Source organism: Lissotriton vulgaris, chromosome 12, assembly GCF_964263255.1.
Source record: "Lissotriton vulgaris chromosome 12, aLisVul1.2, whole genome shotgun sequence".
NCBI classification, from domain to species: Eukaryota; Metazoa; Chordata; class Amphibia; order Caudata; family Salamandridae; genus Lissotriton; species Lissotriton vulgaris.
Window position 1 is genome coordinate 75,770,256 of NC_141700.1, and position 144,179 is coordinate 75,914,434.

Here is a 144,179-nt window from a genome sequence, read left to right on the forward strand (position 1 = left end):
GTGCATAGCCGACATTAAGTAAAATGAGGGGAGGGCTGGTCAGCTGGGAGACAGTAATCAAAGAGAGGGAAAAATGGCACGCTGGAGTGGCCGCAGGGGTCAGCAGCAGCGGAGAAGCACTGGAGGACAAGAAAAAGATGCAACAAGAGTAAAGAGGCAAAAGGAAAACGAAACAGAAAAAAGCAAGAAGAGAAAAAGGGACAGAGAGTAGAAGGAAAGAAAATGAGAGCAAAGAAATGACAGAAGCAGCAGAGGGACAGAGAGCAGAACAGCAGATGGCTCTCCCACTGGACCCCCAGGGAAAAGGCGCAGGCAGGAGCCTGTGGGTGGAGGAGGACCTCAAACTCCCGACCCAGAAGGTTCAGAGCGCACACAGGAGGCAGCTACTTAGTGGTAGAGCTGCACGGTTAGAGCAATGACATTGACCAGAATCCATATACCAATTCTCACAGCAGAGGCAGTGTAGTAAAGCACCCATGAGCACCATATGCCTGAATGGTGCTGACAGACAAACTACACCACACATTGTGGGTAGAGAGTTTGTTCAGACCCCTAGTCTTTCTGTTTTTCTGGCACAGTCCAGCTGAAAACTGCTTTCATTGGGGTAGGGCTCCAAGGTAGGCCACAAGTGTACACCAGATGTCAATGTGCATTGTAGAGCAGCATTACATGTCCCCTTTTTGACTGCATCACACAGCAGGGAATGGTGCGCATTAAACAAAAAAGCACCCTTTATATGTCCAGGCCCGGAATATGAAACACCAGTCCACTGCACCACATGCATCAGGCTCTATCATGCCACTAGTCCTTCTGCTTCTCTGGTGCTGGCCAGCCATAGAGAAACTGCTTGTTGCAGGACTGTGCCCAGATGTAGGCTGGCCATAGAAGATGGTTGTCAAAAGTGCCTAATTGGCAAAAACATAAGTGCCAGGGCAGTGTTTCAGGAGACCTTTGCAGGTTGCATCAACCATTGCCTCTGGCAGTGCTGCCAATGACGTTACCAACTCCTACAAGTGTGAGGATTCAGTCTATTCCCAGCCTCCAAAGCTTTGAGAATAGCCTGAACAACAGGTATTAGTCATTTTTAATGATGCATAATGAATTAATAAATAACTATTGTTCTACTCATTCCTAAATTGGACAAACACTGCCACCATGTGGCAGACTGTGGTAAGTGCTGGTGTTGCTAATCAAGTGCCAGTGCCAAGCACCGGAAACCGCTGGCTCAAATTAAGCACTGGTTATTAATGATTCCACTGTAGTTGCAGAGGTCGTGAAAGAGCTAAAAATTTATAATCAATTTAGAGTTGTTCCGAGCAGGAAGCCCCAAGTTATGTTTGACTGAGGCCCCTAAAATCTTTAAGATGTCCCTGGGGAAATACACCTGTGGTTGCAAGAAGAGAGAGGCTACATATCAAATCTACATTCAGGCTACAAAATCAGGGATAGACCAAGCTCTGATTTTAACAGGTTTTCAAACCCAGGATTTGTATGACGATGTACCCGCCCCGCTCCCGCCTCCCAGCTGCTCCTCCCTCCCACTTCACCATTTATGGCGGAGACCGCGCGAATGCGCAGCAGTCACGTGCAGCGGGCGGGCCGATGTCGCGCCAAAGGTGTGCCAAAGGCAAGCCCGTCTACGCCTGTCCACGCCTGGACCGCGCCCAGCACCAGAACCCCTGGACCTCGCCGGACCCAAACCCACCAACTGACATACAACAGCGCCACCCTCAACGCCCTCAACACTGGACGAGCGCTCACCTGCTATCAAGCCACCCCCGGACGCACCAACGGACCCTTCACCTGTCAAGCTTGCAAATTCACCAGCCTCAAGCCCCGCCCCCCACCCGCAGAAGCAAACAGCAACAACAACCACCTCAAGTGCATCCTCCTCAACACCCGCTCAGTTCACAAGCACGCCATCGAACTCTGGGACCTCCTAGACACAACCACACCTGACATCGCCTTCCTCACGGAAACCTGGATGACCGCCTCCTCAGCCCCCGACATCGCCGTAGCCATCCCGGACGGCTACAAAATCACCCGGAAGGACCGCGTCAACCAAATAGGAGGCGGGATCGCCATCATCTACAAAAACACCATCAGCATCACGACCAACGCCGAAGACACCATCCCCTCCACTGAACATCTTCACTTCCAGATCCACACCGACCCCCAGACCACCCTCAGAGGAACACTCATCTATAGACCCCCGGGCCCACGTACACAATACAGCAAAACCATCGCCGACGCCATCAGCCTGCACGCCCTAGCCTCGCCAGAATACATCCTCCTAGGAGACCTGAACTTCCACCTGGACAACAACAACAACAACACCACCACCACCCTGATCGACAATCACCACAACCTCGGACTCAAGCAACTAGTGGACACCCCCACCCACGTCGCTTTCCACACCCTCGACGCCATCTTCTCCGCCAGTAACCACGTCGCCTTCAACCACTCCACAGGACTACACTGGACCGACCACAGCTGCTTACACTTCACATTCAAGAAGACTACATCTCACCACCACACACATCGGATCCCCCAAACATGCTGGAGCAAAGTCACCACTGACCAGCTCACCACATCTCTGAGCCAAAACCCACCAGCCGACACCAACTCACCCGACACCAACGACGCAGCTCGCAACTTCGCACAGTGGATCAACAACTGCGCCGACAACCTCGCTCCACTGAAAACCCCCCACAACAAGAACACCACCACAAAACCCTCATGGTTCACTGACGCCCTCAAAACCGCAAAGAGAACATGCCGAACACTCGAAAAGACCTGGCGCCAAGAAGGAACGACAGAAAACATGACTGCCCTCAAAAACGCCACCCGCAAATACCATCAGCAGATCCGGACCACCAAGAGAACATCGTTCAAAGAGCGACTGCACAACAACACCCATAACAGCAAGGAACTCTTCAGCATCGTCAAAGAGCTCTCCAACCCTAACGCCAGCAACAACGACATCACCCCTTCACAAGACCTCTGCAACTCCCGCGCCACGTTCTTCCACCGCAAAATTGCAGACATACACGACAGCTTCGAACACTAAACTCCACTTCAGGACACCAAACCAACGACCTCCAGCAACACCATCAACTTCTGGACCCCATCAGCAATGAGGACACCACCCACGTCATGAGCACCATCCACTCCGGCTCCCCCTCTGACCCTTGCCCCCATCACATCTTCAACAAAGCCGGTACCACCATCTCACCCCACCAACGGAACGTCATAAACAGCTCCTTCACGTCAGCCACCTTCCCTGAAAGCTGGAAACATACAGAGATCAACGCCCTCCTGAAGAAACCCACAGCAGACCCAAAGGACCTCAAGAACTTCCGTCCCATCTCTCTTCTCCCCTTCCCGGCTAAAGTCATCGAGAAGACCGTCAACAAACAGCTGACTGCTAACCTCGAGGACAACAATTCGCTCGACCCTTCCCAGTTCGGATTCCGAGCCAACCACAGCACCGAGACCGCCCTCATCGCAGCCACAGACGACATCAGAACCCTGACAGACAACGGGGAAACAGCTGCCCTCATCCTCCTGGACGTCTCAGCAGCCTTCGACACCGTATGACACCGAACACTAATACAGCGCCTCAGCAACACTGGAATCCAAGGGAAGGCCCTGGAATGGATCATCTTGTTCCTCTCCGGAAGAACCCAGAGAGTTCGCCTCCCCCCCTTCCGATCCGCGGCCACCGAAATCATCTGCAGCGTTCCCCAAGGATCCTCACTCATCCCAACACTCTTCAACATCTACATGAGCCCCCTCGCCACCATCGCACGAAAACACGACATCAACATATTCTCCTACGCCGACGTCACCCAGCTGATACTTTCCCTCACCAAGGACCCAGCCACCGCCAAAACCATCTTCCAGGAAGCGATGAAAGAAGTAGCAGACTGGATGAAGCACAGCCGTCTCAAGCTCAACTCAGACAAGACAAAAGTTCTCATCTTAGGACAATCCCCATCTGCCTGGGTTAACTCTTGGTGGCCCCCGGCGCTGGAAACTGCACCGACACCCACGGACCAAGCACGCAACCTGGGTTTTATCCTGGATTCCTCCCTCACGATGATCAAACAAGTCAACGCTGTCTCATCCTCAAGCTTCAACACCCTGAGAATGCTTCGGAAGATCTTCCGGTGGATCTCCACAGAAACTAGAAGAACAGTCACCCAGGCCCTCGTCATCAGTCGACTGGACTATGGGAACGCCCTATATGCAGCAACCACCGCCAAACTCCAGACTAGGCTCCAGCGCATACAAAACACTGCCGCACGACTCATCCTCGACATCCCTCGCCACAGCCACATAACCATCCACCTGAGAAACCTCCACTGGCTCCCCGTCAACAAAAGGATCACGTTCAGACTGCTCACCCACGCACACAAGGCGCTCCACAACATGGGCCCAGACTACCACAACAGCCGACTCTCGTTCTACACCCCAACCCGCCGGCTACGCTTCACCAGCCTCGCCCTCGGCTGCGTCCCACGAATTGGAAGAACCACCTCCAGAGGAAGATCATTCTCCTACCTGGCTGCGAAGACCTGGAACTCCCTCCCCACTCACCTACGACTGACCCAGGACCATCTCAGCTTCAGGAAGCACCTCAAGACCTGTCTCTTCGAGCAGTAGCAGCAACCCCTCCCCCCCTAGCGCCTTGAGACCCTCACGGGTGAGTAGTCCGCTCTGTAAATGCCTTGATTGATTGATTGATTGAGAGATGCATTGAGGGAGGGAAGTAATTTCCTGCTTCTGCCTGCCACACAGGGATCTGGTTTACTTATTACAATTGTATTCTGACATCAAGACATTATGGGGAAATTACAAGATCACACAAATTGTAGGGATATTATTTTTAGTGCATTATTTCTGTATCAATGAGCAGTTAGCAGTATAAAAAGATGAATGAGGACCACTCTAGTCATGAACACAATGTAGATTGCAGCCTTGACTGTATAAAAGGAACAGGCTAATCAACTAGGTAGGGTGTTTAAATATCGATTACAAAAATATAGTTAAAAACAATATAGTTGTATAAATATCGTTTACAAAAATATCGACTCCCTATACCTAAACAGGTACGTACATAAATATCTACTCAAAAATATTGATGTTATAAATATAGATGTTAAAAATATCGACTTTTTTAATTAATTAAAATTACATTAAATAATTAAAAATTATAAGTACTATTAACAAAATACATTACATTACTTTTATATTTTAACTATTTATAACACATTATAAACTTAATAAATGTGTACATATACATATATTTAACACATAAAATTATATAACAACAATAATACATACATTTAATAAAAATATAAAAAATATTATTAGTTAAAACATTTGATAGCGAAGGGGTGAAAATTACTATTCCCACTCCACTGAGTGCAACAGTAGTGAAAGCGCTGGATAGCGTAGGGGTAAAAATTACTATTCCCACTCCAGAGGGTGCAACAGTAGGGAAAGCGCTGGATAGCGTAGGGGTAAAAATTACTATTCCCACTCCAAAGGGTGCAACAGTAGGGAAAACGTTAGATAGCGTAGGGGTAAAAATTGCTATTCCCACTACAAAGGGTGCAACAGTAGGGAAATCGCTGGATAGCGTAGGGGTAAAAATTACTATTCCCACCCCAGAGGGTGCAACAGTAGGGAAAGTGTTGGATAGCGTAGGGCTACAAATTACTATTCCCACTCCAAAGGGTGCAACATTAGGGAAAGCGTTGGATAGCATAGGGGTAAAAATTACTATTCCCACTCCAAAGGGTGCAACAGTAGGGAAAGCGCTGGATAGCGTAGGGGTAAAAATTACTATTACCACTCCAAAGGGTGCAACAGTTGGGAAAGCGCTGGATAGAGTAGGCATACAAATTACTATTCCCACTCCACAGGGTACAACAGTAGGGAAAGCGCAGGAACTCAAAAAAAATTATAAACCATCTGTCAAATTTTGTATAAAATTTAATGTAGATTATAAGCATATTTAATATATACATTTAAATATATTATTATTATTAACAAACACCTACACACCTAAAATTAATTACATTGAATATTTACTAATTAATTTTTGATTAGTATTGTATTTTCAAAATATTTACATAATTAATTAATTGACAGCTTTCACACCATATACACTTATAAACACCATAACACAAACTAAAATGTATTTACTCGTTTAAAAATAATAATGATTTAATTATCATTAATTAATCATTAATTAATTAATTATTCAATAAAATGTAATTACTTGACTACATTTTCACTTAAAAATTCCAGTACACACACCTAAAATTAATTAAACAATGAACATAATTATTTAACATAATTATCAATTAACTAATTGAAATTAATTAACTAATAATTTTTAAACTATTTATATTAAATTAACACATTAATTAATCAATTATTTTAATATATTTAAATGACTTCCCACCCTATTCCCCTATAAACCCACAACCCGCTACGGAACTATTAACACTAAATTCAACATACAATACTTTATTAACTAATAAAATGCTATAAAATATACAAAATTGACAAACAATACTCATTAAAAACACTAAATTACTTATAATTATAAAAAAATCGATATTTTTGTAAACTATGTTTTTGTAAACGATATTTATTACAACTATATTATTGTTATCGATATTACTTACCTGTCTGTCGATATTCTGGTCAAACTATATTTTTGCTATCGATATTTCTTCTTGTCGATACTTCTGCGGCGATATTAATGTAACTCGATATTTTCCCGTCGATATTCCCGCTCTACACCAATCAACATATAGTATTTCCAAAATATGAATCCTGAACTTAACGTGGCAACTTTAAATGTATGGTCTGTCCGAGTCAACAAAAATATAATCGGCCATGATTATTTCTTTAGAAATTAAAAGACATGGCTATAGTGGAGCAGTGCTGAGTGGAAACCCTCTTGGCATAACACAAAATGATGGGGCCCCCTGCAGAATATCAGGAGGGACCCCTGAATCTTCCTTAGCTAACTTATATTCAGGTCGGAATGCGGTCACGCTGAAGGGCTGGTGGCCCCGGAGGAGTTGTGTTGGGTACCCTTGTGTCACAGAGGTTGGAGGGGCCTGCTTTATACCACATCATGTTCACTTAGTTACATAAGCTTAAGGGGCGGTTAGTGTAACACCCAGCCTTTAAGAAGACTTGTCAATAGTTGGGGTGTGTGGGACCTGCCCTTACTGAGTAAGCCACACAAAACACAACACAGCTCAATGGCCGCACTCTCAGTTTCACTGCTTCTTGAAAAGAATGTGCACTCTTGCCAAACATGGTGCCCGTCATCATCGCCCTTTTCTCTCATCAAACCATCGACGAAGATGCTGAGGAAAATTTTCAAAGAGCTCCCAACCAGCACCCGGAAAACTGTCACACACGCCCTAGTCACAAGCAAGATGGACTATGGGAACACCCTCTATGCCGGGATCAACAAAAAACCCACCACAAGGCTGCAGAATATTCAGAACTCGGCAGCCAGAAACACCCTCAACTTCCCACGCCGCACTCATATCACACCATACCTGAAAGATCTCCACTGGCTTCCCATTCACAAACGAGCACAGTTCAAAGTCCTCACCCACATTTTCAAGGCACTACATAATGCTGACTCAGCATACCTCAACAATCCAATCTGCTTTCACAAACCTTCCAGACACCTCCGCTTGAAGGGCTCCTACTTGCACAAATCCCACGCATACGAAAAATCACTTCTGGTGGTCGAGCCTTCTCTTATATTGCTCTTAAGGCATGGAATGATCTGCCACTACACATATCAACCTCCTCCTCACTTCTGGAATTCCACAAGAAGCCGAAGACCTGGCTTTTCGAGTATTCCCCAGGTGTTTCCAGATGCACACCTGCTCAACGCCAGAATACACTCCCGGATGATAGTGTGCTCTACAAATCTGCATAACACAAGATAACATAACATAACCAGACAAAAAATTCCAACCATATAGTATAAACAAACCTTGCTATAACAATTTGCACCTCATCTATGTCTTTCCATTCCTAAAGAAATAATCATGGCCGATTATGTTTCTGTTGACTCGGACAGATCATACATTTAAAGTTGCCACGTTAAGCTCACGATTCACAATTTAGAAATACTATACGTTCATTAGCCTGTTCCTTTTATAAATTCAAGGCTGCAATCTACATTGGTGTTCATGACTAGAATTGTCCCCATTCATCTTTTTATAAAGCTAATTGCTCATTGTTACTGAAATAATGCACTGAAAATAATACCCCTATAATTTGTGTGATCTTGTAATTTCCCCATAATGTCCTGACGTCAGAATACAATTGTAATAAGTAAACCAAATCCCTGTGTGGCAGGCAGAAGCAGGAAATAACTTCTCTACCTCAATGCATCCCTCATATACATCTTCGTACAAATCTCACAATAAACCACTTTGGGCAGAAACAGCGCTTAAATTTGATTTACGAAATGAGCATACTATATTTCTCACGTATGGGTTTCTCTCACGCCACCAGGTACATTTCCTCTGTTAAAGCAGGCCGAATGTGTCCGGCTGTTCAGGGAAATTTCCACAGCGTGAGAGCAAAACCTGTCAAAATCAGGGCCTCGGTTTTTCCTCATTCTGAGTGGGAAAACGTGTAATGGTGCGACAAAAGTGCACACCGTAACTCCCCTTTCCCATGCTTTTGGTTTCTGGTGTAGTGTTTCTTCATTTGTTTTATTGCCTATCCTTAAGTGGGGCATTAGAGGGATGCAGGAACATGTGGGAGTGTGGCATTACGGATTGCTACGGTTAGCGCTGAATTATTCGTAGTTGGAAAATACTTAGTGGCTACTCAGGGGAGTAGGAGAGGTGGAGCATTCTGGTGGTGCTTGGCGGCTGTTCACTAGGGGGTGTAGGGAATGCTTCATTCCACCCTTGGAATTGGTGGGATTTTGGTCACACTGTGTTAATCTTTAACGTGGAGTTCTGGCTAAATTCCGCCAAACGCCGTGTGGTTGAATATTCTCCTGTGATGCTCCAAAAATGTAAGCTTGGCAAGCACACGCAAGATTTATCGTGCCCTAGCATCATTTTGAAACGCAGGCGGACACGAGTGGTCGTGGTCAGTAGGTTACCGCTCGAATAGATTTGCTACTCCAGTGGCAGCAACATCAACTCGAATGGCCACGCGCTCTTGCGCAATGCATGGTGCTGTTCGCGCTGATTTTTCATCGATGCTCGCGCTACCGGCACTAAATTGCAGGGCGAGTTGCATATTTTCAGCCCGCTGGCAGAACTCCACAGACCCTCAATGAGACTTATGTAACTCAGAACATTTCCTCTGAGTAAAACTCTGCAAGTTTCTCCTGTTCCTGCTGTTCACCCCCTCATCTGGCGGAGCAATGGGTCAGCCAGAATTGTTGGTCCCGGAGGTTTCCCACCCAAAGTGACTCAATCTCCCCAAAACCTGGTCAAGGAGTCCAGAGTTCTTTCCCATTATGCCCTGGCCAGAGGCCTAATGCTTCGTCTCACAGAGCTCGTTGGTGGAATAGAATAAGGGTAGAAAGAGGGGCAAAGCTATCAATGGTGCAGCACGTTTAGTGGCACCATGGGCCAAGGTGCGAGGGCCCCTTGGCACCCCCATTCTGGATCATACGACCAGGCAAGGGGAGCCCTCGCTCCGCCACTACACTGGTGCACATGGCACTCTTGCTTCACCTGGGCCAGATGTTATGAAAAGATTGCTTCTTTACTACAAGTTACTTCCGGTCTCAACCAGGTAGGAAAACTATACTCCTCCCTGAGAAGCGATGTTAGGTTTTCACAGTAGAATCATCAAACAAATGTAAAAGGCACAACGAGCGGTATAATGAACTCATTTTCTCGCCTGGCAGGCGTAGAAACGGTATATACGTGTCTCTGGTGTCTTTAACTCATGTTAAATCGAAATATCTCGGAGTTAGTGTATGTTTTGCTGACACCAAACCTTGGAAACACAGGGCAGTAACTGCCTCTTTGTTCCAGGGCTCCGCTTTTTTTTTTCTTCTTTGCAGTGTTATATATAGCAGAAAGCCGGCCCAAGGGCATGTGAGTGCTTTACATAAGCATCAGTTACATTACACAAGGTTAGATTAATTCTCTAGACACAAGGAGATTAAGTACATGCCCAGAATCACATCATGCAGAGCCGACGCCATCCATTTTCCATAAATGCCAATAGACCGATTTACGCTGAAGACTCACAATTTTTTAAACCAAAAATGGCTTTATTTTAGCCATCTCCCACTTAAAATTGTCTCTGCTTCAATTGAGGTCAGTGGGGGAAACACCTTCTCCTGATTATTTGTTTTTATCTCCCACTTTCCTCTTCTATAATGTTGGCATGTATGCTGTTCCTCATTTCCAAAGGCGGCAGCTCTGGCCCTAATGCCACATCCTCAGCAGAACAAACACTGACTGGCGATTTAATGCCAAAGAGAAACCCACTGATCCCTTCTGTGCACGTGCAGTGCAGAAAATGGGACCGTGAGTCATGGCACGGCTCAAGGATTCTAATATTGAGTCAGTAACGAGGAAAGCATAGGTGTTGTATACGCTCGTGTACAAGGCACTTGAAAGTTACCTTGGTTCCTTCACAGCAAGTGAAAAAAAGGTGGCACACAGGGCTAGACTGGTCCCTAGTACACTTTGGTATTTTCTAGTTAAGCTGCTGGCTAAGGGCTGATTACAAAGGATGGGCTGCAGCAGAGCTTATCCCCTTCCATGCTGGTGACGGCTCCCGTCCGTCATGGCACACAGTGCTCGTGTGCTGATGACGGCCGGGAGCCGTCACGACCACGCCCACGATCGGAATGTGCTGCACAGGAGCGGAATTCCGACCGCAGGCAAGGGGTTAATTTGTAAAATACAGAAGTGCCAGGGCTCTCGTCAGGAGGCCACTGCAGATTGTACCACCCATTGCCCCTGCCATCGCTGCCAATAATAGAAACAATACAACTACTAATATGGCCGGGATGCCCGCCACCCCCTCCCAACACCAATCCCCAAGGATGGGAGAAGTCGGACACTGGTTTGAACTTTTGGAAGGCGGGAGGGAGTCACCCTCCCGGCCGTATTTATTAAAATATGAAACAAAATTTAAAACATTAAATAAAAAGTTTCATCATTATGTACAATTTACATTTATTACATTTCGATGAAGACATGTACTTTGGCCAACCTTAACTGATCTCTAATACAAAGGTTTCCTAGCCGAGTCTAACATACTGAAAATGCATCCATTCTAAATTAAAATAGTACATCCTAGCATTAAGGGCCAACGGCAAGGTCTTAACCGGTGTCAGATCCCTACTACCAAAATCTCGCCCTCACAGTGCGAGTGGCGCATGCGCAGAGGACTCTACCCTCATTGCCAACTGTAACTTCCCTTGTCGTGGTGGGGGCCCCCTTTCCACTCGACGCCATCTTAAAGGTCGTCCGAGTTCCCGTGTGAGGTATCTGTAGGAAGGACAGCGTGGACTCCCCCCCATTCCCACACTCTCTATCCGCCGTCGCGGATATCCGGCCCCCGGGAAATTAGTAGGAGGGGCATCTAGCCGCCTCCCCCCCTGGGAGGGGCCTTTGGCCGTCTCCCCCTAGGCGACCCATCCTTAGCGGGTGCCGCCTCCCCGTGGAAGGGGCCAATGGCCGCCTCCCCCCGGGCGCTCCCATCCATTCTGGGTGGCGCCCCCCTTTAGGGACCTTGAAATTACTGCTCACCGATCATGACCTTACCGCCACAGGCCGGATAGTTGACCGACTATCCGGCCCCCCCTACTCCTCCTAAAGGTCATGCTTCCTCAAACCCCTTAGCCATGCTATGAAGTCTCCTATGAGTAAGACATTCCCCTCCCTGGACAGGTGAACCCCATCATTCAGATGCATGAGATCACCCCGAATACACCCGTGAGGAATGCTATGTAACTGCGAAGAGCGGAACAATTTACCAATTTTATTATTAACCCTTTTCACTGAATGGTTCAGTGCTGACACCGAAAGGCCCCCCCGCCATACCTTCCTTGGAATCATGTGGGACCAGGCAATCGTACACCCCGGGACTCTTTTAGCCAACCAGCTAACAGCCGACAAAATGTGTTCCAATAACACTCGTCTACCCAGTGTCACCAAGTCGTTGCCCCCCAGGTGTACTATGACTACGGATGGCGGTGACCTTTGCCGCCCTAAAAGACCCTCAAAAAATGATCCGAATTGGTCAAAACAGAGCCCGCCCTTCCCATGGAAGGCCACTCTGTACCCGTATTCCCCAGCTGCGTGAGTCGCGTCACCTGCCTTGAATACGTCCCCGGCGCGCCTCACATATGAGTGGCCCACGACCCATACCACTCTCCCTCCAGACGGTGATCCTTGACCGCTGGTCTCCTGGTGCTGGGTCGACTGCAAATTCCGCCCCGCGTGACAGGCTCGCGAAACTGTAATTCAAACAAAAGACAAGAAGCGTGAGTGCATGTCAATTGATCTCTACAACATGTGCAATCGCACATACCTCTTGAAGCAATTCGAGGACCAACGTCCCAACTGTTTCACTTCCTCCGCACTCTGACCCCTGGCTGCAGCCTCAGTGGCAGCCCCTATCCTAAAGGAGTGGGTCCCAAAATCGCACGGGTCCATGCCCGCAGCAGCGATTGTCAGTGCTAGCACCCTCTGCAACTGAAATCTCGTCAGTGGGGTGCCATCCTTGTGCCTCAGCAAACTCCCCCCCCCATGTAGCCGCCCTCAGTGCTAAGTATTCCTCTATACACTTTATTGGGCACGTGGGGGACCCTCGCGCGCGCTGCACGATAACACTATTTCCCATAGCTCCCTGGTCAGTCTTGGACCTGGATATTGAAACCACCATTGAATCACCCCTAATTTGGATGTGATCCCTGCTCAAGCCTCCCTCAACATCTTTCTTGTTCCTTGCGACAAGTTCGCTCACCCGCATAGCCCCATGGAATGCCAGTGCGAAAGCTGCCCGGAACAGAACTGCTTCGAAATGGGAGGAGCACGTCTCATCCAACTTTGCTAAAAGCAGAGACAATCTGTCCAAGCCAATCGGGCGCCTCGTGTCTTGCTTGCGACCCTCGAGGCGCTGCCAGCCGCGAAGGGCTTTCTTAACCAAAAAGGAACCCGTTGGGTCTTTTATGCCATGCACCTGTGCCATGAATGAAATGGCCGCCCTATGCCTACTGGCCGTTGTCACTGATCGGCCTTCTCTGTGCAGCGCTACCAGGAACCCCAGGAAGGATTCCTCCTGACCCCAGCTCTGTCTCCCTGCTGGACCCAAAAATGTGCAGTAGGAACGAAACGCTCCTTCGTATGCCTTCCTCGTCCTGGGGGCTAAGCTTGCTACCACGAGGTCTTGTAATCCGGGGCACCGATTAGCCATAGCGCCTCGGGGAACGGTGCGGCCACTAGGTCCGCTGTCGGTAGATAGCCCCTGAACGCCTGCATATGTGAACGAGAGAGTGCATCAGCTGCATGATTCAGTACGCCTGGCACATGTTTCGCCCTGAACTGTACATTCAATCTCATGCAAAGTAGTACAATTTCTTTCAACAATCTCAAGATCCACTTGCAGCGGGCTGCCTGTTGGTTAATGCACTCGACCACAGTCATATTATCAGACCAAAACACCACTGAGCGGTCCCTGAAACCGTCTGGCCATGCCATCAGAGCAACCCAAATGGGGAATAACTCCAAGAACCCAATGTTACCTGTGAGACCGCTGGAGTGCCACCACGCCGCCCATGTTTGCGCTGACCATCTGTTACCAACGATGGCGCCAAAACCCACGCTCCCAGCTGAGTCAGTCCATAGACCTAGTTCGTCTGAAGACGCTGGTGGTTTGTTCCACACAACTCGACCGTTGAAGTCCGCCAGAAATGCCAGCCAAATGCGCATATCCTGCCGAACCTCTGCCGACAGTCTTGTACGGTGGTGTCCCTCCTTGAGACCAACCATAGCTTGTGCAATAGAGCATGAGAAGGGGCGGGCCATTGGTATCACCCTCAAGGCAAAGTTAAGCTGACCCACTGTTTGCTGTAACTGGTGCAGGGTCACCTTCTCCTTGCCCAGGCATTGCGTCAAGGAAGCCCTAAACTTGGCCACCTTTTCCATCGGTAAACGGAAACATCCCTCCACAGAATCGAGCTCAATTCCCAGAAACTCCAGTGAAGTAGATGGTCCAACCGTCTTACCTGGTGCCAATGGGACTCCGAACTCCCCCATGAGGATGCAGAAGTCCCGCAGCGCCTGCGCACATTTCGTATCGCCGGGCGCTCCCAAGAACAGGAAGTCGTCCAGATAGTGCATAACATGCTCATGCCCTGTGGCCTCGGTGAATGCCCACTCTAAAAAACAGCTGAACATTTCAAAATAAGCACAAGAAATGGAGCAACCCATAGGCATGCATTTATCCATGTAATAACTCCCTTGAAATGCAAAACCTAGCAAGCGCTGATCCTGAGGGTGTACCGGGAGTAACCGGAACGCTGATTCGATATCTGATTTCGCCATCAGCGCCCCGGGGCCCAGGCGATTCAACATGGCCACGGCATCATCGAACGATGCGTACCGCACGGAACAAACTTCTGGGTCAATGGCTTCGTTCACCGAGGAACCCCTTGGAGCAGACAGGTTATGAATAAGTCTAAATTCCCCAGGGTCTTTCTTCGGGACAACCCCTAACGGGGAACATATGAACTCCGCCACCGGTGGGCGATGAAAAGGCCCCGCGACCCGCCCTAAGCTGACTTCTTTCGCAATTTTCTTCTCTGCCACACTTGGGTTGCGCTGTACCGATAACTGGTTTTTACAAAAGGGGTCCCCCCGAAAATCCCCCGCCGGGATGTGGAAGCCATGTAAAAATCCCTTCCTCAACACCCCAGCGGATACATGATCAGGGTATTTGTTCAACCAAGGAGTCAGAGCCATGATATCAACGGGTGTAGGCAGTCGGTCATAACGTGCTACCTCACTCCTGCTTAGACCCTCCTTTACCTCCCGTCCCGCTGTTTTTAGATCTACAGGTACTCTCCGGGTGTGAGGAATTCCCACAGCCCGCACACGCATGCTTGAACCTACATGTTCCCTGTGGTCTATTACAGGTGCCTCGATTGAAGCCCCAACAAACCCCACGCTTGCCGCCATTCCCGCCGGTCTTGGGCTGGGGATCCCCACCGGCGGCCCCCCGAAAGGGCACAGCGGGCTTTTGGCGGACAAACCCTGACCCGCTCCCGCCTGGCGAGGACGTACCTGCCGCCCCTGGCAAGAGCTGTTTGTGCCATGACACCGAGTCCAGGCAATCCCAAGTCAAAGTAGCATCGAATTCTTTCGCTTTCCGGAATTTCATATCATAACCTTTCCATTCCTCCCCCTCATACATTGAATAAAAATCCATAATACGATTCTGATAGCAAGTTAACTCAGTCATTAGCTCGGGTTTTCGTTCCCCCATGATTGCAGTAAATATAGAAAAGGCCTTAACCCAGTTCGTTACTGTCTCATCCACCCTGAACTCCGCCATCTTTGCGCGCCAGACGCTCGGGTGCCATAAATCCTTCTGCGTTTTAGCATATTCCATCTCGCGATGGTCAGTCAATAACGAAAACATGTTAACATATTTGTCTCCCCATATTAATTCTTTCGTGGCCATAGGGATGTGCTGTGCAACCCTCTCCCGCCTCGAGGGTAATGAACCCTCTCCCGCCATTGGCAATGCGAGCTTACCAGGTTCGGCCGTTGTTCCCGCCGTCTTCTCGCTACCAACTGCAGGTCCTACCGGTGCCACCTGTGGGGAAACAAGAGGAACAATCGCCGTTGCGGCCTCTCTCGACTGCCGCAATTGCTCGATTATTAGTCTGGCCTTCTCGGCCGGGTCTCCCGGGGCCACTGCCCCCCCTGCCTTTTTCTTGAGCCATGGTAATACCGCTGCCAACTGGGTGGCCAATTCGGGAGGCATCTCCTCATCATTAACCGGAGTAATCACAACCGGTATTGGCAGACCTATATCTGGGTTTGGTACCGGGTTGTCTGCCGGCGTGACGGGGGCGACTGGGGGTACCACTGGAACCGGGACCTCCCCCGAAACTGCCCTCTTCTTGACCCGTTTCCCTCTACCCTCGGGGACGACTCCCGGCAAGGCCGGGCCTATTACCTTCTTAGGATGACCCGAGTTGCTCAGTGCTGCCAGCTGTTTTTTGACCTCCGCCAAACCTCGATCGATCGATTGGACCTTTCCGAGTTTTCGGTCCATGCATGCCATCCGGTTCGACAATAGGCGCAATACCTTATCCGTCTCGGAACCCTTTCCTGCTTTCTTGCCAGCCATGGTTTCGAGTATTCCGCTCCTAGTCGATCAACGAGGTCCTGGATCCTTCGTACTCCAGATAACTGAAAGAGAAACAACAAGATTACAAGTTCTCAAAATTGCTGCTTGTTCCGTCGAGGGCTCACGAGCAACGAGTGGGTGCAGCCTTCCGAGCACAGGAACAAGAGGACGCTTCTTCGGATTCTCTCTCTATTTATTCTTCTGCGGGAGGGCGTGTACCCTCCTCCGGTACGCCTACTGGGCGTGGTCTTCTGTTTAGGTGTCTAGGACAACCCCTCTGGGGCGGGAGAAGGCGCGCCCCGGCTACGCCACTTCGGGCATACCAGCCGAGCCACGCCCCCGCCCAAAATGGTTTCCCGGGGGGATCGAGGCACCCAACCATACGTTCGGGGGGACCGAGTGGTCGCCCCTTTCCACCATCACACTCCAGCAAGGGTGACAATTCAGACTATTCCAAGCCACCAAAGCTACAAGAATGGCTTGTGCGGCAAGTAATGTATATTGAATTATTAATTTACTGTTGTTGAGGTCATCTCTAAATTACTCAGACAGTGCCACCTTGTGGAAGTCTGTCACAAGCGCTGGTGTGACAATTAAGTGCCGAGCACCGGAAGCCACCGGCTAAAATTAAAGAATGAGCTGCTGAGACCCAACCAAGCTTCGATGGCTCCATTCTAGTCATAGCTACCAACTTTTTTGCCAGAGCTGGTTTTGGTTTTCAGTCTAGTCCGGGTTGATGATATCTTGTTTGATAGTTCTCACAAGAAATGTGTGCTCCATCCAAGTTTCACAAGAGAAAACAAATGATTCGAGTTAAAACCGTGAAAACATGTGAGCTAGTGGTAGCTCAATACAGAGATCTAATTGAAGCTAAATGCGTAAAAATTGTGCACGCACTGCAATTTTAGTATATTTCAGTCCAAACATATATTACCCAATCATTTGGCATCACTCATACACGTTGTTTAAAAATCTCACTGAGTTAGAGCTCGCTGCTGACATCTGCTGTGATTCACAAGTCATGAGTTTGATCCTCGCCCGGGCCTACCAGGCCCTACATGCCTTTAAAATGGGTTAAGTAACACCTGTTCCCGTTCAAAGAAACTCCAGATGTGTAGTAAGAAGCTCTATATAAAAAAACAAGCCATTAATATTATTAACCCCGGGCGTTGCGAACAAACTCCGTGGAACACTGCTCTGCCGCCTGCCTCCACGCTAACTATTAAAAAAGCATTTACAATGCAACGGTCTTGCCTTCGGAAAAGTTAGAGCTATTGGTATTTTAAATGGCAAACTTTTTATTTATGTGTTGGTTTTGAAAACAGATAAATAAACAGCTTTGTCATTTACAATCCAAATAGCTTCATCTCTCGCAAATACGAGACCTATTGCATTGTACCACACCCACACACAGAGAGCCACACACACAGCCACACACACACACACACAGCCACGCAAAGCCACCGAGACACACACACACAGCCACATACACACACACACAGAGCCACACAGAGAGCCACACACACACAGCCCCCCACACACACAGAGCCCCCCCACACACACAGAGCCCCACACACACACAGAGCCCCCAAACACACAGAGTCCCACACACAGAGCCCCCCCACACACACAGCCACACTCACAGAGCCACACACACAGCAAGACACACACACAGCCAGACACACACAGAGTCAGACATACACAGAGCCAGACACACAAACAGAGCCAGACACACACAGAGCCAGACACACACACAGCCAGTCACACACAGCCAGACACAAACACAGAGCAAGACACACACAGAGCCAGGCACACACAGAGCCAGACACACACAGAGCCAGACACACACAGAGCCACACACACACACAGAGCCAGACACACAAAGAGCCAGACACACACACACACACACAGAGCCAGACACACACAGCCAGACACACACACAGAGCCAGACACATACAGAGCCAGACACACACAGATCCAGACACACACAGAGCCAGACACACACAGAGCCAGACACACTCACAGAGCCAGACACACACACAGAGCCAGACACACACACAGTGCCAGACACACACACAGTGCCAGACACATACACAGAGCCAGACACACACACAGAGCCAGACACACACACAGAGCCACACACAGAGCCAGACACACACACAGAGCCAGACACATACACAGAGCCACACACACCAAGCCACCACCTTTCTTTGACGGTAACTGTTGCACTCTAATTTTCTGGTGGAAGGGCTCTCTCAAACAGTGATCTAGCCACGTTTAACTTCTCCAGAAACGAAGTTCTGGTTAGATTCTGTGGCAGGGCTTGTGTGGAGTGTCACTGTGCGAATTACTCATGGGGTTATGTACTGTTGCCTTACTGTGTACAGCATTTATTGTACAAATGCTAGTGCTCATTAATAAACAAATGAATATTGCTTCCTTCGATGCTCGTTCAACCCTAGGATATTTTGATGTTAGTAAAGCAACAGTCAGCGTCATGGTTTCTAGCAGCACAGAGCCACCGAGGGAGCGGGCTGCCAGCCTCCGACGCTAGAGAGAGAGGGGGGAGACAACTGGGTGCCGAAACACGGGTACGACTACCCCCTGCCGCCCGCGCATAAAGTTACAGCAGTGAGGCACTAGCCCGCCCCCTCGGCATAAGTACCTGATTTTTCAATGAAACTAACAGCTCGGACTACATACACAGGACAATAAAGGAAGAAGTAACCCTAAAATTACATGTGCAAAACTTTGCTTGCATGCAGCTGCGGGGGCTGTGTGCGCTAAGGCAGCGAGGGGTGGACCCAGGCGGTACAGAGCGTGTCCCGACTTTGCTGAAGCTCTGGAGAGAGGGAGGAGCGGCGGCTACAGCCCGAGCCAGCATCATGGCTTCTAGCAGCACAGCGTCACCGGGGGAGCGGGCTGCCAGCCCCCGATGCTAGAGAGAGGGGGGGGAGACAACTGGGCGCCGAAACACGGGTACCACCACCCCCCTGCCGCCTGTGCATAAAGTTACAGCAGTGAGGCACTAGCCTGCCCCCTGGGCGCTGTGATTGCCCCCACCCAGCTCCATTGGAGGCTCACTCGGTTCTCGAGCTGTGCGATGACAACCTCTCTATAGTAGGGAACACTGCGAGGGGTCATGCAGGACCAGGCGCCAGAGAGACTTGTTTGTAGTGCTGGGTGATGGGGGCGTGGCATATAAAAAACGAAGCTGCTGCCCGCCGATGTCTGCACCGGTCACTAGTGGGTTGTGCCTTTGATGGAAATACTACAGGTAAGAGGCCGCCTGGGAATATCCACGGGGTTCTATAGCTGAGACTTGGTTATTGTGGCTGGGGTTCGTTATGAGCAACTGAAAAATTCACAATGATGCTTATTACCAAATCTGTATGCATTCTCTACATTCTGCCACTCTCTAAAAAGGAAAAAAATGAGTGTGTTTGTATTGGTACTTTTTAATACTAGTGCGACATGGCTCTTATGGTCTGTTTAGCAAATGAAAGCAGCCAGTCTCCAGAAAGCCACAAGATGCTTGTGCTCCTTCACTCAGGCACAGGCCCTCACCATGTCTGTAAGCGATTGAGGGGCGTGTTTTTCTTTCTCTCCTCTTCTCCATTGGCTGGAATGTAAACAACGGGCGTGTTTTTGACTTGTTTACATTCCAGCCAATGGAAAGAGGAGAGAAAGAAACGAAAAAAACACGGCCCCCAATCCGAAAAGGACGGAGCTTACAGAGAGAGAATGACAAAACTGAGACCTCTTCTCCAATGGCTGGCCACCGTTTAGGAGGCCAGCCAATGGAGAAGAGGGTCGGGGTTAACCCTCGCTTCTCAGAGTCATTAATTTTCGCCAGCGAGACTGCGCATGTGCGCAGCCTACGCTAGCTGAGACCTAAAAATGAATAATACTTTATTAAAAACCCCAAAAATAAACACTTATCTCTACTGTCAGCGTCCCCGGGCTGCCCTCCTCCTCTTTCTCGACGTCTCCTACTTGGGTCAATCATCTCAGTAGTAAAGTGTTTATTTTTGTTTTTTTGAATAAAGTATTATTCATTTTTTAATAGGCGGGTGGAGGCGGGGACTGGCAGTTGTGTGCCTGGGCTTAATTATGATACTACACCAGGACAGGGGCAACCACATCCTGCCAGTATCCCACATAGTCAGGAAGTGAGGCAACATAGGATACAACACCCCTCTTCCATTTCCCACAACCATCCAAGGATATAAGATATGATCTCAAGCAGGAAGCACATAGGACACAACAGTTATCCAATACATAAATTCCACAATACCTGTTTGAAACCTATGCCATATTCCCTTATTACAGTGAAGCTCTGACTTCGCCACCATAGTGTAATAAGAAAGCACCTCAATTTTTTTTACCAAGATAAACTAAACAAATTGCTAGCTTTTCAAATTGTTTTCTTTTTAAAGGGTTTTTTCAAGAGTCATTAGCAAAAAAGGAGACATGTGTAGGAGAGTAGGGTCTGCTTCCCTATGGTCACCCCACTTTTGCTTTTTGCTTCACTGGTTTTCGACTTAATGTGGCTGTGGGCCTGCTAATCAGACCCACAGCCCATTCTCTCTCTAAATTCACTACAATGTACTTTAGGTACATTACCAATTGGATACTGGGTCACCTTATGAGCCCCTGTACAGTGTACCATAGGTACCCAGGGCATAGGTGCATCCAAGGCCTACCAGGGGCTGCAGCATATCTTTTGCCGCCCCTGGCTGGCCATTCAAATCGACACAACTGGCTGATCACTCAGCTGGGGCAAGGTGGAGTAATCACCCCTTGCTTAGATATATTATACCTATATCTAACCTTATGTCTGGACACATATACACCTATAAGTCACTCCTATGGTAGGCCTTATAATCCCGAAGGCAGAGTGCTTGGTTTTATGTGAGATAGTGCTCTAGCATGAGCTGAGCCTGTCTGCAGCTTTCGGAACAATGTCCTTTAGCTGTTCTTGGATATTGCCATACCATATACTCTTAAGTGCATTATAATCCTCGCGGTTAGATGCTAACTATGGTTTGGCTTTATCGAAACATGTCGAGTAAGGTGTCATACGATTTGGAATAGTACCCCCTCGCAAGTCCTGGCGACGGGGGTAGCATTCCACCCTTCTAGAGGGAGAAGACATGTTGTTCTAACTATTCCTGGTTAAAGTTAACCAGAGCCTCAGCATCACAAACTGGATGCTGCTCCCACAGACACAAGTCTGACCTCCTGCTGCTGGGAGTCCTTCCAGCGAGGGAGGCTTGGACAATAGGTTTCCTGCCTTGGGAGGTGCTAGCACCACCCCAGACCGGATTTTGTGTATTGGGACAGGGAGGGTTCAAAGGATTGAGAGATGCCTGGGGCACACAAGGTGTCCCATGCATAGTCCAGTTCAAACTGGTGCTGGGGCTTTCCTGCCCCAGCTCTGGCGCGAAACTGGACAAAGGGAAAGGGGTGTAACCGCACCTTCCCTGGTCCCACCCATAGGATGGGCCTAACAGGTAATCCAGCCCCTAAAATCAGTATATAGGTAGGAGCTGAGTCACTAGGACTTTAGATTATTCTGACTGAAACTTTGAAACAAAACTCTGGACCTTCATCACTCTACTTTGGAAGAAGACGACGACTAAAGAATCTCCCTTGTGGTCAAGGAGTGACCACCCTGCACAAGCAGGCACCATCCAGCGATCGACGACTTGCTTTGCCGCCGGAGCCCGAGCCCAGAGCCTGACAAGAACCGGATTCCCAGACATGCAACAGCCCGATCCACAGTCCCTGCAAAGCTGAGACCCGTGGAGGAGACATGAGACGTGGGACCGGCCATCTTGAAAAGTCTGCGACCTGCTAACTGTGCAGCCCCCGAGGCCTCCTCGAAGCTGTGCATTGGGGATTGAGAAGCCCCAGCCCCGAGCAGCATCTGCACCAAAGATCAGCCCTGCACACTCCACGAGTTCTGCTTGGGGCCCTTTTGCATTTTCCTAATCGACGCGTCTGCCCGGTCACTTGCCTGTTGGCTAGTGGTCATCTTGGCAACGAATCCGAGAAACTACACCGCTGGTCTGGTTGCTCCAGACTAGCCCTTGCTTCCCTCAAAAGAAGCAGCCCCTCAGACCTTGCTTGTCTGAGTAAGAAGCCTACATCGATTCCTGCGTGGGTTGCCTTTGCCAAGGCTTGTTGCCTCCAATCTTGAAGCCGACACCGCCGACAGCGAGAGCCTTTGTGGGACAGCTCCTGACTCCATCCTGGTTGTCGTCGATGACTCACGGACCACGTGGCTGCAGAGACAATCTTCCCATCAGCGCCTGATCGCATCCCGACATCGCCTTGTTCCATCCTGGTCACTGGCTAGTGACCCAGACTCTGTCCTCTCTGCTTTCAGGTCCTCTACATCTTTGATCCACCCGGACTCTTCTCTTCTGTCCGCCTGCAGCATCTTTACTCCAAGGCTCCATAGATCTCCGTGACAAAACCCGACACACTTTTGGACCTATGCACTCGCTTCCTGTGGGTTAGGTAACACGAGTCCTACGGTGCTCCTGTAGAAGTTTACACCCCTAGTATCCTAGTTTCCAGTGGTTAAGTTCTATTCCAGTCGGAAGGCTCCTAATTCTGTAACTGTATAACTTTTACGCACCCATTGACTTCAATGTGTACACTCGTGTGCTTTTAGACTCTGCACACGCATCCCGTGAGCCCCCTGCTCCCTAACTATTGTTAGCTCAGTGTAGCCCCAGCGATTCCCAAGGCCCTAGGCCTTACCATTGTTCGTGTTGTGGTACTTATACCACTTTTTTGATATATGGTTTGACGGGCCACCCCGCCCTATCCATAAATGTGCAACTTTTGTCTATTCCATTAAGTTACTTGTTTTGCGCTTGTGCTTCTGTGCTCATAAAGAGTTCAGAGGTTTGTTTAGAAATAAATACATATATATTTTCAATATATATCTTGTGTGGTGTTCTTTCATTTGGTATTAAAGGGATTTCATATGGTAAAACAGCTGGCTTCACATGCCCTCTTGAGTTTAGCCTAAGACTGCTTTGTCCATGCTACCCATAGGATAGCTGGCCTATAAGGTTGACTTTACAACCATCACCATAAGGATTGTTTGGACTGGTGCAAGGTGCTCACTAGAATAGTGGACATCACATATCAGGCCAACTTCTCACAACATGTATCTTTTTGTTTTTTTAGTGCATTGATGGAGTTGAGTGTAAGACAGCTGTAATGTATCCACAGTTTTAAATCACAAAGCCAGCTTTTACAGTGGCTTCAATTAAGCTGGTAACTGTTTGTTGTATTGCCTTGTAAGCTAGGTATGTGTGTATTTGTTTCAACAGTATAGATTTTGGTTTAATCTACATGTTCTCCAGCCTGAAGATCCATTGTATAAGAGTGCTTAAAAGACAGAATGCTCATGGAGGAAGGTTGTCGAAGGAGTTATTTGCAGGATCCCTAAAAGCTTTATGACCGTAGAAAGAAACTTTGGGATTCATTTAAATTAAACTTTGGTGGCTGGAGTGTACTCCAGCAGGATGGCACAGGCCATTATCCACACCATCCTGAGGAACCTAAGCCCGCCAAATCTAGAGTTGTCCACCAGCCCCGCAAGCACCTCTTTACATTGACAGGAAACGCAGGGACTGTGGTTCCTGTTCATGTAATAACGTTTGACTGACGTCTCCGTCAAACAGGACGGCAACCTGTAGAACCTTTCAATAGTCTTTCATTTTATAAAAAACAAACTCCCAAAGTAGTTGTTTGTTTTTGAAAAATGAAAAACTAGTGGCCCTCTTACCACAGGAGTTTTGTCCACTAGTGAGGGTTGGTCATTATTTTTTTTCTATCCCTCACTGCCAGTCACTGGTGGTGACAGACAGCAAAAAGAGCTCTCTCTAAATTGGGTGTGAGGGTCGGACAGCCCATTCTCCATCAGGCTGTCTGAGCAGTAGCTCAGCATCAGAAGCAGGTAAAGGCTCCGTCGGCAACATACTAAAGGTCCGCTCACCTCTAAAATGCAGGGACAGACCGTGAGATTGTGGAGAGGGTACTCATCGCTGTTGGAGCGAGTACGTCTGGTTTAGAGTTTGGCAGATGTGAGTGACTTCGCTTATGCCTTATTCCAGGTGCATTATGATATAGTGCACTTGTAATAAAGCGAACAGGATATCGGTCACGTTTGCCACGGAGTAACCATGAGTCAACCTATAGATCGGGCACATACCCTCTAAGGGCCATTCAATATCGTCATAAAGCACAATAGACAAGTCTCTTAGTTATACAGTCATAGTTAGGTAAGACTTTCCATGAGAAAAGCATTGTTTTGCTGATAACTTTGGTGTCATTTGAAGGATCTTCACGAAATTTCACACAAAAAAACAAACAAGACAAATCATCCTCCTTAACTCCTTCCTGGAAAGGTTAGGTCAAGTAGGAGCTGAAAAGAATTACACCAAATTTGTCAGAAAGCTAGATCTTTACCCTAAAGTGTACTCTTTTGTGATGTGGTGTAAATCTATTCAGTACTTTTTGAAAAATGTAGGTTTAAAAAACATTGATATCTAGTGCAGAGAGACTCCTGCAGTACCGGCAGATCAATCAGTAAGATCTGATTGGCTGCCAACATCATCAACAAAGATGTTGGGCAGCCATTTTAGGACTCGGGTACTCCCTGTGTCCTGGATGAAAACAATTAACATATAGGGGGCAGGGTAAGGATACCTCGAATCCTTAGGTCTTGTATGATGTTGCAGTAATGCAGTACAACTAGAGCACTCTTGGAAGCATTTTTTTTATAAGTGCAGGGTGGCCATTTCCATTATATTTCATCGGGGTGGGTCAGGGACCAGGAGTTCAGCACCCTTTTTCTAAAAAAAATATGGAGGGTGCGTGCTTGAGCCTCCCTCTATGAGTCAGATGTTTGCCCCCAAGAACCCCATGCCCAAGGGCTGACAAGCATGAGTGCTCCTACCTCAGGCAAGAGGGCACATTGTATTGCTTCTGCCGCATGAGCAAAATTAATGTTTTCTTTCCTGGCGGGTGCACATTCACTATTGCCAACTTACACCAGCATCTGAATGTGGGTGCTGGTTGGGGAGTTGGTGCAGCCGTGCAGGGGGGCTTTGGTTCTTTCCCTGCGGTGCCTTTTAAGAAGAACATTTGTGCGTACTCCAGGTGGGACCCTGGCACCCACCCAAAAACGGTATGCCCAACTCTTGCCCGCACCATTGATAGGTGTGGGTTTGGGAGACGGCGGGGCTGCAGGGCCCTTAGGCCTCCAATGTGATATGTTGTGGGTGTCCCGGTTGGGAATAACCAAAAATAGTGGTGAGAGGTTGGTCCGGACTGGGAACCCAATGCAGCCCTGGCACTTTCCTCAGGCCTGCCCCCGGGTAAGCACTACTTTGCTCCGGAAGGATGGAAACGCTCGCTGCTTTTGTTACTGGGGGCCGATATTGCACTGCCCCTGTAAAACTGGCCGCCAATAACACAACCATCCCCTACCACTTCAAAACAGGCCTCCACCCTTCCAGCCTCCCGGGGAAAGACCTGATGCCTAGTATGGTCAGTCCGCCCCTGATGAGAGGCAGCGCTTTCCCGGTTCTCTCACCTCTGTGAGACAAGCGATGCGGTAGGGTGCGAGTAGGCCGCGCAGTGACGTCAATAGCCGACAGCGCCAAGGATGACAGCCCCACGGTGAACAATACGGTGGGAGAATGTCATCCTGTTGGACAGGGAAAGTCTGGAGGAGGGCATCCCACCTCATCAACAGCGGGTATTTACGGAGCCTACAAGCAATTGGGCGTTACCACTTGATGGCGGCCTTAGGTTGCTGCCTTATAGCGCCTTACAGAAGCTCCGCCCTGCTTGTGGGCTAATCACTACTAGCATTTCGCTCATGTGATATCTCTTCACCAATGTCATAACACTTAAGTATAACCATGTGTAACTGAATGCTTAGATCACATCTACATTTCTTGTATATTCCATTAAATTGTTTATTTCCCTCAGATGCAATAACATTGTTTTTTTACTATCTTTTCGACCTACCAGTTTTTAAAAGGAGGAAATCTAAATGCACTTTAAAATAAAAGGATTTTGATTCTGAAAATTGTGTAAAATACCACGGAAAGGTTTAAGGAAATCGCTGAATTTCAAAAACAACTGTCCACAAAAGCAGGCTTTGAAGTTTTTTTTCAGCACCTTGCCTAGCCCACATTTTAATTTTTGTCGGGCACATTTTCTGAGCTAAAAACAAAATTTCGGAAGGTGAAATTGATAACAAATCTAGAATTTTCATTAGTTTTCAAAACGGACAATTTCTCCCAACTACGCAGTTACAATTATGCATTTACACACTTTTGCTTCTGCGTTGATAGGCCCATCTTTCTATTTCTATCTGGTTGTTTTACTCCCTCTAGGCAGCATTGAAACACCAAATATGTATGATCTATATTTAACTTTACTAAGCTTCTCTTTTGCACTGCTATTCGATCACATTTCTCTGCTCATCTCCCCTGCATTTGTGGTCACATTAGATTCTCAAATTGTCTCTTTTTTGCAGGCTTCCCTTTCTTCACCACAGGGCAGGATGCCAGCTCACCATACCCTACACCACTTTCTCCTGTTACGTCATCTCCACAGCAGTAGTATTCAAATTACCGTCACCCTAGGCTAGGCACGACATATAGATTTATATTCCTACATCTTTTATGCTCTAAACTGTGACACCCAAATAGGATTAGAAACTGGAGTCTTCACCTAGGCAGGTGTTACGCATATCGCGTTACAAATATTTTAAAGTGCGTCACATGGTATTTGCATGGCCGCATACAGCTGTGTGGGGCTTAGCGATTAGTCCCACTGAAGGGGAATTTATATGGCAGGAGCCTGTTTATCGGGTTGTGCCTTCTTGTCTCAGCGAGGAGGCATGAGTTGGATTTGGCAACCTTCTCGCTTTATCCTGCCCATTATAGTGTCAGGCGTGTGCTTCAGGCAGTGCTAAGTTAAAAGAAAATAAAAAAAATGCCAGGGCTCTCGTCAAGAGGACACTGCAGCTTGGACCACCCATTGCCCCTGTCATGCTGCCAACACCCCCAACTCCAACTCCCCGTCCCCCTTTTACATTACCCCCTTACCCTTCTACACACCATGAACCAACAGATGTAACTTGTAATTGATGTACCTTCTGTAACAATGTGTAAAGCGCTCTGATACCTCCGGGTCTAGCCAGCTCTATATAAAACTCAAGTAAATAAATAAAATTAAAAAAAACAAAAACTGCTAACCATCACACTCCTACAAGTGTGGCAATTCAGACCATTCCCGGCCGCCAAAGCTATAAGAATGGCATGGGCGGAAGGTAATAGTCCATTTCTAATGTATATTAAATTAAAAATTAACTGTTGTTGTGGTCATCACTAAATTAGCCAGACAGCGCAACCTTGTGGCAGGCTGCCACAAGTGCCGGTGTTGATCATTAGGTGCCGGTGCCGAACACCGCAAACCACCGGCTCAAATTAAGCACTGTTTTCAGGTAAACCCAGCTTTGGGATGGTCTACCACAATACGTCTGCTAAAATAATAATCTACGAAATCTGGCATCCATTGTATGGCCTACCACTAAATCTCATGTCCAAAGTTGATGCAAGGATGCATTTTGTGCTACTGTGGCATCATCTTCAAGACTAGCAGCATCTCCAAGGACATCAGAAAGTGCCCCCTGCATGCCTGGCTGAGAAAATAACCAGCACAGGGAAACAGCACCAAATTAAAAGAAAGGGCCTCAAAACAAAGGAAAAGGCTGGAAGGAAGGCCTTCTCCATTTAGCCACCCAGGAACGGACACCACACCTGATCAGGGTCAGAATGGCACTTACACGCCTGCAATGCAGAAAAGAATTGAAGATCAAATTTTTCAAAGAGAATCACAATTCCACTTGGCGTGTGTTAAATCTGTGCAATTCGCTTTTGCATAAAAGTACGTCAAATGTTTTTAAAAAATGACATGAAATTATGCCCAATTATGTAAAATGCTAAACTGCAATTTGGCACTGTTTCTATTGCTTCATGCCTCCCCATGTCCATTTTAGACAGAAGAATGCATTTTGTGCAACAAATATTGCAAAACACAAAAGCTTTGACAGGTGCTTGTGCTAAAATGTTGCTGCCAATGGTGCCTTATTTACGTGACGCGGTTTAATAGCAGCCTTTCCAGAATTTTGCATAACAAGTATAACAGAGAGTTTGGCCGGGACCTGTGTACAATGCCTCCCTTTTATGGACGAGTCTGAATCCTTCCTTTGGGCTCAGGCCTGCAGTTCAAGATTCACTTGCTTTACAGCTGGGTTCACTGGGTACAAATGCATGCATGCACAGCCACATCTCGCTGCAAAATGAAAAGTCATGACCGTTTCCACCCACTAGGGGGAGCTGTGTTATAGGAGCTGATCTAGTATGAGCTCCTTTCAACAAGGACTCTTGTTTGAGGTTTAGTGAGGGGCTCTGATAACTCATCAACAGGGAGCAGAGAGTTGCCCACACCCCTCTGCCAGTGCACCCCTGAGGAGAGTCAGAATCCTGGACGCACACTGAAAGAAGAATTCTCACCTTGAGGAGTTATTTTAGGTGACAGCATGAGGAAATACAAGCTTCTCTCCTGGTCCAACAAAGAGCAGACGCTGCTGGTGCCAGGGGCAGAAATTCACCACAATAACATCTGCAGGAAGGAGCAGAAGATAAAGGCCGGCCAAGAAAGGACTTCAACAATACACCGAACAGCCATTATTCTAAGAAATGTGTTTTGCAACAAGTGCTCGCCTTTCACAGGCTCAACATGGGCTCTCGAAGGGTCGCTCACAGGCACATCCCTAGTCTGTGACACCATATATGAGCATGTATTAACCTTTGCAGAATCCTTGACAGGCACACAGCTAGAACTGATACCCGCGATGGTATGTCAAAATATTTAATAACTTTTCTATGTTCATTCCAAGCTCCAGTGGAAGACATGTTATGAACATCTGTTAGGGTAAGCATGCTTGCAGTGCTGCTGCACAGGCTCTCCCTGTTCTGTTAAGGAAACGTGTGCTTCACAGGCGCTACCTGTTCTGTGAGGGAAGCTTGCACTGCTGTTGCACAGGCTCCACCTGTCCTGTGAAGGAAGCTTGCAATGCTGCTGCACAAGCTCTCCCTGTCCTGTGAAGGAAGCTTGCACTGCTGCTGCACAGGCTCCACCTGTTATGTGAATGAAGCTTGCACTGCTGCTGCACAGGCTGTACCCGTTCTGCGAAGGAAGCTTGCACTGCTGCTGCACAGGCTCTCCCTGTTCTGTGAAGGAAGCTTGCACTGCTCCTGCACAGGCTCTACATGTTATGTGAAGGAAGCTTGCACTGCTGCTACACAGGCTCTCCCTGTTCTGTGAAGGAAGCTTGCAGTGCTGCTGCACAGGCTCTCCCTGTTCTGTGAAGGAAGCTTGCACTGCTCCTGCACAGGCTCTACATGCTATGTGAAGGAAGCTTGCACTGCTGCTACACAGGCTCTCCCTGTTCTGTGAAGGAAGCTTGCAGTGCTGCTGCACAGGCTCTCCCTGTTCTGTGAAGGAAGCTTGCACTGTTCCTGCACAGGCTCCACCTGTCCTGTGAAGGAATCTTGCAATGCTGCTGCACAAGCTCTCCCTGTTCTGTGAAGGAAGCTTGCACTGCTGCTACACAGGCTCTCCCTGTTCTGTGAAGGAAGCTTGCACTGCTGCTGCACAGGCTCTACATGTTCTGTGAAGGAAGCTTGCACTGCTGCTGCACAGGCTCACCCTGTTCTGTGAAGGAAGCTTGCACTGCTCCTGCACAGGCTCTACATACTCTGTGAAGGAAGCTTGCACTGCTGCTGCACAGGCTGTACTTGTTTTGTGAAGGAAGCTTGCAGTGCTGCTGCACAGGCTCCACCTGTTCTGTGAAGGAAGCTTGCAGTGCTGCTGCACAGGCTCTCCCTGTTCTGTGAAGGAAGCTTGCACTGCTGCTGCACAGGCTCCACCTGTTCTGTAAAGGAAGCTTGCGCTGCTGATGCAAAGGCTCTCTCTGTTCTGTGAAGGAAGGTTGCACTCCAGCTACACAGGCTCTCTCTGTTCTGTGAAGGAAGCTTGGAATGCTGCTGCACAGGCTGTGCCTGTTCTGTAAAGGAAGCTTGCGCTGCTGCTACACAGGCTCTCTCTGTTCTGTGAAGGAAGCTTGCACTGCTGATGCAAAGGCTCTCTCTGTTCTGTGAAGGAAGCTTGCAATGCTGCTGCACAGGCTCTACCTGCCACACAGGCTTTACCTTTTCTGTGAAGGGAGCTTGTGCAGAAGCTGCACAGACGCTACCTGTTCTGTGAAGGAAGCTTGCACTGCTGCTGCACAGGCTGCACCTGTTCTGTAAAGGAAGCTTGCAGTGCTGCTGCACAGACTCTACCTGTTCTGTGAAGGAAGCTTGCACTGCTGCTGCACAGGCTCTCCCTGTTCTGTGAAGGGAGTTGCACTGCTGCTGCACAGGCTCATCCGTGTTCTGTGAAGGGAGTTGCACTGCTGCTGCACAGGCTCATCCGTGTTCTGTGAAGGGAGTTGCACTGCTGCTGCACAGGCTGTACCTGTTCTGTGAAGGAAGCTTGCACTGCTGCTACAAAGGCTCTCTCTGTTCTGTGAAGGAAGCTTGCACTGCTCCTGCACAGGCTCTACATATTCTGTGAAGGAAGCTTGCACTGCTGCTGCACAGGCTGTACCTGTTCTGTGAAGGAAGCTTGCACTGCTGATGCACATGCTCGACCTGTTCTGTGAAGAAAGCTTGCACTGCTGCTGCACAGGCACTACCTGTTCTGTGACGGAAGCTTGCACTGCTGCTGCACAGGCTGTACCTGTTTTGTGAAGGAAGCTTGCACTGCTGCTACACAGGCTCTACCTGTTCTGTGAGGGAAGCTTGCACTGCTGCTGCACAGGCCCCATCTGTTCTGTGAAGGAAGCTTGCACTGCTGCTGCACAGGCTCCACCCGTTCTGTGAAGGAAGCTTGCACTGCTGCTGCACAGACTCCATTTGATCTGTGAAGGAGGCTTGCGATGCTGCTGTGCATGAAACATCTGATCTATAATTATTGATAATGCATGTGATACTCCAGATCGGTATGTGAAGCTTACGCTGCTGCACAGGCTCAATCTGTTCTGTGAAGGAAGCTTGCTGTGCTGCTGCACAGGCTCTACCTGTTCTGTGAGGGAAGCTTGCACTGCTGCTGCACAGGCTCTACCTGTTCTGTGAAGGAGGCTTGCGCTGCTGCTGTACAGGCTCCATTTGATCTGTGAAGGAGGCTTGCGATGCTGCTGTGCATGAAACATCTGATCTATAATTATTGATAATGCATGTGATACTCCAGATCGGTATGTGAAGCTTACGCTGCTGCACAGGCTCAATCTGTTCTGTGAAGGAAGCTTGCTGTGCTGCTGCACAGGCTCTACCTGTTCTGTGAGGGAATCTTGCACTGCTGCTGCACAGGCTCTCCCTGTTCTGTGAAGGAAGCTTGCAGTGCTGCTGCACAGGCTCTCCCTGTTCTGTGAAGGAAGCTTGCACTGCTCCTGCACAGGCTCTACATGCTATGTGAAGGAAGCTTGCACTGCTGCTACACAGGCTCTCCCTGTTCTGTGAAGGAAGCTTGCAGTGCTGCTGCACAGGCTCTCCCTGTTCTGTGAAGGAAGCTTGCACTGTTCCTGCACAGGCTCCACCTGTCCTGTGAAGGAATCTTGCAATGCTGCTGCACAAGCTCTCCCTGTTCTGTGAAGGAAGCTTGCACTGCTGCTACACAGGCTCTCCCTGTTCTGTGAAGGAAGCTTGCAGTGCTGCTGCACAGGCTCTCCCTGTTCTGTGAAGGAAGCTTGCACTGCTCCTGCACAGGCTCTACATGCTATGTGAAGGAAGCTTGCACTGCTGCTACACAGGCTCTCCCTGTTCTGTGAAGGAAGCTTGCAGTGCTGCTGCACAGGCTCTCCCTGTTCTGTGAAGGAAGCTTGCACTGTTCCTGCACAGGCTCCACCTGTCCTGTGAAGGAATCTTGCAATGCTGCTGCACAAGCTCTCCCTGTTCTGTGAAGGAAGCTTGCACTGCTGCTACACAGGCTCTCCCTGTTCTGTGAAGGAAGCTTGCACTGCTGCTGCACAGGCTCTACATGTTCTGTGAAGGAAGCTTGCACTGCTGCTGCACAGGCTCACCCTGTTCTGTGAAGGAAGCTTGCACTGCTCCTGCACAGGCTCTACATACTCTGTGAAGGAAGCTTGCACTGCTGCTGCACAGGCTGTACTTGTTTTGTGAAGGAAGCTTGCAGTGCTGCTGCACAGGCTCCACCTGTTCTGTGAAGGAAGCTTGCAGTGCTGCTGCACAGGCTCTCCCTGTTCTGTGAAGGAAGCTTGCACTGCTGCTGCACAGGCTCCACCTGTTCTGTAAAGGAAGCTTGCGCTGCTGATGCAAAGGCTCTCTCTGTTCTGTGAAGGAAGGTTGCACTCCAGCTACACAGGCTCTCTCTGTTCTGTGAAGGAAGCTTGGAATGCTGCTGCACAGGCTGTGCCTGTTCTGTAAAGGAAGCTTGCGCTGCTGCTACACAGGCTCTCTCTGTTCTGTGAAGGAAGCTTGCACTGCTGATGCAAAGGCTCTCTCTGTTCTGTGAAGGAAGCTTGCAATGCTGCTGCACAGGCTCTACCTGCCACACAGGCTTTACCTTTTCTGTGAAGGGAGCTTGTGCAGAAGCTGCACAGACGCTACCTGTTCTGTGAAGGAAGCTTGCACTGCTGCTGCACAGGCTGCACCTGTTCTGTAAAGGAAGCTTGCAGTGCTGCTGCACAGACTCTACCTGTTCTGTGAAGGAAGCTTGCACTGCTGCTGCACAGGCTCTCCCTGTTCTGTGAAGGGAGTTGCACTGCTGCTGCACAGGCTCATCCGTGTTCTGTGAAGGGAGTTGCACTGCTGCTGCACAGGCTCATCCGTGTTCTGTGAAGGGAGTTGCACTGCTGCTGCACAGGCTGTACCTGTTCTGTGAAGGAAGCTTGCACTGCTGCTACAAAGGCTCTCTCTGTTCTGTGAAGGAAGCTTGCACTGCTCCTGCACAGGCTCTACATATTCTGTGAAGGAAGCTTGCACTGCTGCTGCACAGGCTGTACCTGTTCTGTGAAGGAAGCTTGCAGTGCTGCTGCACAGACTCTACCTGTTCTGTGAGGGAAGCTTGCACTGCTGATGCAAAGGCTCTCTCTGTTCTGTGAAGGAAGCTTGCACTGCTGATGCACATGCTCGACCTGTTCTGTGAAGAAAGCTTGCACTGCTGCTGCACAGGCACTACCTGTTCTGTGACGGAAGCTTGCACTGCTGCTGCACAGGCTGTACCTGTTTTGTGAAGGAAGCTTGCACTGCTGCTGCACAGGCCCCATCTGTTCTGTGAAGGAAGCTTGCACTGCTGCTGCACAGGCTCCACCCGTTCTGTGAAGGAAGCTTGCACTGCTGCTGCACAGACTCTACCTGTTCTGTGAAGGAGGCTTGCGCTGCTGCTGTACAGGCTCCATTTGATCTGTGAAGGAGGCTTGCGATGCTGCTGTGCATGAAACATCTGATCTATAATTATTGATAATGCATGTGATACTCCAGATCGGTATGTGAAGCTTACGCTGCTGCACAGGCTCAATCTGTTCTGTGAAGGAAGCTTGCTGTGCTGCTGCACAGGCTCTACCTGTTCTGTGAGGGAAGCTTGCACTGCTGCTGCACAGGCTCTACCTGTTCTGTGAAGGAAGCTTGCAGTGCTGCTGCACAGGCTCCACCTGTTCTGTGAAGGAAGCTTGCAGTGCTGCACAGGCTCTACCTGTTCTGTGAGGGAAGCTTGCACTGCTGCTGCACAGGCTCCACCTGTTCTGTGAAGGAAGCTTGCAGTGCTGCTGCACAGGCTCTACCTGTTCAGTGAAGGAAGCTTGCAGTGCTGCGGCACAGGCTCTACCTGTCCTGTGAAGGAAGCTTGCATTGTTGCTGGAAATGCTCCACCTGTTCTGTGAAGGAAGCTTGCACTGCTGCTGCACAGGCTCTACCTGTCCTGTGAAGGAAGCTTGCAGTGCTGCTGCACAGGCTCCACCTGTTCTGTGAAGGAAGCTTGCAGTGCTGCTGCACAGGCTCTACCTGTCCTGTGAAGGAAGCTTGCATTGTTGCTGGAAAGGCTCCACCTGTTCTGTGAAGGAAGCTTGCACTGCTGCTGCACAGGCTCTACCTGTCATGTGAAGGAAGCTTGCAGTGCTGCTACACAGGCTGTACCTGTTTTGTAAAGGAAGCTTGCACTGCTGCTGCACAGGCCCCATCTGTTCTGTGAAGGAAGCTTGCTGTGCTGCTGCACAGGCTCTACCTGTTCTGTGAGGGAAGCTTGCACTGCTGCTGCACAGACTCTACCTGTTCTGTGAAGGAAGCTTGCACTGCCGCTGCAAAGGCTCCCCCTGTTCTATGCTGGAAGCTTGCTGTGCTGCTGCACAGGGTCTCCCTGTTCTGTGAAGGAAGCTTGCGCTGCAACTGCAAAGGCTCCCCCTGTTCTGTGAAGGAAGCGTGCAGTGCTGCTGCACAGGCTCTCCCTGTTCTGTGAAGGAAGCTTACACTGCTGCTGCACAGGCTCTACCTGTCCTGTGAAGGAAGCTTGCAGGGCTTCTGCAAAGGCTCCACCTGTTCTGTGAAGGAAGCTTGCAGTGCTGCTGCACAGGCTGTACCTGTTCTGTAAAGGAAGATTGCACTGCTGCTGCACAGGTTCCACCTGTTCTGTGAAGGAAGCTTCCACTGCTGTGGCACAGGCTTTACCTGTTCTGTGAAGGAAGCTTGCACTGGTGCGGCACAGGCTCTACCTGTCCTGTGAAGGAAGCTTGCATTGTTGCTGGAAAGGCTCCACCTGTTCTGTGAAGGAAGCTTGCACTGCTGCTGCACAGGCTCTACCTGTCATGTGAAGGAAGCTTGCAGTGCTGCTGCACAGGCTCCACCTGTTCTGTGAAGGAAGCTTGCAGTGCTGCTGCACAGGCTCCACCCGTCCTGTGAATGAAGCTTGCAGTGCTGCTGCACAGGCTTTACCTCTTCTGTGAAGGAAGCTTGCACTGCTGCTGCACAGGCTCCACCTGTTCTGTGAAGGAAGCTTGCACTGCTGCTGCAGAGGCTCTACCTGTCCTGTGAAGGAAGCTTGCAGTGCTGCTGCACAGGCTCCACCTGTTCTGTGAAGGAAGCTTGCAGTGCTGCTGCACAGGCTCCACCCGTTCTGTGAATGAAGCTTGCAGTGCTGCTTCACAGTCTTCACCTCTTCTGTGAAGGAAGCTTGCACTGCTGCTGCTGCTGCACAGGCTCCACCTGTTCTGTGAAGGATGCTTGCACTGCTGCTGCACAGGCTGTACCTGCTCTGTGAAGGAAGCTTGCACTGCTGCTGCACAGGCTTCACCTGTTCTGTGAAGGAAGCTTGCACTTCTGCTGCAAAGGCTCTCTCTGGTCTGTGAAGGAAGCTTGCACTTCTGCTGCAAGGCTCTAACTGTTCTGTGAAGGAAGCTTGCACTGCTGCTGCACAGACTCTACCTGTTCTGTGAAGGAAGCTTGCACTGCTGCTGCACAGGCACTACCTGTTCTGTGACGGAAGCTTGCACTGCTGCTGCACAGGCTGTACCTGTTTTGTGAAGGAAGCTTGCACTGCTGCTGCACAGGCCCCATCTGTTCTGTGAAGGAAGCTTGCACTGCTGCTGCACAGGCTGTACCTGTTCTGTGAAGGAAGCTTGCACTGCTGCTACACAGGCTCTCTCTGTTCTGTGAAGGAAGCTCGCACTGCTGCTGCACAGGCACTACCTGTTCTGTGACGGAAGCTTGCACTGCTGCTGCACAGGCTGTGCCTGTTTTGTGACGGAAGCTTGCACTGCTGCTGCACAGGCCCCATCTGTTCTGTGAAGGAAGCTTGCAGTGCTGCTGCACAGGCTGTACCTGTTCTGTGAAGGAAGCTTGCACTGCTAATGCAAAGGCTCTCTCTGTTCTGTGAATGAAGCTTGCGCTGCTGCTGCACAGGCTCCATTTGTTCAGTGAAGGAGGCTTGCAATGCTGCTGTACATGAAACATCTGATCTATAATCATTGCTGATGTATGTGATACTCCTAAACAGTATGGGAAGCTTACGCTGCTGCACACTTTCTAATTGTTCTGTGAATGAAGCTTGCACTGCTGCTGTACATGATACACCTGTTCTGTAAAGGAAGGTTGCGCTGCTGCCGTTCATGATACACCTGTTCTGTGAAGGAAGCTTGCGCTGCTGCCATTCATGATACACCTGTTCTGTGAAGGAAGCTTGCGCTGCTGCTGTACATGATACACATGTTCTGCGAAGGAAGCTTTCACTGTTGCCGTTCATGATACACCTGTTCTGTGAAGGAAGCATGCGCTGCTGCTGTACATGATACACCTGTTCTGTGAAGGAAGCTTGCGCTGCTGCCGTTCATGGTACACCTGTTCTGTGAAGGAAGCTTGTGCTGCTGCCGTTCATGATACACCTGTTTTGTGAAGGAAGCTTGGGCTTCTGCCGTTCATGATACACCTGTTCTGTGAAGGAAGCTTGCGCTGCTGCCGTTCATGATACACCTGTTCTGTGAAGGAAGCTTGCGCTGCTGCCGTTCATGATACACCTGTTCTGTGAAGGAAGCTTGCGCTGCTGCCGTTCACGATACACCTGTTCTGTGAAGAAAGCTTGCGCTGCTTCCGTTCATGATACACCTGTTCTGTGAAGGAAGCTGGGGACATGGAATCCGAGATGCACATTATGAACGAAAGTCATGTGTTTATGAAGTGAATGGTATTAAAGACTTTGTCTGAGTCATTCGATAGCCCAACACTCTGCCAGAGCCGGTGAGGTACATTCTTCAAGGTAAACCCAACCCCGGTGTGAGAACCTGATAGCCCTTTGTGGGCTCTGGAGACGGCCCTTTAGCTGCCATAATAGCAAGGGCTAGGAAGCAGCGACACACACTGCGTCCCTTGGGAGTACCGCTAAGGCGTCAAGGTGGAAAGCTTGCGTTAACCTCAGGTGTGGAAGTCCCAGATCCAGCACCAAAGCGACAGGGAGGTGTGGCCGCCATCCCGGCGCGGGGACGGTCCGGAGGAGCTGATGCTCCACCATTTTCCATGCATTTTAAGAACTGGACAGTCAGACTCTTGAGAGGTCAGCTATGGATCACTCTCCTGTTGGGACTGAGCAGCACCCGGGGCACAGGTAGGTCAAGGGTGTTTCCTTACTTCCTCTCATCTGTTGAGATTTGCTTTAGGTAACAGAGTGAATTTGTTGCTCAACAGATGTGGTTGAACCTTTTAGCATATTTTCTTTTCTGACCTGGGAATTAATTCCCTTCCATGTCAATAAGTCAAGAGGTTGAGAAGACCCTGGGCATTCTTTGGGTACAAATTCAGAATCTTCTGGGGCTCATTGACAGGCAGATAAATGTAAGCCTGCCGACTGACCTGTAGGCGCTGATGTGGGTTTGGAGTTGGCCAGCACCAGTTTGTCTGTTTTTTTTTGTGGCATGAGTGCTATCACACATTCAGCCATTAATATGGCATAAAAGCTCTTGCGATTATCGGGCGAGATCCCTTATTATGGATGCAGAGCTTGGAGGTGCATTATCGAATCCAATATGATACACCTATTGTTCAGGGTTCTATTCCCGGGTGTGTATTATGCATTGCTATAAATGAAGGGATGGATTATGTGTATTGAATAGTTTACCTGATTGCTTTTCGTGTGCCGCCCGAGCAGGATTGATTGAGAAAGGGTTCACTGGGCTAACTCTGGCCAAGTTTGAGCAATATGGTTCAGGTCGTCATCGGAGCACTGATATATTCTCTCTGGTGATGGACTGGAACATTCCGGGCAGCCATCTCCAGTTTCATTGAATCTGTGATGGTGGTATGACCTGCCTGTTGCCAATTTTGATCTTCTTCGAATTCCATTTTATCTGAAGTAGAGACATTTGACCCATAGATGCTGATTGGCTACAACTAGGTCACAATGTCTTTCATCTACCCATAGAATGAAGTCTACTACATGCTTCGCCCAGGGCAAGTTTACGGTTACCTGCCTATCCTTGGGGATCTGCCCTATCCTTGTTGGAAATGATCTCCTCGGGGTCAGCGGGTGTTAGTGCAGTGACATAATTTTCAGTCTCCTCTGATTTCTGTGCCTTAATTTACTATCATGGCATGATCTCTTTTAGATATTATAAACAGATGTGTATTTTAATCTTCTATTATTTTTCTATGTATTTTACGATCACTAGCGTCCTCTTCTCTACCAATTGAATATTTAGTAAAATTACAAACCATTTTTACAGAACCATCATGTTTTTTGGCAAGACCTCAGGACACACCCAATAAACTTCATAACCCATCGATCTCTCACTTATTAAAACACACCATTTATCAACAGCAACAGACCTATAAATAAACTACTGGATTTGCTCTTAGGAAATCCAACCGGACTCTTTAAACGTTTGGAGTTCGCAGCAATCTAAGGGTCTCTCATATCATTTAGACGTAGTGAAACTGCTGGGTTCAAACGATAGAGACTGAGCTGCCTCCAGCATCAGAAACCCCTCACCTGGTGGTCCGTCAGCCTCCGGGCTACCAGGTCATAGTGGCGGTTGCCCACCTTCTTTAGGGCGACAATACCACCCCATAGTGTAGCACGTCTTTCATGGGCCCTAGTGCAAATAAGGAAATGGCCCACCTGGCTGCTGATGGAATTATAAATAGGGCTCTCTGTTTTATGTTATTTATTTTTTTGACATTTGTGTCTGTATTTATCCATATTTATTTTTGGGCAACTTTATCAGTATTTATCCATATTTATTATGGGCTTTGTAATAAAAATAAAGCTGAAACTGGCATATTTCCACATTTATTTAACAAATAAATATGCAGTCATGCTTAAATGCCTGCCAGTTTTCAGTGATATGAACACCTGAAGAAGACAAATCAATGCACTTATATGAAAATATGCACATTTCAGTATCAGCCTTGTGTATATCTACTGCTGTTTAAGTCTCTTTACTAAAATTCCTTTCTTTTTTACTACCCTTACCTATCAATCCAAACAGTTATTGACCTGGCAGTCATGCAAAGGGTATTTAGAATCACTCAAAAAGCACCCAATTTCCATTTTTTTATCCATATTTAAAAATAAATACAGACAAGAAAATAAAATACATCTAACGTAACCTAGCTACTGTTATCCCTTACGAAGAAGTGACCTTGGTTTGAAAAAAGCAAACAATTACGTGAATGCCTATGTCTATGCAAAATTCTGCGGCAACATTTAAATTACACTGTAGTCACTCACGTGATTTAATGAATTTTGCACTACACTTGTTACTCAAAATTCCCCAAATTCCAACCTTACGCCACTTTGCACCCTTCATGATAAAAATGTACTGCAAATATACAGAAATAACAGAAGTGTGCGTTGTTTGTGATGTTATTTTTTGCTTTGCACAATTTGTTTGTTTTTTCAGCCCATGCAAAATGTGCCAAGATTTCCATGACGGGTTCCATTCACCATTGTTCATTTATCGCCCACATGTTATGATTTTATAATGATTAAGATTTGTGTCTTAATTTACATTTTTATTAAGATGTGTGCTGTAATTTAAATTTGTATTAAGATTTGTGCTTTAATTTACATTTTTATTACAAAACAGATAGGTGTGTGCGGGTGCGCACATGTGTGTTAGGAACCACAGGTTCTGCTTGGATACATTCTGCCCCATAAGGCAAATAAAAAGCCCTTCTCCACCTGTTTTCTAGCCTGGCAGGTAACCAGAGGTACACAAAGGCTTTCCTTGGTTGGTGTCATACAGAATCTGAGATTCCCCCCTCTAGTAACCCTGTACAAGCAGGTGTACAAAAGCCATAACTTTTGTTCTGGACATGCAGATGCCTATAAACACCAGTGAAATGAAATGAAATACCAGCATTTGTAAAGCACACAGCTACCTCCGGAGAGGTGTTCCGGCGCTGGGGGCCATCGGGAAGATAAAGCGGGCTATTGCCCAGTCACATGGCGTTGAGCTGACCTGCCGTCAGTGCCAAGGATTGAACCGTGAACCCCGTGGTCCGGAGTCAGGCACCCTGGCGGCGGCGCCACACCTCTAAATAAGCGGAAATAAGAGGGATTATCAGGGACACTGCCCAGTAACCACTCTCACCCTCAAGGCCCAGAGAAGAGGCTTCACATCAATGGGTCCCATGGAGCATTGAGGTATCTTCTAAAGAATGCCAGGGCCTTTGGAAGAAGTGTGCACACATTTGGGAAATTTCTGGATAATTCCACAAAACTGCCTACATTTACGTGAAATTGTCTTTACTGTACCTTTCATAACAATTTAACACAAGAACATACCTTGCATTCGAAGTCGCAATACATCTGTGACTCTGGCAAGACATTTTCTATCAAACCAGACTCCCGTATGAAACAATTTTACTTATTTTTTTAAATGTATGAGCCTAGTAAACATTTTGGATACATCAAGAGGATATGCCTTACCGGAATCAGCGTGTTATGTGAATAACAATGGTTGTCTGTAGTGAGCAAGCACTAGAACTGCACACCCAGCACATCCTTAGGGGCTCTGGGTTAAGGTGTTGGGAGTATTTCTGGGTGGGAGGGGTGGGGGGGCACTGTGTACATTTCTTCTTAGAAGCAATTTCAGCTCATTGAAGCTGTTGTTTCTTCCACAGATGTAACAGACTATGTATTTTTTCTTTTTTTTGTTGTCCTCCTCGCGCCATCTCTTTCTTGCTAGTGTACATTCCCCCTTCAAGGGGTGTAGGGAGGGGGGCGGGACACCATTCCAAAAAGTGTTGCTGTTCAAATCTGGCCTGCCTGCCTTACATACAGAGCTTGTATGGCTTAATCATCGGACCCCCTAGTTATTTGCCAATCAATGTAATGTTTCCAGACGCCTTTATAGCTCTGGGGGTCACAGGCCATATCCATCTAACTTATGAAGTTAGTGTTTTTGAGAAGATGTTTGAAAAGCGGTGGGTTTGGTGGTTTCCAGAGCCTGCATTTCTCTCTTCTCGTCAACAATAACCACATAAAAGATAAGCTTCATCTTGGCAGAGTAACACCCAAAATACATATCAGGACTGATCCCAAAGAATACAAGTTGGGGGCTTACCTCTTTTTTACACTCTTTTGTTGATGGGTGCCATTGATATGGTGGACGTCCAGAAATCTCCATAATCGGTAGTGGCTTTAGATGAGGCTAAAGCCTTTGACAGGGTCCACTGAGATTACCTCTGGGAAGCCCTTAGGAGCTTTGGATTCCCCCAAAAAATGATATTGACAATAAAAAATGTGTACAGAGCCCCAGCTGCTAGAGTTTAGCTAAATGGTGAACTTTCCAACTGTTTTCAGATCACTAGGTGCACAAGGCAGGTCTTTTATCTTTCCCCTCTCCGTTTTAACTTCTATAGTGAACCTTTTTACACCACATTAGAATAGATCCCTCCATTGTTTAATTTAAGACGGCTGAGTTGAAGGTTAACTTCGCACTATATGCGGATCATGTGCGACTTTAAACAACTAACCCACATCTTTCAATACCCAGAATATTCAAGGGGGCTGAGGAATTTGGTAATAGGACTATGTATGGCGGGAAACACAGTGTATGTATCCCCTTAGAGGCAGTTACGTTGTATCTTCTAAAGAAGTAATAGGGCTATGTACAGAGACATACCCTAAGAAGCAGTTACATTATATCTTCTACAAAAGTAATAAGGTTATGTATGGGGGAAACTGCATATGTATCGCCTTAGAAGCAGTTACATTGCTTTCTCAACAGAAGTGATAGGACTAGGTATGGGGGAAACACAACGTGTGTATCGCCTTAGGAGCAGTTACATTATATCTTCTGCAAAAGTAACAGGACTATAAATGGGTGAAACATGATGTATGTATCCAAAGAAGCACTCAAATTGTATCTTGTGCAGGAACACTATACTTGTGCTGAGAAGCAGTCTTGTACCTGTCACTGTAGTAAAAGGCTTATAGCTGGGGGAAACCGTGTATGCGTCTTCTGAGTAGCTATTACATAGTATCTGCTGAAACACTGTGCATGTTTTAGAGGTAGGCGATAAACTCCGCTCCTCAGGCATAGTTTGCGGGGTTTCGGAAAAACTCTGCTAACCGCCGAATGGTGGAGCTTTTTACGCATGAGGCTCGCCAACTTTACATTGGCAAGCGCGAGATACAAAATTGAGCGCTAGATGACTCCCAGGGAGATTTCTCAACGCAGCAGGTCACTATCGCTTGCGTTGAGAAAGCTGACCTCGTGTTGAGAAACCTGCTGCTCGAGTAGACAATCTGCTCAAGGGGCAGAAGGAAGCAGCACCCTGTGGCACACCTGGCGGTGCCGTTCGCGCGGATTTTCCAGTATGGGACAAACTTCCACCACTAAAAATCTGTGTGGGCAGCGCAACGTACTGAACTCTGCTAATAGCAGAACTCTGCGGTATCTCGCTGAGTTTTTAGGCAACTCCAGTGAAACTCTATGAGTTCTGCCCACCCCTAGTATATATCTCTTTAGAGGCAAATACCTTTTGTATTCTGCAGGAGCACTAAACTGGTGCTGACATGCAGCCATATTGTATCTGCTGCAGGAATAATGTATCTGTTACAGGAGCAATTGGGTTATCTCTGGACTGAAACAATGTGTATAAACCTTCTGAGAAGCAGTTAGGTTGTCTCTTCTGCGGAAGAATTGGGATTATATCTGGCGTGAAACGCTGTATACGTATCAAATGAGAAGCAGTTAAACTGTATATTTTGCAGGAATATTGGGAATGTATCTTCTGTATTTGTCTGTTTCAAGCAGTTTCTTTGTTTCATCTGCAGGAGTAATTGAATAAGATCTGTGGAAAACACTATATGTATCTACTTGGTATCAGCTATGTGGCACCTACCGTATCTACCTTTAGAGCTGCAGTAACTTTAGAAGTGTAGTTTGGGACTAGTAGTGCACGACGTCTTTTGTGGATGGGTGCTTGTAGTAACCTTCCCTGAATCCCTCCTAACTTTTCCCAAAAACCCTCACATGTTGTAGTAGATATACCCTACTATCCCACCTCTCCACCTGGTTCCTCCCATATTTACTACCATGTGGTAAACTTACATGTGTGGAGCTCTCCCCACAGAGAAGATAGTAGTTGTGGAGGAAAACATTTCCACCTGAAGGTTTGTACATTTCTACTACTGTAGTACTACTTGTATTGGCATTTATATAGCGCACTACTTACCCGTAGGGTCCCAAGGCTCTTCGACCGCTGCAAAACCCTTCCTGGCTTCCCTGAGAGATGGTCCCTTAATGGGTATCTCCAGGGTGAGACCAGGCATCCCCGGCGGTCTGGTGGGGCCGTTAGTGAAGATGAGGCAAGCTAATGCCCAGAGTTGGCGAGTGTGATCGCTGATCAGAGTGGGCACCGAGGCGAGAGAATTATCGAGTCCGCTGACCCTGGTCCAGAAACCTGCTGCGCCGGGAATCGAACCCTGGTCCCGGGCCGTCCTCTGCTCTCGGGTCTGCCGCCTCTAACCAGTGAGCCACACTACTTCACTACTTTGCATACTACAAACTGCAGTTTGTGAATCAAGCTTATCACATACAAGATACAAGTTCAGTGTAGGACACTAGTGAAGGAATCTCAACCTGGAGGCATCTATGGACTGAGCAGACACTGAAACAGTGTGTGTGTGTGTGAGTGCGTGCGTGTGTGTGTGTGTGATGAACAGAAGCCAACACTCACGGGGTAGTTGCAGAACACTTTATTGCCTCAAAGCAACAAACACTTTTTGTGGTACCACCTTCGTTGGTGTTGGTAAAAAAACAAAGAAATTCATAACTTGCAACACCACACACGTAGTAAGTATATTGCTTATTTAGTCCCTGTGGGCTAAGATACATAGGCAGCACCAGTCACCCAGTCAAGGTCCGTATTTTAGAACATTTGCTGGCCATTGCAAAAAAAGATTCATCCTTTCCAGTAGCAAGGTATTTTGCCACTTCGCATCCGAGCGACAGGGACCTGTTGCAATACTTTGGGCTGGATTGTGTCTCAACCAATGTATGTGGTGGGGCCAGAATCCTGAAATTACTCAGATTAGAATCCCGCTACATAATTGATTTGCAAACCAAACATCTGAAAGGTCTGAATAGCGGGGAAGAGTTGGCAGTGCATTTATGAGACTGAACTGTGACACAAGCCGATACACGGCTTAATGAAAAAGAACAATTGTTACTTACCTGTAAACAAGTGGTTCTCCAGTATTGGTGTCTTTCATAGATTCACATGCTTGAATATTCCCCGTCGTCGAAGTGGGAGTCCCAAAGTAAATAAAATAGCAATAATGCTAAATATTTATAATATATATAATATATATGTACATATAATACATGATAAAGAATAGGAAACATAATAGAAACCTCAAAAAACTATTCCTACATAGGAAAGCATGTTAAAGAGAAAAAACTACTTGTAACACATTAGTGTCATTATGTTAGTCCAAATTACAGCCAATCAGGCGTCAGCTTCCTCTAGAACCTTCTCCTCAGAAGCTCAAGCCCTCAGATTTTCGTAGCACAAGTAACAAAGAGCGCATGAGGAGAAGAGAGCCTCTGAGGGGAGGAGGGTGGGTCGCATGTGAATCTATGAAAGACACCAATGCTGGAGAACCACCTATTTACTGGTAAGTAACAATTGTTCTTCTCCAGTATTAGGGGTGTCTTTCATAGATTCACATGCTTGAATAGAATAGAATTGAATAGAAACAGGACAACCCAATAGTCCCCAAGGAACTGGGTAACTTAAATTAAATAGAAGAAGGCTCCTTGAGGAATTATTTGTTAATATCTCAATAATTTTCTATTAAGTCTTATATAAGTACTTTACTTAAGAAGAAAACATAAGAAGCATGGTATCTTTCAAAATTTTTATATTGTTTAGAAAATGATCCCTTTGTTTTTTACACAAGATTCTAGAAGTACAAGTAATAGGCAACATAAACAACACTACAATTTCCTATATATTTCCTGTAGTGTGGTACACCGTTGGTACAGTATGTAATATACAAATATATACATAGAGTGCTCCTGTACATGTAGTCAGCTAATCCATCGATATACTATATACAAATCCTTGTTTGGACAGGTATGAACCAAACGGTGTATATGCGTCGACGTTTCGGTCTCTATTGTATGTATTTCACCGAGACCATCCTCAGGACTAAGCGTTGCACATGGAATCTACAAAAACATATACAATATATACACAGTCAGTATAACCGAACCAGCTACTAATGTCCAATATTTGATCGTCTGCTTACATTAAAATACCATCACCACACCCAAAGTGTCCAAAAACCTTACTAGATATATACACATATATACAACCCTTCACTCCTTAGCACCTCATGTCAAGATTCTCTATACTCACTAGACAGGATGTCTTCCAAAGCCTCAATCCACTACTACTTCTTAGGGTAATTGAAACCACTCCTAGGTAAACAATGCACAGATTCAAAATGTAGTCCTAACCCTAAAGCAATCGAATAGTACAATAAACATGGTATAAAAACCATTATGGAGCTTACCTCCACCGTGATTCCACTTGACACTCGATAGTAACTTTCTAATAATCACGTGCACCGGGACACACCTCGGCTTTTCAAACGTCTGCCAACCATATAAACTATAAGAGAAATAAACATGCAATCTCGAATCACTAAAACGATCCACAACTAAGATGCCAGCTATCTAGTCCGTGATTGTCTCTGGGCAGGGAACTTACTTGGTGAGCTTCACGGACGCGACCGTATCATTCCAGTCTCCGTCGGGGTCTAGAGGAATGGCTCGTGAGCGTTAATACAAACTATCGCGTCTATGCGCATGCGCACAAAGTAGCGTTCAGTACATTGAGCATGGCGGCCATCTTAACAGGGAGTGTAAAGTATTAAAATACCCCGTTTTGAAGGGATTTATTCATCCTATAATGTGCGATATGTACAGTTACATACAGATAATGATAATACACGGCTTAAGGTCCTCAGAAGCAGTATCAAAAAGTGAAAATCAAAATAAAATTAATAACGGGAAACAGTGACAAAAGTGAATATCAAGACCAGGACCAGTCTAAGAATACCCACAGCTCGCTAAAATCTCAATATTTCTGTAGTTTGCAAAGAATACGTTCAGATAATCAGACATCACATCCTTATAGGGTTGCCAAACTATGCCACTCTACACATTGGTTCAAACCATATTCCACTGTTTTTCCGGTCCAAATCCATCTGTTCTCTTTTAATGTAAGTAGACGATCCACATTGGTCCTCCTTTCAGAACCTTTGACCACCTCTATTACATACCATTGCATATCTTTCGGACCATGGGACTGTTGTGTGTAGTGTTCCACTAATGGGGCTGTTAATACTTTACACCTGATGCGAGACTGATGTTGGATTATTCTTTTCCTCACTTCTTGGGTAGTTTTGCCTATGTACAACAGTTTACATGGGCATTCTATGCAGTAGATGACGTTCTTAGTGAGGCAATTGGAATGATGTTTAAATACAATTTGTTTTCCATTCACTACACAGAGTTTTGTTGGTGTGGTAGTGTCACATGCGGCACATTGTCCACATGGATAATGTCCTACAATAGGTGGAAGCCCCCATTGGTTATGTAGAGTGACAGGTTTAGGTTCCCTATAGGTCTTTACCAAATGGTCCCGAAGGTTTCTTGCTCGCTTGAACGCAAACCTGGGAGGATTTAGTTGGGGCTCAACTTTTTGTATCAGTTGCCAATTTTTCGAAATAATTCTTTTGATCTGATTAGATTCCGTGCCAAAAGTAGTTATACAGGCAATGGTGTTATCAGTTTCCTCCTTCCTCTTGTTTTCCTCTAGTAATGCAGTGCGGTCATAGTACCACGCACGTTTAAGTGCTCGTTTGACTAGTCTATATGGATATTGTCTCGCACTCAATTTCTGTTGAAGAATCTTAGCCTCCCTGAAATAATCCTCCCTCTTGGTACAATTGCGCTTGATTCGCAAGAATTGTCCAAAAGGGAGGTTATCTCTTAGATTTCTCGGGTGATGGCTTGAGTATTTCAGCAAGGTGTTGCGTGCTGTGGGCTTCGTGTATAGATCTACTACCAAGGAACCATTGTCATGTTTGATATTTAGATCCAAGAAATTTATGGATTGATTACTGTACTCAATTGTGAAACGTAAGTTAGGATTTTGTTCATTGAGCCATGCATGGAAAGATAAAAGATGATCTTCTGGGCCTTCCCAAATTAAACAGACATCGTCTATATATCTTAGGTATTTTTTAACCTGTTTGTCAAAAGGGTTGTTATTAAAAATTACTTTCTCCTCAAAATCTGCTACGTATAGATTTGCTATATCAGGGGCGAAAATCGCCCCCATAGCCACCCCTTTACGTTGACCATAAAAGTCTTCATTGAATATAAAGTAGTTCCGTTCCAATGCTATCTTAGCACACTTGGTCACAAATTCCACCGGAACTTGCATGGGGCGAGCTTGATTCTGCAGTACTTTATCAATGATATGTAGGGCTTTGTTTTGTGGGATATTGGAGTATAAACTCTCAATATCCATTGTCACTAGGATGTTATTATTCGAGTCAAAAGCTTCTCCTTCCAACGCATTGATCACACTAATGCTATCCTTAGTATATGATTTGGTCAGCGCCACAAAGGGTTTTATGAAATGGTCCACATACTCCGCAAGGGGTTGCAATATAGATCCACATCCCGACACAATAGGTCTCCCCGGGGGTTGTTCTGCACTCTTATGGATCTTTGGGAGTGTATAAAATGCAGGAATAGTGAAGTCTTTTTTATTCAGGTAGTCAAATTCTTTTTGGCTTAACCACATACCATCCAGACCCTCTTTAGTGATAGTCAATATTTCTGTTCTTATTCTTTCAGTAGGGTCACCCCTCAGTTTGGTATAGTATAGGGTATTATTCAATTGTGACAGGGCCTCTATGTCATAATCAAGTTTATCCTGCACTATTATACTCCCTCCCTTATCGGCAGGTTTGATGTAAATATCGTCACGTTTGGCAAGGGCATCAAGTGTTAAATGTTGCTCTCTAGTGAAGTTATATTTCACATATTTTCTTTTCCCTTTGAATAACTGATCCAGTTCAATGAGAACTACATTTTCAAAGGTCAGTAGTTCTTTGGGCATAAGATTGTTACTTGGATAAAATGTAGAGGGACATCGAAGACCTGTGACATTATAGGGCAGAATTTGTGTGGGGTTTTTGTTGAAATAGTGTCTAAGCCGAAGTGTCCTGAAAAATCTATGGATTTCCATTTGGGTGTTAAAATGATCATTACGGCTCGTAGGAACAAAGGACAATCCATAGCTTAGGAGTTCTAGTTCTTGTCTACTCAACTCATGTTTGGATAGATTGAAGATAGGGACTACTTCCAACGAGGGATTGTCTGCCATTGCACCAGGTAGAGTGTCTATTTCATCTACCATTCGTAATAATTGTTCCTCGTTTGTCGAAATCCTGGAGTGTATTGGTTTCTGTACCACCCCCTCCGGGCTGTGCGAGTTCGTCCCCGTGGTGGTGTTTGGCCTCTCGGTAAAAAATGACCACGTCCTTGACCTCTTCCAAACCCTTGGTTGTGATTGTGTCCTCGATTACTGCCCTCGTCAGAGCTAGACGATGCTGTATCAGAAAAAGTAATCTGCTTTGGTGCCCAGTGTGATTGTCCCTGGCCCTGCTGGAAAAAATCTTTTTTTAAATACGGATAAGTGCGTTCCTTAGAATAATACTTCAAATCCTTCTGTAGTTTGTCAGTTTTCTTTAATATGTTGGTTTTGAGGAAATCAGCTATTTGTGTTTCTAATTTTTTGAGATATTCTTCAGCATCAGTAGTAGTTTGATCTTCTCTGATCTGTTTCTCTAAATCTGATATCTCTTGTTTCAATTTCTCTATATGTTTTAAAGCCGTTTCTATCCCTAGAACCATCCAACTACGTGAACATTTATTGGATACGAAGCTAAATCCTATTTTGAAATCTTCGTCGTCTATGAATATAGCCGGAATGTTACGCACTTGTAGGCCAACGGGAATAATATTGTTGTTCAGACAATCTGTGAGGAATTTAGCATGTAGCTCTGTCCTAATTAGTTTTTTACGCAACCTCTCTAAATTGTTGCGAGCTGTTGTTTGCTGTACAGTGTGCGAGCTGTTATTGGCATTCTGAGGTCCTAGTAATGACGGTCCACTCGCTACTTTAGCTATATACTCATCACTATATGTGATTGTTTCTTGTTCTGACATTTATATTTTTGTGTTTTTTGTTTACTAAGAATTTTGTGGTATAAGAAACCTGAACCCAAATTAGAAACACAATATTTTACAACATATTACACAAAAAGTGAGTGCATTCCATACATACAAATGAATATATATACAAAAATTGTTAGTGCAAACAAATATCTATATACATAGGCAGACAATCTAACTATATAAATAGAAACAACCACTTTCAAAAAAGGGTCCTTGCAGACACGTCTGCGCTAATACATTGAATAGAAACAGGACAACCCAATAGTCCCCAAGGAACTGGGTAACTTAAATTAAATAGAAGAAGGCTCCTTGAGGAATTATTTGTTAATATCTCAATAATTTTCTATTAATCTTATATAAGTACTTTACTTAAGAAGAAAACATAAGAAGCATGGTATCTTTCAAAATTTTTATATTGTTTAGAAAATGATCCCTTTGTTTTTTACACAAGATTCTAGAAGTACAAGTAATAGGCAACATAAACAACACTACAATTTCCTATATATTTCCTGTAGTGTGGTACACCGTTGGTACAGTATGTAATATACAAATATATACATAGAGTGCTCCTGTACATGTAGTCAGCTAATCCATCGATATACTATATACAAATCCTTGTTTGGACAGGTATGAACCAAACGGTGTATATGCGTCGACGTTTCGGTCTCTATTGTATGTATTTCACCGAGACCATCCTCAGGACTAAGCGTTGCACATGGAATCTACAAAAACATATACAATATATACACAGTCAGTATAACCGAACCAGCTACTAATGTCCAATATTTGATCGTCTGCTTACATTAAAATACCATCACCACACCCAAAGTGTCCAAAAACCTTACTAGATATATACACATATATACAACCCTTCACTCCTTAGCACCTCATGTCACTGTTTCCCGTTATTAATTTTATTTTGATTTTCACTTTTTGATACTGCTTCTGAGGACCATAAGCCGTGTATTATCATTATCTGTATGTAACTGTACATATCGCACAGTATAGGATGAATAAATCCCTTCAAAACGGGGTATTTTAATACTTTACACTCCCTGTTAAGATGGCCGCCATGCTCAATGTACTGAACGCTACTTTGTGCGCATGCGCATAGACGCGATAGTTTGTATTAACGCTCACGAGCCATTCCTCTAGACGCCGACGGAGACTGGAATGATACGGTCGCGTCCGTGAAGCTCACCAAGTAAGTTCCCTGCCCAGAGACAATCACGGACTAGATAGCTGGCATCTTAGTTGTGGATCGTTTTAGTGATTCGAGATTGCACGTTTATTTCTCTTATAGTTTATATGGTTGGCAGACGTTTGAAAAGCCGAGGTGTGTCCCGGTGCACGTGATTATTAGAAAGTTACTATCGAGTGTCAAGTGGAATCACGGTGGAGGTAAGCTCCATAATGGTTTTTATACCATGTTTATTGTACTATTCGATTGCTTTAGGGTTAGGACTACATTTTGAATCTGTGCATTGTTTACCTAGGAGTGGTTTCAATTACCCTAAGAAGTAGTAGTGGATTGAGGCTTTGGAAGACATCCTGTCTAGTGAGTATAGAGAATCTTGACATGAGGTGCTAAGGAGTGAAGGGTTGTATATATGTGTATATATCTAGTAAGGTTTTTGGACACTTTGGGTGTGGTGATGGTATTTTAATGTAAGCAGACGATCAAATATTGGACATTAGTAGCTGGTTCGGTTATACTGACTGTGTATATATTGTATATGTTTTTGTAGATTCCATGTGCAACGCTTAGTCCTGAGGATGGTCTCGGTGAAATACATACAATAGAGACCGAAACGTCGACGCATATACACCGTTTGGTTCATACCTGTCCAAACAAGGATTTGTATATAGTATATCGATGGATTAGCTGACTACATGTACAGGAGCACTCTATGTATATATTTGTATATTACATAGTGTACCAACGGTGTACCACACTACAGGAAATATATAGGAAATTGTAGTGTTGTTTATGTTGCCTATTACTTGTACTTCTAGAATCTTGTGTAAAAAACAAAGGGATCATTTTCTAAACAATATAAAAATTTTGAAAGATACCATGCTTCTTATGTTTTCTTCTTAAGTAAAGTACTTATATAAGACTTAATAGAAAATTATTGAGATATTAACAAATAATTCCTCAAGGAGCCTTCTTCTATTTAATTTGAATAGAATAGAAAGCAGTAACCTCCGAAAACTGAGATTGCTAGGTAAATATATGGAAGAAAACCAAGACAGTACCAGGATAATACAGTCATGTTACACATCATAGCAATCACAGTAAAACATCAAGGAGGGGGAAACAGAGGCTCACCTTAATGAAACAGATGGCGAAGCACTGCCTGTCCCACTGCGGTATCCACTTCATTGATGGCATCCAAACAGTAATGATTGGTGAAAGTGTGCCTGCTGGACTATGTCGCTGCACGGCAAATCTGATGAAGAGGCACACCATCAAACAAGGCGGTGGATGAAGACATCGCCCTCGTAGAATGAGCCCTAACTGAAGACTACAATGGTTTACCAGCTTGTTGGTGGCAGAAGGCAATGGCTGAGGAAAGCCATCGAGCAATAGTTGGCTTGGAAACTGAATGTCCCTTACGTAAACGTCCGTAGGCGATGAACAGCTGGTCGGACTTGAGGAAGGAGGCAGTTCTGGCAATGTAAAATTTAAGGCATTGTTTGATGTCCAAAGAATGCAAGCGCTGCTCCGCCGGAGACTTTGGGTCCGGAAAGAAAGTTCTCAGGAACACAGGCTCATTCAAATGAAAGTCTGTCGGTACTTTAGGTAGGAAAGAGGGGTTGGTGCGGAGCGCCACTCCGTTAGGCCTGAACTGAAGGTAAGGAGGCTTGATAGTGAAAGCGTGCAGGTCGCTCACGCGACGAGATGAGGTCAAAGCCAAAAGAAGCGCAACCTTCCAGGTGAGGAATTTGATATCCGTTTTATGGATAGGTTCAAATGGTGACTTCATAACTTGGGATAGTACAACATTGAGGTGCCAAGATGGAGGAAGGCGCCGAACAGGTGGGAACTTGCGAAAAAGTCCTTTGAAGAATTGTCGTATGATTCTGGACGAGCAGAGGGAAGAAGAGCAATTGTGTCTGAAGCGAGATATAGCAGCTAAAAAAACTCTCAGGGTAGAATGAGAGAGTCCTGGCTGAGCAAGGCTTAAGAAGAATGGAAGAAGCTGCTCTGGAGTGGAGTGGATGGGATGGACATTGGCTGAACACACCAATGGCAGAATCTCTTCCACTTGAGTTTATAAGTCTTGATGGTAGACGGAGCCCTAGCTTGAGCCAGGATGTCTCTGGATTCCTGAGATAAGTTCAAATCTGCGAATTTAAGGTACTCAGGTTCCATGCCCACAATTGTAGCGTGGAGGGGTCCGGATGGCACACTAGGCCTCTGTCCATTGATAGTAGGTCTGGACGAGGGCGCAGAGGAATGGGCTTGCATTGGGACAACAGAAGCAGTTCTGAAAACCATGCCTGCCTGGGCCAACGAGGTGCGATAAACAGGATGTGGCAAGGCTGTCTCTGCATCTTCCACATCACCCGATGTATTAATGGAATCGGCGGAAAAGCGTAAGCGAATAGATCGCACCAGTCTATCAAAAGGGCATTCCAGCAAGACCCGGGGTGGGGATGCCAACTTGCATAAGACGGGCATTTCCGATTCTCCGGTGTTGCAAAGAGGTCTAGATCTGGGTGACCCCACTGGTGAAAGACAAAATCTAGAGTCGGCTGGTGCAGTTCCCATTCGTGCGTTGAGGAAGTGGACCTGCTCAGAGAGTCCGCCAAAATGTTGGACACGCCCGGGAGGTGGACGGCTGTCAAGGTGATCTGGTGGCGGAGAGCCCAGTCCCAGATCGACTGGGCCAAGTGAGACAGATGAGGAGACTTGGTTCCTCCGTGTTTGTTCACGTATTGCATACTGGTGGTATTGTCCGTTTGGATCAGCACTGACTCCCTGTGAACTACTGGGAGGAATGACTTGAGCGCTAGGAAGATCGCCATCAACTCCAGCCTGTTGATATGCTACTTGCGCTGGGACGGAGTCCACTTGCCCTTGATGGATAGACCCTGGAGATGAGCGCCCCACCCCTCCAGGGAGGCGTTTGTCGTCAGCGTGAGATCTGGTGCGTGAATGAGAAAGGATGTTCCCTTTTCCAGATTTGTAGGTTGTGCCCACCAAAGCAAGCTCTTTCTCATGCGGGTTGTCACTACGATAAGGTCGTTGAAGGACCCGGAGACCTGACGCCACTGTAAGTCCAGTTCTTCCTGAATGGGACGAGCGCGCAACCTGCAATTTGGGATCAGTGCGATGCAAGATGAAGCCATTCCCAAGAATTACTTTAACGTTCAAACAGAAACGGACTGTTTTCTTCAAATGAGGGAGACCAGACGAAGGATTTTGTGACATCGCTCGTTGGAGACGAACGCTTTTGAGAGCTTCGTATCTAGGATCGCTCCCAAGGAGGATCTGGTCTGCAGAGGTGGAAACTGTGACTTTTCGACGTTGATGGTCAACCCCAGGGACTGAAACACCTGCTGGCAAAGGCGAGTGTCCTGATGTAGCTGATGGTGGGATTGAGACTTTAGAAGGCAATCGTCCAAATATGGAAAGATTTGAACGCCTTGGAGATGCAGGTGAGCCACCACAGGGGCCAGTACCTTCGTGAACACACGAGGAGCTGATCGCAGCCCGAAAGGCGGAACTTTGAACTGAAAGTGCATTGGTCCCACCTTGAAACGCAGGTACTGGCGATGTTGTTGGATAATAGGGACATGAAAGTATGCGTCTTGAAGGTCTATGGTGGTCATGAAATCCTCGCTGGATAGAAGACGAAGGATTTCCTCTAACGTCAGCATGCGGAATGATTGGGACTTTAGGAACTGATTGAGAGCCCTCAGATCCAGAATTGGTCGCCAATCTTCGGTCTTCTTGAGTATGAGGAAGAATCGAGAGTAAAACCCCTCTCCTCTTTGATGTTTCGGGACCACTTCGATTGCACCTTTTAACACAAGAAGACAAACCTGATGGAAAAGCTCCTCGAGGTGTGGAGGATGCGGGCCACGAGGTGGAGTACACGGAGGAATCTCTACAAACTCTAGGGTATGACCCCGTCGTAAATTGTCCAAAACCCAGCGGTCCAAGGTGATCGAGGACCACTGAGAATAAAACAGAGAGATTCGACCTCCAACATTTTGATGGTGGGAAAAGTCATTGGCGTTTAGAGTTGGATCCCCGGTAAGAGGACTTTCCTCTGTAAGGCCTGGAGGACTGCTGGCGAGATTGGCGATTGGGCGTGTAACGTTGGCCGCTCTGATTGTATGAGCGGTATTGCTGCCACCTCGAACGTTGGAAGAAGTGCCGCGTCCGCGCGCACCTCGAAAGGACTGCTTCCGAAATTGTAACGTGCCCAAAGACTTTGCCGTATCAGTGTCTTTCTTAATGGATCCCAGGGCGTCATCAATATGGGATCCGAATAGTGATTCCCCATCATAGGGCATGTCCAGTATTCTGGATTGGACTTCCTGCCGGAAGGATGGGGACTTTAGCCAACCTTGTCGTCGGAGTGCAGCCGTACTTGCAAGCAGACGGAATCCTGTGTTAGCCACATCGACTGCGCAGTCGATCATTTCTTCTGATGTTCTCTGTCTATCTCGAAGGATCTGTAGAGCGTCAGCCTTGGAAGCATCAGGTATGAGTTCTATGAGATCTGAAATGTCTGACCACATTTGTCTGTCATAGCGTCCCAAGATGGCTAAGGCATTGGCTGCCCGGACAGATGGGGAAGTCATCGTTGAGAACTTTCGGCCAATAGCATCCAGACGTCGACCCTCTCTATCCGGAGGGGCTGTGATAGGAGCCGCTGGGTTCCGGGCTCGACGCTGTGCGGCCTGAGTCACTACCGAGTCCGGTTTGGGGTGAGAAAGCAGGGAAGCCGGAGACCCAATCGGGGCCTTGTACTTTTTCTCAAGGCGCGGTATTTGTGCAGGTAAGGAGTTTGGAGCAGTCATGAGTTTAATTCCTTCCTTCCAAACAAAATCGATGATGGGAATCGTGTAGGTTTGTTTATAAGGTTTGTCTTTAAAATCATAAAGGAAACAGTCCTCCTCACGTTGTGATCTTGGTAATTTAAAGCACAGAGCTGCTTATCCATTAAAAGATGGAAACTGGCAATATCCACAGGAGGTGAATCTCCAGAGTTCCCTGGCTGAGGTGAGGGCGTCTGTGCCCGATAATCATCCCAGTCTGCCATATCCGGGTCACCTGCCTCATCCGAATTGTCTGGGACTTCTCCGTCCTCACGCTCCGGGACCGCCTCATCGTCCGCATCCTGTGGATAAACTGTTGTATTGATCCTAATAGTCGTCTGAACCTGAGACGAAGTTGTAGGTGGTAACACAGGCGGCCGAGAAGGTGGAGGCAGTGCCACGGTAGCCGGAGATGGTGTTGGTGTACTCTGTGGCGTAGCTGGGAAACGGCGGTTATAATCATCCAGCATATGTTGGAGATTTGAGATCAGAGTTAAAGGAATGGTAGCCATAGGGACTTGGACCAGCTGTTTCTCAGATTGAGACTGTTGATCACCGTCACCTTCGTCAGAATCCGAGTCCTGACACTTAATTATTAAGTCAGATGGACTTTGTGCTGCTCCAAAGGTATCCCCTTCTTGTTCTGAGTCAGTGTCAGGCTCAGATGTAGTGGCAAACATTGGAGAAGGTGGTTGCAGCTCTGGATCAGAGAGCTGGTGACACGGAACCTTGTCGCGACGATGAGAAGATTCTGAAGTCTTCAAAGGCACTAACGGCAACGAGGCAAAGGAAAGTGGTGCCGCCGTCGACTGGCTTGCTCGTCGACGAAGATAGTTTTGGAGAAATCGGCACTCTGCAATTCTACTAAGGAAACAATGTGCTTTTTAATTTACAAGTGGCACACTGAGCCTACTATAGGTTTTCAATTTACTCGCATTTGACTACATGCCCCAACATGCTCCACGAGACAATTGTATATAAAAAATTCAACTCACGAAGGGCTAACCAATGAGATGAAAGCAGCTAATACTTTCAAATGCGAGCAGTCAATGCGCCAGTTGTACCAAGCTGCCCATTAAGAAGAGGTGTGAGACCTCGAAACGCGTCGGCAAACAAATGAAAAACGGAGGACTGAGGTGGATCGAAGTGTGAAGCCGAAGGACGGCGACCCGTCGTGTGCCTTCTCAAGCTTTCGGGCCATTGCACAAACATATATATATATATATATATATATATATATAGATGAGCAAAGGTCCAGACTTTTGAGGGCGCTCTCACTGCAAGTAGGCACCAGTCGGTTCATTATCGCTGCACGCATCCCCTTAGGCGCTGTGTTTAAGGAAACAAGACCACGTGAAGCTGCTCCAAGAGATTTATTTTGTGTTACTGGAGACCTGACGCCTTTCAAAGCAATAGATTCTTCCTCAGAGGTCTCAGTAGTTGTGCAACAGGAAACAGGAAACTCCAAATCTGCAAACTACGCCTTAAGTAGGACGTGCTCGGTGCACGCTTTGCTTTCTGGGACATGTAGTCATAGGAGTTAAAGTTCATACCTTAAGTAGGTCCTGTGTTCATTTCTAAAAATCCATTAAAACCCTAAGTGGGCCTCGCAGCAGAGTCCGTGGTTCTGGTTATTTCCAACTTGCAGTACCGCTTAAGTGGCTGGAATCGTTCCAAACTGCGGTGTCCTTTGCGTTTCAATGGACGTTGCTGCTCCCACAGCAGGACTGCCGTGTTTGATATAGATGAGCAAAGGTCCAGGCTTTTGGGGGCGCACTCACTGCAAGTAAGCACCAGCGGGTTCATTATCGCTGCACGCATCCCCTTAGGCGCTGTGTTTGAGGAAACATATATATATATATATATATATACACACACACACAAACACACACACACACACACATATATATATATATATATATATATATATATATATATATATATATATATATATATATATATATATATCAGGTTCTCCGCTCTCTTCGTTTCCTTCTGCAGGAAAAAGACAGACCTCAACTGATTACTTAGGAATAATTGGAAAGCATTTCAGTAATTCCACGTTACTCTTTGACATGGAATTACCTATAATTACATGATTACTCCTGCTCGTGCAATTAAGAGTAATTTGAGGGGAAAAAAATCCAACCACAACAGCACATTTAGCAAGTGCGAGTGACTACTCACACTCGCTATTCATGTTCAGCTGCATTTAAAACTGTTTCTTTGCACACAATGCATTATAACATCCATTTTGGATGCTAGGATGCATTCTGAGCTATCAAAATAGTACTAAATGTCGGAAGGAAGTTGGGGTAAATTATACTTCTCTTTTCACAGTTCCATCTTTTTTATTTTGAAAACCCCACCAATAAACCTGTATACATCCTTCTTTCTTTTAGTTTTCAAATTTAAAATCATACATTATTTCTATTTCACAGTGCATTACAGAGAACTCTGGGTCAAATATGTACCATACATTAATTGGCACTAATGATACTGTTTTCTTTCCTCAGATATATTGAGAACCCCCTGGAATTCAGCGTTAATGGAAAACCTATTTATTGGGCAGGCTTGAATATATTATGTAGCAATAGACAGTAAATGATGCCTTCAAATGGGTCACATTTTGTGGAAGTACTATTTGCTATTTTGTAAATTTAGAGTACATTAGTCCTGTCTGGATTAAAGATTCACACCATTTGTGTCAGTTTAACACCAGAGTGCACCAATACGAAACTGAAAGATGACTAATTAACCTTTCAAATGTCTGCCTCTCTGCTGCATCATCTGTGTTGCTTGTTTTATAGGACCTTTTGTTCCATTTGTGGTAAAAACATTGGGACCGATTCACAAAAGCAAGTATGAGAAGCAGTATCACATGAGCACTCTTTAATGCATTTGTGAATCCCTCTTAAACGTCCAACTCCCTATTAGTAACAATACAAACAGGGTACAGTCCTTTCCATTCCTACTTACTGCATATGAATATTACTTGATTAGTCCTATTGTATTTCCATTTTGGATGTTTGGGGGGCAAATGACAAAGCTTTTTTAGAGTTTGTATAAGAACACTATAGAATATTGCTTTATGTACTCCAAAATGCCTTTGTGAATAGGCCCTGATTTTTCGTACCAATCTGGAAATTATGTAGCAGATTGTGGATTATTTGGCAAGTGAGACAACTTCATAACTATGCGGAAAATGCAGCCTCAGTGGAATTGAATAAATCTAGAAGCCTTAGTAAAATGCATTCTCCCCAATGGAAAGACTAGAGTGGGTAATGCAGACAGACTTTTATTAGGAATATTTGTGGATTGGTTTCTACTAAAATGAAATATCATGCTGAAGATTATCTCAGTCCTAGACTCTTGTAACCTCATTGCAGGTGAAAAGGTGTCACAAGTTTAGACAGATACAGTAGGTGTAACTTATTAGAATTTGGTTATGGGTGAAATCCTCAGGCACAGAGGGGACAGCACAGGTACCCCATCCAGTGTACCACCCCAAACCAGATTCAAAGTATCTTAATTCACAGGGAGCAGAGGCAAAGTGATGGCGGGTGGCATTGGAAAGAGAAAAGGGGGACTAGGAGAGAGGTAACTTTAGAGCAAATAACTTATGAAGTATAAGTTTGGGCATATGGAATGCAGAGAGTGGGTGGATCAAATACCAACCCTTTGCTGTGGTTCCCTGTAACAAAACAAAATGGTATTTTGTATAAGGTGTTGCAGTCGATTATCTAGAAATATTACACGGGAAATCGATAGGACACCATTCCTAAGCCTCTTAAATGGGTTCCATTACAAGTGATCTTATTGCCTGGCATGCTAAAATGTCCCGAAGCAGGACTGAGGCAGTGCACACAAGCGAAACTGTTTGCTTCTCCTCAACTTACCTCTTCACAATAAGCCACAAACAATAATCGTGTATGAGTTCAGAGCACCATGGAGCAGATAGTGCCATTGGCAAAGTTTCGATGCATGCACAGGTAGTCACAAGAGCCCCACATGATGCCTATCGCCTTACTTGTGCTTGTGGTATGTGAAAAAAAAGGCAGTGAAGTTTTACACTGAGACTGCAGCCACTGTTGTTGGTGATGTATTGAGTAGTCAGACAGTTGAAAACAATTTAATAGAAAACCATTACTAAGAAACCATCTCATCCAAACTGTTTAATAGAAATTGGCAGGATAAATGGCATTTACCATTTCATAGAAACACATTCATAGAGTGCCTCTATTTTCAAAATTGGATTTTGCATGCTTATTTAGTTGCAGGTCTTAATTTCATTTTTGTCACAGGTATTTATTTCAGTGCTTTACCCTAGGAATATTCTTTCAGGATTAGATCTTTTGTACTGTCAAACTAGTAATTCAACTGCATTTAGTTCGCTGACCCATCACCACCCTTAAACACACTCCATCCCTGACCATCAAAAAACCCTGAAAAACATCCACCCTGCCACCTGCAAATCCCACACTATGCCTAAATTACACCCATTTCTAGTCCTCTTAACCCTACCCACCCCAAACCCTAAATGCCCTTTCTACTCCTAAACTCCACGCATTCTTGAACCCGAAACTGTACCAATGGCTGACCATACCCTCCACCCATCCGTGAATTCTAAAACCCCTTGGAGCACAATGGTGCTCTTTAATAATCACGGGTAGTCTGCACCTACATGTATTCCTTTCTCGTATTACCATTTGGTTATTCGAATGTACTTGATAATAACATGTGAAAGTGCAATGATAGAATTATTACGTGCCATTTAAAGAAACTAACGTGACCGCTGTGTTTTGAAAAATGTAACCTTTAGTAATTGTTTGCAATCGATTAACGAAGTTGCTCATGTATAATATAATGCATAGATAAATATGCAGCATATTAAATGTGGATTTCAAAAGAGAGGGTACCCCACTGTCACCAGGGAACAGGGCACAAAGACAACAAGTCAGAGGGAAATCCCTGGAGTGTGTTCGTTAACCTAATGTATCTATACCCTTACAGTTGCACCATAGCATCTAGGTTACAGGCTACTATAGATCACTGTATTGCGGGGAGAAATTTACATAATAATTTCCACAAGGAAAGAAAATTTGTTAACAATCTAGTTTTTAATAAAAAAGATTTTTACAATAACAAAGGCACAAGGTTAAAATTTCAAAGGAAAATTCCTTGAAAAGTAAATTTTTTTTATATGAAACTAATTTTTCACATATATAAATGGACAATACAGTAATTAATAATATGGAGCATAAAAGTACATAAATAACACATTACATATCATGGACAGCAAATAGTTTTACCAAAGACAACATATGAAACAAAACAAAAGACCCCTTTTGTGACGGTGGCACTTAGATATTTTTACCACTATAGATTTCTAGATCCAACGGCCTAAAGTGACATAGACAATCCTACACAAATGCGACAAGAATATATGTACATCCAGTGTGTATTTAGGCTTAGGATGGATTCTTTCATTGGGAAATGCGTCAACGCGTTTCGGTGCAATACATATAATTCTGTGGCACCTTCCTCAGGACTTCTTGATAGGGGTTTCTTGTGTAGACAAGATTTCACTCTCCCTATTGTAGGGGGAAGATATTCCCTTAAATGCCTATGGTGAGGGATTCAGACAGGGCGCATGTAGCGTCGTTCAATGTCAATCGTCTGCGATCTCTGGCTGTATTGGCCTTTTTGTCTTCAGAAAGACTCCTCGTATAGGGTTTTCTTTTCTTCAATTTATCTGATCTTTATCTTTTAAAACCATGTGTCTTCGATAGTTTTAAAACCCACTTCAAACGGGCATATAATGTCTGGGAGCCTCACAGGAACTGGATATGTTCTTCGTGCTCGTGGCGCCGCGTTTCTGCCTCGTTTGAACCGCTCTCTATTAAATGTGCCCATGGATGTGTTAATTCAGCTTCAAAATGTAAGATTTCGTAGGCTGCTCATAATGATTCGTGCATTGATGTGTTCATGAAACATGATTGTTCGGAAATGCTTATATAAAATGTTCACTTATATGCATGTTTGTAGGGCTTGTGTGTTTATTCTTATGTTGGCCGATTTCTGTAGGCCTGAAATGTATTCTCCATGACAGCTCTCGTAATGAGGAGAAAAGCTAAAATTCATGTGCATGTTAGATTTGTTCTGTTCTCGCGTTTGTGTTGCAGGTGGAGAAAGTTGTCTTTGTTAGTTAGAATAACGCCTTTTGTTTTAGGTGTTAGGCTTGGCGAGGAGAAGATACTTTTATGCAAGAATGCTGATAACTGGGAGACATTGTACTTTCTCACTGAAGGAGGCCTGGGAATCAAGGTCATCGAGTCAGGAGCTGGTAATATCGAAACTAAATGGAAAGTCACCCATGAGAACTGCCCAGCAGGATAAGATGATCCAGATGCAAGCAGTGGGTGTGGTCTGTGTTTTGCGTTTTGAATTAGGGACAGTGCCCCAGGGGTTGAGTCAGGAGAAGGGGACAGGAGATCGATGGAGAGGGAAGGAGCATCTTAGTACGAGCTCTGTAGCTATGGCTACCTAACCTACACAACTTGAGTGCACTTCTTAGGAATTCTTCACACGCTGACACCTTTTCTGATCTTGCCTTGGGAATGCAAAGTAGGGATGTCACAGAAGTAGTAGTGTAGTGACAGACTAATGCTTTTCACTTATCAACCCCAAATGAAAACGGATCTTGACGTGGGAGCTATCATTGCCAGGAATTTGTCATTGTTTTCATGCTTCAGCGTTTTAATCTCACCTGTCGATTTGGAATTGTATTAGTTCCCATGTACTGCCACAACCTTGTCTTCAGGTGTCTGTATGTCAAGTTATGTTTGGCTTTGTAATAAACCCACTAACTTGGAATTTGGAGTCTGTGATTCTTCAGTGCCAAGTTCCTTTAAAGTTGTTAGTTTGCCATAAATTAGGTATTTCTCCCCTTTACACTTCTCAGCAGGTAATAAAGGTCCATTGACCAAGGGTTTCAGAGTAAATTGGTAGAGAGGAACCTGGCCTTTTCACTACCTAAACTCCACTAAATCATGAACCCTAATTCCTTTTACTACTTCTAAACCCCTCCCATCCCTGCACCCTTAACCCGTTCACCGCGGCACTAATTTCGCCGCGGTGCGGGTGATTTATGACTGGGCGTGGTTCGGACTGCCCCCAGCTGTCCTCCGCACACGCCCACAGTGATGTCGGACGGCACGCAAAGGGTTAAAAGCCCACATTACCCGTAGCCACCGCCCATCCCTGACCCTAAAAACCCCAAACCACCCTTAAACCTCAACGATCTCTGAACTCTAAACAGCCATTCTGCATCTAAACTTCAATTATCCTCACAACCCTAAGACCCATCACCATCCTAAACTCCACCCATTTCTCAACCCTTTAAATTGTTTTTCCATGACTTGGTTCCTTCTAATGTGGTTGCTCTGTTTTCATTTATCCATTAAATTCACAGTCGACCTACAACCTCTGGTACTCAGAGTGGGTATACAAGGCAGTCGCAAAGTGCTTGATATGTGGTTGTAGATGGTGGGCACTGCCACTCATTGTTGCGGATCAAGTTTCTTAGTCATCATTAGATATATCCCAAGAGCAAGCGAGAGAGTGGCAGCTACGAGAGAAAGAGAAGGGACAGAAAGGAAAAAGGCCATGAAGAAAAGAAAACAACAAAAAGGGATAAAGAACCAGGAAGTGTGGGTTAGTAAGAAAAAGAATCATTTGGTGGAATCAAGATTAGGAAGCCTTTGGCAACCACTGCATTCTGTACCACATCTGGCAGACAAGTAAGAACAATTCTTGGTCCCTCCACTTATAGTTTGTTTTAATTTTTACAAAGTAAGTACTTGTGGTTTCTAGTGTTCCGTAGTGATATTAACAAACCTGAAGGAGATGCTATGATTTTTTAATGAAGCCCTCTCAGAATATTGGTTTAAGCAGAAAGCCCTGGCAATGCACAACGCCTCACAGGCCCATGTGATGGTTCTTCCGAAATCCCTAAGAAAGTAAATGCATTTCTACATCCTGACAATCAAAATGACTGTCTAAATTGAGGTCAACCCTATGTACATTACTGTAACTCAGATCAAGGGGCATAGCTTAGTCAGTGAATTTGGGGCGTAAGGTGTGGGTGTGAATCTCAAATATCCCAACTAAAACAAGCATTTGCAATGCAATAGGTCTCGTAATAGGTACGTTTGAGCTATTTGTTTTTTAAAAGACAATCTTTTTATTATGTGTTTGTTTTGAAAGTTGTTAAAGTAATAATTTTGTCATTTACAATGTGAATAGTTTTAACATTTTCAAGTGTGACACTTATAACCTGTGTTCCGCTGAGTGATGTTGTGGGAGTGCTGAGTGGTGCGGTGTTGGTGCAGAGTGATGCTGTGGTGGTGCTGAGTGGTGCTGTGGTGGATGCTGATTGATGCTGTTTCGGGGCAGAGTGGTGCTGTGTTGTTGGTGATTGGTGCTGTGTTGTGGTGATGAGTGGTGCTGTGGTGGTGCTGATTTGTTTAGTGGTTTTGTAGATTGATAATGTGGTGCTGCTGAGTGATGCTGCGTTAGCGTTGAGTGATGATGTGTTGATGCTGAGGCTAGAAAGGTTAAAAAAAAGTGTATCAGATGGCAGAAGTTTAGAAATAGAAAGGATAAAAAATGCTGTTGTAAATGTATGTGTTGTGGACAAAGTAACAACACCTTTTTTTTTGCGAATTACAATTAAATCTATTTATTCTTATTATCAAAAAAATGTAATCCTTGTGAGGAAAACCAGACTGGGATGTTGGAAGTACAACAAGCTGTTGGTATTGCTGTGGGGAGGGTGGGATTAGAAATCCGAGACATGGGTTTGCAGGGGTGAAAGGTTTGAAGCATGGTGCGAAATTGAGGTACAGTAGGGCTTGATCAGACTTGAATGGCATACTTATATGGTCTGTGATAAAAATTGGAACAGCATTGGTAAATAAATTTTATTTGAGCGGCATAATTTTTTTTTGTGATGTGATTTGTATCACATATTTTGATGTATTGACGGAAATAGGAAAAGACAAGTTGTCTGCCACACTTGGTATTTATGTTGTGACTTGAATAATATATTTAGATGGAATGATGGAAACAGTACAAGAACATTTTTGTGACACACTTTGTATTTATGATGTGATTTGTATTTTTGTTGTATGCAATGATGTTCACATTGAAATACAAGTGTTGCGACAAAGTTTGTAATTAAGATGAGTGTTTTTTCACATATTTGTATGTAATAACGGAAACATCAAAATCCAAGTTGTGTGTCCCACTTTGTGTTTATGATGTGTTTGAAATATTTTGATGCAAATATGGAAACAGCATAGTTCAAGTTGTGCACCACACATTTTGTATTTATGATGTGTGTCACATATTGGGATGCAATGACGGAAACATTAAAATACAAGTTGGGTGGCGTAATGTAGTTGTGCTGAGTGGTGCTGTGTTGGTGCTGAGTGTTTTTTTTTTGGTGTTGGTGAGTGATGTTGTGGTGGTGCTGCGTGTTGTTGTGGTGGTGATGAGTGTTAATGTGCTGGTGCTGAGTGAAATTGTGGTGGTGTTGAGTGATGCTGGTGTAGGGCATAGTGATGATGTGTTGATGTTATGTGGTGCTGTGGTAATTATGAGTGTTTAGTTGGTGTTGTGATGAGTGTTTTTTTTGTGGTGCTGAGTGATGCTGGGCTGGCGTTTGGTGGTGATGTGGTGTTGCTGAGTTGTGCTGTGGTGGTGCTGTGTGATGCTGTGTTGATGCTGAGTGGTGCTGTTCTGGTGTATATTGATGTTGGAGTGGCGCTGAGTGGTGTTGTGGTGGCGCAGAGTGATGCTGGTGTTGGGCAGAGTGATGCAGGTGTTGCGCTGAGTTATGCAGGCGTTGTGCAGACTGAATATTGGAGTGGTGTTTACTGATGCAGAGTATGGGGTGAGTGATGAAGAGGCTGCGCTGAGTGTTGGAGGTATTGTACTTAGTGATGCAGTTGTTCTGCAGAGTGATACAGTAGTTGCATTAGTGTTGAGTGATGCATTGTTTGTGCTGAGTGTTTTAGGTGTTGTGCAGAGTCGTGCAGAGTAGTATTGAGTGATGCTGTGAGTTGCGCTGAATGATGTAGTTTGTTTGCTGAGGTATGCATTCTTTGTGTAGAGTGTTGCAAGTGTTGCGTGGAGTGATGCAAGTGTGGTGCGTAGTTTTGCTGCGTTGTGCTGAGTGTTGCAGTTGTTGTGATGAGTGTTGCAGGTGTTGGGATGAATGATGCTGTTTTTGCGCTTAGTGATGCATGTGTTGTGCTTTGTGATGCTGTGGTGTTGTAGAGTTGTGTTGTGGCGGAGGCTTCCTGATGTATAGTGATGCTGTAGTGGTGTTGAGTGGTGTTGTGGTGTTTGTTATTGATGCTTTGCTGGTGGCGTATGAGTGTATTGTAGTGTTGCTATTGTTAGTGTTAGTGTGTGATATGTCTTTTTGCTGAATTAATGTGTTAGTTTTTTTTAGTAGTATGTTATAAATGTAATGTGTATGTTAATCTGTGTGTTTATTTGTGTGTGTGTTGTATTATTTTGGATGTGACGTGTGTGGTAATGTTGTGTATATTGCCGTAATAGATACTTATATATATTTTTATTTTTAAAAATGGCGGACGCAATGCGTCCCCTTGACGCTATTTACGTTTACAAGGTTAGCGGTCTAGTTTTTTTGTTGTGCTGGTCTTTCCGTGTCCAAGTTTTGATTGACATTTTTTTCTATCCAATCGTAGCGCTACGTTTTTGATGTTGCGTTGCGATTGGCGTGCGTCTACGGGGAATTTCCCAGTTGATCAAGAATCGTGGGGCGCAGAAGGCGTGTTCTTGTTCCTGTGCTGTTGCTGCGTCGTTTGACAGTAAGAGTTTATTTAAATGTGTTTTTTTAAGTTTATAGAATGTACTATTGCTAGTATGTACAAAGGAAGTAATGTTTATTACTGTTTTGCGATAATTTCTTTTTTTTTTATCGCGACTGTATTAGTAAGAACAATAGTTACTTACCTGTAAACAGGTGGTTCTCCAGTATTGGTGTCTTTCATAGATTCACATGCCTGAATCATTCCCCGTCGTCGGAGTAGGAGTCTCACGGTATATAAAAAAGCAATAAAATGCCATAAAATATATAGCATATCACAGAAATACCAAACCAGGAAGTAAGTAGCCCCAGCTACAGTAGAAAAAACTTCCACCTTCGTGACTATCTAGGTCATTATGTGTTAGTCCAAATTGCAGCCAATCAGGCGACAGCACCCACCAGAATGTTCTCCCCAGAGGCTCAGGCTCTCAGATTTTCTCGCACAGGAGTGAAGTCCCATGCTATTCGAGAGAGTCTCTGGGGGAAGGCGGGCGGGTTGCATGTGAATCTATGAAAGACACCAATACTGGAGAACCACCTGTTTACAGGTAAGTAACTATTGTTCTTCTCCAGTATTAGGGGTGTCTTTCATAGATTCACATGCCTGAATCAGAATAGTAAGCAGTACTCACATTATAACGCTCGTAGACGTCAGAATATCATGTATGCATATAATTAAATATACCTATGTATATAGTAAAGGAGACATGCACAACAGTAATCACCTGTTCTGAGCAAACGTCTAAAGAGCATAAATGAGGAGGTGGAAACAGAGGCTCACCTTATTTGAAAAGATTGCGAAGCACTGCTCTCCCCACCAAAGCATCTGCATCATCTGCCGAGTCCAGACAGTAGTGTCTAGTAAAGGTGTGCCTGCTAGACCACGTGGCAGCTCTGCAGATCTGTCGAAGTGGCACACCAGCAAAAAGGGCAGTGGAAGAGCTAACTGCCCTGGTTGAAGGTGCTCTTGGCAAGGCTTGTAAGGGCCTACCAGCCTGCTGGTGACAAAGTCCAATCGTAGAGGAGACCCATCTAGCAATGGTCTGTTTTGAAACAGCACAACCCCGGCGTTGCCGGCCATAGGCCACGAACAGTTGGTCTGTCTTGCGGATGACCGAAGTTCTGGAGAGATAAAATCGAAGGCATCTTCTAATGTCTAAAGAATGCAGTGCTTTCTCAGCCGTAGACTGTGGGTTAGGAAAGAATGTTTTAAGGACAACGGGTTCATTAAGATGAAAGTCCAGTGGTACTTTAGGCATGTATGTGGGATTAGTGCGCAATACCACCGAGTCCGTGGTGAATTGAAGGAAAGGTGCCTTAGATGTAAACGCCTGAATATCGCTGACCCTCCTAGCAGATGTCAAAGCCAGGAGCAACGATACTTTCCATGTCAGAAATTTCAGGTCCACCTTATGAATCGGTTCAAAGGGGTGTCGCATGAGCTGGGATAGGACGATGTTCAGATGCCATGCCGGAGGAGGTTTTCGGACCGGCGGAAACATGCGAAATAAGCCCTTGAAAAATTGTTGGATGATCCGTACAGAGAACAGAGAGTTTGATCCATCTTGGCGAAACCTAGAGATGGCTGCTAGGAAGACCTTAAGAGTAGAGTGCGCCAAACCCAGTCTGGCTAGATGCAGAAAGAAAGGAAGGATTTGTTCTGGTGTTGCTTGAATGGGATGTAAGTCATTAGCTTGGCACCATGCACAAAACCGTTTCCACTTGAGTTTGTATGTTTTGATCGTGGATGGAGCCCTGGCTTTTGCAAGCACCTCCTGACAATCTTGTGGAATGTTTAGGTGTGCAAATTCCATGTGTTGAGGAGCCAAGCTGACAATTTCAGCGAGTTCGGGTCCGGATGGTATACCCTGCCTTGCTGGGTGGAAAGAAGCTGCGGAATGCGTGGTAGTGGTATAGGGTTGCATTCCGAGAGAAGGAGTAGTTCGGGGAACCAGTATTGTCTGGGCCATCGAGGAGCAATTAGGATCAACCGGCATGGCTGTTTCTTCATTTTCCTGATAACTTTCGGGATCAGAGGTATCGGTGGAAAGGCGTACGCGAAGATTTGATTCCAGTTCAGCGAAAGGGCATCCCCGCACGAGTCCTTGTGGGGAACCCAGCTTGCAAAGAATGGGCATTTCCGGTTCTGGAAGGTTGCAAACAAGTCCAAGTCCGGATGTCCCCACATCTGAAAGATGCGACGTAGAGATGGGAGATGAAGTTCCCACTCGTGAGTGCAGCCCCCGGACCTGCTGAGAGAGTCCGCCAATACATTTGCGATCCCCGGAACGTGGACCGCTGACAGATGAATATCGTGAGTCAAGGCCCAACTCCATATTTCTTGTGCTTGTTGAGATAGTCGGACTGATCTGGTCCCGCCCTGTTTGTTTAGATAATACATGCAGGTGGTGTTGTCCGTCCGTATCAAGACTGTGGCACCTTGCAGAGTCGCTTGAAAGGACTTCAGGGCTAAAAATATGGCGTGTAACTCTAACCGGTTGATGTGCCATTTCATTTGGACCTGGTTCCACTTCCCGCTGACCGTCATGCCTTGGAGGTGTGCACCCCAGCCTGTCATTGATGCATCGGTCGTCACTATGAACCTGGGAACTTCCGTTAGCATGGAGCACCCCACTTGTAGGTTGGATCGGTGGGTCCACCATGCGATTGCTTGTCGCATGCGAGGTGTAATGTGGAGGATATCTTCGAAAGATCCTGTGGCTTGGATCCATTGGCGGCTGAGTTCCTCCTGTAAGGGTCTCATCCGAAGACGGCAGTTGGGAGTGAGCAGAATGCAGGAAGAAAGCATTCCGAGGAATGACTTGAATATGCGTACTGAAACGCACTTTCTTAGTGACAATGTCGTCGCGAATCTTTGAATTTTGACTTGTCTTTCTTCTGAAATGAATACTAGGGCAAGGTTGGTGTCCAGTGTCGCTCCTAAGAAGTCCTTTCTCGTTGTAGGTGTGAGGCGAGACTTCTCGAAGTTGATTGAGAAACCTAGGTTCTGCAGTAGAGACAAAGTTTTTTGAACGTGATCTTGAGCCGTGTCGAAAGAACTGGCCTTGATAAGGCAGTCGTCCAGGTATGGATAAATTTGAATCGATTGCAACCGAAGATGGGCCGCTACTGGGGCCAGCATTTTCGTAAACACTCTGGGGGCTGAACGCAGGCCAAATGGGAGGACCTTGAACTGGAAGTCCCTGCCAGCCACTCTGAACCTGAGAAACTTCCGATGCCGTGGGAAAATCGGTACGTGGAAGTATGCATCCTGAAGGTCGAGTGTTGCCAAAAACTCTCCCGTCGAAAGAAATTGGAGGATTTCCTGAAGTGTTAGCATCCTGAATGTGAGTTTCTTCAGAAACTTGTTTAATGCTCGCAAGTCGAGGATGGGGCGCCACTCTCCTGACTTCTTGCGAACAAGGAAAAATCTTGAGTAGAAGCCTCGTCCCCTCTGATGATGAGGCACTCTTTCGATTGCCCCTTTCCGGATCATGGTGTTGATCTGGACGAATAGCTCCTTGAGGTGCGCTGGATCGGGTCCTTTTGGGGGGCAATTTGGGGGGATTTTTACGAATTCTAAAATGTGTCCTCTGGCTACTACATCCAGGACCCATTTGTCTGTAGTAATTTCGGACCAATTTAAGTAGTGCTGGGATATTTGACCTCCAATTTGGTTCGGGTTGGCACAAAGTGATGGCAGGATGCGTTCCTCATTTGTTGTTGTCTCTTCCTCGATAATTAGATTTTCCTCGAGGTTGAGAGTAATTTCCTCTCTTTTGTCCATAGGTTTGTTGCCGGTAAGGCTGAAATCTTTGGTTTCCCTGGGTGGAGGGATAAGAGCGTTGTTGGGCGTATCCTCCTCTATTATTGAAATTCCCCCTTCCTCTTGTACCACGAAAGGAAGATTTCCGGTACTGAAGGGTACCCAGTGAACGCGCTGTTTCAGTGTCTTTCTTTATTGCCTCCAGTGCCTCATCAACATGTTTGCCGAATAGTGACTCTCCATCAAAAGGCATGTCAATGATTCTGTTTTGAACCTCCTGCCTAAAGGAGGTTGCTCGTAACCATCCTTGCCGTCTTAAAACAGCTGCACCTGCAAGCTGTCGAAAGGCAGTGGCAGCAACGTCCACAGCAGCGTCAATCATCTCCGAGGAGACACACTCTCCTTCCTGAAGGATTTTCTTGGCCTCAGTGCGATCAGGCTCGGGGAGCTTGTCTACGTACGGTGAGATGTCTGACCACATCTGTCTATCATATCTCCCTAAAATGGCGAGGGAGTTTGCGGCCCGGATGGTCGTGGCTGCAATGGTAGAAACCTTCTTGCCAATGGAATCAAGGCGTCTCCCATCCTTGTCTGGAGGGACAGAGACCTGAGACGTAGGGTTGGAAGATCTCTTCTGCGCTGCCTGCGCCACCACAGAATCGGCTTTAGCTTGCCCGACAAGGCATGCTGGAGAAGTAGCAGGCGCCCTATATTTTTTATCTACTCTAGGGAGCACTGCTGGTAAGGAATTCGGCTTGGCCATGATCTTAAGACCCTCCTTCCAGATGAAATCTATAATTGGAATGGTCCAACTCTGCTTATGAGGGGTAGATTTAAAATCATACAAAAAGCAGTCTTCTTGTTTAGCTTCCATGGTTATTAGAAACCTCCTAGTCGCTCTATCCATGATCCTGTGAAATGAGGCAACGTCCACGGGTGGTGACTCAGAAGCAGTAGGCTCCGCCGGAGAGGGTGTGTTCGCATTGTAATCCTCATACTCCGACGATTCAGAGGCTTCATTCAGCTCTCCTTCTTCCTGATCATCCTGTTCCGAAAGCTCCTCTTCTCGTGGCTGAGGAGATGAAATTGGTGACGTATGCAACGTTGAGCGACTGTCCTCCAACGCATTAGAAGCCCTTGGTCTTGTACGCGGAGAGAGGGAAGGCCTTCCCTGCGGCAAAGGTGCAGACATCACTGAGTCACCAGACTCAGAAGGTGGGAAACGTCTATAATAGTCACTGAGCATGTACTGCAAGTTGCGGAATAGATCTTCAGGCAGTTGCCTATCAGTGTCAGGTCTGTCAGCACGCGGAGCAGGCTGAACGTCCTCCATGTTATCCTCAACATCTTCCTGAACTTTAATATGGAGTTCGGATGGACTTCTAGCTGGCCCAAAGTTTTCGTCCTCATAGTATTCTTCTTCATCGGAATCCAAGAGCTTGTCAGGCACCACAATGGTAGTAGAAATTGAGTCCACAGTAGCTCTCTTTTTTAATAAAGTAGCAGTGGTCGCAGGAGATGGCAATGGAATCCCTGCTGTTTGCGCGGACCAAACCTGCAAAGTAGTGCAGCTTGAAAGAGGCGGCGTCAACGGGGCGCCTGTATACTGCTGACAGTGCTGTCTCGCCGACGGAATCGTCGTCGACGGGGTCATCGACGGGGTCGTAGACAGTAGCTTTGTCGACGAGTGCTTTGCCGTCGACGATGATCTTTTCGTCGACGAGGTCGTCGACGGTGGTGTCGTCGTCGAGGCCGTCGACGGTAGTGTCGTCGTCGAGGCCGTCGACGGTAGTGTCGTCGTCGAGGCCGTCGACGGTGGTTTCGTCGTCGAGGCCGTCGACGGTGGCTTCGTCGTCGAGACCGTCGACGATGGCTTCGTCGTCGAAGTCGTCGACGGTGGCTTCGTCGTCGAAGTCGTCGACGGTGGCTTCGTCGTCGACGAAGAGTTTACCTTCGACGGGAGGGCTGTCGACGTCGATGCTTTCGTCGACGGTGGCAATTTTTTCGTCGACGGGGATTTCAAAGATGAAGATGACGAAATCGTCGGCGGTACCTTGGCCATCGTCGTCGGGGCAACTGTCGACGACGAGATAGGCCTAATCTGGACATGAACCAGTGTGGGCGAAGAAGCTGAAGACATGACAAGTGTAGGCTTCGGTGAGGAGAAAGTCATAGTGCAGGTGGTAGAAGTGGCCACATGAGAAGAAACACAGTCCTTCCTTGACGTTGAAATTGTCAATAATGGCAACTGAGGAGGCACAGATTTAGAAGATTTCTTAGGCACTGTCTTAGTCCCAGATTTCTTAGAGGGCGTAGAATCCCCTTTGGAAAGTGGGATAACTTTACTTGAAGAACTAGGCCCAGGAGCATCCTGGGAAGATTTAGACTTCTTAACCACCTTCGCCCTCAGAGATGAAACATCAGTTTCAGCCTTCCTCTTAGTTGATAGAAATGAAGAGCCGGAACCAAAACTTCCTACCTCAGAGATAGGGTCATCCTTGTTCTTTAGTCTATTGAGCCACAATAGAAGGCGCCCTTCTCTATCCTTGATGGTCTTGGAGGGGAAAGTCCGGCAGATCTTGCACTCCTTCACCTCATGATCAGGATAAAGACAATACAAACATTTCTTGTGGGGGTCCTCCTTGAAAAGTCTTGGCTTCCCACAAGAGTCACAGGCTCTAAACAGGGATTTAGATGAAGACATCTGTGAAAGTTGAAGAAGTTTAGTGATATAGAAGAAAAAACTGAGCAGAGCTCAGGGAGACTCCCTTCACACAACGTGCGGTAGAAAATCTGAGAGCCTGAGCCTCTGGGGAGAACATTCTGGTGGGTGCTGTCGCCTGATTGGCTGCAATTTGGACTAACACATAATGACCTAGATAGTCACGAAGGTGGAAGTTTTTTCTACTGTAGCTGGGGCTACTTACTTCCTGGTTTGGTATTTCTGTGATATGCTATATATTTTATGGCATTTTATTGCTTTTTTATATACCGTGAGACTCCTACTCCGACGACGGGGAATGATTCAGGCATGTGAATCTATGAAAGACACCCCTAATACTGGAGAATAGCGTATTTATTTATTTTAAACGAAAGTAAATGTTTTTTAATTTGATGTATTATGTATATGTTTCTGTCAATTGAAAATGTATTAATTTATTGCTTTTATTCGAAGTTTCCGTACACATTTAGTATTTTTCCTTCGATTCTGTATGTACTTTAAGTCTATTTATTTTTTATTAGGATGTGCTATTTTTTAATGCATTTAATATTTTGTTAATTACATTATTGTAATTGTTTGCATTGTATTTAATACATATTGTGACAGGTATTTATTGCGCGTATGTAATTATTTTATTATTGTGATGGTATTAGCTGATATAGTACTTTTTGCATTGGATGCACATTGTTTATATGAAGGTGTGGCAATGTTTATTTTATTGAATGTCTTTTATTCTTATTTTCGTGTGAATTGAAATATGAGAATAATGTTAGGCAACATATTTTAAAAGCGCAAATGTGGATGTTCCTTTGAGTTTGCAGTCCCGTTTAAGTTGTATGTTCACTTTATTTCCATTTATCCTGCGATCTTCTTTTGTAGTTTGTTTAGCGAAGCTTTTAATTTTTGGTGAGTGTTACTTAAAGGTGATATGAATGTGCGTATTATTGGTTTGTGTTTTGATTTGTTGCTAGTGTAGTTTTGATTTACTTTGTGAGTAAAAGCTCATTTGGTATTTGGTGTTTTATAGAATGTTATTTGTGACGTTCACCAAGTTATCTTGTGTTTGTGGTTTGGCCTTTTTTTTGGTTGTTGTTTGCATCGGCAAAAAAACGATAACGTTGAACATTGCTTTAAATGTTGATGATGTCAAATTTTTTGAAACGTGTAGAGAAATATCGCTACATATAATTGAATAAGAAGAGCTGGCTATTTTAAAAATGTATTTTTTCCTTTCATAGTAAAATGTATATTCCATATCATTCAGATTATAGTTAGCTAAGTAATATGTTCTAATTTGTGAGTAAATGGTAGCGTTGTTATAACAAGGTAATAGGAGAAGCATGAAACCAACATATTTTTTATAGTGAAATGGAAAATGTATTATTAAATTTAAGAAATGTTTATATTGGGGGGAGGAGCCAAGATGGCGGCAGAGACGGACGTGTAGTCTCCCGGCTCCCCGAGCCTTTGTTTCCTGCAAAGATATCCTGTCTTCTATCCTGCGATAGCGCTACAGCGGGATATTGGAGAAAGTGCGCTGTTGCTGTTGGTGTTCCTCCGGTGTCCCTGCCTGCCTGCTAGCCTGAGATATCGTCGAGCTGGTCTGACGGCTTTTATCTAGCCCTGGAACCGGGACCCGGGTTGTTGTGCACCGCCGGAGACTGCTGGAGCTGCGTGGGTCGATCGATCTGGGGCAGAGCGGGCATCCTGCACCAAGCTACTTGCTGCGAGGGAATTTGAACCTACCCATTGAGCGGAGTGTGAATACCGACCGATTGGGAGTCTATCCTGCTGCTCTCTACTTGTGGGACGCTGAAGGTGAGCCGCGCTGTGCTTCCCCTGTACCGGCGTTGATCCGGCTGCCATGGCTCACCCCTAAGTTAAACTCTGCCTTGAGCCGAACGGGGGGGATCTTTTGCTGTGTGCCACCCACTATTGCGGGCCCAGACTGTTACGGTAGATTGGACCCCAGCAACTCAGTACTAACTTCGCCTGCGCGCCTTTGTGCACCCCCTGACGAAATGGCCATGGCGGCTGGCTCCTCTGGGGTGATGGTGGGTTGCACCTCGGCTCCTGTCTGGGAAGCCCTGCACGGACTCGAGTGGAGTGTGGGACAGTGTGCCGCGCCTCGAATTGCGGATGCAATGGAAGACCAGTCTGTATTAACCTGCACCTCTGTTCTCGCCGCTCTTGCTGAACTGAGAGCAGAATGGCGTGAGGGCTCTCGAGTGTTAGGAGAGAAGCTTGACGGAGCTGCACTCGGATCGGGATGTATATCGCCAGCCTACTTTCCTCGTTGCATCGTTCAGCCCCCACTGTGCCCTGACCGTGATACATTGTTGCCGCGAGAGTGCACAATGGAGCGATTTTCTGGCGGTGATACTGTATGTGGACTGCTGTCTGACTACCCCAGCGCTGATACAGTGTTTTCTTCCCTGCTGAAGTTTGCAACCTCGCCCACGGTATTCATGGCGCCGCTGGCGCAGCAACTGGTTCTTTTGGCTGCCTACGCCTTTCAAGCATCGACACCATTACATTGTACTTTGCAACGTCGTGTTAACCTGGAAACGCCACTCCTTTGGGTCGATGAAACTGTTTGGGACTGGCGATGTCCATCTTGTTTTTGGGCATCTCTTATTTATTTTAAATTTATTTATTTTAAAATCTTATATAGCGCGCAGCTACCCTAGGGCATCCCGGCGCTTCAAGACAACATCGGATGGTAAAAGGAAACAGCATCAAGGCGTTATGCTGGAAACAGGAAGGTTTTAAGACCCTTGCGGAAACGCAGTGTGCAGGGCTCAGCTCGGAGTTTTAGGGGAAGCGAGTTCCAGAGCTTTGCCGTGTTAAATGAAAATCTTCTCCCACCAGTGCGGGCCTTTTTGACTCTGGGCACCATCAAGAGATGTTTTGTGTCTGACCGCAACGTTCTGCCAGCTTTGTAGGGAGTCACTAGATTTTTTAAAATAAGGGGACCTTTGCCTGCAAGAATTTTATGAGCGGTACAGAGTGCTTTAAAAGTCACTCTCTCCCGCACGGGGAGCCAATGCAGTGCCTTCAATGCTGGTTTCGCAGATTGTTTCCTCGGAATGTCCGTGAGCAGCCTTGCCGCTGCATTTTGGACCTGTTGAAGAGTCTTAAAGGTTGATTCAGGGGCGCCTAAAAAGATGGCGTTGCAATAATCGAGTCTAGATGTTATGAGACCCTGAATCAACAGCTTCCTCGATGTTACCGGAAGTAGGGGGAAGATTTTCCGAGCCGACCTGAGCAGGGCATAACATACTCCTGCTGTTTTCTTGGCTTGGGTGCGGAAAGACAAGTCTTATCTGCCGAGTGCGGCCATTTTGCCTCTTTGATCTGTCTGGGGCGGGCCCTCTTCGAGAGCCATGTTCTGGGAGACGCTTGCGAACTGGCCAGGGCTAGGGGATTCCTCTCCACAAATTGTACTTGATTGGCGGGTGGTGACTCGGGATGGGACGCTTCCTCAACACGTGCTGCTGTGCTATGAGATGACTCTCCCCATTTTGTTTTGTGCTTGATGATCTCTATTCTTGCTTTACACATGGGGTTGGGTGTATTTTATGGCTGGGGAGTCCGGGAGACTTGGGATTTAGCCCTCCTCTGGTATTAAAAAGTTTCCTATTTCTTTTCTTCCTTTCCTTTGTCTCTATATTTCGGGTTCTTTATTGGGCGACAGGCACACTTCTGGGGGGGGTAGGCCGTAGCCTCTGCATGCGTGTAGGGTGGGGGGTTGGGGATTTAGTTTCTCCGTTTCTAGTTTCTATGGGCCTTATTTTTCTCTTTATTCTTATGCGCTTTTCTTCTCTTATTTCTGTCTTGGGTCCGCGAATGGGATTGGTAGGGGGTGGGTGGCGGTGTACATTGAGCACACTGGTTGGGTGACAATCCTGTTGTTTATATTCTTGAGCCGCCATACTGCCTGGGGGGCGGTAGCTTCCACTGTTGGTCTTCACGTGACGATGTTGCCTGCTTTTGTTGTGTAGCGATTGCACGGACTCAGCTCTCCTTGACTCACTATTCTTTAATTATTTTATATTGGAACAGAAAAACCCTTAAAAATTAACCTTCAATGCTCCTATTTCTCGGTAACACGGTGATCTCCGGTGTAACGTTAATGGAATGTCATTTCGTGTTGATGTGCTACTGAGAAACTGTATTGCTCGCACTTGTGCTTTTACAGTGTCGTGGCCGGCCTGATGGTTGTGGGCCCGTATTTGTTCTTCTATTACTGCACAATAAAGGTTTACAAAAATTAAAAAAAAAAAAAAAAGAAATGTTTATATTTATTTTGTTTACTTATTGCAATGCTATATTTTTTTGTGACATTTTATATTGTTCTGTTACAGTAGATGTTTGCTAATTAGTATAAGTTTGTTGTTTTGTGATGGTGTTGTGGTGCTGAGTAGTGTTATGGTGCTGATGTGTACTAAAGTTGTTGTGCTGAGTGATAATGTTGTGTTGATGAGTGAGAATGTTGTTGTGGTGAATATAAATTTGTTGGTGTTTATTGGTCCTGTGGTGGTGTTGAGTGATAATGTGGTTGTGCTGTATGATAATGTTGTTGTCCTGACTGTTGTTGTAGTAGGGCTGAGTGATGATGTTGTGATTGTGAGTTGTGCTGTGGTGGTGGTGAGTGATGCTGGTGTGTTGCAGAGTAATGTTAGTGTGTGTTTGAGTAATGTTGTTGTGTGGGTACCAAAAGCATGAAACTTGTATCATATATTTATATGCGATAACGAAAACAGCAAAGTACAAGTCGGGCGCACACTTGCTACTTATGTTGTGACTGTGGATGGGCCGTTGTGTTTTTTCGTTTCCTTTAGCTCTGATTTTCATTTCACAGGGGATGTCCGCCAACAGATAAGAATCTTTATGGCTGTGCTTAAAGCACTCCAGTATCCTGGTGTGGTATCGTCACCAGACGGCCCCACCACTCCCTCGAAAAAAAAACATGATGGCCCACAGAATTGCCGAGTTTTGTGTTACTGTTTGTTACAAATGTTATGTGTTGCAGAGGCCATTGTGAGTCGGTCTTATGTCACTTTTAACCCACCACTCCCTCGAAAAAAATAACATGATGGTCCACAGAATAGCCAAGTTTTGTGTTACTGTTTGTTACAAATGTTCTGTGTTGCAGAGGCCATAGTGAGTAGGTCTTATGTCACTTTTAAAATGCATGATTATCACGCAACTAATGGAGCAAGTCTGTGCCCTGATTAATATTGTTTGCGATAAAAAAAAAAGGAGAACGAGGAGTCTGTGGCCTGAGTACTCTGTTTGGAGAGCGAGGAGCGTGCATGAGAGGGGGGGGGAGTGGGGGTGGAATGAACGAACGTGCAGCTGAGTGAGAGATAGGCTGTGGTCTGCGTGTTAGCATGATTGTCACGCAACTTATGGACCAAGTCTGTGGCCTGATTAATACTGTTTGCGATAAAAAAAGGAGAGCGAGGAGTCTGTGGCCTGAGTAATTTGTTTGGAGATCGAAGAGCGTGCAATATGCCTGGTGAATGCGTGCACTGATGGCTGATGGTGTCTGTGCCTGGTGCGAGTGTGCACTGACAGCCGGTGGTGTGTATGCCTGGTGAAAGCATGCACTGATGGCTGGTGGTGTGTGTGTGTGTGCCTGGTGCAAGCGTGCACTGATGGCTGGTGGTGTGTGTATGCCTGTTGAAAGCGTGCACTGATGGCTGGTGGTGTGTGTGTGAGTGTGTGGCCTGAGTAATGGAGTTTGAGATAAAAAAAAATGGAGATCCAAGGCCGTGCATGAGAGGAAGGGGGGGGGGTGAATGGACGAACGTGCATCTGAGTGAGAGAGAGGCTGTGTGCGGGTTTGCGCAAAAGCATAAAACTTCTATCATATATTTGGATGCAATGACCGAAACAGCAAAATACAAGTTGTGCGCCACACTTTGTACTTGTGTGACTTGTATCACATATTTGGATTAAATGACGACTTGTATCACCGAAAAGAATAGCACGCAAGTAATGGAGTCTGTGGCCTGAATATTGTGGTTGGAGAGCAAAGAGCCTGCATGAGAGGGAGGGGGGGGGGGGGGGGGGGTGGAATGGACGAACGTGCAGCTGAGCACTCCAGTATCCTGGTGTGGTATCGTCACCAGACGGCCCCACCACTCCCTCGCAAAAAAAAACATGATGGTCCACAGAATTGCCGAGTTTTGTGTTACTGTTTGTTACAAATGTTCTGTGTTGCAGAGGCCATAGTGAGTAGGTCTTATGTCACTTTTAACCCACCACTCCCTCGAAAACAAAACCATGATGGTCCACAGAATTGGCGAGTTTTGTGTTACTGTTTGTTACAAATGTTCCTTGTTGCAGAGGCCATAGTGAGTAGGTCTTATGTCACTTTTAAAAAGCCTCATTATCATGCAACTTATGGAGCAAGTCTGTGGCCTAATTAATATTGTTTGCGATTAAAAAAAATAAGGAGAGCGAGGAGTCTGTGGCCTCAGTATTGTGTTTGGAGAGCGAAGAGCGTGCATGGGAGGGGGGGCGTGAATGGACGAACGTGCAGCTGAGTGAGAGATAGGCTGTGGTGTGCGTGTTAGCATGATTGTCACGCAACTTATGGATCAAGTCTGTGGCCTGATTAATATTGTTTGCGATTAAAAAAAAGGAGAGCGAGGAGTCTGTGGCCTGAGTAATGTGTTTGGAGAGCGAAGAGCGTGCAATAGAGGAAGGGGGGGGGGCAAATGGACGAACGTCCAGCTGAGTGAGAGATAGGCTGTTGTCTGCGTGTTTGCTTGCAGGTAATGAAATGTACCAAAAGCATGAAACTTGTATCATATATTTATATGCAATGACAAAAACAGCAAAGTACAAGTCGGGCGCCACACTTGCTACTTATGATGTGACTGTGGATGGGCCGTTGTGTTTTCCGTTTCCTTTAGCTCAGATTTGCATTTCACAGGGGTTGTCTGCCAACAGATAAGAATCTTTATGGCTGTGCTTAAAGCACTCCAGTATCCTGGTGTGGTATCATCACCAAACGGCCCCACCACTCCCTCGAAAAAAAAACTTGATGTTCCACAGAATTGCCGAGTTTTGTGTTACTGTTTGTTACAAATGTTCTGTGTTGCAGAGGCCATAGTGAGTAGGCCTTATGTCACTTTTAACCCACCACTCCCTCAAAAAAAAACATGATGGTCCACAGAATTGCCGAGTTTTGTGTTACTGTTTGTTACAAATGTTCTGTGTTGCAGAGGCCATAGTGAGTAGGTCTTATGTCACTTTTAAAATGCATGATTATCACGCAACTTATGGAGCAAGTCTGTGGCCTGATTAATATTGTTTGTGATAAAAAAAAAAAAGGAGAGCGAGGAGTCTGTGGCCTGAGTATTGTGTTTGGAGAGCGAAGAGCGTGCATGAGAGGGGGTGGGGGGTGGAATGGACGAACGTGCAGCTAAGTGAGAGATAGGCTGTGGTCTGCGTGTTAGCATGATTATCACGCAAATTATGGAGCAAGTCTGTGGCCTGATTAATAATGTTTGCGAAAATAAAAAAAGAGAGCGAGGAGTCTGTTGCCTGAGTACTGTATTTGGAGAGCGAAGAGCGTGCATGAGAGGGAGGGGTTGGGAGTGGAATGGACGAACGTGCAGCTCAGTGAGAGTTAAGCTGTCGTCTGCGTGTTGGTGAGGGGCTGCATGTGGGAGCCTGAGAAGCGTCCGTGAAGCAGGGGGTGGGGAGCCGAACCCTTTGATGTAGCTCACGGCCTGGCGGCCATGAAAACAAGCAATTAGGGGTGAGGAGAAGGGAGGCCAGCGCGCACTGCGCACGCTGGGGAAGCCTGTGGGAGGGAGGCTGATGGCTTTGAAGTGGGGAAATGCTACTGCTTGTGGTCACGTGATTTCACGTGAACTGTTGGAAATCCGCACTCGCAATCCGCCTGGTTTAACTTTCTGGTTTCACCCCAATAGGTCTCTCTACGAGACCTAAAAAGTAGTGATTTGCACGGTGAAGGGCTAAGATGACCAAAGTTCAGGATGGACTGTTTCCATGAGGAAAAGGGTGAGTTATAATTTGCAGTAGGTGGACCTATTGCTGGAGTGGCACCCTGTGTGAAAAATGATGGCCTGGAATGCTACCCCAAGTCATTGCCAGTGTTTACACTACTTGCAAGCGATCTTCCCATCACCTTTTGGGTGTTTGATTGCCAGCAGTGTGCTTGGAAACCTGAGACTGGTGTAGCTTTCAAGCCTAATATTGACAATGTGCGTGAATTCCAAAAGGTAGTACATTTGCGCCTATACAAGGCTTATTTCTATAGGTTAATATATACTACTTTTTTGTAAAACAGTCACTATATATGAGTTTCACTGTAAAGAAATAAACAAGTTGAATTCAATCAGAAATGTCACTAAAGGACTTCAATAAAACATTAAATAAAAAAATAAAAAAGTTGAATTCATATGAAAAAGCCCTATGCGAAATGAGAACAATGAGAAAAAACCAATACAGAGATAGCCGACCTGACTCAGGGCTCCCAGACCCAACTGCAAAGCCAAGAATGCATTTGCGGGTGTATAACCCCAAAGGTCATCCTAAAGCTATGATCAAGACCGTCTCATCTGGGCCTGGTAGATCTCCTTGGGAAGCAGTTGCTATCGTCAATTAGTTCCCAAGTTGTCAAATTGGTGAATGTAGACGGGCTCCATGTTTCCAGGTCTTGCCTTTTACAAATATTTTATCAAGTTATAGTGTACTACGGTCAAGTCGAAAATCCAGGTGGGTGTGCCAGTAAATTAATGGGGCAAGCCGAGCTAAGGCCGAGCCAATGGTTTGCATGTATATCGTGAAGCAAGTGTGATACAAAAATATGATAGTCTACTCAAAATGATAAAAAAAGTTAATTTCTTTACCTTACAGAGGTGTTTCGCCTTAGTGGATCAGATTAGATCACTTATAGCTTTTAAACAGGAATATAGAAAATTGAATACCTTTCCCCCAGCAACATTGGCATACTGAACTAAGAGGCAAGTCAGTAGTCATGTAAACCCCAAACTTGACCCAGATTCTTATTAAGGAGCAACATTTCCATCCATTAAATCAAACATGAGAGGAGCTTGTGCGGTGCATATCCTGAAACCAAGTGGTCTTATAAGTGATAATAACAAAAGAAGAGGCTCTGTGAAATAACATGTTAGCCTAGGATCACACCCTTTTTACAAGCAGGTATGCCAGCATTGATCCCAGGTTATTGAATTTCATAGTTTGAAATTCAACCTCCAGACATATATCTTTGCATCTTTCCTTGTCCTTATCAAAGGTCGCTGATTTGTCTTATATTCTTGGCGCAGTACAATCGGCCCCACGTGGACATAGCGGACTCGACTCAGGCCCCCAGGCCCAGCTACCAAGCCAAGAATGCATCTATTTGGGAGGCGCCACTCCCCAAAACACATACCCTGAAGCTGCAGCCCTGACTCAGACTCCCTACAAATAAGACTCAGGTTTGCTGTGACACCCCTTCAATAATCACTCGTACCTGTAACACCTTAGGGTGTTCTGTACCCCTTTGCCCCAGTGTAACAAATGCCCATCAAATGTCTCTTTATGGTGCCCCTGCACTTCTCCATTTCTGTAGTTAGGCCACATCACCCACATGGGGTGTTTGGACAAGTAAGGATAACGGTCCTTTCTAGTGGTTAAGCAGCCAAACACTGTCATAATTGGGGTGCAGTGGGCCCCACTCACCCCTAGGCCACTGCACCTGCTGTACCATCGACAGCTGAGCCTTTGGTGCGAGGCTCAGTCAAATGCAATCAAATACAATCATGCACACATCTCTTGGATCTGTTGAGTGGAACATCTGGGTGGATTCAAGGTGGCATATTTCAATGGCGCTTCACGCACAGATGTTTCGCGACATCTGAACTCCTCCCCCGCCTGTTCCAACACTCACCCCGTGAGTATATATCACTATCTTACAATGCACTGTTGCAGGGCTGTACAGCCATAGCACTCCTCCAGGAAATCCCTTCACTGGAGAATGAACGCCTCCCTTAGGCAATATGAAGAGAAGAGAGTGAGCGACTCACGGGAACGGAGACCCGCTTGAAATGGAGCAGGAAATGTGAGCGTACCAGGACACCTGCCGTGAAGCCAGCGCCTGGAGGCCTGCGGGTATTTGTGCGCTTTATAAACGTTTCATAAGCAAAAACGTAGACATTCAGCCGTGGGCGCGCGTTCCTCTGTAATGATGCTGGCGACAAAGCCGAGCATTAACAGTCAATCAAAACTACATGGAAGGCCTGATGGAAACATGGAATGACCATATTAGAGATATAAAGTCCACTGTCTGGATGGCCTTTACTGACAATGATTATAAGCACACCGAAATACTAAAGCAGTAGTTCTCTGTAGCGCCTAGAATGGGATGGGAAGCTCAACTAAACGCTGTAGGAGCACAACAAATGTATTGGACGTAATGACTCAACGAGCCAGGCAACCGAAGGGAAGGGCTAAGTGCAGACATCAGTAAATATCAGCAGAGGCCTAAGCAGGGCTGGCTTTTGGCATGGAAGAGGAGGGAGGGCATGCCCAGGGTACCAATCCTCAGAGGGGCGCCCAGAGCTGTCTGCATTAAAGTTCGGAAGACACCAGCTTTCCACTTACATGACCCAATGCTTCAGCGAACCTGCTTTTTGGTATGTTTACTTGCAGAAGGTGCCGTTTTGCACCCCATTCCTTGCCCTGCCATCTCCCTCACGTTCCCATACTGACAAAGAAACACTCACTGCCATTCGCACCACCAAGAACTTGGCACTAAAGTGATCCAGCTGTGCTGTGAGTGAATCTGAATATTGTAGGGGAAATGTCGAGAAGTTTGGCTCAGAGCTCCTGCGTTAGGATTTTTCACCAATTTACCCAAGGCATTAAGCGATATTTTGCAAAATGCCCCCTCGCATCCAAAATAGACGCGAGGTTGCATTCTTGTGCTAAGAAATAGTGCTAAATTCAGAACACATTATCGAGCGGCTGCTCACGCTTCCTAAATGTGCTCGTGCTGTAGGATGTTTTCCTTGAAATTACGTGAGGACGATTCATTGCTTAATTAACGGTATTCTGCATCAAAGAGTAACGCAGAATTACCAAACTGACTCTGATTACTCCAGCATATTTGACATTCCACCAAAGCCTAGTCACATGTAGTTTAGAGGCCATAACTGCGTAATGTCTTCATGGTTCATTGAGATGGCCAGTGCTTAATTGCTAAAATAAAAAATAGAAAATACGTGCTTGGGTTCCAAAGTTTCTTCCTGCCTTTCTCTTTCTTCTCCTTTTTCTGCCTTTCTCTCTCGCACTGTGGGCCCAACACCTGCTACCACCAGCACAAATTAAGCACTAGAGTGGCCCCTCTGTCACCTTGGCTCTGAAGGGTGCCATGCCACCCTTGTCAAACATTGGCAAGCAGGATGGCATTGCAATCAGGGCTATACGGTGCAGCCAAGCTCTGCGCCAGCAAGTTAAGTTGTCCAAACAAACCCAAACCACAAATGTGTGTACTGGGAAAGGTTTATCGCTTTTATTTAATTTAACCACATTGACATTATCGCCTCGCATCTTTATTCTTACCTATTGTTCGTCGAGGAAGATACGCATCTCGAGAGGGCTGTTAATAGCCAGGCAGGGCGGCTGATCTCGCTCCAGTTGGTGACAGCACATTTACATTTAATTATAACTTGAAACCCAATCAGCCTCGGGTGACGTGAGGGATTTGATACAGCTAGGTTGTCGTAGAGCTGAAGTCTGACGTAGGATGGTGTCTGCTGTTTCTTTCAAATGGGCTTTCACTCACTGCCTGCTTCACTTAGTACCCCTCCCAAAATCACAAACTATTCAAGGTTAGACGAAAAAACATACGTTTGTTCTACTTATTTGAACAGAAAAGATAGGCTGAAATATGTTGTAACTCTTCTTCAAAGTTAAAAAGAAGTGTTATTGGAATGTTTTAACTAATTTGTTGTTGTGAGTAAAGATTGCATTCACTTATCGCACTCAGAAGAGAGTAGTTCACATCGCATTTAAAAAAGGAACATGTTAAAATTGATGTGTTTCATTTTTTTAAATACAATAGATGTGGCTGAAGCATTTAGGGCCTGATTCTGATGCGGTTAGGAAAGCATTCCCACATAGGGCCCGGTTGCGATGCAGTTAGGAAGGCCTCCTAACGGCATTTGCTCCTTCCAAATCTGATCGGGGAATTGTCTTCCCAACGAGGGCCCAATTACAATGCGGTTAGGAACAGAGGCTCCCATTGAAGTCAATGGGAGTCCAACCAAATCGTATCTGGAAGCATCCGGATGCATTGTACTCGGTCGGTCGGACTCTTCCGATCCGAGTGGGTCGGAAACACTGGCGTAGCTAGGGGTGGTGCGGTGGGGACGGTCCGCCCCAGGCGGCACTATTTTGGGGGCGCAGCTGCGTGGTACTGGTGGCCAGCCCAGGATTTACTTAGGCACATAGTCGAGCAGCACTGCACACGTCTCATGTATGTAAGTGCACTGTGCAAGTTAGGATAGGACTGCACTTGTTCATTCAGTTACTCTTGAGTGTTCCGGTGCCCGACGTTGACTGCAGTGCTCCCAAAAAGTCAAATATCCTCTTATGTTCGCCCCGCCCGTCTCTCTGCTCTCGTCTCCGTCCTCATGTGCCCTGGTATGCGAGGCTCACTCCCAGCGCCGCAATAAGCAAAAATTCAGTTCATTACATTTTGTAGACTAGCAAGAAGGACCCCAAACATGTCTCACGTGGAAACCGGAAGCACTCCTACAGCCGCAGAGAAAAACGGACTGCTGGGTAAATAGAACAGGGAAAGAAAGAAGGAATGTTGGAAGAAAAGGGTGAAAAAAAGGAAGTAGGGATGAAGGAGTAGGACGATGAATGGATATGTGGATGAATGAGTGGGTGAAAGAAGAAGTGAATGATGATGGATGGACACATGAAAGTATAGTAAAGGGATGGGTGGATGGGTGAGTGCGTGAATGGATAGGTGGATGGACAAGTGAAAGGATGGCAGAACAAATGGATGAATAGTTGAGTGCATGACTAGGTGGAGGGACAGCTGAAAGGAGGATAGAGTAAAGGGCTGGATGAGTGGGAAAAAGATCTGTGAATGGAAGTCGTAGTGGATGGTTGATGAATGGATGGCAGGGTGAATAGATGGGTGGCAAAGTGAATGAATGTATGGATGGATGGCAGATTGGATGGATGGCAAAGTAAATGAATGGGTGCGTGGCAGCGTGAATGGATTAAAGGCAAAGTGACTGAATGCATGATTCGATAGCAGAGTGGATGGATTGATGAATGGATGGCAGAGTGGATAAATGGATGGATGGATGAGCAGATGGATGGCAGAATGGATGGATGGTGGAGGGGATTGATGCATGGCAGAGTGGATGAATGGGTGGTTGAATAGCAGAGTGGGTGGATTGATGGATGAATGAATGGCAGAGTGGATGGGTGGTTGAATGAATAGATAGAAGAGTTGATGAATGGATGGGTGGCAGAGTGGATGGATGGTGAATGGATGGCAGAGAGGGTGAATGACAGAGTGGATTGATGGATGGATGGAAGAGAGGATAGGAGGATGGATGGATTGGATGGATGACAGAGTAGGCTGATGGATGGCTGAGTGGATGAATGGAAGAGTTAATGAATTGATGAAATGATGTCAGTTGATCGATGAATGGCAGAGGTGATGGTAAGATAAAAGAGTGGAGGATGGATGCAAAGAGAATGGATGGCAGAGTGAATAGATCAATGGATGGCAGAGTGGATGGTTGGTTTTTAGACTGTGTGGATGGGCAGATGGATGGCATAATAGATGGATGGGAAATTGGATGGATGGATAGATAGATAAATGGATAGAATGGGGAAATATTAAATGATGGAAGAAAGAATGAATGGATGACAGAATCTAAAGGTGAAATAGTGGATGCCAGTAGGTGGATGGAAGGGTGAAAGAATGAATAGATAGATGCATGGATGGAAGAGATAATGAAGCTGTTCTATTGCTATAGCTTTGCTTATGTTTCTAAATACTGTCGTTGTTTGGTAGAGTGTGGGTGTAGAGTGTGACCTATGTGGGAGTTGTTTTGGTGTTGTGCTTGATGTCTAGCGGGTGGTTTTACTGCTGTGGTCTTGTAGCAGCAGTTCAGTATGGAGAGGTGTAAGAAGAGGAAGGGAAGGAAGGGATACATTTACCTATGCATTTAGCTACCATTTTAATGCTGGTGGGCCTTCATCAACTGAGACTTGACCTTCGAGGTTTTCCCCAGATCCACCCTCCCCGCTGCTACCTGCCATGGGCGGAAATCTGGGGGATAGCCCCGGACGCCAGAAGCTCTAGCTACGCCTCTGGTCGGAAACCATTTCCAAACCGATTCGGTCTGTAAGCTTTCCAAACCGCCCTAAGTGGTGAGGCGGGCATTTTATCTACCTCTCACTTCGTGATACATTTAAATTAAATTGAACTTAATGAAGAATTAATTAATATGAAGGTTATATTTTACTAATGGGTGTGTTAGAATATCGAGATTTTTAATATTGACACAAAACTTAAGGGATCCATAATAAGTTAGCTGTCATTACAAGTGACATGTTATAGTCCCAGGAATTTCCTATTCTCGGAATTACAAACAGCTGAGGTCCCGGTAATTTCGAATCCCACTCTCCAGCAGTATATTTGCTACACTTATATATATATAGATATATATATATACTAGCAGCCCGTCCCGACGTTGTCCGGGTATGAATTGCTGCCGGCCAGTAGTATATTGTTTTGTAGGATTTTGTTTTGATAGCATTTCTTATCTGTGACAGGCCTGTGAAAATTCACAGTGCACTGCTGAGGCACTTAAGAGTGCGCGTTCAGTAGTGTGTGAACTCGAGTTTCCCTACTTTATTTTTCCTTGCAATATTATATAGCGCGAACTCGACAACATGGCATGAGCACCATTTACATTACAGAAGAACACATTCATTTGTGGTAGGCACGGGGATACAAAGAGATTTGCCTAGAATCACAGGATGTTGAGCTGATGCAGAGATTCGAACGTAGGTCCCCAGCTCTAAAGTTTGCAATTCTAGAACTTGTGGCGAGAGGTGTGTCTAAAAGTGTATGTCGGTGCTGGCCATCAATGAGAGAGACCTGTGCATTTTTCAAATGGGTGGTGAAAAAATATGAGTATGTTGCTGCCACCAATGTACTTACTGGGGGAGGGTAAATACCCATTATTTCGCAACTTTCTTTCCGCATACCATCACTCCGCATATTTTTTTATAACGAAAGTACCATAGTACCATGACTCCGCAATGCCATTATAACGCATGGCATTACATTTTATATGCTTTTACCACGCATACATTTACAACGAAATTCGTTGTAAATGCATAAATGGTAAAAGCATGTTTTTTTAATGTTTGGATAAGGTAAGTATGGGTTTAGGGGTATATGTTTTGGGGTACTGAGGTATATGTTTTGGGGTGTTTGGGTATTTTAAGGGTTCAGATATAGTTTTCGGTTATGGGGTACAGGGTAGTTTTAGGGTTTAGGGATAGGTATGGGTTTTGGGGTGCAGGGGTATTTTTACGGTTCAGGGCTAGGTTTGGGTTTTTGGGTATAGGGGTATTTTTAAGATTCAGGGGTAGGTTTGGGTTTTGAGGTACAGGGGTATTTTTAGGGTTTAGGGATAGGTTTGGGTTTTGGGGTACAGGGTATATTTATAGGGTTAAGATGGGTTAGTGTTTAAGGGTGTTGGGGTATTTTAAGGAGTAAGCGTGGGTTATGATTATGGGGTGCAGGGGTCTTTAAAGGGAGCAGGGTGGGATTAGCACACGATATGAGACATGGCATGAAGGGCGGAACGTACCACACGCCCCCAGCGTTTGTCACGCCCCCAGCACAAGCCCACAGCACAACGCAGACACGCCTACAAGGGACTACTTTGCTGGCACGGTTCTTTTACTTTTTAAATGTAGATGGTGGGCGTCTACATAGCCTATGTCCTTCTGCTGCAACTGCCCTTTCCAACGCTGTATTGGGTGTTGTGATTGGTGCTGTGGTTCCTGAGATTACCCGCCTCAAAGGTTTGGGCTCTCTCTTTATTATATTAGTATATATACATATAAATATATATATACATATATATATATATATATACATATATATATATATATATATATATATATATATATATATATATATATAGATATAGAGTTAGATATATAGATAGACGGACAAAGGACAGATAGATAGACAGATAGATAGATAGATAGATAGATAGATAGATAGATAGATAGATAGATAGATAGATAGATAGATAGATAGAGAACATTGAGACCCTGAAGTTAGCAACTTCCTTCTCCAAAGGTTGTTTTATCAAGAGAAGTGGAGCTAGGGACAATGAAGCTCAATCAACGACAGCGAAACCAGCTCTATCAATGGATGAAAAACCTGCTCCATCGATGATTGCAATCTGAACAGCAATAAACATTAAAGCTGTCCGAGGCGTAACATACCAGAGGCTATATCTTGGTTTTCTAAAGCTCTCAAAATGACAGGTGTCAAAAGCTATCTGGTCTGCCGGCATGGTGGACCTGCCGCCATTCTTTTACATTTTCACGGGCAAGGCCATGAAATGTAGTTTTGTTTTGGAAAATGCGAGATTAATGACAGTAAAAGAACATGGTGGATACAGAGGCATAAGAGCCACCCTTTGTAAGGTGGAACTGCAAGCATGGTATCAACATGACACTGTTTCCAGTCCTGGCCACTTATGTGATGGACAAATGCACTCTGGGTGTTGTAGTCTTCCTTTCCTTCCACTGAATTGATTGGGCTAACAATCAATCAATGTTCTGAACAGTTCAGGACTAGAGACAATGTCCGTAATGATATGAAGTGTGGTGGTCACTCTACTTATCGAGGCCAAAGATTTTATTCCTGTGATGGTGGAAATTACTTCTAAACTTGTCTGATCTCTAAGGTCATCAGGACAACCATTTTAGGGCTTCCATTGACAGAACACTATACTTAGCAATTCCAAAAGTTTTACTATTGTCCTCCAAGAATAGCTAATTGCTGCGGTTAATGGTGTTTCTGCACCAATTTCTCCATGTGTTTTACACATTACAGGCCATATACGGCAGGCATATTCTGCAAGGATTTACCTCTGGAAATGAGCCCACTGAAATCTCTGGCAGTGCCAAAGTATGACACATCTTGGAATCTCCATTAGGCTGACAATTGCTGTTGCTCTTAATTATGGATTTATGAGACTCGTGTAATGAGGGCTTGTTCATGTTTCCTTGTTACATAATCAAGACATACAAGGTGAAATGTTGCAAATGATTCATCTGACATACTATAAATTGCAAGACCTGCAATTAAGGTATATTTCTTTGTCAAATGTATATGATAAGAGGTGTTTATTTTTATAAAGTGCTCTTGGGTGTCCTGAGTCATGCTGGGAGAATCTTGGAAGAATGTAGTTATATCCCTGTAGTGGAAGTCAGCCAGATATACTGACCGAGCAAGAATGCTGACTCAATTCATTATGACTATCTTATGACATTTTAATGATACATTCCTGACTTGAAAAGCTGACATTCTCACTTTAGAAATTTGTAAATCTCAACAAGATATAGGAAATTATATAGAAAATTAGTTTGCTTAATCTTAATAATCATGAATTAGAGATGTTATTTTCTCTGCTCAATAGTATATTTGTCCTGGTCTTTTTTTTCAGATGCTACCAACTCTACCATTGAGGCCACAAGAGCACTCGACGTTGACAATGGTGTCATGAATGCCACAATGGGGCCTGCATTCAACTCTTCGATGTCTGCAGGCCCCACAGAACCGCAAAACGTCCATGACTTGGTATCAAGCACAACATGCTTACTAGATACTGGAAGACGGAGAACCGATGAAAAAGCATTGCCAAATACCGGTGAAGGCACTAAAAGACCTGAAGGTGAGCAAACCACAATCCCCCTACAAGTGTCAAATGGGATGTTCAGTGCAAAAACAGAAATATTTGATGGGGAGCAATCACCAGCAGAAACCCCTAAACCTTCATCAGAGATGGCCGTCACAACATCAGACAACACAGTAACAGCAACTATTGGTGATCCAGGATTCACAGTATTGGACGTGAACCGTTTTTCTAAGATAGTCATAAAATCAACTGAAAATACTGAAGATAGTTCCAATATAGGTGCTAGCACTCATATTAGTGATGATGTGGCAGAGACCACAGCCCTTGAAAAATTAAGCAGCATTGACACTGATCGTATCACACCAGAAGGAACGCCTGCATTTCAAGAAACCTCTGCTGGTGGCTTCCAGACCAACAAACCAAATATGCCTGGCGATTCAGCGGTGCAAATAAATACCCCAATGACACAATCAGACACCATGATCACACAAGCAAATAACAGACTGGAACCAAATACCTTTATTGCTATTGCTGAGAACCCCACCGAGTCAATGGCGGCCTTCTCTAGTATGTCTGTGAGTATTCCAGGGACCGAAACTACTCCTGCGTTAACAGCAGTACAGAATCTACAAACCAGCCAACCTGGAGTGGAGGCTGAGTTAACAGCAGTACAGAATCTACAAACCAGCCAACCTGGAGTGGAGGCTGAGTTAACAGTAGTACAGAATCTACAAACCATCCAACCTGGAGTGGAGGCTGAGACCCGTACAGCAGTAGAAGGGATCCTGAAAAAAACAGGCTCAGTAAGTGACTTATTTACGAGTACTTCTGATGAACGGTTTACAGAGAGGGTCCAATCCAGCGATATCTTGACAAGGACATCGTTGGATTCAGTAGCTTCCTTCCTCACAACATTTGTCTTTAGCGATACAGCAGCTGTCACGCTATCACACGTGAAACAAACACCCCTTGGAGAGCCCCCCACTTCATCCTCAACTCCTGCACCTGGACTCCTTGTGTCCTTGACTGACACAACTTCACTTGAAAAAGGGCTCTTCCTACCAACACAAAGTGCAGAAGTACTAGATGAAACCACACCTCAGCCAACAAACAGCAAATCCACCATGTTTATGTCTCTAATTTACACAGAAAGAATACCGGCTGGTGGCACGCTCAGTCCAACAACCCCTGCAGACAAAACATCCACCACCTTATTTTCAGCAGCATTACAAGGAGAAGGTGGTCTGAAGCCTGCTTTCGGTAAGTGTGTTAAACGTTATTGAATCACAAATACTTTATTCAACTTCATGGAACTATTTATTTAATGTAAAGGTAATGACATTACTCACTAGTATTGTAACCCCACATGTTATAGCGGGAAAAGTAGAAAATGGGAATTGGTACAGATGAAACTTAAGACGTGATGTACTTTGATATAGTGCAAATTGTAAGTTGAATCAACCAGGGCTGTAGGCTTTCACAGATAGCGCAAACGATAGATAAAACCCAGTAATCCAAAGAGTGAATGATTATGTTTAGAAAGGAAAGAGGATCATAGAATAGTAAATAACATGCAAACTCTGAGACTAAAAATTAGTTTCCTATAGTAAAAACCATCAATTAAAAAAGTAAAAGAATATACTTTTTGCTACCTCCACATTTTCAAAGTTTGGAATGAACCTGAATCCCACTTTCCTATTTAGGAATGATCTTATACTTAAAACTTCCAACGCTGCAACATTACTATGAAATGTACATTTCTGTATCCATGAATACTGTATGTGAAATTCAAGTATCGAGTTGTTAGTATTGATATATGTGTGCATGTGCTAATCACCAGGCTTCAGCTACCATTCACCCTACCTTTATATTATCCATTTAATCTGTTAACATGTTCTTTCTACCACATTTCTAACAATGTACACCACATATCTGAAAAGGGATACCAGTTTCTGTCAAAGACTAAATATACAATACACAATTTTGCAAGTATTAAGTGAAGGCCGTCAATGACCCTTCACAGGAATAGGTGACGTTACAATGCACGCCATTACATTGCATGCCGTTGCAACGCAAACCTTTACTCCGACTTTCTGTCGGGGGCCCTGGAAGTTGGACTAGAATAATTTTCTATTCCAACTCCAGTGTGTGCAACAATAGGGGAGGTGCTGGAGTTAAATCCAACACCTTTTACCCACTGCTGCACAACGTTTGCGTTGCAACGACATGCGATGTAATGGCATGCATTTTATAGTGTTGTTGTAAAGGCTGTCTTCCCTTCACAGTACTCTAAAGACCTAAATCCAAATAATTGACCTTTGATTCCAGCTAATGTTTTACCTAGATCAATGTTACATTATTGGGGAAGGTTTTGATAAAATGAAAGATATAATATCTTGAAGCTTCTTTGATTAAAGTTTCATATGTTTCTATATTTGCTCCTTCAATGCTAGATAGTTGTTTTCAAAATTGTACAACATTTTGAACGCACAGGTTGCTTTATCATAATCAGGCATATAATTTGAGTAAATGCTTGCAATTGTGACCGCACTTAGCCAAAGCAACATTGTCCTACCAATATACCTTGAATAAGACTCAACAGCATTGTGGAATATATAGCTAGGAATTTTTCGTTGACTACGTCAGTCGTTTTTTTACACAGTTAACAGTTCAATCTGGTTCAATTTTCTTTAAGGTAACCTGCTGTAGTGTAGTTCAACTTTCATTAAAGATCTCTTTAGTCTCACACTAATGGTTTTATCTGTGTTGCATTAATGTGTCATTCTAGGTGCTTTTGCTGGACATCTAATGGTTAGATATGTATTTAATATTTGTAGACATTATTCACAGATAACCATCACTAGTCATTGCATTTCCCCCCATTCTTATGCTTCTCATGAATACGCTTTGCTGTAATATTTGGGGCAGTAGAATCTCCCTGTAGTGTAAAGGCTTGTGACGAAGAATCTAATTACAAGTTAAGAAGTGACATCAGAAATCATTTGAATATGATAATGCTGTTTCAGGTTGTTTGTAATTGATTATATTCTACTTCTCGGTTGCGTGCATTTTGTTTCTGGTGCTCAGAAGTCTTTTTATGGTTATCGATGTCTGTAATAGACCGCGTTTACAAAGGCAGAGCCAGCTGAAGCTCTGCTTTCATAAGCCGTGCTTAATCACACCTCTAAATACGCGGGGGACAACCTGGTTGGTGGATGGGGCATCCGTCACTTTTTGATGGATAGCCGGCATCCACCAATCTCTAAATAAGACTCTCTGTCTTTTCAAAATGAAATGAAGCTGTCATGCAAATGGATTCAATTTCTGTGATGATTTGAACTTCTCGCTTTCAGGCATTGGCATTGTTTTATGGCAGGTTGATCATTTGATACTCTGTAAATCTTATTTATTGGATTGAATTACAGTAAGCGGATAGTTATCCATTGTTCTGTACAGTGGAGGCAGTAAATGGCATCTGTGGTTTGAGCAAGGTATGCTGATGGATGTCATTTGCACACTGATACATTCAGAAGTTGTGCTCGGAGACTAGTTTGCCCAGAAGTTCCAATGACAGGTTAAATAGAATAGGTGATCAGGCAGATCAATGGGAACATTAAGATAGGGTATGCAAAGATCTTGTGTAGTTTGCACGATGCAATGAATTTCTGATATGTTCTTAACAAGATGACACGAGCAATGCCTAAAACAAGCTAAGAGAAGATCTAAGATAATAGGACTTTAGACACTAATCAAATATCTACATAGAAAGAGCTTTGGAATAATGTAGAGATTTACACTCTGGAACCAAAGTAAGAAAACGACCTGTTATCTCACAAAAGACGACATGATTTGGTGCACGAATGCCTAAACACATTCTTTCCAAAGATACTCAGGGATTAGTCAATGACTCATTACTATGTCAAATAAAACCACATAAACTTAATTCCTCCCTGATGGCAAACCAATGGTAAGAGCTGTGGACTGACTGTTTATCTATACAGAACACATCACCTGTTACCCATTCACAGTGACTCAACCCTTTTCACTCTGAGGCGAAGTCTCACATCATTCATCCGTATCAGCCTCCAGTGTGCGCAAATATGCAGTAAGGTATCCCCAGAAGTCCTTTGGCCTAGAACGCATCGGCAGTTCCTCCTCATATGTCAGGAGTTTGTCCCTACAGCTGGACAGGTCTTGCAGCCACCTGGATGTGGTCGGCACCTTAGTACTGTGCCAGCATTGTGAAATTTGTCTCTTGGCTAGTAATAGTGCAACCGCAAAAAACCTACGTTTAGTCGATTTAAGTTGTGGTACAATACCCAGCAAGCAAATACGGATCGTGCAGTCTATCTCGACCCCTATCATGGCGGAAATTTTAGCAGTGACTTCTCCCCAGTAATCACAGATTTTGGAGCACCACCAGGCCAAATTTGCAAAGTCAGCGCCCCCTGCACCACATCATTTACATCTATCGTCATCCTGCATACCGTATTTGCACATGCGTGCAGGAGTGTAGTACGCCTGGTGAAGGAATTTATAATGTATGATTCTAAGATTGCCATTGGGGTAAGAATTTGTGTTAATGCGCATGTTTGTTGCCATTCCTGTTCTGTTAATGGATCCTCCAGAGTCCCACCTGGATTTAGCCCTCTCAGTGGAGTGTGGTATTTCCGCCTGTGCAGTGGTGTATAGCCGTGAGCCTAGGTGCGATAGATATTGAGTTGTGATAATTAACTGTAGTGTGTCCAGACTGTCTGGCTCGTTAGGAAAGGTGGGATACAGCTCCATCATGGCATGCTTCAGCCTGTAATGTGTGAAACAGAACATCAGTGATTTGTTTTGAATGTATGTCAAGTCTGCATTATCCATAAATTTGCCATCACTGAACAGATCACCCATCCGCTCCATGCCCACCTGCTGCAATAACGACATACCCACTTTTTCGCATGTGACTGACAGGGCAGAATGATCATGTAAAGGCATATCTGGTGCGTAGAGAGGGGTTTTATGTGCCAGTTGTCCAAGGTCACGCCACGCCCTAATTGTGGTGTCTATTGTGTTGATGTCTTGAGCATGTAGGGGTTGCCTTTTGTGTGATAAAATAGCTGACAGAGGGACGGGTTTCGCGCCACCTTCTTCAATCGCTGTGTGAGTGAGGTATGGTACCAAGTGATACCAAAAGGAGGCGTATTGAGCCTGTGCACACAAGTAGTACAGTTTAAAATCCGGCACCCCGAGTCCTCCTCTGGCACAGGGGATTGTCAATGTTTGGAGGTCTATGCGCACTTGCTTGCCCGCCCATATGAGTTGTAGTACGAGTGACTTTATGCGACGGAATACTTCCCCGGGAGGGGGGATAGGGATATTGTTAAAGAGGTACAAGAGTTTAGGCAGTATATTCATTTTTACGATCGCGATACGATCCGCCAAGGACAACGGTAGCTGTATCCAGCGTTTTACTTTATCTTCCAATTTGGAGATCGTAGAACCGTAATTCGAGCGGATCACTACCTAGGGGTCTCTATGGTACAGCACCCCTAAATACCGTATCGGATCGGTTTGCTATTCTAATGGATATTCTGTGCCCAGGGGAGTTGTCGAGTCCGTGAGGGGGATAATGTAGGACTTAGACCAATTTATTGTTAAGCCGGAGTGACCACCAAATTTGATATATTCTCTCAGCAGCTGACTCAGATGCTCAGCGGGGTCACGAACGTAGAGCACCATATCATCTGCGTACAGAGATATGTGTAGCGGCCTGGAAGGGAATTGTAGGGCAGATGATTTGTAATTCTGGCGGATTATACAGGCCAAAGGTTCTAGAGCTAGGGCGAATAGAAGGGGGGATAGTGGGCATCCCTGCCTAGTACCGCGTTCTATCGCAAAACTATCGGATAAATACCCATTCACTCGGACCCTGGCGCACGCATTAGTGTAAATTAAGGATACCCATTGAACAAATCTTTTGGGGAATCCCATGCGGTGTAAAATGGCAATCAGGTAACTCCACTCGATAGAATCAAATGCCTTGGCGGCATCTAGCAGCACCGCCATCACCTTCGTATTGGGCTGAAGATAGTGTGATAAGGCAAACAGTGTCCTGGTGTTATGGGACGTGGACCGAGTAGGAACAAACCCCGCCTGGTCAGGCAATACCAAATTGGTCATTAATGGTGTTAGTCGCATCGCCAGAATTTTCGCAAGTATTTTGGAATCGACATTGATCAGCGACAGTGGCCTGTAGGAATCGCATTGGGCTGAGTCTTTAGAGGGGTTTAAGAGGGCAATTATTACTGCCTCCCTAAGTATTGGGGGCAGTTCCTTTTGATCGAATGCGGCTCCGTACATTCCCGCCATATGAGGGGCTAGTATATCAGCGTATTGTTTGTAAAATTCGTTTGTGTACCCATCCGGGCCTGGTGCCTTCCCATTCGGCAGTGACTTAATCACATCTTTGACTTCTTCTACCGTAATTGGTGCCGCTAAATATTCCCTCTGACCATCCGAGAGCCAGGCTATTGCCACTTCCCTGAAATAGCTGATAATATCGTCTTCCGACGCAATTGGTTGTGATTTGTATAATGCCCCGTAAGTGTCCACGAAGCAGTTCAGAATGTCAGCGGCTTGTGTCTGTAGTGTGCCATCCCCAGATTTAATACCCAGAATTGCTGTATGACTTCTACCTTCGCAAATTTTGGCCGCCAGAACTCTGCCCGGCCTGCCACTCTCCCCATAAGATCTAGCGGAGTGTTTTTTGTCTAGATATTTTATTTTGTCGTCGACCAACGTTTGATGTTCCGTGTGTATCTTTCGTAGTTCCCCCAGGAGAGTGATATCACGTTTGACCTCATAAGCCCTCTCTAAATCCCTCATTCGTGTTTCGCAGTGTTTAATTTGTTGACGTATGTCACGAAGTATGACTACAGTAGTGCTCATGCACACTCCACGTATCGTGGCCTTGAAGGCTTCCCATAATAGACATGGATCATCCACCGGGGGTTAGTTTATCTGAAAGTATTCTTTGATCGCGGTGTGAATGGTGTCAGCATAAATTATATCTGTTAGGGCTCGTGAGTTGAATCTCCATTGAAAGGGAGGTGGAATGTAAGTTGGTATGGTGAGTTTGAGCAATATGGGGTTGAGGTCTGAGTGTGTTCTGGGGAGTACACTTAAGGCCTGTGCCCAAAGTGTTATGTTATCCGTGCCTAACCAGTAGTCCAGGCACAACCAACTGTTGTGACAAGCGGAGATATGTGTTGCGCCCGGTAAAACGGGGTGTTTATGTCTCCATATGTCCGTTAATGACAAATCCGTCAGCATGTGTAGGAGTTTCACTCTAGCATGTTTGTGCGGTTCAAGGGATTGTGCGGACCGGTCTTTATCGTCCGCCAATGTCACATTCCAATCACCCCCACATATGATGTGAGTATGTGTTAACTGCTGTAAATGACTCCACAGTTCCTGAAAAAATTTGGGTGCATCTACATTTGGAGCATACACATTAAGTAACGTTAGTCTTTGCCCACGCAGGGTGCCTGATACAATAACATACCTGCCATTCGGGTCTAGTGTCACCTTCTGTGTAGTGAAATGTATTCCTTTACGTATCAATGTCATCAACCCCCTGGAGTAAGAGGAATAAGTGGCAGAGTGTACAGATTCAGCCCACCGTTTGTCCATGGATTGATGTGTGTTAGGTGCAATGTGCGTTTCCTGTAGGAACGCAATATCTATATTACATCTGTTTAGGTAGGCAAACACCCGTCTAATTTTCTTGGGTTGCGTGAGACCTCTTACATTCCACGTGAGGAGATTTATGTGTGCATTTCCTGTGCTATCAACCCTTCGTGTCATCTGTGAGGTAGGGATATCCAAACTTGCAGCGCTTTACAATCATGTCTAGGGTCGGCTTGCTCTTCCATATATGTAACTATGCAACCAAGTGACTATCTGTTCCGTTACACACAACGGAGTGACACACTCTAGAAGATCCGGTCTCAGAACAGTAACAACCCCCCCCCCCCCTCCCTCCCCCACCCACTCCAGCAACCCAATCATGCCGAAGCCATTCACCCTCCCCAATTAGTCCCGATAACAGATCGGGTCTTTCTACAAATACCATTAGTACAAAACTTGTGTGGGGAACACCCTCGTGGAGGTCCGCTGGGGGCACAACACACCATCCAACTTAATGAATGTGGACGACTCTAACAACGCCGGTTGACTCAAACGTGATAGGAGTGTATGCCCCAGATCCGCCCCCGCCCTACACTTACATGAGTATGGCCCCTGAACAGTCATCATAGTGTATCATTACCCAACAATGCAGCCTGTGAACAACAGCAGATGAAAGCAATACAGAACATCAAACGCAGTGTACATGAAGGATAGCCTCTTGTGCGTCTCTTAGTGTAACTCACGGTACCCCAATACATATACCATCCGTGCATATTCTGTCCCGCACATCTTAGAGTGTCCGGCAGCATCAATGTTCTGACTAGGACATCAAGGTATTCGTGCACTTAGCGGTTAACACTTATCTCCATGTGGCATTTCCGCAGCAACCCATATGATGCTCCGCTACGCTCACCATTGTCTGCCAGTACAGTTCAGTGTCACAGCCACGGTGCAGGCATACATATTAAATCAAGAGATGAGTAAAGACCTCTGAGAGGCTGGATTCATGGCCCACCGCCTGAGGGCTGCAACCAGCTAAGTAAGTGCTATAGCCACAACAATAGTGTTCATGAGTCACTGCAAACAGATTAGCATGCATCGCCTGGTATTGCTTTTTAAACCCTTTAGCTGTTAGCACATCTGGACTTATGGGTACAGCGCAAAGGATACAGATCCCATTGGTGGTCAGCTTGAGACAGTCCCAACACCTATTTGTAGCAGTTCATCCTACACGGAGCCCACGCTGAGGGCCCGATTCAGAATATGTATCTCACTGCCAAAGGAACTAATGTATACAAGTGTGTCAGAGAACATCGCCATTGTTAAGCATTAGCAGACAGGATACGTGCTGGTACTGAGACGATGAGAGCTAACGTAGGGCGCCAACCCATCCTGGCAGTGACTCATCCAACAAGAGCGCATAGAACCGCCCCTAGGGCGACAAAACTTTTCATACTCACACAGGATGTATTCATCACGTCGTTGATGTATTCAGTCCGACTCCAGTTGCTGATCATTCTGTGCATTGGACTTGTTCTGTTTCATTATTTTTTTCACAAATTCCTGTGCAGCTTTAGGAGACGCTAGAATCACGGCCTTGCCTTCCCACATCACACGCAGCCTGGCAGGGTATAACATTGAATAATTGACGTGAAGATCCCGAAGCTTTGATTTCACCCCAGTAAATTCTCTTCTAGCCTGTTGTACAGCAACTGTGTGGTCCGGGTAGAATTCCAGGGTGTTACCTTGGTGGGTGATGGTTCCTTTCTCTCGTGCGAGCCTCAAAATGGTATCCCTGTCCCGATAATTCAGGATCCTCGCCACAATAGGGCGCGGCGACGCGCCAGGTGGTGGACGGGGCACAAGGGATCTGTGCGCTCTCTCTACCACAAAGATCTGCGATAGTGCGTCATCTCCAAAGATATCCTTGCACAATTTGTCTACATACTGCTCCATGCGCCCCGTGTTGGTCATCTCCGGAAGGCCCGTGATGCGCACATTGTTGCGTCTTGAGCGCGCTTCCAATTCCTCCTCCTTTGCTTTTATCACATCCATGTTGGTGCATTTGGTAGTGGTGGTATGTGATTCATCCTCAACTGCTGAGATTCGTGTCTTGGCCGTCTCCAACCTCTCTCCGTGCTTCTTCAGTTTGGCAGCCATACCATCCATCCTACACGTTAGATTGTCCAGCTTACCATTGATGTCTTGCAGGTTAGCCTGGATGGACAGCAGTATCTTTTCCATGTTGTTACTGGGAGACGGTTCGGCCGGTGATCCACTTCCAGACATCGTTTCCGCGGTCTTGGGTGTCTTTTTCACGTCAAAGGATATTTTCTGCTGTTGTTTTTCAGGCCTTACCATTGTCGAGGGTGGCAGTGTCAACAGCGCAGTGTCTCGAGGTGTGGACCTGGTCCTTCTGGTGGATGCAGCCGTTTTGGTTCACTTTGTGGAGCGTGAGCGTGAGGACAAAGGCCGACACCTGGATTGTGCACGCTCGAGTGGATCCCCTCGTCCTGGCAGATGTTATTGCACGGATGAACTTGCTCCGGGTGCAAGGTAGTAAGCGCAATGAAGCATCGGCTGCGATCAGCGCGTGGCCCAGGAGCTCGTGTGCACAGGAGTTTATTCAGCAGCGCATCACCCGCATCACCGGTAGCTCAGCACGCGCGCCGCAACACAGCAGGGCGCGGTGCAATGTCCGAAGCTCCGCAGCGGCACCGGGGGCAACGTGTGAGATCTCCGTGATCTTTACGGAAGTGTCCGCAATGCGTGGGTCGTTGTATATTGTGCCGGCAATTGTGTGCTATTGCGCCGCTCCAGCCCACTAAGCGCCTGAGGTCCGGACCTTCCTGTGCATTGGCGTTTCGTTAACAGTGGCTCACTGGCCCGGAGTATTGTCCACCAAGCAAGCTATCACTCCGGCCGCTGGGCGCCGCCATCTTGTCCGCCATGAGCCCCGATCACGGAGCCGCTCGTCAACACAGCCAGAGTGGGCACATCCGATAGACAGATTCACACGCCACCACAATAGTTCCTAAGAGCTCTTTTAGCTGTGCGCAGCGCTGTTCGCTTCAATTTAGGCATTTTACTCACTGCGCTGTCGGCGCCAGATATGTGAATCGGAGTGCAGCGGCCGCCATTTTGGACGCCGCGAGTCCTCGCTGCCGATTTGGTTGTTTACACCCGCTGATGCTGACTCTCGGTCCTCGATCTGCAAGTCATCGTGATCCTGGTGGGTTCATACGCCTGGGACGACGTTCTGATAGCAGTTTTGTGGGCTTTGGGGCGATCTTAGGGCAATAAGTTAGCGGCCGTCCGGCGGAGCTGCGCTCTCACCCAGCCATTCCGCTGTGCGCCCCCTAGCGCCTCCAGTTGTGGACTGACTTAATGGAAATATCAAATGACCTGTAATATTCTGCAGACAAATAAGGTGTCTTGATAGTCACGAAAAGCAGAATATAGGGAATTTACATTTGTTTGTGTGTTCATTGACTTTTGCATTGCTAGCAATTTATTATTTGGTTTCAAAATTGAGTTAGTTATTGTTGGAAGAGGAGAGGTTGACTTTAATGTTAGTATTTTTTTTATTGTTTTTTGAGAATTAAGTGGGTATACCGGATGGATGAGGACCATCCCCTTTCCAGAAAGTTTATGGATTTCCAATGTGAGGCTTAAGATCACAACAGGATTTTAGACCTCTCCTCGTTGTCTATTAGTGATACTAAAACAGGGGTACAGGGTAAGACACTTGACTGCACTCTATCCAATATATCTTGGCCTAGTTATATCTGTGGGTGCCAAAATCCTGAGGCCACATACCCCTAGGCCTCCAAAGTCAATGCCAAAGGCACTGTATACAATTCAACAAAAATGGTTCAGCACACCATACAATATATAGTGATAGTATTAATGAGGTTAATAATATCAATAAGCCATGGAGTTTTCTTTTCTTGTTTTAGTCCAAATCTTCACATACAAGTAGCCAACGCGTTTTGTCCGAAGGACTTCTTCAGGGCGAATAGTAATCGAAATACTGTCTTGTATTCTGGGCTTTATCAGTGAGAACCAGTCTCCAGCTACTTTGATGGAACCAGTCTCCAGGAACTTGGATGGAAAAGATCCTTCATTTGGGATGGACTAGTCAAATTTCTGTGATTGATGTATTACAGTGGAAAAGAAAATGGGGATGTCAAGATACACATCCGTGGGTGGTGATATCAATATTCACCTTCGATAAGCAGCATATTTCCGTTCTTCTCGGTCGTCGTTTCGAAAAGGTAGTTCGAGAACTAGAGAAATTTGACTAGTCCATCCCAAATGAAGGATCTTTTCCATCCAAGTTCCTGGAGACTGGTTCCATCAAAGTAGCTGGAGACTGGTTCTCACTGATAAAGCCCAGAATACAAGACAGTATTTCGATTACTATTCGCCCTGAAGAAGTCCTTCGGACGAAACGCGTTGGCTACTTGTATGTGAAGATTTGGAATAAAACAAGAAAAGAAAACTCCATGGCTTATTGATATTATTAACCTCATTAATACTGTCACTATATATTGTATGGTGTGCTGAACCATTTTTGTTGAACTCTCCTCCTTGTCTATTGAGGGATTTTGGAAGGTGATTGTCTTTCTATGTATTACTGATGCACAGATGTGTGAGAGTCCCAAGTTGTGCTAGATGTATATGACTTCAGGAAAAAATACTCACTGATCGCAGTGATATAAGATACAATTGTTTGGATTGATAGAATTGTGTGGGCATTGAAAAGAATAGTGACTTACTTATTAATTACATTTGAGTACTATGGAGCTAGTTGCAAATGCAGAGTGGGCCTAATCAACAGGTAAACAGACATACAGGCTTTTATCTTGGCTGGAAATGTGAGAGTTGTTTACCACAACAACTTTTAACACCTTGGCTGCTAAGGCAATTCCCATCCTGTGCTGGAAATTGCTATTCTCCTTTTTTTATGACGAGCTGAGCTCGTCATGAGCAGGGAAGGGGTTAAGGTGCCATCAATTTGTATATTCCTCCTTGATCAGTTACAAGTTTTGAGTTATGTTATTTCCCGCTCTACAGGAATGAACGTGTAACCCTCAACCAATCAATAAATCAATCAAATTGTCTCCATTCGATCTTCTGAGGACAGATCATAAATCTGAATGAATGTGTAACACTCAAGTATTCACAGCTTTTTCAGAAAAGAATTACTGTTATCTTTATCTTTACTCCTATTACCTTGTCACCAGTAACTCGTGGCGGGACCACCGCATTGCAGTTTTTCATTGCAGAGGTCCTACAACAAGTGCAGGCCCCGGGCCACAAGTGCGGGGCCTCTGCCACAACTGAGGAGTCCCTTTGTGAATCAGGCCCAGAGTCTGTCATTCGCTCCTCGATGTATATATAAAACTAAAAATACCACTATGTCACCTTTACCATGACACTTTCTGAAACTGCATCCACTTAACATACTACATTTCTAGACGCTTTCTTAGTTCTCAGGACTCCTTCCTTGTTCATATTCCCAAAGTTGAACAAGTTCATTTGGGCTGCAGGTATTTTACTTTAATTGCTACTAAACTGTGAAAATCCATGTCAGGATCTTGATCCTGACTAAGTTTAGGAAAGCCTTGAAGACTTGGTTATAACCTCTTTGCAAACACAAGGAGATGATGGACGGAGCACTTAAACTTTTTAGAAACTCACCCCCAGTCACAGATCTGGGATAAATCCATCATCGTTCTTTAGCTCACTTCGCCAACCCAGTTAAGACCCACCCATATTCCAATCAGTCTTGACCCTGTGCCTCATGGGAACAGTCCAGCACGAACAGCCAAGCCAGGTCTTCCCTGGACCGGAAACAGCATCCTGGGAACGGTTTCGGGGTAACACCGCATATCAGCCAGGCTAGATTGAATTCAGTGGCAAAGTGAGCAAGGGACCCACATCTGGGCATACCCTGCCAACTTAGGGCAAACAAAGCCAACACATGGAGATGATAGATGGAGCGCTGAAACTCTTCAGACACTCACCCCAGTCACAGATCTGGTTTGAATCAATCATCATTCTTTAGGTCACTTCGCCACCTCAGGTCAGACCCAGCTATATGCAAATCAGTCTTGACCCCGTGTCTCATGTGAACAAACTGCCAAGCCAGGTCTTCCCTTGACCAGAAACAAGCATCCTGGCACTGGTTTCAGGGTACCACTCCTCATCAGCCAGGCTAGCTTGAATCCAGTGGCAAAGTGAGCAAGGGACTCAGGTCTGGGAATACCCTGCCAACTTATAACCTCTTTGACCTGGCTTTTCTTAATTTCTTGTTGATTGTCTTTTCATTTGGTACTCTGACTGCTGATACTCAGTACTCTGGCGTCAGGAACACTTTTAGGTATTTGTGTGCTCTACAAAAACCAGTTACATAGCACTTACATTTAAAAATAAGAAACACTTACCCAAAGATAAATCCTAAAGACTGTCAATTACTTCGCTTCAACCTGGACCAAGAACACCCGCTCTGCACTTGACTCTCAGGTCAGGAACCAAGAGAAAACAGTCAAAGCTTATCAGAAAAGCAAAAAGACTCAGAACCCAGCAAGAGAGAGACACAATAGTTCACTGTCCATCCCAGTAATTATCTTAAGTAAAAAGAAGTAATTGAATGTCAAAGCAAGGCTAAATACAACACACTCTTATTTGGCTCAGAATAGGGATCAGTAATCCCAAATATGGGTTCCCCATAGGTCCCCCAACTCCTCTAGGGCTCCCATTCCAGGTCACATGAGCTTCCCCCAGGTCCAGGGTATCATAAGGAGGTAGTAGAGTAAGGCAACAAGAGTATAGGTGTGCTGGTCAACCTGTTGGCCATTTCATATGAAAAGAGTTTGGGCTGTTTTTGCTATGCCTCCAACACAAGCAGGTCTTTACATTGCAAGATACAGTCTCTGTCTCTTTCCTTCAGGTATACATTACCTGTTTGACTCCTACACTAATATGGCTGCTCTGGTCGGTGCGTTATCCCAGTTTCACACCTGTGGTGTCCTCAGAAGTGCACAGACAGAGGACAGTGCCTTCACTCTTTGTTGGTATCACTAAGTGCATATGGTGGCTGGCCTGTTTATTGGGTGCTGTGTCTGGGGGGTTATGGTGTTCAGGCTAAGCATGGGCGAATTTTGCGAATTCGCGATCCGCGAATTTGAGGGTTTGCGAATTCGCGATCCGCAAAATTCGCGAATTTGTGCGAATTTGTGGATTTTTGTTTTTTTGCGTGTTCGCGGGTTTTTTTACGTGTTCTAGGGGTTTTTTGCGTGTTCGCGGGGCTTTTTGCGTCTTCGCGAGCCGCTTGCATAGCGAAGTTACCCATGCAGTCGTTTATGGGAGAGGGAGGGAGAGAGAGATAGATAGATAGATAGAAAGAGAGTGAAAGAGATGGAAATAGAGAGGGAGAGAGAGAACGAGAGAAAGAAAGAGAGGCCGGATCTCTGAAGGGCCAGATTCCTGAGTTGCCCCTACAGAACATACAGCTTTTTATTTTTAGCAAAATGCATATGAAAATTGTGCTGTAAAGGTCTCTTTTAGTTTAACCCCTCCTGACAACTCAAAATGGGTGTATTTGCCATCCTCTCCCTTCTTCCTGTTTTTTATATCTGTAAGTGCTTCCTGATGAGGTTTAATTCCTTGGACAGGTGCCTCGTTGCCTACTTGTAACTATTCTCTGACCCTGCTTCAAGGGTCAGAGCAGGGTCAGAGAATAGTTGCAAGTAGGCAATGAGGCGCCAGGAAGCAATTAGCAGCAGGTGTCCAAGTTGAAGTTAATTTGTTTGTAACCCTTTTGTAAAAGGTTACAAAGAAATAAGGTTCAACTTTTGCACCTGCTGCTGTAACCCTTGCTTGGCTGAAAATTCGTCCCCGCGGATTTTACCGCGATTTCGCGAGATTCGCGGATCGCGAAATCGTGGAAAATCCGCACATTCGCCCGCGAAACGGATTTTACGCCCACCCTTAGTTCAGGCCAAGGAAGTGAAAATTAAAGGTATCTCTGCGCACCCAGAAATTGGAATTTCTTAGCAACAGGATGCACAATAGAAGCAATGCCATAAAATTGGAATGAAATGTATATCACTTCTGTGAAAGACGCAGTGTGGACATAAACTCATCCCAATAAAAGTATTGCCATTAATTCGGAACGAAGTCAAAAGGAGCAGCGAGTCGGCCAAACGCATCTAATCCATCACGCCAGCGCTTCACCCCGTGGGGGGAGTGCGAGGACAGAATGGTTCCGTCCTCAGCACACGCCCACCGCGGCTGAGGACAGAACCGATCTGTCCGCATGCAAGGAGTTAACAAATGCAGTTATTACTTATAGTTGAATATATATATTATTCTAAGCTTAACATACTTATAGGTCACTGCATAGCTTGTATATAAGTTATTTGATTAGATGCTTACAGGTCTCTGTTATATATTTATCACAAAATGTAAATACTATCACAACTAATTTATCTACAAGTGCTTCACTATCGAAATATTGAGGAAAAGATTTAAAAACTGTAAAAAATAGAATTGAGTTATAAAAAATACACAAATGAAGTAGCATCAAGTACAGCAACACTGGAAAGTCTGAGTTTATACAATGCAACTTTAAATCTCAATATATTATTTTCCTTATTCACGTATACACATTCTATATAGTCATGTATCTATATATATTTATTACTTTACTCCTACTGTCGAAGAAAGGAAAAAAGAACCTTTCACTCTCTTCAATGCACTACTCGGTCTCATGCTATACCTCTCTCAATATATCCTCTACCTCCACTCTCTGACTCCTCTACAACGTCTTTTTTCTACTATAATCTCCCAAACAACCCTTTCTAAATTCTTCCCTCACGGATCCCTCCTACGACCTCATTTAACTACTTTGATCTCCCTAATCCCTTTCTAGAGACTCTTCTTTCCTCCATTTGGCCTAACACTTTCTAGACTCTTCCCATTTATATCCCCCCATTATCCTATACAATACAACTAACAGACTCACATGTCCACTGCCCCAATTAGCTCATATTTTCCTATTCTAATCCACCACTAATCCTTTTGTGTTCTGGAGTAGTGTGCCACTAACCGAAAAGCGCATTGACGCGTAGTCATGGGTAGTAAGGGCTATGTAAATACAATTACAATTGAGAGAGGTTTGGACCTGAGGCTGAAGGCAGTGCCAGTTCCTCACAGTGCCTGTCAGTGGGTCAGAAAGCTGGTCAGAATACATAGCCATCCAATCCTTGGCCTCTCTGGAGAGCGCTCAAAGCAGTGGTCATATATTCCAGTTACAATTGTGATTCTTATATAGATATGTGTGAAGGAGGTATATAGTTGCCAATATTTTGATATGGCAAAACAAAATGCTGTGCCTACAGGTGAATGGGTGTGTTGTGTGTGTGGAAGTGATGAAGTGAAAGGAGATGTGAGGACGAGCATTCAGGAGAGAGTGAACAGAGGGTGCTGAAGATGAAAGCGATGAGGTTCAAGATATGCAGATGGACCAGATGTGGAGAGACAAATGGCGGACATAAAATGAGCATAATGGGAGTAATTGTGTCATGGGTAGACATCTATTGGGTGGTGTAACATTAGCCCCGCAGCCCCTGCAGGGCAGGGGGGGTCCTCAACTCCAGGGCCCCCCACACTGACACTGTGCACGGGCCCCTGGCCTGAGAGCTCCTGACTGGGTCGGGAGATTGGTGGTGGGGGGAGTGCCCTCCCTGTACTTTGCAGGGGGCCCTACATTTTTCACAAGTCTCAGTGAGGTTTAATTCAGAGTCTCAGGAACAATAACCCTAAACCTCTCCCTACACAATAATTAATACACAGGTGATAAAGCCTAAGTTAGAAAAAACAACATTGTCCCACAAGATCACTGTTTTAAAAAATATATATTTGATCAAAAATCCCTTTTCTTTGTTTATATATAAATTCATTTGTATAAAAAAACTTTACTGTACAAAATTCAAGTAAAGCAGCCCCCCCAAAAATTACAAAAAATATACTACAACAATATAACACCACAGACCACAAGGACACCAGTCATACCATACATAAAACGAATGTAAAAGATGAAAATCGCACTCAGCACACAATATTATATAAACAGTTACAATACATGAGATTTGGAAATAATTTCAAGACAGAAAAACAGCAACGACGCGCGTTTCGGAGTGGAACAATTGCCAACAGTTCCTTCGTCATGGCCCAGAAAATACAATTCACTTGGTGGTCAAATACCATCCGTAGATCATGAACATATATAAATTACGTGGTGTGAGGGGCTCTGTATCACAATACATTCATGAGTATATAAATAATTCAGTCAATGCAGCAATAAAGATGCTCGACTCAGTGTGGGGTCACTGTCGGATTTGATTGAACTGTTTATGTAATATTGTGTGTTGTGTGCAATTTTCGTCTTTTACATTCGTTTTATGTATGGTATGACTGGTGTCCTTGTGGTCTTATATTGTTGTTGTGTATTTTTTGGAGTCTACTTTACTTGAATTTTGTACAGTAAAGTTTTTTATACAAATGAATTTATATATAAACTGAAAAAAAGAGTGATTTTTGATAAAAGATTATTTTTTTTAAAACAGTGATCTTGTGGGACAATGTTGTTTTTTCTAACTTAGGATGTATCACCTGTGTATTAATTAATGTGTAGGGAGAGGTTTATGGTTATTGTTCCTGGTTCTTCTCTGCCCTCCTCTCCCGATATACAGAATCCCAGGGACCCTCTACTGTTTTTCTACTAAATTCAGTCTCACAATTTCAGAATTTAAATATTTCCAATATTCTTTGTAACGAAATCGGTCTTGTTTCCCATCTATCTTAAACAGCTAAGAACCATTGACAAAGCCAATAACCCTGGCTGGTTTTAGGTGTAAGTCAGTTGTTGTGCTACGTACCTCAATGATAAAAAACATAAGCTCAGAGAGAAAACAAAATACAAGTCTGGTGGCATACTACGTAATCACAAAAATTAATTATGTGTTTAAGCCATGTCCTTGATTACATAGGCCCCACCCCTTTTATAGACTCCCACACTGTTCAACCCACGTAAAGCTTTGGCCTAGTTTTAAAACTGCTAACCACATTATTTTAGAAACTGTGTGGAAATTAATTTATGCTGGAACATGGTGCGCCAGGCACACTGTCCTTCTACATGCAAACCTATCTCATTACATCCGCACTCCATGGCCACCTGAGGGGGTGGAACCAGCCACACACGCGTTGATCCCAATGCAGCACTTGATGGGCAATGGCAGACACCTTACATGGTGGCTATATGAAGGCATTCGTACGGTGGCAGCGGTGTCCTTCAGGACTCTGCGGATAAGTGGGAGACGGACGTAGGATGGGCATTTAGTGACAAAGAATGGAATGTGTTGGTGGAATACCCTAGGAAGGTATCGAGGAATCCGAGATTTAAATTCAAACAAATCATGCTCCTACATAGAAAGTATTTGACGCCTTATAAGCTGAACAGCATGTTCCCAGACTCACCGGATAGTCTGGTAGTTGAGGCGTTTTTTTGTTGGTTCTTCTCAAATTTTCCACGGTGTGCACAATACTGAACAGTGCTGTCTGGGTGGGATGTCAGATTCCAGGATGTCTCCTGCCGGAGTATGTGAGATACGTATTGGGGGGGGGGGGGGGTATTTACTTTCTTTTAAAATGTATCGAAATATGAACGTGAAAACAACAGGGTATGTGTTCAGGAAAACAAATGCTAAATAATAACAACTGCTGTATGTTAATGCTATATAAATATATAACTTACACTGGGGAAGCATGAATATACGAAACACTTAACCCAGAGATGTACTGTGTCATAACCCTCTAATAAAACTGTGTTTAAAAAAAAAAACTGTGTGGAAAGTTTACTTTGAGCTGGCATCTTACTCAACTTTGGCATTTTAGAGCATATCTAATACACCAATTTCACACCGAAGAGCGCGTCAACCTATTTCACGTAATTGGCATAATTGTGGTGAAAATTGCATATTATGCAGGGAAAACATTTGAAAATTTCACCCACCTGGGCTTACTACCAGTTACCCACTGGTTGAATCTGGTTAACTTAGCAGCCGCGGTCCGTGGAGGTAAAAGCGGTGGGGCTATGTAAGGGGGTATTTTGAGGGACGATGCTGAGGGGAAATTAAATAAATAATTAATTTTCCCTCTGCATCGTCCCTCGAAATCCCCCTTACAAGACCCCACCGCTGTTACCTGCATGGACCGCGGCTGAAGATTTAGAAGTCTTTGAACTAAATTTCACAGAGGTAGCAAGTTTGTTGTGCATAGTTCTGGCCCTATGGAAACAGAATAGGACAGACCTTCTCTGCCCTGCCCCATGGTATTAACAGTCATAAGGCGTGAGTCACAGACTGGTAGCCACCTAACACCACCCACTGTCATGGGATGAGCTGTGCTATTTTGCCTGAAGTGCTGTCTGTGGACTTTGTGTTGAAGGCCGAGTGTGTACTTTGTGACGGCAGACACGATACACAGAAGTTTCTGGAGCGAAGCGCTTAGCTTCTTCTCAGGGCTTCTCGGGGCGCTCCCTTTCCATTAGTCAGGCCTAGCATGGTAAATAAATTAATCTGCGTCACATGTGAGCGCCGCCGCCTGCAAAGAACATAATGAAATACCCGTTCAGGGGATTGTGGTTAGCGAAGACCAGTCTCACCATGACGTGTTGAGACAACACAGTGTCACCAGGGCCAACCAGAGGGCACGGTCTCTTCACAGCGGCTGCGCTAACTGGCGCAATAGGGGTATTGAGACCCTTGCCGCAGTCGGAAAATGGAGACCGACTGTTCAATCACCAGGGAAGCAGGGAGGGGCCCACAGCTGCGTGGGCCCTGCTGGTGGGGGTGTTACCTGCCCCAACAATTGTGCAGGGCACAAGTCGGGGGTATTTTCTTCAGGGTGGACGCCGACCAACCTGCCAAGAAGTTGGGCCTCACTGAAAAATATGCTAAATTCATCCAGGTGTAATTTGCAAACACCAGGTCACATTCAGCAGCACCTGCACGTTGTTATCTGCTTTTGATCCAGAAACAACCTGCAGGCGGGGAGGGGGCTTTCTTAGTTCAGACACCTATGGGCCCATAACAAAGGCCGAAGCTGAGGGGTCATCAGGCCTCTTTTTGTTCAAGTCTCTTTGCTGGCAGCAGTCAGGAGCCTCACGCCTGATGCAAATGCAGCAGAGGCGAAACAAAGGCTCACACCTTCTTAGCACTTCACACATACTTAAGAGAGGCAGCTTTTCACTTTGTTCGAGCTCTGTTCAGGACATAAGTATACACTGTAAGAATGTCAGATGTGTTGGTCTTTCTCATTATTTACACAAAATAAATAGCATTTATATAGTGATTACTACCCCTGAGGAGGCGTTGTAATTATCACTATGTTTTCTTGTAAAGCACTATGACTATGGGTAGAGGAAGTTTACGCCGACAAAAGGCAACATTGTTTTATGTGTAGCTTAGAGAATTATGAATCTGCTGCCTAAATCAGAAGAGTTTTCCTGTATACTCGAAATGTGCTCTGATGTACTCATGATAGCCATGTTCAACATATATGTGAGGGCTTAAGATCTGATGTCACTTCTTGTGATGCCACTTACTGTGATGTCACGCGCTGTGATGTCACTTGCCATGATGCCAATGCTGTGATGTCACGTGCCGTGATGTCACTTGCATACTGATTACCTAGGTTAGTCCCCCCACTTCTTTTTTTAGGACTTGTGCCCTGGCTGGGCTCCACCTTTCGCTACAACCCCTGCTCAAAGTAGTCTGTGGTTGCACTGGGTGCAGGGCTGCATCCTTAAAATGAGGTGTATGCTCGCACAAGCAAGGCGGACACATCCGTATGAGACCTTCCTGCACTTCTCGCTTCCGCACGACTTTACCCCCCAACTTGCCAAAAATATAGGCGTGCCAATCCACTACAATTACGTGAAATGGGTTTCACACAATCTTCACTGAAAATTTCACCAGAGGGAACGCTTTGCCGAGAAATACTTATGTTTGAGGTTGAAATGTCGAGTGAGAGTCAATAACTAGGAAAGCACGGAGCCCATGTTTCAGGAAGTTTTGTGAAATGTTAGATTGGCAAATTTAACAAATAGAGCTGGGATAAATACATTTTCACCCAGGCCTATTTGATATATTTATCCTATCTTGGATCCAGAGACATTAGATGTATAGCATGTAAATATTTAAAATATTGGAACCTCCTATAAGGTGTTGTCACTTTGTCAACGTTCTTCAGTGCCCAACAGTAACTTGAGGAAGGTGTTAGAATCTCAGGATTTGTGCTTGTGAATTAACATATTCAGAGGTGGTGCTATCCCTGCCTTTACAGGTGGTTCCTACAACTAGACCTCTGACCTTCCAAAATAGGAAGCATCAGTATTAATCTGTTTAACCCCATGACCTCTGTCGAATGACCTATGCTAATGCTCAGTCATGAATAGAACATTCTAGTGGAGATTTAACGACTGTCATGAGTCATATGCTCATTCCATAGAATTGAGTATTTCTACAATGAAATTTGCGTCCTTCAGCATTGAAATGGAGATCACGGCTCCCCATATTTAGAGAGCGTTGGCAAAAACAATATATGCATCTAATTCCCAAAGAGTTAACTTCCTGAAAGTCATGCCAACTGTTGAAGATATCCTCATTAGATGGACCAGTTGAAGGACCTACAATGCGCCATCATCACTCCTCTGCTTGCTCCGAGACGTCCATGCGATCTTCGATTGTCCTTTGGCCGCTGCAATCAGAGAGATTGTGGAAAAAGTGTATTCATTTATTTTTGTTAAAAATGTCCTACAATTGTTAGGAGTATGCTCTATTATCCATCCTGAGAAAGAGTCTGAAGACTGTCCTAGGCCTGACGTTCTCGTGACCTTTGAGGTCGTATCGCTTGCAATTTAAAAACTCGAGGGCTTTGTGACTGCCAAATACAAAGTTGTAGTGTATCGAAGGAACATTGCAAATCGTAAATGTCTCTGTTAGTCACATTCTAAACTTTGTGACCCACATTCTTAATAGAATATAATAATGTGTTGTGGATCCTGCTGTAGTCCCAAAAAATTGGCTGGATATGACCACAGAGTGGGGGAGGTATCAATTCTCAAAATGGAAGCCGTCCGTAACAGACACCTTCCACTACTTGCAGCGTCCACTTGGTGACCTTGAGCTTTTGGGAATCAAACCGCAGTCCAGAGGACAGTTGCATGTTCCTCTAGCGTCCCTCTTAATATGTTTATTTTTAGATCCGTTGTTGGCCAAGACTTTGTGATTTTAACAAAATGATATGTGTAATACATTTATAGGGGTTTTCAGCCAGCTCTCTTCATCCGTTGTCTGTTATTGTGTCATTCACATTTTCCTTCACCCCCCATTACAGCAAACAGCTTATGGTAAGAGGTTAGCCCAAGCCACTTCAGTCATTGGCTGACTTCACTATGAGCCATGACATTTTGCCCTTTCGCAAGGAGAACATCCACACACAAAGCAGTTTCCTTCACAGTCAGGGACCGCTAAGGCGATGTGTGGTTTTTAGTTTGGTTTTAGGCAATTTTTTTTTAGTTCGCCAAGAGCCTTGTAACTTCTACAACAATAAAGTTTTGCAGAAGTCATACATTTTGTTTTAAAAAAGCAGTGACAAAGTCAATGGGCTGGCAGGCAATGTTAGATTTATTGGCTTTGGCGGTGCTTGTTTTCTGAATGCAGCTCTGTTCCCTGTATATGAGAAGCCTGTCATATTATGTATTTTAATTAGATTCACTTTGGATTTGTTCTATTTTCTATTTACGTTTCTGTAAAGTAAGTGTTTAAAAGGTTTTATGAATGTATTTCAGTGTAATGGTTTTAAAAGACTAGATACTAGAACAAAATACACTTGAAACTTGACAGGGGCTGTAATAAAGAAAAAATAAATGATAGTAAGCAATGTGGAATGCTGGACTGAAGGTCTGCTCCCCTCCTAGGCCTTCATCCATACATTCTGAGCCCTTTAGTACGATTCATGAACAAAATCCTGTCTCATTAATATTAATTGGACAGAATTATGCAGCAGATCACTTCATACACTCCAGCACAAACTGAGCCCCGGGTAACAAACAAGTTGCTGTGCAGACACAACAACTGTTTCATTTGGAACCCATGGCTATATAAATCAGGCTCACTGTTTTTTAGGTCTCGCCTGAGCCAGCGCATGTGCTGTCTAGCGAGACTTTTAGTAAGTGGGCATTCAAAAATCCGACCACAGCTTTCTGTGTGGCCTCGAGCATGCGGTTACGCACACATGCACGAGCAGGGGTATCATCTGGCTTACCTCTCTTGTCATGCGCTCAGCAAGCTGCTCGCGGGCACCCTTAAACTCGCACTTTCACTTTTGCCACAGCGCGCCCACTCGCACCGCCATCTCCGTGTCTTTCTCTCTTGTCTAATTACCTTTAACTTTCGTGCTTAGCGCGCGTGACAAAACATCTCCAGGGCTTGTTTTTTTTGCTTTTTTCCGAGTCTACCATCTCCCAATAGATGATCTGACTGCTCCTTACCTCCGCACTGGATCTAACACCCAGCATGACCGACCCAAAGAGGGTGTATAGCTGCCAATGCACCCTATGTGCTGCCTCAAGCATACCTTGGGAAGGGGTTCCCCCAAGCTTACTGTATGTTGTATTATAGTTTCAGTAATCCCCCCGACCTGCCTGTTATCAATGTTGCCTCTGGTATCTGTTAAGTTTGATCTGCCTTGTGCCGCATATTCTTATTCAGAGCCTCCACTTACGGTTTCTATTGCACCCCGTTGATTGTTCTCTTTGGGCACGCCTGCACCCGACCCCTGGTCCCGCTGTCTGAGCACTGTTTTTCACCCAGGGACAGCCATTTCTGTCAGCTATTATTGTAGCATGACTGCGCCGTCCCTTTAGACCTGGTGGGAAGTGCTGAAGCTAGGCCTGGGATCTCCGCTAGGCCTGGGATCTCCATTGCTCGGTCCGGCCCCTAGTGTGACTGGGTAGTGGCCACGTATCGCCCCCAATCTCATGTGTCCTGAGGCCGGCCCGTCTCACAGCTGCTGTTCCCAGCTGTTCACAGCTGCTGTCCCAACTACACTCTCCTCGGATTCCCCCCTGACCCACTCCTGCCCCAGTCAGGGTTGATGAAGTGTCAAGATAATGACGTCAGAGGACACGGGTTCTAGGGCCGAGCTCAGTAGCGGGGACTCCATGCGTGCCCCCCAGGCCACGCCCCCTACTACTTCATTCTGGACAGGTTTTGGTATTCATAGAACGATTATGGTTATTCATATAATAATAGTGGTTATTATTTTTGGTAACATTCTGGCTAATACTGGCCATCCTTGAAATAAAGTGGCTTTTGCTGTTGATATTCTGACTCTCTCTGGCATACCGGCATCTCATTTGTGATATATTTTAAGCATTCTTAGCAACATTCTGGCTAATAATGTCCAATTTTTTACATATTGTGAGCATTCTTTAAAACAATCAGGATATAAATAGATGGTAAATCCTTTACTAATTGTGAATGTATTTGACAGCCATCTGGCTACCGCTGCCATATTGGTCACACATTCTTAACCTGTTGTGGGTATTTTTTTTTGGACAGATTTTGGGTTACGCCTGGCATAGATGTGGGTTATGTTTTACATATATTTCTAATTTTGTACAAAGGTCTTGCTGCTCCTGGTATATTCTGGTCCATCCTTCACTTATTGCAAGCATTTAGCCATTATCTCTGACTATACCTAGAATAACAGCGGTGATATGAAGGACATCCTTGAACTGAAGGATATGATCAATGGCATTAATGGCAGAATTACTAAATTCTTTGCAGTAGTATACATAAATACTTGTGAAAATGGCAAGCCAATGTATGTGGACCAAAGGTGTATTTTCCTATTGTTATGTTGGAAAAACTACTGTATTACTTTTTCATAAAAACGGCAAGCTTTTGTTTGGTGGTATTGGGTTTACTTATTCATAGTAAAAAAAAAAAGTATAGTTTCAGGTGCAATATGTACATTTCCAGAAACTGTCAAGCTAATGTTAAATGGGTAAAAAATCTGATATCCATGTGGTAATTTACAGTTCTCGAGGCATATTACCGATTTGGGCTCCTTGGTAGTAGAAGAGGCTTAATGCAACTTGCAACTGTTGTTATTTTGGTAATTGAGTGAATTACTTTACAATAATATTAGTACTACTGTCTGGGGCCTGAACAGGTTGGATTGGTGTAACCTGCCTGCTATCTTATCCTGTAAGTGTATAACATTTGTCTTGCTCTCCTGTTTATAGCTTGTGATTTTGGTGTATGCATAATGTTTGTTTTTTCACCATATCTCTTCCAGGTAGATTGTTCTCAAAATAAATGACTGAGAATCTACTCAGAAGGGATTGGGTGTAAAAGAGAGGTGAAGCAGTTTCACATCCGTATTCTCTCACTTCCACCTCTTTTCTCGGTTTAATTTCCCTTTACATCTTCAATTAATGTCCCCATAGGCCTTCCACTCATGTTAACTCAGTCTTTACTTCCGCTAACAAATTCCTACCTCGGCCCTGCCTTTCCTCTCTTGACCCATCTCGGATTCCCTACAACCCCTAAGGTCTCTCTCAGCCCCACAGCCATACATTCTTTCCTCGCCTACTTCACAACCCTTAGCTTCCCCGAAACCGCTCTGCACTACCCATTTATCCCTCACCCTGAAAATGTATTCTAACACTCTTCCATATCTTCCCTCCCACACCTCCTTTCGCTGCCTTCCCGTGCTCATTTGTCTCCGACACCAAAATTCTTTGAGTCCCATCTTGCCTCTACAGCCCTCAGTGGGTCCCCATCTCACTTCCACGCCCCTCATACGCTCCTTCCCTCGAACATTCATGCCCTACGTTTACTACCCGCCCCATCCTCACCGTGATACTTCACCACCCTCATTCCTCGTCTCCTCCTTTACCACCTCACCACATCCTTCGTAGCCACGCCCATTCCTTCCTTCACTCACCTTCACCCCCTTTGCTCTTCATTCCTTGTTCCACCAGTCTGCTTAAAAGATAACATTTTTAACAAGCATTTGCATAGCCAATAGATCTCGCCTTTGGGACCTTATCAGTGTTTAGCCATGCAACACTTGATGTTGTTGCACCAAGGATATTGTGCTGGATAACTTCAGCACAATATCCTTGGTGCAACAACATCAACTGTTGCATGGCTAAACACTTATAAGGTACAAGGTTTAGCCATGCAACAGTTGATGTTGGTGCACCAGGGATATTGTGCTGGAAAACTAAATACTTATAAGCTCCCAAAAGCGAGACCTATTGGCTATGCCAATGTTTGTTTATTTATGAAGCATTGAAGAAAATGTGAATATAAACAGAGAGGCCAGCCAAGTTTTGAGGTGTGTTTTGATGTTTTCAATGTGGTTATCACTAACAAATATGGTTCCTGATGCAAAGGATACAAATTCATATTTCATGATAAAAAATTACTTACTTTTTTACCATCCGGTGTAATAAACTCATTTGAAAATGAGCAAGGATATTATCAGCCGACACACGTTTCACTTTGATTGCATTTGCCAAGATATTTTTTATGACTGGTGGAGAGAATGATACAACAAAGCTGATTCATTTGTAGATTTGTTAACTATATGTCATGCATAAACAATTTAAAAATTGACAATTTTTTGAAAAATGTGAACATGTGACTATTCAACGTTGTGTTACGAGTTCTCACTTGCTGCACTTTAGGCGAGTATTTGATGTTGTCTTACAAGTTCTTGCTTGCTGCGCTTTAAGTGACCATTTGATGTTGTCTTACAAGTTCTCGCTTGCTGCACCTTAATTGGCCATTTGAAGTTGTTTTACAAGTTCTTGTTTGCTGCACTTTATGTGACCATGTGATGTTGTATTACAAGTTCTTGCTTGCCACGGGAAACATCCTTTTACTCCGCAAAAACTTTTACAATGCAGGGCTTTACACCAAAAACCATAAAAACACATTGCCCATAACAACGTCCCGGTGGAGTTAGAATAGTAAATTGCATTGTAATGGAAAATGCGTTATAATGGATTGCGTTGTAAAGACCTGCGTTGTAAACGTTTTTGCGGAGTAAAAACTCGGTGTAATTGCATGCATTGTAAATGCGTGCAGAGTAAGTGTCCTATTCCTTGCTACACCTTGTGACCATTTGATGTTGTCTCACAAGTTCTTGCTCAATACATTTTAAGTGACCATGTGATGCAGTCTTACAAGTCCTCGCTTGTTACACTGTAAGTTAACATTTGATGTTGTCTTACAAGTTCTCGCTTGATACGACTTAACTGACCAGTTGATGATGGTCTCACAAGTTCTCACTTGCTACACTTTAAGTGACCATTTGATGTCGTCTTAGGAGTTCTCGCTTAATAAGTTTCAAGTGACCATGCGATGTTGTCTTACAAGTTCTCGCTTTCTGCACTTTAAGTGACCATTTGATGTTCGTCTTACAAGTTCTCTCTTGCTGCACCTTTAGTGACCATTTGATGTTGTCTCACAAGTTCTTGCTCAATACATTTTAAGTTACCATGTGATATGCTCTTACAAGTCCACGCTTGTTACACTTTAAGTGACCATTTGATATTGTCTCACAAGTTCTCGCTTGCTGCACTTCAAGTGATTATTTGATGTTGTCTTACAAGTTCTTGCTTGCTACACCATAAGTGCCAATTGATGTTGTCTCACACGTTCTCGCTTGCTACACTTTAAGTGACCATTTTATGTCATTTTACAAGTTCTCGCTTCGTAAGTTTTGAGTGACCAATTGATGTTGTCTTACAAGTTCTTGCCTGCTACACTTTAAGTGACCATGCAATGTTGTCTCACAAGTTGTAGAACAATAAACTTTATGTGACAGTTCAATTTCATGGTCCAACGCCATTCAATTGACAAAAGTCAGCTTTTAGCATCTTCTAATAACAGGTACATAAAATCAAAGAAATGTAAGGTTTGGGAAATAAGGATATGTGTAGAATCCAGTTAGACTAGTTATGTGTTCATACATGTCTGGGGGTTTGCATATGAACATGTTGTTACCTGAGGGCTAATGTCTATTTTTTTGTCAAAAACAAAGAGGCGCTCAAGTACAACCGATATGTCAAAGCTGGGTGATGACATATAATAGTAATAAATTCATTTTTCTTCAAAAAAGTGGGTGGTATTTGGGAAGTGTTTGTGTGATGTCTGCTGCTCATACCATATTACAAAAAATGTGCATAGGTTTAGGTGTAAATACCCATGACATGAGAGAGTTCCAGACCTAAACAGAGAATAGGGAAAGGATACACATCAGAGCCTTTCAAATGAGTTAGAGAAATTGTGCTATTGCAATCATCATGTTATTTGACTCTGTTCATGACCATTTATGCTGCACCGAAGCAGTTAAAAATAGTATGGAATGAGTATGTCATAACACAAATATAGTAGTAACCTAAATAGCATTTACAAAAATATTGTCCCATTGGAGTTAATACTGAGAATGTACAAGTATTCGGACAATAGTCATGAAGATCCCCAAATCTATACCTGGGAAAGTATTCTTACATGGATGGTTGGGTATAATCCGGATGGCTCATGAAAGGTTCATTTTAGGCTACATGAGAATACAAAGATTATTGCTTGCATACAGCAGTTTTAAATACAGCATGATCTATCCATCTGCTCTTAGATTGACCAATATTTTTCACACACCAAAGGCGTTATTTGTGTCTCTTATTACTACCCTAGATTGCTATTACCTGCCTAGTTGCCTCTATTGTTGAAATTAGCTGTTGGTCGCTCTTGTTATGTGGTTCACCTTTTAAAAATGAATTTACTTTATGTTTTGCTATCTTTTATGTTGTATGATAAAGCTTTGCACGTTTTTAATGGTTTTACCTTATAAAACATTATATGTTGAACTGAATAGAATGATGGGAAAGTCACTGTACTCCAATGTGGGTAGAGCTTAGAATCCCTGAGCTAAGCCTGCAGTAATTACACGCACCACTTGCTGCCAGCGAAGCGACTCCTGTGTTCTCTTTGGCGTGTGTACTCCGGGTGGCCAACACTGAACTTTTGATACTCATCAACTACGTCAAAGATGTGAGCGGTGATGAGAGCCAGTTACATTCCTTTGCATCTTCCCAGAAGGGCAGGGCAGGGTGTGTCATCTCTTCCCTACCAGTGCCAAGGAGGGGGCTCTGGAGGCACCTTCGTCTTCATATAACTGTTTGGTCCTCTACGGGAGAGGTGAACAGCAGCATCTCATCTCTGCAGGAACATCACACAGTAGCCATGAAGGACCAGAGAAGTCAATCTATCGGAGGGCTCATCTACACCATTTTGGTGCTCACCACATTCTGCAATCAAGGTAGGATTTCTTTGCCTGTTTTTGCGTAGACATATTTAAAGTAGCAGGTGGGATAAGCCCCAGGCTACTCACCAATGTCTGTTGTCTACAATGCTCCAATGGTATAGCTTAGAAGCCTAAAGGGATGAGGTGAGAGGAACTCCAGAGTCATCACTGAGTTTTGAAATCCCAATGTGCACCATGGAGCACTTCACCATCACTGAGTACACACAATCTGATGAAGGAGATTATATGCCACAATGTTGTTGGCAAAATATTAGTGCAAAAGAACTATTGAGGTCTAAATATCTCGTACAAGGATATCATGAAGGTTGATATATATTAGGTAAGCAGAGATTTTCTAGACCTACCTCCACTTTTCCATACCTCGACAATATATAATTGTAATGTACTTATTATGTAGATTTGGAATTCAGCCTAGTAAACGTATACCTACCTCAATATTCCTACCTTCAGAATATGCTTGATATCTAGGTATTTTCACTACAGTATTTTTATGCATTGATATTTTTCATGTGCAATTTTGGCAGGCCCCTCAAGAATAACTGCAGCAGGGCTGCAGATGGGAGGGCTCCCCACCCATATGTAATACAACTAGGAAAATGCAACGGTTTTTTAGGGAGCTAACTTTTACACATTTTACAGTTCTCACCCTTTACAAAAACTGTGAAGTTTCCCGGTGCACCTTTGCAAAGTTTATTTTGCAAAGTGCAAAGATTTTAATCTCACAAACTTCTGATTATTCTCACCTGTAATAGTACTTCTTGTATGTTCAGAAACATTTATCTGTGAGAGGTTTCACATTGAAACTGGGACTTTCATCGTTTTTGTAAAGTTGTTTTCGAATTACCAGATTATAGGTGGAAATCGGTACATTATAGGGGTGTACAGGGGGATTAGAGGTCCAAAGAACAAATGCCAATTTTCAAATCATTGTGTACAATTTGCACACTGGCTGGTTTGAAAATGGTTGTGCAACTTACCATATTACCTATATAATTACAGGAACTGCATATTGCACAATCGCAGTGGTTCACAAAGCGACCTGCCTGATGACGATTGATTACCAATTTGTTATTTGTGACACCCAGCGAATGGCGCAAATTCAGCTATGGTACCCTGCAAACAAAAAGAAAGAAGCAACCTCAACCCATTAAAGGGACAGGTGCTGCTTTAAAAAATGTTTCCCATTTGAAGGCACATTGGAGAAAGCATGGACCATTACCTGCTCCACCAAGGATGTCCCACTTGATTTATAAAGGGTTAGATAAAACAAGTGACATCTTCCAATTTTCAGTCGAATTCCCCTCCCTTTGAGGTGTTTGTATCTGATCAAAGGCAATGCAACCGCATTGGTGCTTGTAAAGCTTTGATACATTCAATTGCGACTTTCAAATAGGAAGGGGATGTCGCACCTACTCGCTATCAGTAATGGGTCTCAGACCTCTTTCCCTAAGTCAGTTGGGGCCTGATTTGGATTTTGGCGCATAGGTACTCCACCACAAACATAGCAAACATCCCATCCATCTAATTACAAGTGCATTACATCCTATGGCCCTAAGGCTCAAGAAAGGTGTAGTGTCCATAATGAAATACATAATTGAAAGCCTGCTTTTCTTTTGGGATTTGCTGTCTTTGGGATCGCAATAAAATTTAGTGCAGGAGACCATATGTGATAATCTCCAGGTAATACTGCTACCTGATAGTAAATTGTAAATTGATACTTGTATAGCGCACTACTCACCCGCAAGGGTCTCAAGGCGCTTGTACGAATACCGCTGTGGAACCCATCCTGGCTTTCCCTGTGAGGCGTCCACTCCTGGGCACCCCCAAGGTGGAAGCCAGGGATCCTTAGCGTTGTGGGGGGCGTTGTGGAGATTAAGCAAGCTATTGCCCAGAGTTGCAGAGTGGGACTCCATGATTGGAATAGGCACCGAGGCGAGAATTATCAGGTCCGTGGAATTTTGAGCCCAAGACCCGCCGAGGCGGGGAATTGAACCCTGGTCCCGGGCCAGACCTCTGCATCAGGGTCTGCTGCTCCAACCATTGAACCAGTACCCAGGAGTCTGCTCTACCAGGTGTGGGTTTACTGCGTGCAGCAGTATTGCGACAATGCAGCCACCGCATACATTAATACTGCTGCACTGCAGCCACTCATAATGAGGTCCTTACTGTTTTAGGTGAAGTACTTATTGGGCAGAGCGACTTGGTAATAAATAAGGATATGTGAGGCATACACTTTGCAAAGAGTCATAACATACAACTGGAATTGGTAGAGCAAAATTCTTTACAACTTCCAAAAAGCTGTAATGCTATCCATGATCCTATGGGTGGGGAAAGAAAGCAAATTTGGGACATCCCGAAGCAAGACACTCCTGGCCTTGCAGGTTATGAGCAGCCTTAGATAAAAGATGATATTTAATATTGGATTCGACTTAACTTCTGCTCTCTTTTTGTCAAGGACCCTCTAATTCTACTCTCAGAAAATAAAAATATTTGATAATTTAGTACTTAAAGCTGATTTCCCCAAAAAATCTACTCCCTTCGTCTTTCCCTCTCTTTCCTTTAAGTAAATGCTTTCAACATTTTTATGTTGAGATCTCACCCCCAAAGACATGATAGAAGTGCCTATATTTGTTACAGTATGGGTATATAAGTCATTAAATAATGGGTGGGAACTCAACAAGAAAGCTATAGCTTCCTTGGTGAATAGTCGAAAAGCGTCAAAAATATAGTTGAATCTGAGAGCCTGATATAGATCTTGTGGACTAGTTACACTGTCACAATGGTGAGGGATATCCCGTCTGCCAAAATATAAATTCCATTATACCCTATGGGATTTATATATCGGTGGGAGGGATATCCATTACCGTTGTGACGGAGTAACCCGTCCGCCGAGATCTAAGTCAGACCCTGAGCTACTGTGGTGTTTTTAATTTTAAAAAGTACATGTTCAGAAACTAGTTTAAATAATAATAATACCAGCATTTGTAAAGCGCACAGATACCTCGGGAGAAGTGTGAGGGAGCAAGCAGAGAACGTCTTTATGAGTCTAGTGAGTGAGAGAGATCATTCCAGAAAATGGAGTTAATAAATTATGCTCACTAGTACTTCATATTTTCTCATACGTATGTAAATTTTAAAACATTGCCAGCAAATTCAACTAGAAGTCTGTTCAGGGCAGAACATTAAGAGGAAGGCTACGTGAAAATGTGAGGGTGAAACTGAGCAAGAACGTTTCTATCCGATACATCCCCTCCCCTCGAAAAGTCACCAACTATTCCAATAATAATAATTAAAAAAATACTACAGTACTAATCATTAGAATTACAAGCTTAAATAATCATTTTAAAAATATGCAATAAAAAACTTCAAAGCTCATAATGAATTAAGTAATACATATGTCACATTTTCTAAGATAATGGTCTAATGTACTCTGTATAAAGTTGATTTAAGGGTTCATAATATTCTTTTAAACATTTTCTCTTTAAGCAAAAACAAGAAACATCAGCACTGAAGAAAATACAACTCTGGCTCCTCAGAATGTAGCAGCAGCAGACATGAGCAAGGAAATCACCCCTACAGGTTCACCCACAGATGAGGAGAATTACCCATATATCAATACCCTGGAAACTGGAAGTACGTCAGGGAGTGAAGCCCCTAAAACTGAAAATATGCAAGGAAATGAAACCAGTGCAGATGAGAACCCATCAAGAAGCAGTCAAGCTGAGAATGAACACAAGCAAAATGGAAGTGCACTGGAAAGCAGCAGCCTGGCAACTGAAAATGAAATTGCAAAACGTTCTAGAATGGGGTTTCAACGCCTGGTAAAAAACAAGTTGATAATGTTACACATGTTGCCTAAACGAATGCCGGACTTCATCAGATGGGGTTTCAAGGATACCACCACTAGTGGGACTACGGCTGATGACAGTGAACCAAAACATATCACAATGGCAACTGAGATGGCAACCGAGATCACTCCAATCACTAGTACTATGGAAGCAGAAAGTGGCCCAACCAATACCACCACTGCCACAGGAGAAGAGAGAACAACAGTCAGACGTCCAGTGGTACTTAATCGTACACTGAGAGGCAGAATAATTTCACCCAAGAGAAGACCAAAGGCCAACAACAAGCTACTTCAAGATATCCTAATCAGCAGCATCACGAGAGGTGAGAGAAGAGCGACCAGACGTCCGATGGTACCAACGTTCAGACAAGGGGGCACACTCATTACACCCATGAGCACACCAATAAATGACAACATAATTGTCACAAGTGCCACTGGAGAGGAGAGTACAACCGTCAGTAGTCCCGAGGTAACTGAGTATAAACTAAGAAGCCAGCTTCCTTCATCGAACACCAGACCTATAAGCGACAACAAACAAGGAGAAATCACCACTGGAGATGAGAGTGCAACCATCAGAAGTCCGGACATATCTGAGGCTAGACTAAACAACCGTCTACTTTCATTCAACAGCAGACCAATAAATGACAACAAGCAACTCCAAAGTATCCAAATCAGCACCACCACTGGAGATGAGAATGCAACAGTCAAAAGTCAAGAGGTACCTGATGTTAGACTAAGAAATGATCTATTTTCATCACAGAGCAGATCAATAAATGAGAGCAAACAAGTTGAAACTATCTCAACCACCACCATCACGGGAGGTGAGAATGCCACAGTCAGACATTCAGAAGGGCCTGAGGTTGAATTAAGAAGCAGTGTACTTTCAACCAAGAGCAGACCAATAAGCGACAACAACGAAGTCCAAAGTACCGCAATCAGCACCAACACAGAAGGTGGGAATACAGCTGTAGAAAGTCAAGAGGTTACTGATGTTAGACTACAAAATGATATATTTACATCACCGAGCATGCCAATAAATGACAACAAACAGGTGGAAAATACCCCAATCCACACCATCACAGGAGGCGAGAATGCAACATTCAGACGTTCAGAGGTGCCTGAGGATAGACTAAGGAGTGGTCTACTTTCAACCAAGAGCAGACCAATAAACGACCAGAAGCAAGTCCAAAATACCCCAAACAGCACCACTATGGAAGGTGAGAATGCACCAGTCGAACGGCAAGAGGTATCTGATGTTAGACTAAAAAATGATCTATATTCATCACCGAGCATGCCAATAAATGACAACAAACAGGTGGAAAATACCCCAATCCCCACCATCACGGAAGGCGAGAATACAACAGTCAAAAGTTCAGAGGGATCTGAGGTTAGACTAAGGAGCGGTGTACTTTCAACCAAGAGCAGACCAGTAAGCGACAACAACGAAGTCCAAAGTACCCCAATCAGCACCAACACAGAAGGTGAGAATGCAGTAGTCGGAAGTGAAGAGATATCTGATGTTAGACTAAGAAATTATCTATTTTCATCACCGAGCATGCCAATAAATGACAACAAACAGGTGGAAAATACCCCAATCCCCACCATCACAGGAGGCGAAAATGCAACAGTCAGATATCAAAAGGTGCCTGAGGATAGGCTAAGGAGTGGTCTACTTTCAACCAAGAGCAGGCCAATATACGACAACAAGCAAGTCCAAAATACCCCAAACAGCACCACTACAGAAGGTGAGAATGCAACAGTCGAACGGCAAGAGGTATCTGATGTTAAACTGACAAATGATCTATCTTCATCACCGAGCATGCCAATAAATGACAACAAACAGGTGGAAAATACCCCAATATCCACCATCACGGAAGGCGAGAATGCAATAGTCAGAAGTTCAGAGGGATCTGAGGTTAGACTAAGGAGCAGTGTACTTTCAACCAAGAGCAGACCAATAAGCGACAACAACGAAGTCCAAAGTACCCCAATCAGCACCAACACAGAAGGTGAGAATGCAGGAGTTGGAAGTGAAGAGATATCTGATGTTAGACTAAGAAATTATCTTTTTTCATCACCGAGCATGCCAATAAATGACAACAAACAGGTGGAAAATACTCCAAACAGCACCATCACAGGAGACGAGAATGCAACAGTCAGAAGTTCTGAGGTGCCTGAGGATAGACTAAGGAGTGGTCTGCTTCCAACCAAGTACAGAACAATAAATGACAACAAGCAAGTCCAAAATACCCCAAACAGCACCACCACGGAAGGTGAGGATGCAACAGTCGAAAGTCAAGAGGTATCTGATGTAGGACTAAGAAATGGTCTGTTTTCATCACAAAGCAGACCAATAAACGATAACATGCAAGTCAAAAGTCCAACCGAAAGCAGTACCTTGGCAACTGAAGAGGAATCCAGTAGAGGTAAAGGAATGGGGGTTCGAAATGTAGAAAATGAGTTATTAGTATTTCACCTAACATCTCCACGAACACCTGACAACACCACCATGAGGTACAATAGTACCTCACGTGATAGCTTTATTAATGATAGTAATGAATCAAATAGAGCCATAATGACAGCAGAGAACACACCTGTGAGCAACATCAAGACAACTGAGAGTGCTATGATAAGTAGTCCCTTGGCATCTGAGGATGCAGCAGTGAGTAGTACCACTGAAGCTGATAGCACTTCAGCAAGTGGACCCTGGACAGTCAGAAGTACACCCATCCATACCGAACACCCTTGCCACTCAGGCCAGCTTCACTCACAAGCCCCGCCCACCTGGCCTTTGAAGAAGGATATTATTCTTTCACCTGCAGCAATTTTGTGCATTCTTTACATCATTACATTTGCATAAAGTGCAATGCTGTAGTAAATCACCGGGCTCTTGTCGCAAAACATGCTGCTTCACCAACTTATTTAGAGAGGGGGAACCAGGGGAACAAATACACCCCACATACACTTGTACCCACATCCAGAGTGGCTGTGAGTGAGCAGGCCTGTTTCCCCTTTAAAGGATATCATTTAATCTCTCCTATATTCACTCTTTTACTCCCTGCTAATACATCTCCATCGTTTTAATCTCCCTCCTTTCCACTCGCCTCCTTGACTTCTGTATCCTTTCTACTTTTGTCTCCTTCCTCCCATTCCACATCGGTCCCTCCTTCTTTCATTTTTCCCACCATCTCTTCTCACACTGTCTATTTTCATACTCCCCTCCCTCTTCTCTTATCTCCCAAGTCCTGTGGTCTCATACTCTCTCACCTTCAATCACACCCCACTCTCTTTGTCTGCCTCTAGTCTCTCATCTCTCTCCCAAATATATTGGTCTCTCCCTCTGTATTCTACCATATAACCCCTCTGCTCATTTGTCTCTTGAATCTCTCTCGCCCCTTCCTAAGCCCCTCTCATTCTCTCATCTAATCTTCCCTTCTGAATATATAACAAGAATAAACTTATTTTGGCCAGCATGTCATGAGTTTGGACTAAGACATTCATTAATTCGGATAAACAGTACCCCTCATATGTGCCATTATTTCCCAATATGGACTAAAATTAATGTCGTTAATAAAATAGGATTATAATTTAGGCCAAAAACTGCATGTTTGGGGTTCTTCCTTCATAACTGCAAAGCGTGAGTAAATATTCGTTTTGGCAGCTAGAAATGTTTTTCCAGCTCTTTCTACATTGAGCTATATACATTTCTGCAATTAAAGAGTGATTAACGTAGTTTCACCATCTTAAAAGTTTAAAAAGACAGGAAAGCAGCTGATGTACACAATTAGAGTAAGGGAGAGGGAGAAATACAGCTGCTACTACTACCAAGCTGGGATTGGGTTTGAATGGGTGGGACTGCGTTTCACTCTCTCTCTCTTTGGAGACCCTCTGGGTTTTGTAGTTCTAAATAGGCAGGCTTCCTAGGAAAGGAATAGGCTTGTGGACTACAACCCCCAAAAGCCTCAGTCACTGCAACAAGTGAATTTGACTGGCGCTCAAAGCACCACTCGATCCGGTGCTCTGGGGTCTCGCTCAAGCTGCTAGATGGGGGGGATTCACAACACCACTGGGAGAAACCCCTGGCTTTCCAATGGGGGAGGCTAAGCTGGACCAGTTGTCAGAACCCATGACCTGGAGGACTATCTACCTCAGGAAGGCCGATGAGCCACAAAAAATGTGATCCTACCGCTCATGCTGAGTGTTCAGCTTTATGCTCGTGTTCTGCCTATGGTCAAATGTATATGAGATAGCACAGGGGCATCAAACATAGGCCCAACAAAACTGGATCAATGTCTGGTTTTCAGGAAACCACTGACTAAGCAAATTAGATTGTCTTAGATTAAGTTTAACATAGCTGCCAAGTTGCCCGGTCCATGCGTGATGTGCTGCTCCAGCCCAGGTTTTTTTCTCTTTGAATTCTGGGACTTCTAGTCCAGTTTTATAATGGGAGTAAACAAGCCTACAAGTCCCAGAATTCAAAGAAAAAACCTAGACTGGAAGAGCGCATCACAAATGGGCCTGGGAAACTTGGCAGGGAAGATTTATGCAAATGTATCCTATGTGAGCGCACTAAAGATCTGGTATGGATCTAACCCACCTGATCCCAGGTTAGGCATACATAGAGAGCAATGTAAATAATATGGTAAAACGTTCAGCTGGAGCTCGAAGGACACCCTTGGATTCCTCCCCAGGGCAGTTAAATACACCCCTTGTTCATAGAGATGTCAAAAATGTAACTGCAGATAAGGATCCGTGGATGACAGAATTCTGCATATAGCTGCCCATTGTCCTGTTGATTGCTAGGTCACACAACCTCTAAGGCCACACACCCTCTGTGAACAACACTCTGATTTACACCATTAATGCACCAGCCTTACGTCTTGATAAGAAGACAAAGCTGGCAGATGATGTCGAACTCTATGAATAATTGCCAAGTCTCAGGTTACAACACACTTAAGGTTTCTCAGATGGTTTCTGCACTTGCTTCCACTCTGGTCAAGGGTTTATTCACCATAGTGTGTATGAGTCAATTTGCTCCTTCGGGGGAATGCATGGACAGATGTGTGATCTATATAAGATAGCTCCGTTGGGTAATGTGTTTGTTGAGAGATCCCTTCGTGAACTTCTGGTGACATGCCCCAGTCCCGGTAAAATACATTTTGCTCCTGCCACAATCGTCAGCCCATGGCCTGCAAGGCATTAACTGAATCATTCCTTCCTCTAAGGTTGATAAAACGGGTTCCCTTGAGTTGGGTACTAATCAACACTTATTTATTAAGTGCCAAAGAACAATTTATTTTGCATTGTGTTCAATATTATTGGCCATTAGGGGTGTGATTACTCACAACAACTTTGATACCTTAGACACACGCAGGACTAGGAGAGTAAAAAACTCTTGACTGTTTATAACTTGGGCAACTTGCCAAGGGACATGCACAATGCATCCCTGCTCCTCCTGATAAGCCTGGAAGAAGAGAGCGGCAGTGTCCAGAGGTATCCCCCTGTACACCTGTTCAAGTCAAAAGACAACTCCAACAAAAGAGGTTCCTGATTGTCCATCAAGGGAGGCATTTAGAGCCATCGCGTTTCCTGTTGGGTGATACGCGCAGGGTGTGCACAGGCACACTGCTGCATGTGTCCGAATATCAGCATACAGCACCAGGGCACATGTTGGGTGATACATCAGAGCTAACCTGGAACCAGGTCTTTCCTGAAAATAGCTTCCACGCCAGAATCTGACTGATTCCAGCTCTTGCAAGTGACAAGAATACTACTGCACAGGACACTACTACTGGCCTGGAGCAGATCAAAATCAATACAGATTACAGAGTCACAGGAACACCTGTCTGTATGATTGTGTTTTATAGGTAACTGTATGCATGGTTGTATTTTCTGGGTGTTTTTATGAACAATTGTGTTTTATGGGTATATTTATGCATGGTTGTGTTGTATGGGTGTCTTTAGACATAGTTGTGTTTTATAGGTGTCTTTATCTATGGTTAGAATTTTGGGGTATGTAATCCCCTAAAGGAAGAGGAATAAGTCAGCTTGCCACCTTCTAGGGATTAGACAATGCATACCTGCACTGAGAATTTAAAGGGCCAGATGTATCAAAGGGGTTTGCCCATTCTGTGTCTTTGAGAAAATGTGTTCTGTACATAAGGCCCTTAGAGAATTAACACTGATGATGCAATTACTATCAGCGTTGCAAAATATCTGTCTGGGTTAATCGCAAGAAATTTTTAGCTTCTAATGCCAATCATCCCTTAAAATGATTTTCAAGTGTTTACCATTGGAATTTTCAAGGTTTTAATTTGTGTTTTTAAAGAACTGATAGCACTTTAGTATTTTTCATGTGCAATAATTTTGTGTTTAGCAAGACTTATGCAAGGGATTTGCATTTTCTAATGCTGACTTTTTTATGTTCTACATTGGATTCTTAGTATTTATCATTGAAAACTCTAAGTCTAATACCTTAGTTGCATTTGTTAAGGAACTTATAGCAACTTTTATCCTTTTAAGTGCTACATTTTAGGCTGCTTTGTTGGATCTGATGATAAGATGACGTTGCTTTTATAAATGTTAGTCATGTCTAATCTACCTACAACTTGTATGTGATTAACTTAAATTGTTTTATGTATTGTATGTTGCTTTCAAGAATCTTGTATCCAAAATAAATGTAATTAAAATTGAAATTGATTTTGGGTGTCTCTAGGCATGGTGGGGTTTATGGGTGTATGTATGCATGGTTGTGTTTTATGGGTCTCTTTATGAATGGTTGTGTTTTATGGGTATCTGTATGCATGGTGGGGGTTTATGGGTGTCTACAGGCATGGTTGTGTTTCATGGGTGTCTTTATGCATGGTTGTCTATATGTGCAATCAATGGTGTTTAGGAACTCCTACAAATCTGTTCCTTTATTTATATTTGTGCTTCTCAGCAATATGTTTGTATGCAAGACTGTAATTGTTTTGTATGAGAATGGATTTCTGGAGGTTGGAGGCTGTTTGCATGTGTGCTTGAGCATGTATGTGTGTGACCTGTGTGTAAAAAGCACATGCATTATTAAAAAAATGGGATTTACCAATGCTTTTTATTTATTATATTTTTAGTTGTTACCACGATCTTTAATTTTGAATACAATTATTTTACCATACATACTTACGGGGGCTTTCAGTCAGCCCCCATCAATCAGTGGTGTACTGTAGTGTCATTGGCGTTTTTTTCTTCTTCCCACCGCAACTTACAGCTTTGCGGACGGAATCCGCCTACTTTAGCCACTGGATTACCTAAATTTAACTGACAGCATTCCAGTGCTTAATTTGAGCCGGTGGTTTCCGGTCCTCGGCACCGGCGCTTAGTTGTCAGCACCGGCTCTAATGACATTTTCAGATGAGGACAACACGTGTTTGCTACGTCAAATTGCATTGAAACTAAACAATACTCATCTCTCACACCATTATTATAGCTTGTAACCTGAATTGCCACACTTGTAGGAGTGCAATTGTTAGGTATTATGTTGGTACTGTCATTGGCAGTGCTAGCAGATGCAATGCATGGCGCAGGCTGCAGTGGTCTTCCTAAAAGAGCCCTGGCACTTAATTTGTTTTACAAATTAAGCACTGCAGCATTCTCTTCTTTAATGGGCACATCCACAGAATACATTGTCCCTATATGTGTCAGGGACTACTAGTGCAATATGGATTTTTACTTAAAATCATGTATATGTTGGGTTTTTGAAAATGATTGGCTTTATACAATGTGTGCCTTCATACAAAAAAACACTCAGAAAGCATTGGCAATGACAACTGGAATCAATGCCAGACCTTCTGGGTTTGTCAATGCTTATTGACTATGCAGGGAAGAAATCTGTGCTCACGAAGCTGTCCGCGAAAACTGATGTCTCAATTCTCTGATACCTATTCAGTGAACTGTTGCAATGTCCAAACGTGATGCAGCAAGGACTTTTCTCAAAAATTCTACGACAGGTCAATGAGTAGGAAGCTGCCTGGTTCTGGAAGACTAATGCTACGCTGTAACCTGTTTTCCGACTCACTGCTGAACATACCCAGCTTCTCGGGTGTCACTCCTCTAGGTGTGGTTTAATTCTGACTTTGGACCTACCTGGGCACGATCGCAGGTACACTACCTGCAGGACTGCCGGTTGCTGTGGCTCTCCCTGCTATAGTCCATATTTATCACCACCCCTTTCACTGTCATTCACTGTTTGCTTCTGATTCCTGTGAATGCCAAATTGAGTCTCAGATTGTTATATAGAATGTCAGGACGAATGTACAGGAACCCTCCTGCACCAGTGTCATCTTGGCAATTTCCAGTTTCTTAATCATAACAAAACCTTTGGTACAAATGCCACACTTAATTCTTATTAAAGGGGATCCCCCTTTCAAACATATTAGGAAGGGACAGGTTCTAGTATCCATCTAGAAACACCACCTGTGTGTACTTTACATTTAAAAAGACAGGCCTTGTGCCCAGGGATATACCATAAATATGTGTGAAAAACATATATAAAAAAATATAGAAAATGCCTCACGTAAGTAACCAACCCGGAGCTAAATGGCAGCTTCTCACCAATCTGCTCACTTTGTCATCAGCGGCAACATTCCTATGTAAATGGAGGAACCAACAACCAAACAAGATCAGAAGAATGTTATTTGTGTATGTATATCTATATAACCCCATCATGTATGGCACACATCTCATAGACCTCCCTGGGTCCTCAAATGGGGAGGAGAGAATTCTTCCTCACAAGAAAAGACATTAAAAATGTGTTGTGTGTGGCATATAGCAACCGTCTTTAATGTTTATGCCCACAATCATGATTAAAAACAAAATACCATGTTTAGACCATCTTGAGAAGAATAGCCGACATGTTTGATTGCCACCCTCTTCTTACTGTCAATTTCATCAGGGCTTGGGGACCATATTTCACCCATGAGTACACCGGACATGTCTATTAAAAGAAATAAGAAGGCCAGACAACAAACATATCTGAGTCAAAGCCTACAAAGATTCAAGCAGATCCTATACTTTAAATGAAGGAAGAGGATAGTTACCATATGGCCACAGGTGAGTGCCCACCAGTAGGCCACTATGGAACAGGTGGAGTAGACTCTTGAAAACGCTAGGTTGCCTAAAAACATGGTATACATTCATTCATGTTGTATGCATTTTAAAAAATCGCAGGGTGTGCCAACGTGACCAGAAGTGAGTTTCACATAGGTGTAGTTAGAGACAGTACATCTCAAACCCCCAAGTGTACATCGTACTGTTTATCTGACACTTAGAATAGCCTTGTATAAACACACCCCTCACCACCATTCTATGCCCCCGGGTATCCCAAGCTATCAAACACGTATTGGTTCAAAGCTCGACACGTCACAGCACACCGCTTTATACAGGCTCCTGTCTTTTTTTGCTTACTGGAACAGTTGTCCCAGTTTACAGATTTTGTTCTGAGAGAAACAGTGATTAACCAACCCGCTTATATACGGGACATGACTGATATGTTTAACTTGTCGTAGGATATCGAATACAACCTCACAGCCCAGTTCCTTATTACTCTGTATATTAAATCGCTGTACACCAGCATCCCCCAGGGTGCTACGCTAGTGGCAGCCTCGCAAGCTCCTGAGTAAGTAACTATAAGTATTTAGTTTAGTTAATTAAAACAATAACAATGTTAGCTTAAAATAGACAAATTACAACACATTTTCTCAAATAACGAAACTTGATAACCATCGCTTTAAGCATTATTGGCATAAAATTGACAACATACAGCATATTTTCTCAGATTTAGAAACTTAAATAACATTGCATTAAGAGTTATTTTCCAATGTGGGAATAATCCAGGCAGGTACATTATTTCAAAACGCACAATACAAAAGGCTAGCCGGAGCTAGATATCACAGACTTCAATCATTAAGATGAACATAATACACTCTTCATATGAAGTTTTCTTGATCAGTGTGCAAAAAATAAAATTGATTCAATGTGCAAACTAAGCAAAGTATACACTGACCTGGTTTGCAAGAAGTGTAAGTGCATAGTGCTATCTAGAACTGCCACGAGTTGGTATTCAATATGCAGATATAAAAGATGTACACAATGTGCAATGCACAATGTATACCCTAGTCTAATTTCTGAGGAGTAAAAAGAGTGTTGCCCTGTCTAGGGCTACGGCACAAGTTTCTTTCTTGCATAACAGCCTTGGGACTTCCCAGTGTTTGAAGATGAGCAAGGTAATCATACACTCCGTTCTTAACTTTAGACATTCTTAAATTCTCTACACCGGCTTAGCACCTAAAGTACATCTCTGCAATATATAGACTCATAACACTGGTAATAGTAATCATTGCTGTTTAGCTGCTAACCCCTTGCAAACAGCATTCCACAATAAAGGAAAGAACAGACCACAATTCAAGGTATGTACAGTAAAAAGCTATAACATTCATGCTATAAGCAATTAAAACGCTTAGGAACACTTAGGCTAATCAGGGGAGAAGATAGCCTAGCACTTCTATGGGTGCAGAGAAAATGATTAAATTGAAGTTTGTCTTTGTTCCCGATGAGGAGATGTAACCTTTAGTTGAGAGAGCAGTTGTTTTAAAATGTCCACATATTTAGCACATCTCCCCAGCACCCCAGGTGACCTGCTACTAAAGCAAATAAAGAATGCCTGTGCACAAGTACGTACTCCCTCTTCCCAAAACACACTGTTTAAGCAATCTAAAACAGGGCAACAGCACAGCGGGTGAAACCACGATTCTTGATTGTTGTGGCATAACCGGCAGGCGCTACTGAAACCTGGCCCTGCCCAGCGTAGATTAAAGTCCTTATTGGTAGAGCAAGCAGTATCATATAGAGTATATGGGTCCGTGTTTCTGAGTTTATGGGGCTCCATGAAATAACATTTTGGTTTCACCACATGATAGGAGTTCTTTAACAGCTGTACCACCGCAGAATTATCAACCGCATGTAGATTCTGTTCCCATGAAGCCACTTTTGATTGTTTGTAAATTGCAGTCTTCCACACACCCTAAGGCGTTCTTCAATCTTGAGTGTCAGGTTCGCTTCATTTAGTTGCCAAAACCAAGGGTTACAAGGACTTTCACAGATGGTTCTTAGAAGGCATTTATGGAGTTCTTAGGGGCCATCCTGCACCTGATGTAATATTTCACCAGGGATGGCTTACACTCAAAAGATTGAGTTATTAGACCCAATTCTAGTCTCAATCTCAAACATCGAGCATTTCGCAGTTGTTGAAATAATTTCTTGTATGCTCTACTGTGGCATAGCTCCAGGGTGGTATCCAGTTCTCCGGGTTAGGCATGATGACCATTGTTAGGGCTGGTGTTAAAGTTGCCTTCATTACTCTTAAAATAGGGGCTGCTAAGGCGCTGCTTACTAAACGATTTAGTTGACCAATCCTGTGTGTAATAGCAGCCGCCTTCATTTCAAGATCATTTATTTGGCAACTGCTGAACCACTTTAGCACAACCATATGCCCAAATACTTGTAATGCTTGTTTTGGTGATGGTCGTACCGCGTATCTGCCAAAATATCAAAACTTTCATTGGTTAGCCATGTTAAATCTACTCAAAGCATCCAGAGCCGTTTGAAAACCCGATTTAGTGTGAGCCATGACCACCATATTATCAGCATGTTAGATTGTTTGCAGAGTGGTAGAGCTTTTTGGGGGACCCAAACTGTTGGCATCCAGTGCCTTCCCTAGGAGCTCTTGGGACTCAGGAGTGGTTCTATGATGCCCCTCAGTCCTTTGTACTGAAGTGCATTGAACTTGCACTTACATGAGATTTGTTTGCCTACATCGACCAATTGTTCCTACAAACGTCAGGGACTTCGATGGGTGCCACATTCGCCACTAGTCTTGCCTGCATCTATGTCAAAATGTCCAAGAAAATCTGCATCTTCCATGATACCAATCCTTTTCGTACAAATCTGTGCATATTGAGACGCTATACTATACTGTATCTGGCCAGGTAGAGAGGATGATCTGATGCTGTTTCTCCATTGGGTCAATGCTGTTAACCCATGTCTCCACTTTATGTGGTCTATCAGCAGGGACTCAGCGATATATCTGTATCTAGACAGCAGTGCCAAAGACTCTAGGCTGCGTACAGCAGTCCATCAAAAGCCTATGGACAGAAACTCCCTTTTACATTACTCGTCCTTCCAATCTGGGGCGTTTTGATTGATAACCTGCCTGCGGGCTAATTTTTTAGGTAAAAAAGAACCTGTACTGAAGTGGAAACTTTTGCGGTCCAATCCCAAATGTTGGTGGAGCACTTAAAACAGAGGGCTTCCCATCCAGAGTGGTAAACAGGGCACGGAATAGAGAGTTGAACACACATGGCACTACTGGAGAAGAATAAAAAAACACACATGGCACTACTGGAGAAGAATAAAAAAACAATAATCTTTTTATTCAGTGGTATCTACATGTGATCCTCTATCCACAAGAGACCGACAGATCATACACAAAAAATGGCATTTACTTGATGTGGGCCTAAATAAAATGCAGCAGTCAAGATTTGCCTTTCGAACAACCCTACTCTTAGGGATCAATTGGTACACACACGAAGCAGAGACCAACGAAAGAGCTCTTCTAATGTCCCATCTGGGCATTTTCCATGTGGTAACTGCACTGTATGTAAACTGACCACGGCCTCCAAAAGTGTGCTCCTCAACTATGGCCTCACATGGTTTCAAACTAAATTCAGTAACTACAATTCGAGTTACAATGCGTATAGGCTCACCTGCGGATATGCTGTGCACTGTATTAAAATAACCACTTGCAAGGTGAAAGTTAGGATCTAGGAGCCCATTATTACTTTTTGGACAGGAATGCTCACAACACGCCTGATCAAACACTTCCTGGCAACGGGACATGGACCCCAGAATTTTAAATGGAAAATCCTTGAGAAAATGGATGTGTGAGAGTAGGCGAGGCACTATTTAGTAAAGAAGGCCACTGGATTTTTCTCCGAGAAAACTGATCAAGACGGTTTGAATGATGTGGCTGAATGGCACAAACTTAGGGACTGACTATTGGTTACCCTGACCACAATATGTATTCATTGATTTGGGACTGGATCCCCTGGGAGCCGTGGCTTCTCTGGATATACTAAAGATTTTTGGAGTGGATAATACTGACTCCAGCGGGGCAGATGAAGTACGGTGCATTTACCATTCCCCTTGGGTGTGTGTTTTCAACATTGTTTATTCAACACTAATTTTGTATCAGCTAGGGTGCCCCTCACACCTGTGACCTCTGAGAGCAATGGACGGAGATACTTCCCTCTGGTTATATCGGTGTTGCTCCCCATTTATTTATCCTCTTCCCCAATGCACACTTGGAGCTCCGCCCACACTCACCCCCATAAACTTTTCAATCTCCAAATGTTATAAATTCTATCCCCAAAGGAAGAGATAGAAAACATATCACTTTGGCTACAACATAATTAAATCCCCTGGGCTTTGATGGCTATTAAACAACATTTTACAAAATGCTTTGTCTTGGATTCGAAGGGTTTGTGCACACATTAACTGCACCCTTCTAATATGGTGCTGGCGCCTGAGGCATGTCTACAGCCTTACGCTGCATAGGACACGCCCCTTGCACTCTTTAAATTGGAGATGGCGGCTAGTATGCTGTTGGGGTCCTGTCTGACTGGGTGTGCTGACACCAGTGGTGACCAAGATATCGGGGGAAGGAGTGCTCAACAGTCCCTGGCCACCATGGGGGTTTTTAATCATTAAGCGTGTTCTTGGCTAAACGTGACTCCTATTTACTGAAGCTTGGGTTGTCCAGTCATGAGTGCCATTTGTAAATACCCACATAAAGCACCCCTTGGGTATTTACGCAGCCGGAACGTGGGAGGCTGTATAAAGTGGTGTGCTATGACGTGTTGAGCTGTGAGCCAATATGTTTGGGATACCCAGGGGCCTAGAGTGGAGGTGAGGCTATCCTAAGTGTCAACTAAACAGTACAATGTACACGTGGGGGTTTGAGATATACTGTTTATAACTACTGCTATGTAAAACTCACTTTAGGTCGTGTTGGCATACCCTGCGACTTTTTAAAATGCATACAACATGAATGGATGTATACCAATTCTTTAGGCGACCTTGCGTCTTCAAAAGTTTCTTTCTTCTCCCCCCCATGTGGCCCACATGTAGGCACTCACCTGGTGGCCATATGGTAATTATCCTCTTCCTCCATTTGAAGTATACGATCTGAGTGACTCTTTGTTGGATTTGACTCACACGTTTGTTATCTGTCGTCCTTCTTATTTTGTTTTAATAGACAGGTCCGGGGCACAAATAGGTGAAATATGGTCCTCAAGCTCTGATGAAATTGCCAGTAAGTAGAGGGTGGCCATTCTTCTTCAACTGGTCTAAACATGGCATCTTGTTTTTAATCATAAGCGTGGGCAAAACAATTAAAGACAGTTGCTATGTTCCACACACAACTCATTTTTAACACCTTCCATACCTCCCCAGTGCTGCCGTCGGCCAATGGCCGACGCGACCCCGCCCGTTTTGCGGAAGTGCCGCACTGCCACGAAATCGCGGCAGCATGGAAGGGGTTAGCGTCTTTTCTTGTGAGGAAGAATTCTCTCTTCCTCATATGACAAACCAGGGAGGATTTTGAGATGTGTGCCATACACAATAGGGTTATAGATATACATACACACATAACATTCTTCTGATCTTGTTTGGATGTTGGTTCCTCCGTATACATAGGAACGTTGCAGATGATTACAAAGTGAGCAAATTGGTTGTTTATGTCAGGCGTTTACAATATTTTTCAACATACTTTCTTCACACATATTTATGGTTAACACTGGGGACAGGACCTGTCTTTTTCAATGTAGAGCACACAAAGGGGTGTTTCTAAATATATACTAGAACCACAAATGTGTTGTATGTACCAAGGGCTTTGTTATGATTAATTGGTCTGTGTGGAGGGCGCCCTTGATGTATTTCCTTGTATAGCTCCCTCTTGCTTGTAGAATTTTTAATTTTTGCCACATGATTTACAGGCAGAGGTTGTAGGGCCCTGGCCTCACTACAAATTCTTAAACAACACGTTTGCTGTTCTTGAGGGACACCATTAGTTAACTCTGAGAATCTGTCCCTTCCCTTGTAGTCTTACAGGGTACACCTCCTGATTCTTTATGCACAATCCCTGGCTGGTGGCAGCTTATGCTTTTTGGAATGCATAGTTGTACCAAGAAGATTTGTTTACATTGATTCCAGATCATTGGGGCAAGCAGGGATCCTTTATTGTTTTTAAGTAGATTTGGGGTCTGCAATTACATTTAGGTGTGCTGCTGTACTCTTTGCAAACATTAGAACAAATGTTTTTTGTTAATGGTTTGCAAATACTGCCAGTGCAAGAGTTGTTAGTTAACCATCAATCGATATTGAAGCACATAAACGCCTGTATAGCAATAGTGTTTGAAAGATGTAGATTGGGTGCTGCTCAGAGAGGACACCACATCCCCCAATTTTTCTGTCCATGTCCTACCTCTGTCAAAGGCACTCTGGAAGGAATCTTCCTAGTTTCCTACTGGAGTAAGAGCCTGGAAATTGTAGCCAAGCGAGCACGCTTAAACAGATGCTGTGGTGAGGGCTTTCCTAGACTCCTCTCTATGGAGTAAGAGTCTGATCTGGCCTTTTAGTTGGACATCTCAGCTCATGGGAGGTACTGGCCCTTGACTGGCTCTTCACTGTTGCCCAGCTACCTGACGTTGGGACTGTAAGTTGGTGACGCCGTGCAGATCAACTCACATTGTTTGTACCGCATGAACTTTGCAGCTGTTGTTGGTTCAACAGTGTGAAGCTATGGGCTCCCTCCTTCCTTATCACCAGGAACAAAATGGAAGACGCGTCTGAATTTCTCAGGGGCTCTGAGGGCTGGCAGGATGTGGATGAGCATCTGTGGTTATGGCTAAGGGTCTGTGAGGGCCAGTCTAGAGTCCCAAGGACAGAATAGAGTCTCTGGTCCTCCATGATGGTGGCATAAGGTGATATGAAGGCAGCCCAAGAGTTTCTGTAAAAAGGCAGAGGGTGGAGAGGAGGGACCTGACAGACTAAGCACCAGCAGGGTGGACAAGAAGGCCTGTTGAGGTTAGTTGCATTACCGTGCAGGAGCTAGGGGATGTCTTCACACCAGCTAAGACTGAATAAGTGCAGTCCAATGGAATTCTAATGTCCAGCTATGGGACTCCTTTGGGACGGTCTTCAGAGGGATTCAATGACAGAATAACTGAGGGCGAAACCTGAGACCCCAGTCCCAGCAACATGCCACATCCCTCTGAGCTGATCAGTAGTCCGCCCTCTCTCTTTCCTGCATACATTCCTCAGAGCAAGCCTCAACTACCACCCTCTCGTTGGCCTTCACTGCCAATGGCTGAAAGGCCTTGCGAGCCTCTGAAGTAATCGGTGTGTGTGTGCACATGTGGTTTTGTGTTTGTACGTTTGTGTAAGTGTGTGCGTGCATGTGAGCACTTGTATGACTGCATGGATGTCTGTAAAAGCTCAAGTTGCATCTATTGCAGTACATGTTCTTTTGAGTTGGTGAAGCTTGCTCTGTTTGTAAGTGTGAGGGTGTAAGTGGCTTGCACTGCTCGCGCACGCCTTGTTGATTACAATTTATATTTAAGTAGGGTGGGGCGTAGGCCACTGAATACAGTGTCTGTCCTCCTTCCTTATTCTTCGGCCTTAAATAAACAACCCTTAATTCTAGTTTGCTGTAGTGACTCTATGCATCACTCATCCATAGACATTTGTGGTAAGCCACATAAGCTGTGCAGGGCATGGCAAAAATAGTTTCTAAATAACAGGTACCTGTGCATTAAAATCCTTTAAAGCCATTGTGGGCCCTGTGACAAGAAAACCGTAAGGCTGAGTGGTTTGTAAATGTCACCTTAACTCCATAGCATGTAACATGTAAAGTATTTAATATACAACATGATTTTTGAAAGAGCAACATTGGTATAATGTGCAATGCTACACAGATTATTGTATGTCGTAGTATGCAATATAGTATTATTTTGCGTCGTAGTATGCAATATTATTTCTCCCCACTGATGAAGTGACATGTTGTTTATGATCGAAACTCTAAAAGGATTGATTTTCAATAGTTAGTGCTATTCACTACTCAGACATGCCCTGTACCTATGACTATTGCCTATTGTAATTGCAGTGAGTGCTGCCTCTACAGTCTCACTGGGCACCCCCCTCAGCAATGAACTGTGGGTACTAGATACAGGACAACATAGCCTCTGTGCATGCCCTCTGCACGGTAACACTATACCTATTAACTATCTACTATGCTGTCACAGTGTGATAAAAGTTCAAAGAGAAAAGCCTGGGAAGGGGGTACGTCAAACATAAAGAATCTAAAAAATAAAACAAAGTTACATTGCAATTAGACTTAACATTATCAAAGTTACATAATATTCTCTTCCTCTCACATTTGCACAGATTCCCCCAGTGTTTAAAAAACAATATGTGACTAATTTATTATCTGAATGTTGGCCCACCGTGCCTTGGAGATTGACATGCCTAATCCCATGGCCTGGCTGCTAAGCGCCCACCATTGTTTAAAGCTCAGATAGGTTATGTCAGATGTGACTAGTGTCCAACAAGGAATGGCCAAGTATATTGGTCAAAGGACTGTCAAGGAGAAATACATTTCCACCTGATGTAAAGTCATGGCTCCCAATCTTGACGTGAAGTACATCCATGTATCATTTCTAAAGATGAGCACCATCACGGTGTGGAGGAATAACTTTGCCAACACCCCATTCTGGTAGCAGAGCAAGCATGATTTGGTGTAATGTCCCCATGGTGGAGAGTCCACTAATGAAAACACACATGGACAGCATCAAAGAAAGAACAATACTAGCTCCATCATTTACAAAAGAATCCCCAATACAAAAGAGCAGGAACATGTGTAGACAGGTGTGTTCAGAACCTAAAGTTCTGCTCCACATCATAGCAATTTACCACAAGTCTCACAGCCTGAGCACCTACGTTCACAGACAATGAGCCTGATTTTATGCTGATACTGAGGTTCAAAACTCATCTCCTCAGTTCACAGGTATAGCCCACCAACTTCGGTACGTAGATGACACTGTAGGTTAGAGTCAGAATTGTGGAGAGGGTGGATGCCTCATCAGCTGCCCCATGCTTTCAGGATCATATCAGGATGAGGTCGAAGGATTGCAGGACATAGTCCGGTCCCTTTTGAACAGATTCAGGCAGCAAGCACAGGCAATGGGTGGTGACTTTTGAACCTACAGCTCAAGGAGAAGGAGCTGGCTATCATGCAAACAGAAGTCTTTGTTGGTGTGACGGTGGTGTGGACACATCCACAGTCACAAATGTGAAGCATGGAGCAATTGACTAATTTAATTACATTTTCAAGACACCATCCACTGTGCAGATGTGAATCAGGAATTACTGTATATGGCATACAATTCCATATGTGTGTTCTTGTCCTGTGGGCATTGTTGATAGAACGTGGGATGCGGCGTCTTACATGTTGTCTTGGGTGAGTGTGTATATGTGTGACTTTGTTTGGATTTCTGTAGCACTGTGAGGTGTTCATGGTGGCAAGTGTTTGGTGTGCACCTATTAGTTTGACCTAAAAACATAAAATATAGGGGCAATATGACTTAATTCTGGTTTGCCCTAAAATCGAGCGTGCACATCGATGGTAGAACAGGATCATTAACCCAAAGAAATGACAAAAACAGGAACTTCCACAGACTTTTCAAGGCAGGAATACCACCTGGGTAAGCCTATGGTTCTACATGTATGCTAACTGAGGTTGACT